At 42.5% G+C, this 127,160-nt stretch overlaps 1 long non-coding RNA gene across 2 annotated transcripts; it reads left to right on the top strand.

Annotated features, from left to right (window-relative positions):
- Positions 1–24,058: 24,058 nt before the first annotated feature.
- On the top strand, positions 24,059–71,939 carry LOC123278936 (uncharacterized). Of its 2 annotated transcripts, XR_006516719.2 has the most exons (4): positions 24,059–24,822; positions 47,452–47,562; positions 48,344–62,821; positions 68,712–71,939. It is a non-coding gene; the product is annotated as an uncharacterized lncRNA (long non-coding RNA). The 2 variants fall into 2 exon arrangements; XR_011495768.1 differs by having other exon boundaries at positions 47,452–62,821.
- Positions 71,940–127,160: the final 55,221 nt, after the last annotated feature.

Below are 127,160 nucleotides of genomic sequence, written 5' to 3'. Positions count from 1 at the left end.
TTTATATCCCATTCAAACCGCACAATTTATGAGGTAGATACTGTTCTGTTTTACCAGCGAGAGAACTGGGAATCAAAGAAGCTGGTAATTTGCCACGGTGACAGTTTTGTAATTTGAGCTCAGATCTCCAACGAGTTGAAAGTTTTTTTGTTTTGTTTTCTCAGAACATAATAATACCTCCAGAGAAGTGACATCTTCACTCCCTTCCATTAAAAGTAATCAGTTTATAACATTGTAATAAAAGCCCTCCGAAAATGGTTTTGACACTTACTTTCAGCTCAGATAGGAGAATAAGAACTAGAATTACCTTCTCACTTGAAAAAACTAAAAAATTCAATAATATATATAAAATGACAGTTTTCAGACACTGGACATCAAGCAGTGCAGCACATTGATCCTTGAGAGAAGGAAAACAAATGGGTTGAGTCCTGTGATTGCCCCAGCGGATGTCTGGAGAGAGATTCTAGCTTGCAGCTCAGGAAGGGAGCAGCGCAGCAGAGCTCAGAGGTCTCCCTGAGTTAAGGAAACAGACTTGGGAGTCCAGAGAGTCCAAAGTGGGTGAAGTACTTAGGGCAGAGTACAAGAGAGAAGCGAGCTGCACAGAAAGAAAGCATGGAGATCTAAAGAGGGTCCCTCTTGAGACTTAAACTAAGTACTTAGTCTATGCATGATGGGAGGAAGCCACTGAGGCTGGAGAAAGAACCGCTTAACAGGAGCAGAGGGAGCAATCATTGAAGTTCACAGAAGGCAGTGAATAGTTTGCTAGCCAGAGTAGAAAACTTTGCAATTCAGAGGGCACTGGATAGGAGAGTCAAAAAATTACTGCTTCAGCAGGAGAGCAAAGTTAACCCTGGACTAAAGTCTCAAAAGTATCAAGCAGTTTCTAAGTTACTGTCTCCTAGAACAGAGTACAAGAATATAGGGATAATTCAAAATGTTTGGCATCCAATAAAAAATTACCGAACATGCAGAAAGCCAGAAAATACAAACCACAAGAGAAGGTGTGGTGGGAGGTGGGGAGGAAACAGACCCAGAAATGCACAAATAATAGAATTATTATTTATACAAAAGGACATTGTAACTATATGCTATATAATTAAGAAGGTAGCAGTCAAGAAGAAGAGGAAGTATTGAGCATGTTAAGTAGAGACATAGAAGTTATAAGGACCAGAAAATAACTTGTAAGAGATGAAAAAAACACTATCTGAGATTAAAAAAATACTGCGTGGGGTTTACAGTAGATTAGACAGCAAAGGAAAAGATTATAGAACTGGAAGACATAGCAGTAGAAACTGTCTCATTATTTAGAGTGAAACATGACTGGAAAAAAAGTGGACATAGCTTCAGTGAGCTTTGATTGACTTTAGGCAGCCTGTTGTACATATGATTGAAGTCATCAAAGGAAATGAGGTGGATATGAGGAGGGGAGGGGTACAGAAAAATGTTTTTGTCTTTTCATCTTCATTCGTGTCATTTGAAGACATAATGGCCCACATTTTTTTTAGTTTGATGAAATTATAAACCCTCAGATCCAAAAAAGCTCAATGAGCTCCAAGGACAAGAAACGAGAGAATCACACCAAGGCACAGCTTACTCAAATTGCTTTAAACCAGTGATAAAAAGAAACTCATAATAGCATCCAGAGTGGGGGAAAAGGACATGTTACATGCAGAGGAGCTCAGATAAAAATGACAGAAGACTTCCCATTGAAAACTGGGAGCCAGAAGACAGAGCAGCAACATCTTTAATATAGTAAACAGAACCTGTCAACCAAGAATTATATATGCAGTGAAAATACCTTTCAAACAACAAAGCCAAATAAAGACTTTTTTAAACATCCACAAGCTTAGTGAATATATCATGAGCAGACCTGCATTATTAGAAATGTTTTACAAAAGTCAAACAGATATAATACCATGTGGAAATATGGTAAATATGTGGATAAATATGAAAATCCTTTTTTTGTTGTTATTTTTAACTCTCTTTAAAAGAATTGACTACTGAAAGCGAAAATAGTAACAATTTATTGTGGCGTTTATAACACTTGTCAGAGTAAAACAAAAATTAGACAAAGTTTAGCAGGGCAAAAATGGAAGTATTCTATAACATACTATACATAAAGTGGTATAGTATTACTTGAAGGAAAACAATAAGTTAAAAGATGTAAAATATAAACCATAAGGTAATTTCTCTCCCCATCCAAAGTGTTATAGCTAATGAGCCAACCAAAAAAGATACAGTGGAGTCATTAATAAGGTATTCAGTTAATCCAAAAGAAGGAAGAAAAAGGAGGAGGGAAAGAATAAAGCTAAGACAAAAAGAAAACAACTAGCATGATAATAGATTTAAGCCTAACCATATCAATAATCACATTGATTTTAAGTGGTCTAAACACCAGTAAATAGGCAGAGATGGTCACATTGAATAATTTAAAGCAAGACACAACTATATGCTACTTACACAAAAGCCACTTTAAGTAGGAAGACATTAGGTTTAAAGTAAAAGTATAAAGAAAGGTGTATCATACTAACAATAAGGAAAGCAGATGTAGTAAACAGAGTAGATTTCAGAGCTTGAGAATATTACCAAGATTTAGGATTAAGATGGTGATTTATAATAATAAATGAGTCAATTTAATGAGGAAATTACAACCCTAAATACTCAGGTGGATAACAGAACTTCTAAGTACATGAGGAAGAGATTGATGGAACTACAAGGAGAAATAACCCATAGATATAGTTGGATATTTTAATACCTTCAATAATTGATAAAACATGTAGACAGGAAATCAGTAAGTATTTAGAAGACTTGCAAAACACTATCAACCATCTTGACTTAATTGACCTTAATAGAGCACTCCACCCAATGACAGCATACTACACATTCTTTTTATGTGCATTAGAACATTTCCAATAAAGACTATATTCTGGGCCCTAAAGCAAGTCACAATAAATAAAGGGTTCAAATCATACGAAGTGTATTCTCTGGCAAAAGAAAAAGAAAAATTAGAAATCAGTAACAGATATCTGGAAAATCCTCAAATTTTTGGAAACTAACCACGCTTCTAATGAAGTAATAAATTAGAAGTATGTTGATCTGAATGAAGATGAAAATATATTGAATTTATTAGATACAGATAAGGCAATACTTCGAGGAAAATTTATAACACTAGTTGCCTATATTAAAATAGAAGAAAGTTCTCAAATCCATGATCTCAACTTCTGTCATAAGCAACTAGAAAAAAAAAGAGCAAATTAAACCCAAAGTAGGCACAAAAAGGAAATAATAAGATCAGAAACCAATGAAATAAAAATAGGAAAGTTAAAACTAATGAAACCAAAAGCTGGTTCTTCAAGAAAAATCAATAAAATTGATAAACCTCTAGCCCAAATGGATTGGAAAAAATAAGACAGCACAGGACTATCAGGAATAAGAGAGATGACATCACTACAGATTCTTCAGAAATTAAATGTATAATCACTGACTATTAAAAACTTAGGCCAATAAATTTGAAAATGTAGATGAAATGGACAAATTTCTTGAAAGCTACAAAATTCCTGCAAGAAGAACTAGATAATCTGAACAGCATTGTAGCTATTGTCCACAGCCACAAAGGGCAAAGAATGACAGGTACCACCAAGGCTACTTGGTTGTTTAAGCAGTCAGAGTTTATTGATAAAGGGGAACAGAACAAGGAGTGGGGAAACAAACAACAAATTGGTACTTACAACATCCACACCACAATCAGCTGGGGTGGTCCCAATAGTTTGTACGGAGGACAGGAGTGCTGATTGTCTGGGTCTGAGGCAAAGCATCCTCTCCTCAGTGAGACTCCCAGTTGTTCTATGCTTGTGACTCCTTTTTATTCTAATGTTTTCTGGGTTCTGACTCAGGGTTTCAGACATTTAGATACTTTGAGTTATTTCTTCTTGTTCCCATGGATGGGATGCTTCTATCTGTTTGTTCCACCAGATGGGGTGATTCTGTAGTCCAGTGAGGTGCCTGTCGGGGTGGCCAGTCCAGACAAGGAACATGACACAGGACATTTTCTTATTAACTTGTGCCTTGGGGTCAGGGTCAAAGTGGCCATCTCCAGCTCCGAGTGCAGTCACATTCTTTCATGTAGGCCCCAGGTCCCAGTGTCCCTGGAAGGTGGGGAGGTGAGTGAACTCTGTACACTATTAAGGAAATGAAATTTTTAGTTAAAAGCCTTCCCACAAACAGAACTGTAGGGCCAGCTGAGTTCACTGGTGAAGTTCTGCCAAACATCTAAGGAAAAAATAATACCAATTCTGTACACTTTCAGAAAGTTAAAATTCTATGAAGCCAGCAATTTCCTGACATGAAAACCAGGCAGGGAAATTACAAGAAAAGAAAACTAAAACCAACCTCCCTCCTGAACAGAGACAAAAAAATTTTAAAAGAATTTTAGCAAAGTGAACTTAATAAATAAAAAGGATCACACATCATGACCAAGTAGGCTTTGTCCCAGGAATGCAAGGTTGGTTTAACAAAGGAAAAGCAATCTGTGTAATTTATCATTAAAAAAAAAACCCCACATGATCATCTCAATAGAATTAAGAAAAGCATTTGACAAAATCTAAACATCCGTTTCTCATAGCTCTGAACAAACTAGGAATAGGAAGGCATTTCCTCAAACTAAGAATAGAAAGGAATTTTCTAACAACAGATATCTACAAAAAACCCTACAGCTGACGACATGCTTAATTGTGAATGACTTAATGCTTTCCCTCTAATATCAGCAAGGAAAAAATATCTGCTCTTACCACTTCTACTCAATACAGTACTGGAGGTTCTAGCCATTACGCTAAGACACAAAAAAGAAGGAATACCATTCAAATTGGAAAACAATAAGTAGTACTGTCTTTAATGGCAAGCAACATGCTCATCTTTATAGAAAATCCTATTATATCTACAAAATAAAGCTATTAGAATTAAGTGAATTTTGCAAGATGATTTTAAAATGTATATAGAATTGCAAAAGATATAAAATGGTCAAAACTACTTTGAAAAAGAATAAAGTTAGGGGACTTAGTTATCTGATTTTTAGACTTACTATAAAGCTTCCACAAGAGATTCTAATATTGGTATAAAGATAGACAAATAGATCAATCGAACATAATTTGGAGTCCAGAAATCAACCTAGACATATTTGGTTAACTGACTTTTGGCAAAGATGCCATAGTAATTCAATGAGAAAGGATAATCTTTTCAACAAATGTACTGAAATAATTGGCTATACATATGCAAAAAGAAAAAAAAAAAGAAAAACCACACACACAAAAAGAAACCCTTTGATCCTTATTACAAAAATTAACTCATACCATATATAAAATTTTAACTTAAAATATATCATAGACCTAAATATGAAACCTAAAGCTATAAAACTTCTAGAAGAAAAAAATATTTGTGACCTTGGGTTAGACAAAGATTTTGTAGATAAGACACCAAAGTACAGTCTGCAAAAGAAAAAATTGATAAATTGGAGTTCACCAAATATAAAACTTCTGCTCTTCAAAAGACACTTTTAAGAAAATGAGAAAACAACCCACAAACTGGGAGAAAATATTTGTAAATCACATATCCAATAAAGAGCTTTATCCACCATATATAAAGAACTCTTGAACCTCAATGGAGAGACAACTTCTGACATGACACTGTGAGTGGCTCTTCTGACTTGCTCTTCAGTGAAACTGGTGAAAATTATTTTTAAAAGCTCAACCATTTAAAACCTCTGAAAATGATCCTAAGGGCAAATAGCAAATTCAGAATCATTTCTTTAAGATGGTCTATGACAATCCAATAAGCAAGGTGAATTTTGAGTAAGAAAGGTGAATCTTAGTAAAAAAGCCTATGGTATTTGAACTTAGACTGCCCCCACCCTTCTCCCTCCCACCTCAGCAAGGTGGGGACTCCAGTACACACAGGGCTCCCTCTCTCCCCGGCTCCCAGCCAGAAGGCTTTCTTCCAGGACTTTAGTGGCTCTCATCCTAACCCCCGCTGCCTGTAGCTAAGACCAAGTCCCAGGCAAGTGCAGTTGAGAGGTGGGAGCTCCCTTCTGCCCAGCCCCCATTCATGAAATGAAGGCTCTACCTTGGGTGCAGCATACTGACAATACTGGCCCTGAAATCCTCTCCCCAATTTTGTGAGGTAGTGGTCCCTTGCTATGAAAGGCAAGCCAAGAGGATCTCAGGCTACAGGCGCTCCCCACCCCCACTGAACAATCAGCTCATGAGTGGAAGTGTCATTCCAAGAAAAGCTGGCCATTGTTCCCACTCACAGCTCCAGAGTCAGGGAAAGATGGAAGGGAGCGCTACCAGCACTACTGTCATCCCAGTGTCATTGGGCACACCCAAAGCTGCACCTCCCTGAGAAGCAACACTTAACACTGGGGGGTGGAAACAGACTTCACTAAAAGAATCTATCCAGTCACTAAACAAGCAAGAAAGAACAAAAAGCCCGGGAGGTGGGGAGGGATCTATTACCCATATTTGCTACAATATATTATCTAAAACGTCCAGTTTCCAGTAAAACTTATTAGGCATGCAAAGAAACGGAAGTATGATTTTTTTGGGGGGGGGGGTGGATGGGCAACAAAAACTGTGAGTGGCCAGATGTCAGATTTAGTATGAAAATATTTTAAAGTAGCCATTATAAATATGTTCACAGTAAAGGAAAGCTTGATTAAAAGAAATAAAGGAAGGTATGTTTATATTTAATGTTACATTAAATATAAAGGATATTATAAGAATTTTTAAAAAGAACCAAATGGGAATTCTGGAATTGAAAAATACAATAACTGAAATAAAAGATTCACTGGAGAAACTCAACAATAGATTTGAATTTAGCATAAAAAAGAATTGCTGAGCTTCAGGATACATTAATAGAGATTATGCAGGAAGAAAAAAGAACAGGAAGAAAAAAAGAATGAAAAATGAACAGAGCCTCAGGGAAGATGGGGCGGGCACCTTAAAGTGAACTGATATATGCATAATGGGAGTACCAGAAGGAGAAGAGAGAGAGAGAAAATAAAATATTTGAAGAAATAATGGCTGAAAACTTCCCAAATTTATTGAAAAAGTGTAACCTATGCATCCAGGAAGCCCAATGAATTTCAAGGTGGATAAACTCAAAGAAATCCACAAATAGACATGTAGTAAAAATGCTGAAAATCAAAGACAATGAAAAAGCCTGAAAAGCAACAAGAGAAAAATGATGCATCATTTACAAGGGAACCCCAGTAAGAGTAGTAACTGACTTCTCAGCAGAAATAATGGATGCTAGAAGGCAGTGGGATAACATATTCAAAGTGCTCAAAACTCAATAATAAGTAAACAATCTGATATTTTAAGTGGGAAGAAGATTTGGAGACATGGATGGCAAATAAGGACATGAAGAGATACTCAAAATCCTTGCAAATTAAAACCAGAATGAGATACCACTACACATTCACTAAAATAACTAAAATTAAAAAGACTGATTATACTAAGGATATATACCAAGGGTGAATAGTAAGGACGGCAAGGATGTGGAGGAGCGTGAACACTCACATATAGCTAGTGGGAATGTAAAATGGAGCGACTTTATTTGGAAAAGAATTTGGTAGTTTCTTAAAAAATTAAACACAGTAGCATTTGACTCAGGGATTCCGATCATAAGAATTTACAGAAGAGAAATGAAATTGTTATCCATACTAAAGACTTGATTATGAATGTTCATAGCAGCTTTATTTGTAATAGCCAGACTGTAAGACGAACTAAATGTCTTTCAATAGGTGAATTGATAAGCAAATTTTGGCAGACACATACATTAAAATACTATGCAGCAATAAAAAGAATGAGCTAGTGATACATACAAAAACCTCTTAACAGGTTTTTAAAAAACTTTTCTATTGTGAAATATACAAAATTGCATCCTCTCCTCACAAAAGCTTTAGTTCAGTGATTTATCATAAAATTAATAATTATGTAATCACCACCAGAATCAAGAAATAGAATGTTGCCAGCACCCAAGAAGGTAATCTTGTACCTTCTTGCAATCACACAGCCTACCTCCCCCAAAGGTCACCAATGTCCCTTTTATAATAATCACTTCTGTTTTAATGTACATTCCTAAGCACTAGAGATTACACTGGCTAGTTAACTGAACTTTATGTAAATGGAATTATACACTATGTATTTTTTTGTATCTGGCTTCCTTCACTTAGCTTTAGATTTATTGTGTGTTGCTTTAATTTGTTTATTTTCGTTTTGTACAGTATTTTGAATATACAATGGACATGAGTTGTTTCCTGTGTAGGGCTATTATAGAAATGCTACTGTTAACATTCCCATGTATGTTTCTGGCTGCCTTGCACACTTTTCTGTGGGTTATACACCTGGGAATGGAGTTACCGGGGTATAGGGTATTTTATATCTTCAAGTTTATTAGATCAAACTTTCCCAAAGTGGTTGTTCCAGTGTACACTACCACAGAGCTCTGGGGCTGTTCAGGCTTTCTCCAGCCTTGTAGTCTCTCAGCTAACGCGATCCCAAATGCAGAGCTTGCCTCACTGGGCTTTGTCTTCCCTATGGAATCTGGCTCATTAGTTCATTTTCTTGTTAGCTCTCTAATACCTTCGAGAAGTTGTTTCTTTCATATTTTGTCCATTTTGATGATTGTCTTCATTTGAAGAGTTGTTTTGAATTATTTATTCCATCATTACTGGGAGCAGAACATCTATTATTTATAGAAATGTTTATTGTGTGCCTGCTGTCTACAGACACTACTGAGTGCTAAGGGATCTTTCTCAGTCTTGTGGGTTTTTGTTTTTTCCTGAGGAAGATTCGCCCTGAGCTAACGTCTGTGCCAATCTTCCTCTATTTTGTATGTGGCCAAAGCATGGCCACCGAGGAGTTGTGTAGGTCCATGCCCGGGAACTGAACCTGAGTTGCTGAAGTGGAGTGCGCTGAACTTAAGCCCAGGCCATGGGGCCAGCCCCCTCTTTCTCAATCTTAAAAGAGGAATTCTTATAGTTACTGGGGACTATAGGCCTAAGGTAGTCTCAACTATCCTGAATGCAGGCTTTTCATTCGGACCACATGAGATTTCTTAGAGTCATGTGCCTAAACCCAGAGGAGTGGCCACATAAGACATAAAAATAGGGGGTAACATTCATTAAAATTTGCAAAGCCTTCTTAGGGTGCTTTGTGGCCTTCTGTGAACTTCACACAGATAGATTTCTAATAAATACCAAGGTCACATCTCTAAGTGATCTGAGACTCAGAGATGTACTGCTAGCCTTGGTATTCTATGGAACTGTTGTTTGGATTATAACCCTAGTTGTATAAGTTCTGGGAGCAGAACGTGACATTTATAGTGAGAGAAGCTGCTGTTGCTTTTCAGTGTAATTGTACTCAGCAGGTCGTTTTGGAGTAAAGGTTTGTTCTAAGAAGCACCACTTCAGAGGTCCATCTTAATGCTGTAAACGTAAGGCGCTGGACACCTGTTGTCTGGAGTATGGGTATAACTAGGATTTATGTGGCTTTGTGAAGGCCAAAGTCACCTTCTTCAAGGCTTTGCTTAAATGTCACATTCTCAATGAGGCCTACCCCATCTTAGCATCTCAGACCCACATAACCCCTTCTAGTTTTTTTATGCTTAACACTAACACGCATGCTAAATCATTTACTTATTTATTCAGTCTATTGTTTCACTATCTCTGCCTGCCAGAGAGTAAGCCCCACAAGGATGGAAATCTTTGTTTCATTCTCTGACGCATCCCCAGCACCCGAGAGTTTCTGGAACACAGCAGGCATTTAGCAAATGGTTACTTCCTGATTATAAGAGTAATCAACTGAAAAAAGCATAAGCAGTATGACCATATTTATTCTACATTCTAGTGAGGTAATCTATATCAATTGCAGACAGTTTTTACTTAATTTGAGGCTATTTTAGGAATATATTATTATGACTATTATTATAAGGGTTTCACTTATTCGGAGATTTTTTTCGGTATTGTTTTGAATGATTTTAAAGTGATTAAACAATCTTTTCAGGATGACAATAAGAGTAAGAATAGTGGGAAGTTAGAACTGCCAAAGATAAGAAGTTAAATTCTCCCATGTCTAAAATAAGGCTGAAAAGTCATTTATCCTGGAGTCACAGGCCCAGGAGGGCCCAGAACCTTGCACAAATGGGCTTCTTTATGCGACTGGCTGCCTTCTAGGTGGAGAAGCTGTGCAGGTGCTTTCCTCATGGGCTGGGTAGTGCCAGAGCCACTAGATGTCAAAAGTAACTCCTGCTGCCCAGCCTCATGCCTCAAGCTCCTGCTGAAGTCCACATGCACTCTTTCCATCTTCCCGAAAGAGGAAGAACAATTGCACCCTTCTTTTCCCTCTAATGCTACCAGAGTGCCATCTCTTTATTTCTCTTAGGTCTGCTTTTCCTAACTTTTTGATATCTTACCTCCCTAAACTGTGACCGAACAAGAAAGACCTGAAGCCTCTTCTAATAAAGCTTCAAGCAGGTTGACCACAATGGGAAAATAGCTGGATGTGATGCCAGGCCAAAAAAGTGTCCATTGCCTGCAGCACCTACTTGGGAAGAGGGTAGAAGGAGATCAAGACCTTCCTCTGAGGAGCCTGTGACCTTCTCACAGACGCTGGCTGGCCATGCCCCTTGCTAACTGTGCCCTGAGCCCAGTGCCCAGCTCATAGGGAGTTGTGAGGCTTAAATAAGGTAATTAAGGAAGCACTGGGAACATGTTTCATTCACACTTAGCACTCAATAAATGTTAGCAATTATGATTTTCCATATGCTAGTTCAGCAAACATTTAATAAATCTGTTTATAGAGATTTGTATCTGACCATTGATTCAATGCAATTTTAACCTGTAACGGCAGGAGAATTTCCTGGCAAACCTAGCCTGACTTTTCACGGGATGGGGGAGCTGGGTCATGGTAACGTAATGTTGATTTTGTGGAGTATTTGCTTCATAGCTCCTTGTTCTGTTTACTGATCACATCTAAAAGCAGACTTGTTTCCTTTCCCCTCAAACCTGCCCTTTGTCCTCCGTTCCAGCCTCGAGTGACCTTGCTCTTCTCCCTGTCACCTAGACTAAATCTTTTACTTCTCCCTTCTTCCTTACCCACTGGCCATCAAGTCCTGGAGATCCAAATCCTGCAATGTCTTGTGTCTGTCTCCTTCTCTCCATCCCTCTACCAGCCCGTCATTATGCTCCAGAAGGTAAGCTCCAAGAGGGCGGGGCTGTTTGTATGAACAGCACCTGGCACCTACCTCATAGGCCTGTCGATGTCTGTCGACTGTGGATTGCATTATCCTGCCACTGGAATGCTACAGCCAGTCTCCCTGCACACTTGCCTCCTAAATACATCTTTGAAAAATCCACCTAGTTATCCTCTTGCTTCAAACCTGTCAGTGGCTTATCTTAGCCCTCAGGAGAAAAGTTCAAACCCAGCACCTCACTTACAAGGCCCACCTCGACTCCATCCCAAGTTATGTACCCTTCAAGTTCCGTCTCTGCCTGCATCGCCCCCTCCCACGAAATTCCGCACCTACGCTTGCTGTTTCCTGGACCTACTGTGTGTTTTCATTGCTCTTTGTCTTTGCCTGGCCATCCCTCTGCTTGGAATGTCTTTCCCTTTGTCACCTGCTGAAATCTTATCCATACTTCACAGCCTCAGTGATGCCTCATTTTTAAGCTCCTGATGTCCAGCGGGTTATCCCCTCATCTGTGCTCACACAGCTTATTGAATCTCCTTTGTCACCCTCTGTCTTGTATTTTGGTTAATTGTAAGTATCCAAGCGTAGGAGTCCCTTGCAGGAAGAGATCATAGCTTGGAGATTTTTAATCCCTTGTGCCTAAACCTGGTGCATGGCAGAACGTAAGTGCCTGAGATCTCGTGGAGATTCCTGTTATTTTTGATGTAGATGTTACCCTTATTATTGTAATTAGTAAGGTTGTCAGGACAGAGGGACCAGCCTGACCAAAACCCACAGAGGACGGAGTGCAGAATGGCTGGAAAGATGCGTGGTATGGATAAGGTGTTGCCATCATTACAGTCACTGCTGTGGCGACCTTCGTGATCCCCGTCGCAGTGGCTGGTTCCCGGGGTCCTCTGGGCGCTCGTCAAGCCCGTCACGCCAGATATGACCACCAGGTGGCACCCGCGCTCCACGAGTGCTGGCCATATACTAAGCTAGGCCGCAGCAGTTGGCTCCGCTCGCTCGGGAAGCCCGCGCGGCACAGGGAACCTCTGGCGCCTGCCCGGCCAGGAGAGGTTCAACCCTGACCCACGCTGGGGCGCGGGATCGAGGGGCCACAAGTCCAGCCCCCCCCGTTCTCCAAGCCACAACTCCAAGCCACAAGTCGACATCTGTCCCCACTGCGCCTCCGCGCGGTCTCGACCCGAGTCGAGATCCACGCTCCTGCTCCCCAAGCCTTTATTTGTATTTGTGATGTTTCCTGCAGACCGGGTGAAGCCCCCTCTCCCAGGCAGTCTGTCTGGCCACTGGGAGAGCTGGCAGGAGGTGCTAGGGGAGGTCGAGTCTCGGCCCCGCAGGGGGACATTGGACTATCCGCTCCTTTGGTCATGGAGTCCACCTTTCAGTGCCATATACCAAGGGGTCCAGGTCTGGAAAAATGTGATCTCCAGGCAGCCTCCCACTGTCCTGACTCCCTGTACCCAACCCTACCCTCAGAGATGCCATGTATCTGCCTGTCCCTGTTATATATGACCAGCCACTGACTGGCTTTTCCTCTGAGTGACAGGTGACTTGTAAGAAATGAGTGTTGTGGTCCATTTGGATGAGATTCGGGATAGCCTTGTACCAAGAGGACACCCTGATGTGCTCAGGCAGGGGACCTGGCCGCCTCTGGGGCCAGGCCTGGCCACCTGTGCCATCTTCCTTCTGGAGCTGTGTCTCAGGTTCATCTCCCCAGCAGAGACTTCTTTCCTTCTGGGTCTGGGCTCTGGGGGCCCCCGGATCTTGTCACTCCACTGTCAGTGGGTGCCGCCCTCTAGGCACAGCCTCTCTGGCCTGTCCACTTCCCAGTCAGAGGCTGTCAGGAGCTGTTAGTTCTCATTCGGAAACTGGAGTTCTTACTCTGAGTGTGGATGAGCTCGTGGAAACAGAGGGTTTAGTTGGTCTGTTTTATGCTCAGCATGAAGAGGCAATGGTTAGAACCCTCATACATTCCTGTATTTATATATTATATCAACCACGTCTGGGCAAGGTTCTAGAAGAGAGGACACTTTTGAGGGGTTTGTGTTGCCTATGTGACACAGGATATACGGTGCTTAGTCTGCCCCCCCGCCCCCCATCCCACACACACGCTGCGGAGATGTGTCACACAGGAGGAGCCAGGCCAGGAAGCCTCTGCCCTTGGGTTTGGTGTGTGGAGGCAGGGAGGGACTGGAGAGAAAACAGGGAATAGGGAACCATTTCGTACCTGGGTCACAGCCAGGAAATTACTCCCCTCCCGCAAAAGCTTAAAATACCTTCTCCCTTACTAAGAAAACTCAGAGGATGAGAATATGTCTGAGGGAGGACCCCAAGACTCAGAGCACAAAACAGAAGGGGAGCTGCGTCGGGCCTTGAACCAGGCGGGCCCCCCGAGGGAACAAAGCTCCTTGCGGTTCCAAGGACAAGCCGCTGGGTCCTCAGGTCAACCCTGAGAACAAGCACGAGTCAAGGTGTGACTCCTTCTGTAAATCGCACCCAGGGCCCTGTGCTGAGGAATGGGAGAGCAGCCTGAGGGAAGAGAGACGATCAGCAGAACGTGGGGCCCGCGGAGAAGTGGAGATGAGGTGGCCCTCAGGAGTGCCGGTGTGGCCGCAGGAGGTGGGGGCCCTCCCCAGCCCTCCGTGAGGAGGAGCAGGCAGCGGATATCAGAACCTGCTGTTCACTGGTGATATTTGAACCAGTGAACTCTACACCAAAACGCATCTTGGAAAACCACAAAAGCACTGGCCACATTCTTTCTTTCCAAACTCCAAGCAGAACAAAGCAGTTTATAGACCTTCAGACAAGTCACCCCCTCCACACACTTGTGTCCTCTCATGATGCTGCTCTTTTCCAGGTTTCGTGATCTCCATGGCCCAGCAAGCTGTCTGGGTCCTCCTACTGGGGAGCCTCCTAGGAGGATCACTCTCTCCCAGGGAGAGTTCCAGCCTAAAAGGGCCTGAAAAGGGGGCATCTCTTTTGCCCCTGTGAAACGAGCACCAGCCTCTCTGCCGAAAAGGCCTCCAAGATGGCGCGTGAGAGGAGACGAGACAACGTTTGAGCTTGGCAAAGACACTTTCAAAGCATGGGGTGTTGGTATTGCGCACGCACAGGGCTCTATCAAGTCAGATTCTTGGCCCAACACCCTCAGTCACTTTAATTAATTGCTTAGCATTTATTTGAATTCTCATGTCAACTTTGATCTCCTGAAACTACAATAGAATTGTCCCAAGGATTTTTGCAAGTTCCCAGCAAGCGAGGGCAGCTCATCTTCCCACGAACGCTTCTGCCTCCATGACATTGATCCAGACAGAGACTCAGTCCCTTCTTTAAGCTCTTCAAAAAGAAAATCCCACTCAAAGTGTCCAGGAGTGTCATAGAGTTTGCTGAAGTTCTGAGGGTAGAGAGACAGGTTTATACCACAGCAATGAAAGACTTCCATGTTGAGCAGTAGGCATCTCTGTTCTTATAATTTCCTGGATGAAACTTTCTCTGGGGTCTGGGTCTGGGTCTGGACCCCGCCCTGCTCTGGGGAATTTCACCGTCTAGATCTGGCCTGACTCATAGTTCTGCTTACCCTCCTTGCAGACCCTCCCTCCCTCTCCAGAGCAAAGTAAATTCCTCTCTTTTTCTCATGGGTCCACTTTAGCCAGTGCCTGTAGCTGAGTTCCTGTCTCACCTTCTACGCCAGGTGCTTGTCAAAGTATTTTCCCAAAATAAAAGTAGTTCCCTCCCTAAGAGGGACTCTGGGGCCAGCTGTTGACAAGACATTTTCATCTCCTGACATTCACCATAACAGAATCCAAAGGATATTTTCAACAGCTTTGGTGTTGGGAACAGATTTGAGCTGGGAAAAATAACCTATGTATTGAAATTATAAACTCATGAATGACATGGAGGGAAGGGGTAAAATTCTCCCAGAAACCCAAGCAGCCTTTCCCAGTAGCTAAGACTAAAAGGGAAGCAAGTGTGCACCTTCTCAGCTTAAAACCTGGTCCCCAGATCTCCCTAGGGCCAGTGCTGTGTAGGGGCCTTCTGAGTTCTGAGCCCCTGCAAGCAAAGGTTCCCAGGGGGAATGGAAGTTGGGGCTCTCCTGGATGTCTGGGGACACCTGGGGCAGTGAGGAAGATGGATTCTGGAGGTACGGAGTGAAACCCGCTGGGATGGACCTCCTGGGGCCGGCATCAGTGCTGGGCTGCGGACCATGCCTCACTTCTCCCACTGTGGCACATGCTAGGCAAACAGTGATCCTAGTATTTACTAGGCGGGCCGAGGTGAGGGACCTTCTTCTACATCCCTACAGCTGGCTGGTTATCCCACCATATCACTGTCATTGTCACTATGTAATTGCCTGTTGACTTGTCTCTCTCCCCTCTGGAGTGTACCACGCTGCTGGGAGGTGCCAGGTCATTTATTGCTGTGTGCCTGGTACCCGGAAGGTATGCAATAAATATGGAAAGAAGGAAGGAAGAAATGGTTGGATCCCTGGCCAGGGGTCCCGGGTCTGAGTTCTAGCTTTTCCACTCTGGCAAGCCTCTGAACTTCTCTAGAACTTCACTTTTCTCAGGCCAGAATGGGAATAGATGCCTTTCCGGAAAGGAAGATGTAAGGATCTAATGAAATAGATATGAAAGCGCTTGGAAAGTCAAAAGGACGGGGAACAATGGTGATGGGGTCAGAAGCTCACAGGCCATGCCCATCACCAACGACGTCCTCATGTGCGGTGCTTGACGTGGTGTCGCATGAACTCATGCTTTCCTCCCAAACCCCCGAGACAGCAGCTGCACTTTCCTCCTGCCTTCCTTGGGGTCAGTGGAGACCCAGACAGTGAGTCACCTGGCTGGAGCCCCCCCATGCCCACCCTGGGCAGAGCTGCAATTAGGACCAGGCCTTGTGACACCTGGCGTCCTCCCAGCTGGGCGAGTGCACGGGAAACGTGGTGGCACCTGGGAAGGGCATGGGCGGGACTCTTGTTAACAATGAGGATGTCGCAGAAACCACAGGGCTGTGCTGGCTAATTTTAGAGGGCGTTTTGAGCATAAACTGTGGGGTTCTGAAATTCAATCAGGTAGGTCTCCTGAATGTAAAGAAAAGAGACTGTAATGTATTCACAATGTAATTAAATTCTGCTTACTCTCTCCTCCTTAATCCTCCTTTCTTCACTCATTTTCATCCTATTAGTGCCACTCGTGGGCCTCCGGGCCCCTCACTTTGTCTCTCCCACCCACAGCCAGGGTCAGCAGGCCTGACATGCAGGAGGGACCAGATTGGTGTTTGAGACTGAGCCAATGGACAATGAATGATCATTGCGTGACTGGGACGCCAGAGCCTCTGAAGGACAAATGGACGCTGAACTCTTAAAAAGTTCTGTGTTGTCTCCTCCCTCTTTGAGAGTACCTCCATTCACACAACTCTCAAGTGGAAAGCTCCACCATCGTGACGTCTTTGTGAAGGAAATTCTTTACTGGGGATTCTCCCTCTCTGTGCCTCAGTCTCTTCTCTTGAAAAATAGGGCTAACGTGAATCCTTACCTCATAAGCTTTTCTGGAGCCCACATGTGTACGTAGACACGAAGGTGTCAGGTCAATTGTCGACTCTCACAATGGCAGCCCTGGCCTCCTGCACTGTTCTGCCCACCACCTCCCCCCAAACTCTAACCCTCCATACACACCACAGGCGTCTGCATGCACACAGACCTGTGGACGTGTTTACACTGTGCCCACGCTGCACAAACTTGCACACGTGCATCCAGGGCGCACAGACACCATAACACACTCACGTTTATACTACACTTAGGCCCTCACCCTTACTCAGGCCCAACAAGCCTGAAAACATGGCCATTTCCTGGCTGCCGCCTATGTTACATGATTGATAGATTTTTCCAATATTTCCTCCAGGGTCGTTTCTTGATAAAATATTACTAGACATTTTCAACAGTAATAACTGGCCCATACTTCTTCCACTCTCATAAAAACCACCTGGGGCCTCGTGAGAGTGGGCTTTCATTCCTGCCTCTCCTGCTTGTGCTGGATATTTACACACCCTTAGACGCTTGGTCTGGAACAAGCTGAGCCTGCGATCAGTTCCCGGTGGGGTTTTAGCCCATGGAGGGTTCTAGTGTTTGGCTGTAGGCCCTTCCTCCCTTAACTCTTAGGCAGACAGTCCTGGTACATGTCCCTCTTCCTGAGGCCCAGTGCTCATTGCTTGTCCGTTCTTCAGTTCCTGATCCCCACACACCCCAAGCCGAGGAACAGACACAGCAGGGGATGGAGTTGGACACAGGGATAATGAATTTGATTTTCAAAATGTCAAGTTTGAGACAACTGGCATATCCAGCTAGAGGGAAGCTTTGAAGTTAATGGGAGAGATCTCAACTATAGATAAATAAATTCAGGAATTTCTGCATATTTATAGTATATTTGTTAGGAATTACATTTGGTTACCAGAAATAAAGCCCAGAAGAAACAGCGGGTTAGACAAGATGAAAGTTTATTGTCCTTAACACTAAAGGACTAGTCTCTTGGTTCTGTGGTGTCTTGTAGGGACCAAGGGACCCTCTATCTTTCTGCTTCACCATGTTAGTATGTGGTTTCCATCTTTGAATTGCCTCATAGTCAAATATAGCTGCTAGAGCACCAGCCATCATGTTTGCATTCCAGGCAGGAAACAGAAGAAACGATGCAAGGTTAAAAAAAAAGTGCCTATGCCTACAACTGTCTACCTTCTTTTTAAGTCCTACTTAGCAACTTCTGTTTATACATTATTGCCTGAAATTTAATCAGATGGCTACCTTTAAGTGCAAGGGAGGTTGAGAAATGTAATCTTTTAGTTAGTAATTTGCACCCAGTCTCAGTGTACCATTTGGCTTCCAAAAACACCCTTGTCTTTTTACAAAGAACACACTTAACCCCCTTCCCAAGGGAGACAATCCCAAAGTCTTGACCAACTTGAAACCCAGGATTTCTGAATGATGGGCAGTGTGTGCCTTCCCATTGGGATGTCCTCACTGTCTAGAGATCTGAACACCACAGGTCCAAGTCATCTCTGCGCCCCTGACATGCTCACTGTGCCGTGGTGGAGTGGGAGCAGGAGAACCACTATACACACTGTCGGAAGAGGAGAGAATGGGCAACAGGGCACAGTTGCTGGTCTGACACAATGATCAATCCTCCGGGACAGGGTTTCTGAAGACTCCCTACACTGTAGAGAAGCAAATTCCTTGGTTTTCCCGTCTGTCAGCCCCTTATTCTGCTCTCTGGAAGGGTCTCCCTTATTCATTGTCTCTTGGGTCCCTGAGCTGCTGTTGGTCCAGACCCCATCTTTGTATAAACTAGAAAAGGACGACCCTCTGGGTGGTTGCAGCCTTGCTGGGGTGTGGCTTTGGCAAGCAGATGGTGCCTTTATGCTAAGGAGGAAAGGGCAGCCCTTCTCCCCGGTTACGCGGCACTGTGTCAGACTGAGTGCCTTCGAGAGTGGAGCACAGGCTGGATTTCAGCCTCTCAACTGAGTTTCAACTGGGCGTTTTTGTGCAATGCTCAACATCCACACCCATAGGTGGTGGTCCCGGTGGTCCTTGGTTCCCTCTCGGGGAGTTCTTTGTTCATAATTCTTCTCCATGGATGTATGTGAGGTCTGTTTGGAGAGGACGCCCTTCCTGGATGCTCCTGTGCTGCAGGTGTGGGTTTGGGGGCTCTGGGATTGTATTGGGGGTTAATCTTCCTGGGAAGCTACAAGGCTGATAAATGAATGAGATGGCACAAGAAGAGTGTGTAGTAAGAAGAGAAGAGAGTCTCAGATCCCTGAGCGGCACTAAGATTTAAGAGGTTGGTTAGACAATGAGGAATCACTAACGGACGATGAGAAGGTAGGACAAGAAGCCAGGGGAGAGGAAGGAGAGAGTGGTAGCATGGAAACCAAGAGAAGAGAGGTTCAAGGAGGGACCGGCGACATGTGAGAGGGTGTTAAAAGTCAAGTAAGAAGAGAACAGAAATGGCTGTGGAGTCTGGTCTTGACTTTCAATTACATTTCGACCCCTCTTGTGGTAATTACTTTACGGTCTTGGGCAGGGTGCGTGTGGGTCTCTGGTTTTGCTATGAAGTGGTATTCTCATTCACTTTTCTGTGACATCTGGCCCTGATGAGCAATCCCTCTCCTCTGGTGCTTTCCTCCTTCAGCTTCTGCTATAAACTCTCTCCCTTATCTTCCTTCTACTTCTGATGGCTCTTCTCAGTCTTACTGGCTGGGTCCCTCCTTGCTGTCTCCCCAGGGCTTGGACATCAGCCCACTGCTCTTTCACCCATATTCCCCCCATTCACAATGATGTCCATTCCTGAGGTTTCGATTCCTGTGGTGATATCTCCAATTTTGTTGATGCCTCCTGGCTTGTCTGTCTCTATAGACACATTTTGGACATGCTCATTTGGATGTCCCAGATGTATCTCAGACTCACTGTATTAGGACAAAAAAACTCATAGACTTTAAGCAAGAAAACAATATTATCGTTTCCTATAACGACATATGTAAATTCCAAATTTCAAGCATGATTGGAACCAGAGTTTCAAGCTTTGTCCTCTGGGTTCCCTTTCTGTCTCTGTTTCTCTCTGTCTCTCTCTCTCAGTGTCAACTTCACCTTGGCTTTAGTTACAGACAAGCTTCCCCCACACAGTGGCGAAATGACCCCAGCACCTCCACTCACGTGCTACCAATTTAGCAACCTCAGCTGAATGAAAGTTTTAAAAAATGGATCTGGAAAAAAAGTCTCCAGGAAGATTACTGTTGGTCCACCTTGGGTCATGTGCCTGCTACTGACCCGGTTTACTCTGGTTGGGATACAATGGTGGGCATAACTGAGTGATGGTGGCATCCTCTGGGCAGGGCTGAGTGGAAGGGATGAGGTTAGGCCCCCTCAGCCACCCTCTGTGTGGGTTCTTCCTGCTTCCCTCCAGCCAAACAGAATCATTTCTTGTATCTCTGTGTCCTCGAAGGCTCTTTCACATCACTGTTGCTTTGCATGTGATAGTCCCTGTGCTTTAGTCCTGACTCCTTTTCTAGCCAATTCCCACTTCTCTTTTACTCTCAGGTGGACTCACCTCCTTTGGGAAGCCTACCTGCATGCCTCAGTTGGATGAGATTGATGAGATGCTTGTGGTCCCATGAGACCTTGGGAGGTCCTCTGTCCCTACACTTATCATCTGGTCCTGTGATTATTGGTTTTCCTGTCTGTCTTGACCTGTTCTGTGAGATCCTTCAGGGCCAGAACCACCTCTTCAGTGGTGTATGCCCAGTGCCAGGTCTAGCTTAAACGTGTGTTGAATTGAAGCAGTGGGTGAATTGTGACAAAGTACTGGAACACAGCAGTGAGGAACTATGTCACCCTTGGTGATGAAAACCTGTATCTTTGGCCCAAAGACAGTGAGGGCCTTCTAAGGCAAATGCTACCATTTTTGGAGCCTGTATAATGGCTGTGATGAGAAAGGGTATTAGTGTCAGACAGAGCTGGGTTCAGATTGGGGTTCCACCTCTTACTACCCCTCAACCCTGGATGAGTTACCTAATTGTCTGAGCCTCAGGTCTTTGTCTGTAAAATGGGGGTAGGTAACATCTACTTCCTAAGTTGTCATGAGGATTAAATGAGAGAAAGCTCATGTCAACAGCTGGTGGTGTGTTCCACAGGAGCACAACACACGTTACTTCCCCCTTACTTCTGCTTTATTCAGTGACTGTCCTCCTTGGGGCAGTCCTGGTCACAGCTGTTGTGTTGTCCTGTTATAATTATTAGCAGTTAGTCTTTTACTCTAAGTGGTGTCCTGGCTAAGATGATAGAGTATATGGTCACCTTAATAACGAGCCCTGACGTGCCATCCAACCGGCTGCCAACAGTGCAGACCTGACTTTTGCTAAAATGATGACTGCGAGCCATAATCCCAAACAGACAACTCACGGCAAGGAGCAAAGGCAACTGGAGGTCATAGTCCCAGGGTGGGCGCTTCCTGTGCACAGCAGAGACCACTGCAGCCATCTCAGCACCTGTGTGCCCCTGAAGGCTGAGCCCAAATGTCACCTACCACTCAGTGGTATTCAGAGGCTTCGTTTTCCTAAAAGAGACAGAGAGAGTTGTCGCTTTGTGGGTTTAAAAGACAGACTCCATTTCCTTTTCCTCAAACCTCATCCTTTCCGAACTGTCTGCTGGATGTTCCCTGCCTGGGAGTAAAATTACTTCCACTCAGTGCTCAAATTTTAGTCTCTTTGTCTTTATTTTTATTTTTATAACTGCACTTAGGTTGAAAACACTATTCGACTCTAAATGAAGCACCCTTCTATGATTGCAATTTCAGCATTTCTTGCTTCCCTAAACTATCTGAGTTCCTCAAGGATGGGGACCATGTCTGCTGCCATCATGTCTCTATCACCCACCACTGGTGCCTGGCACGTGGTGGATGTTTGACACATGTGTATTGAATGGATGGATAATGAATATGAATGAAATGGCCAAACCTGCCCTTGGCCTTGGGTGAATTTGCAGGAATGGAGTGGGCTTTCATGTGGCACTCTTCCATGGCCCATGTGGCTGTAGGGCCTCAGTTCATCTCGGAGCAGTCCTAGGAAATGGCAGCCTGGGCTGGAGATGTCTCAATAACTTGGTAAAGATTACCTCAGGCTTATTTCAGGGGGTGGGCCTCCACTGCCAGGAAACCAAACTGTTAATTACCCAAGTGAGATCCTTCAACGGAGAATCAATATTTAGTACCGTTGTTTAAAAAAACCCATGACGTGATCTTCTCATCTCTCCTGATAGTAAAGAGGCAGAGGCTTTAGAGAAAGAAACTTGAAGGAGTGAGGGGAGGATTGAGGGGATGTTTGAATGCAGTGAGCAGGAGGGAGAGTCATTCATTCATATGCATATAATTCACGTGTCTGCTTGGTTCTTTCAGCTTAGATTGGATCCCATGATTCAGACTTTGCCAGCATTCCTAGAGCTTGTGGAATACCAGGATCCATTCAGTCTTGTATTTCGTTATATGTTGCCCATGTTAGTCATGGTTTGGTCAGAACAGAAGTCACTCTAGGTATTTTAAGTAGGAAGAGGTTTAATACAGGGAATTAGGGATTTCCATGGCCATGGGAAGGTGGTAATATCGGCTTTCAGGAAATTAGGAAGTGCAGGGGTCTCAGGAAGCTGCCCACTGACCTCAACTGCTGCTCCAAGGGGAGTAACTCCCAGGAGGCTGCCCAGAGGTGCTGGGAGCTGTGGCTGGTGATTCAACAGCTTGCAGCACCAAAAAGGGGGATTCTCCAGAGGATACCCCCAAACATCTGCCTCTGCCAAATTCCCACCTGTCTGCAAACTGCTGCCCCTGGGACACAATGCCTCCTCTGTCTCCTCAGTCTTCCAGAGCCCTCAAGAGCCTCTTCATGGCAGAACTGACCCAGAATCATACTGGAAAGGGATTCTGGGAAAAGCAGTTCCAGGCTTTTCCCCTGAGTAGACGGGGTAAGGATGCTGCTGAGCTGATCACAGACAGTCCTGACTATCTACATATATATCTAGTCCACATGGACCTATATTCATTCATTTATTCATTCATTCGTTGAATGAATAGTAAATGAGGACCTGCTATCCATCAGAGTTGCACGTGTACTAGTCTTGTTTCTCTAAGACTTTTGAGCACAGGTCTGTATCTTCTGTTTTTTTTCTATCTTCCACAGTATGTGACACAATTCTGGGCAAACAAACATGTACACCGGTTCCCTGTTAACTGCCCTTGAACATGGCTAGCCTGCTATTTCCAGCAAAAGGCACTGACGTGAAAAACATAATTTACATATATCTATAGAGAGAGACAGATATTCGTTTATGCATGTTATGTATACCTTAGTATTATAAAGGTAAAACATGCTAATTAAAGACAATTTGAAAAAAACTTATTAAAATTTAAAAATTGCTTTTTAGTTCAACATTAGCTACCAAAATAATTTTCCAACATTTTAGTTTATTTGCCTTTTCAGTTATTTTTTCTGTTTTTTTCCTCTAGATAGTGCTAATATATTGTTATTTCTTTATATCTTTTTCTTTTAATATTATAGGTATTTTAATGCTATTATATTTGTAAACATTTTAATGACTGAGGAGTGGTCCCTTGAGCAGATTCATTATTATTACTGATCCATTGTTCTCCTGGTGGTGGGAGTTCAGATCATTTCCAGTATCAGGTATTGTTTAGACCTTTGCTTCCTTTGGAAGTTGGTTGATAGGGTGGGTCCTGGGTGGGTCTGGGTTTGCATCTCCTTCCTCCTTCTCCCAGCCTTTGAGATGACCACTGAGGGCTAGAGGGTGTTGTTGGCTCAGGCTGTTAGTACACAGTGTTGGAAAAACTCCCCATTTCTTGGCCAGAATGGATGTCTTAGTCCCCCAGGGACCCTCACTTTAGTACAGTGGAAGGAATCTATGCCTGCATGACAAAGAGGAAACCTGGCTTCCAGTCCTGGCTCTGCGAGTTGGCTGCTGTGTGACACTGGGTGTGTGTCCTCACCTCTGTGACCCCAGTTTTCCCTCATTTGGGAGAATGACTGACTAGTCTGTGGACCCTTCCAGCTCTTCTGCTCTTTAGATTGATCTCATCTATAACCTGCCTAGAGATGAAGAGCTATCATGGTTCTCTCCTCTCATTCTGAATTGTCAGGCTAGCTTCTCTTCCTGGGGATGTCCTGTGGCTCAGCTCAGGGGCTAAGATCCCTCCCACCTCCCTGCCTTCTCCCAGGCTGTTTCTTTCCTCCACCTGCGTTGCCTTTCTGCCCAATTCAAAGATGATGGTTGTGCAGGGCCCAGCTCAGGGGGCCCATTTTCCTTTCCCTTCTCCTGTTCAGTACAAAATGCAGCCCAGATGTTCCCTCCTTGAAGAATCTCCTCTAACTGTGTGGGCTGCTGCAACTCAGCGTCGTCCTGACCTCTGCAGTAGCACTTACCATGCCCCAACTGAGGGTGAGTTCCTGGAGGCACACGCCACGCCCCCCTCATCTACAGCAAGGTGCCTGGCACTCGGTGGGTGTCGTGACTGTGTTGAATAAGGGATCAAAGTGCACCACCCCGAGCGAGCTGGCTGTGCTCTGACGAGTCTGGAGCTGGAAGAATAAGCACAAGCCACCCTTCCTCAATTCAAAAACAGGAAAGCGACTTCTGGAGGTTTCTTTGTCTCCCTTGTGGAGCAGGATGCACATTTTTAGTGCTGAGCGTTCCAAGCTGAAGAGCTTTACCTTCTTGGAGCTATCCATTTCCAGCACCTCTTTAAATACTAATGAGAGTCTCTCCCTGGGGGTATCTGGCAGATTCAGCTTCACTCTGAATAATTTCCATCCTCTTTGTGCAGAGAGGCAGGTTTGCAGTGGGGGTGTGCTCTGAAGTCCTCTGATCGACACTCAAAGGTGTCTCATTTCACTACTTTTCACTTGCTGTCTTTGCAGGGCTGGCCCTCTCACTGTGACAAAAGGCTGCTCCTGGTGCACCTCCCTTCCAGGAATGGAGGTAGAAAGAAAACCGAATAGCATTGACTCATTTAATCTCCATGACCACCTTTTCAGGTAGGTTTTATCATTTCCATTCTACCAGATGAGGAAGCTGAGACTCAGAGAACTTTATTAACTTGTCCCGTCACAAAGGCTAAGTGGCAGAGGTGGGATTCAAACACCAGCTTGGGTCCAAATTCCATGGTACCACCCAGATAAGATCAACACTACCCTTTACTGAGGCTTCACAGGGGCAGGATCTGTGCTAAATAGGGCTTTTCACATATTAGTTCATTTACTTTATATGAGCCCTTGCTGAATCCCCTGAGGCAGCTATATTAGCCCCATTTTGCAGGAAGATGAAGAAACTGGGGCACAAGAGAGTAAGCAGCTGGTGCAAGGTCACAAGGCTCCTTGTGGCTCACCCTCATTCATGTCTGACTCGGAGTCTGTCCCTGCCTGTGCCTCTTCCTCCCCTGCCTGGCATCTTCACTCACGCAAAGGCAAGAGCTGCATTCAGGTCCCTATGCCCTGTGGCTCAGTAAGTATTTGTTCCAGTAAGAATGATACGGTACAGCCTGTAGCCACTCAGCAGGCCCCACCAGGGGGTCTCTGTGGATGCTGAGTCTTGTACTCCAGAGATCTTTGTCAGTGAGCCACACGGCTCCGGTCTGATGGACGGTACACCTCTCCTCCCCGAGTAGCCCTGAAGGCTCTGGTGGAGTAGAATTTTCCTGTGTGCAGGCTGCATCTCCAACATCCTGGTGCTTGGGGGGATGTTTAGACTACTCTCATGGATAACAGCAATGCCTCCTAACTGGCCTCTCAGAAACTCTTTTGCCTCCCTCCAGCTCATTCACCACACAAGAGCAAGAATGATCATTAAAAAATACAAAGCTGATGATGTCACTGGTGATGAGGACTTTTAGGCTGCTTAATTTTAAAACGGTTTATGATGAGGATTTTAGGCTGGTTACTTTTAAAACTGCAGATGAGAAGCAGGCTCCGAGGACTGGAATTTTGCTTGCCCTTTTGAGACATTTGCCTTTGTGAAGGAAGGGGGGATGACCTTGTAGGGACCTGAAATTGGCCACCCCAGGATATGTCTCTTTGGCATCAGGATTGTTTTGGGCTGATTGCTTTCGATAAACTGGGACAGGGAAGGAGGCTCTGGGGAATGGAACTTGCCCTTGTTGGGGCACATTTACATTTGTAAGGTAAATCTCTATCTGTAAAAGGTGCCTCCCTCTCTGTACCAGGAAGAAGAGGAGAGATGACCTTGTCCCTAGAAGCTCTTAATGGGGAAGGCAAGAACTTAAGTTGGTTGCTGTCTGGCAATCTCATGTAACTGGTTTAGGGTGGTGGTGTCTAACCTTTCTAACCTTTACTTAATCCGATTTGATTCTTGTCTAAAAGTCATGGGATCACCCAATGACCAGACCCCACCTGCACTGATACCATTTTAACTTTTTTTCATGTTCTTTCCTTTGTCTTGTAAAGAGATGAATCATATACCTATGCCTTAAATTTAGCCCTAACCCTCAACTTGGGGCAGCAACAGGAGCTCTGACTGCCCGTGGGTCCTGTCCCCACGCACCAGCTCTGCCTGCCCATGGGTCCTGTCCCCATGCCAGTGGGGGCAGCAGCAGCTGCTCTGCCTGCCCATGGGCCCTGTCCCCATGCCAGCGGGGGCAGCAGAAGCGGCGGCAGCAGAAACTCTGACTGCCCATGGGTCGTGTCCCCATGCTATTCTACTCTCTAAATAAAAGAGCACTACTGCCAGATCTTAAGAGTCTAAGAAATCTTTCTTTCGACTCCTCGGCTCACCAACCCGCATCAACTGGTGCCCTGCGAACACTTTCATGTCTTCCCATTGCTCTTAAGATAATGGCCCAAATCCTTAACTTGACCATGGCGTGAGAATGCCTGTCTGCCCTCCCTGTGCTTCAACCACACTGATCTTTGAGTTTCTTGGTTTGCTCTTTTCCACCTTAGGACCTTTTGCTCTTGGTACTCCTTTATTCTAAAATATTCACTATGCGATCCCAGGCCCACTTCTCATCTTTTAAATCTTGGCTTGAATGTCCCTTCCTCAGAGAAGCAGCCCTGACTCCTGCAGAGCTACACCAGTTCCTCTTGTAGCTCCTTGTATTTCACTGTCATGGTATTTACCGCCACTTATCATCATGGCTTTATTAGCGTAAGCATTGTTTCAGCGTCGACCCGTCATCGACATATAAGTTCCCTCATGGGCCAGGGACCTCTTTGTCCTGGACTCCCAGCATCCAGCATCAGGCCATATGTGTGGCAGGCCTTTGAGACATATTTCTTGAGTAAAAGTTAGATATTAAGGATTGGGCTATTCATACCTTGGGAGCTATTTTGTGCAGGCTGCTGAATTCTCCTAGCCTGATTTTACAGAAGCTCTTCTCGAAAACTTTCCCTCATCCAAATGAAGTTGTCCTTACACTGAATATCAGGGCCATGGGGAACACACAACTGGAAAGCATTTCTTCTTGTAATTAAATCATAGCTAATGAAATAAGTGACACGTTGGTCTGTCTCACTGCTCACATATCTGGGACTGTGTGTTGCATACTAATTTCTGGTCCAAATCAATTAAAGTGCTTTGGAAAAAACTCTTTCCCCCTTTAGAGCAGAAGTAAGAGAAATGTTCAGAGAATCATGGAAGACATTTGGGTTTTTGCAGAGAGATTGGAAGGGACTGTGGGGACCTGGAATTGGCCACCCCAAGATATGTCTCTTTGGCATCAGGATTATTTGAGGCTGATTGCTTTTGATAAACTGGGACAGGGAAGGAGGCTCTGAGGAATGGAACTTGCCCTTCCTTAGGATACATTTACATTTGTAAGGTAAATCTCTATCTGTAAAAGCTGCCTCCCTCTCTGTACCAGGAAGAAGAAAGGAGATGACCTTCTCTCTAAAAACTCTTAATCAATACCAAAGGCAAGGACTTAAAATCTGCATTTTATTGTGCTAGTCTGGTAACCTCCTGTAACTAACTTCCCTCCCCCTCCCAACGCTGGCATTTCTTAAGGATTAAGCATCTTTCCTTAGGCTAGGAACTAATTGCCGAGCTCACCTGTGACCGCCCAGCTCCAGACATAGACTTGCCTCCTGCTACGCCCACCGAGATAGCAGACATTACCTGCTGTGTCCATCAAGCACTGTGCTGACAGGGCAATCTTGTGACTATTGTGGGAGGGACGTTTCAGTCACATGTGAAACACCACGTTTGGGGGTATATAACCACTCTGTGCACCCCACTTCTTCAGTGCCCTTTCTTCCTTCGGGAAGAAAGGCCCCGGGCCATGGTTCCTCATAAAGCTTTGTTTAATTTTCTCTTGCTATTCTGTCTCATGTGAATTTAATTCATTCTCCGGCCAGACGAACCCCCATTTGAGAAGAGGAAATGTCTTCCTCCCCTACAGGACAGAGGGAAGGAATCTGCAGGTCCCGTGGCTCTGCTTCCACCCAGTTGTAGCTGAAAGAGAGGCAGATGAGTAAGATCTGGGTTCTGAAACTTTAATCAGCTCAGATTGGAAACATACCTCACAATCCACCTTATGTCATCTCAGCCCTTAGGAGAGGCAAGTAACAAGAAAACAATTGGATTGTAGGGATTTAGTCTAAACAATCAGCATCTCCGAGCTGTCCCATGTTTAATACAGCATCAGTGCAATTTTCTTCCTTCTCCAGCTACGGTATCAGGTGGGGAGGACTGATGTTGGTCATGAGGACCTGGAGGCCTTAGAGCATCCTCAGATACCTGGGAATGGCTTGATTGCATGCAGAATGCTCTTACTGAGGCAGGAAAGTACAATATATATCAAGATTCATGAAAATTTTACATTTTTTCTTGCTAATTTCTACATCAGGAAACCCGTCTTTAGTTCATACAAAGAGGACCCAGGCACAGTGTCTGTCCTTGAGGCCTGTGCCTCATGCAGAATGTAGAAAGTGCTCTAGACAAGGCATGATTGTGGGTTTAAAGGTGCTGTAATAAAATGTACCCCACCTGCTACTATATATGTGTGTCTCTCATAGTAGCTGGGCTTTATTGGGTCATATCCTGACGGGATTAGTCAACTTAATGTATAGAAAAAGGCCCTGTATGTAAAGTGAGAGCTCTCAGAAGATATTCTCACTGTCAGTCAGCTGTGGAAGAAGCAGGGTTCTCAGACAGGAAAGTGAACCTTAGAAAGCATTAGGCAGGAAGGAGGGAGAACTCCCATCTTTCGCAGGGCCTCTCTTGGTTCTTTTAAGGCCTTAAGATGTCTAGAATGACCTGTGGGTACTTACTATGTGTGTCAGGTATTGGGCTAAGTTTCTTTATATAGTACTTTGTTTAATACTCCTAGCCCTAAAATGGAAGGAGTTATCTCCGTTTTCACAGAAGGACAGGCAGACTCTGAGAGGTGAAGAGTTTCCTGGCTAGTGAGGGATGGTCTTGGACTTCCAAACAAGGTCTGTTTTAACACATAGGCTGCACTTTTATCCATGGAGCTATTAAGCATGCTGGGTAGTGGGTGTGAAGCAGTGATGTGCTGGTAACTGTTTAACAACCAGCTCTCAAAAGTACATAAATAAATAACACTCTGACTTTTGCCAATTTCTGTTATGTAAATATTCCCACCATGGCCAATTTCAAGCTACCAAAATGGAGACACTCACTAAACAGTTGAGCTGGTACCAGCACACCTCTGGAGTGAAGTTACCCACACCATAGAAACAAGCTAGAAGCTTTTATGCGGGGGGGGGGGTGGGGGGGTGGGGGGGTGGGGGGGTGGGGGGGGACAGGGGTATACAGGCTCTAGATAATCAAGCCTGTTATTGAGCTGAGTGAAACCTTGAGAGCTAGTTTATTTAGCTACATATTGCTCTCTTTCTTTGTTGTTTTTCCAGAAGCCTTTACTGAAGCCCTCAATAAATGCCTCTCCTTTCTCAGCTCTACCACAAGGAACTGGGGAAAGGTGGAAGCTCCCCTTTGCTCACCCTCACCAGTCTCAAGTGGTGATACAGAGATGCTTAGTGAGATATTTCCACGGCCCCAGGGAATCTTGGGAAAGTAGGGGCTGTGGCTGCCCCTCCTCTCATGACAGTCTTTTTCGATTTAATTATTTGAGGGAGATGCCAATTTTCCCCAAAGAAGCTATAAAAATGTTCTCTGAGATAATTGAGCTCTAGCTCCATCTTTTCTCTCACTGTATATGGCTACCTCTTGACCTTCAACTCCAAAGTCATTGTCACCCTTGTTTTTCCATTACTGTCAGCTTTCCCTTAAATGTGTAATTCTTGGATCACCTGTGTCAGAATCACCTAGAGTGCTTGATGAATATGCAGATTTCAGGCCAGGAATCTGCATTTAATCAGCTCTCCAGTTGGTGATTATGTTTAATGTTTGAGAGTCATTTCTTTAAACTGTATTTTCTAAAATGTCTCCAGCAGAACCAGAGGTAATAGGATATTAATAAGCGTTATGTAAGAAAAGCATGAAAGAGGGCTCAGAGGCCTGCAAAGAGCTAAAAATCGAGTGGTGGCCTGTTTCTGTATGGCCCTTGAGTTGAGAAGGGTTTTTACCTTTTAAAAATGTTATACAAAAAAATAAAGAAACTTGACTGCAGGAAGACTTGGCACCTTTAATATGCTAATGTGCACTGAGTCTCTTCGAGAGGGTGTGCAGAATTTCTCCGTCTTGTCTTGTTTGAATACAGACTTCCCCCTCTCTTTATTTGTATTTTTTTATAGAGCATATTGTGGAACCGGTGTTCTGTGGAATATGCTCTGAGAAACACTGTGCTAAACAAATTAATTCCAATCCAGATTTGGCAGCGAGCTTCCCTTGAGTCTTTCTTTGTAACATTTTCCTTTATCTTGGTCAGGAAGCCATTCCTTCTCCTGACTGCATGGATTCAATGCATTCTTCCAGCTTTCTCTTCACGTCTTCTCTTTTCTGTCATCAACCTACCATCTCCTACATCGATGACAATCTTTTCCTTTCAGAACTCGTACACCCTTAGTATTGTTCAGTAAAACTATGACTTTCTGAAGCTCTGAGGAAATGAAGGGTTCCAGAAAACAGTATTTTGTGGCTATATGAGAGGTTACCATTTTTGGCATGAAAACATTATTTAACCTAATTCTTTGGGACAGGAAACTTTTGAACCATACTGAACAATTCGCCGACTAGCTGAAAAGAGAATATTGGACATCATTTAACCTTATTTTCATGACACAGTATAGAGGGAAGGTCATTTGTTGGAAAAGTTGTGTTTTCAGATCAGCTCTACCCCTAACAAGGTGGGAGGCCTGAGAAATTCACTTTTCCATTGTGGCCTCTGAGAAAATGAGGTTATTGGCCTAGATGATGTTCCAGGTTCCTTATAGCTCTAACATTTTGTGGTATTCTGGGATTTCAGAGTTCCAAGAAAGGGAATGCTCTGAGGCAAGTCCAGTCAAGTTTATATTAGATTTACATCTGGTGATTTCTCACTAGCCAGACAAATCAGTCAGTGTTGCTAAATTGTACTTACAATAGAGATTTTAAAAGCATTCTAATTGATACTTAATTCTATTTGGTGAACAAAACTCAGATTTTTACACAGCAACAGATTAGGAATCAAAGATTTTCTTAATACTGTTAAGTGGATTTTCTTCTTCATGAGTGAGTCTGTCAAGCCTTTGATCATGAACTTGGACAGAATGTTGGTATTTGTATGCCTTTTAGAAAGCCCAGCTGTCTGAGACACTCTGTCCCTGAGGTCTCACCAATTGGATTTGATCACTATTAATTTATTTCCCAGATAAAGCTATTGACTGTGGGAGAGTTGCTTTTCACTTTATAGGAGGGTCATGAACTTCAATTTTGTGGATTTCTGTTTATTAGTTGATGCCATTGGTATGCAAACTTCAGCCAGGCTTTCACTCTGCTTCCAAATCCTTGTCATCTCTGACTTTCCATTGAATTCCCAACAGAGACCACCCCAACCATTCTGTTTTCTCCTCAAACTTCGGCCTTTCTCAGGCCAGAAGGGGCTGTATGTGTTTCTTCTCCATCTCAAAGCTTCTAAAGCAGCAAATGACTTTCCCTTTCCTCATTTGTTCATTCATCCATCCATTCATTCATTCATTCAACATTTCTCAAGTGCTCAGTCTGTATGAGTGAGGCAGAGTCCTTCCCTGTGAGGGCACTGCCACTCTGGGGGGGGGGGGTGGGGGGAGCCAGAAGGGAGAAGTACACCAATAAATGTGTATTTTACAAGTCTTTGAATATCAGAAGAGGAGCATTTACTTTGCTTGAATGGAAGACTCAGGAAAATTTCCCAGTGAAGGTGATCTGTGAGTCATGTCTAAAAGGGCAAGTCAGAGTTCAGTAGGAGACAACTGGGGACCAGCAGTCCAGGTGCAGGGGACAATATGTGCAAACCCATGAAGGGCGGAGAAAGTGTGGCTTGATCAGAGAGAGTGAGAGAGGGTCTAGAAAGGAGCATGTGCTGGGGCAGTGTTGGGAGAGGAGCTTGGAAAGCTGGTAGGGGCTCCATCACCTGGGAGGAAGAAGTGTCTTTCCTCCGCTATGCTCCTGGCCCCACTCCCTTTGGCCTCCTCTAGCATTTTGCTTCAAAGATGTTCTTTTTGAGTTCTCTTTTTCTTTTTTATGTTCTCTTTCAGCCCACAGACATGTTCAAACTGTATCTTTCCTCAACACACACACACACACACACACCCCAACTTCACTCCACTCTGCTTTAAACTTGCACCTCCTGGTCCTTAGTACTTCATTTCCAAAGTTCTGGAAAGAGCAGTTTGTCTCACTTTCTTTACTTCTTTACCTCCCATTCTCTCCATCCCATTGCAATCTGGCTTGAGAAGAAATGAGAAGCATCCAATTTTTAAACTTTTAAATTTAAAACCTATAAGTCAACTTTTTTTGGTTCACCCCACTGTGAATTTTAAAGAATGCCATTTTCTCTTCTTCCCTGCCTTGCAGCTCATGTAGGCTCAGTTTCTCCCTGAGTGTATTTTAATTTACTTGCAACAAGTCTGTCTTCTTTTCCCTGCACAATTATGTAAGGCCAATGGCTCCTTTAATTCGAAGGCCATGGGGATGCCCATTTGATGCAAAGGTTGAAACAGGAAACCATTTTCCTTTGTCCTCACTCAGAGACGAAATGTGCAGTAATGGGAAAGCAGCAGAAGAAAACAAGAGAGAGCGATGATTCACACTGTTGGGGGAAAATGCCCTAAGGGCTGTGTGTGCCTATCTGTGCAGAGGTCATTCTACATTTCCAGCTATTTCACAAACATTTGATAGGTGTTGCTGTGTGCTAGGTATGGGGGATATTGAGATGCAAGCTGTATTTCCTGAATTCATGGGTTCACATTCTTGGGAGACAGACCAAAATGTCAGAGATTGCAATTTAGCAGCTTTCTAGGGGCCAGGAGGGCGGAGTGCATAGAATGCCAAGTGAAAAGAGCATGAGAGGTAGCCTTGGGTGGGTAAGGTGTCTGGAAGAACAAATGGAAGACAACTAGGCAGCTGAAGGAGGAAGGGCATTCTAGGCAGAGGGGACAGGATGTCTGAATGCACAGAGATGTGAGAACGTGGTGCATTCAGGGAAATGCAGCTGGTTTTTTTGCTTGTTGTGGCTGAAACTTAGGGTAGAGAAGTGGCCAAAGTCTGTGTAATGAAGGGCTTTCACATCCATGCATAAGAGACTGGACTGTATCCTTCAGTAACAGGAGCCCCTGAGGGGTGTTGATTGGGGTGGTAATAAGACTAGAAATGTTTGTAACTGATCACTATAAGCCATCTTTTCCCTGCCTTACCTTTGATATCTCCCCCTGAATCTTTACACTCAGATTCTTGTTCTTTGTTAAATATGCTAGCTTTGTTCGTTCTTCTCCTTTCCCCCAGCCCCACTCAAACTCACCCACTCAAACTTCTTGGTTTTCTTGTTCAGTGACTAGGTGGTGCCACCCCTCCCTCTCTAGACAGAAACCTTCTCCCTTTCTCATCCCCCACATCTAATTTTGTGATTCTAAATCTTTCATATTTCTCACGTTCATTTCCTCCTCTCTCTCTGATAGATTTTCTGACTTTTCTTAAGGTCTCATCATTTCTTTTCTGGGTTAACTCAACACCCGCTGAAATGATTCTTGGCCTTAGATATTCTTCCTAACTCTGCCAGTGGGACCCTTGTGAAATGGGAATCTGATCATCCTACATCCCTGGTTAAAATCACCACTCTTCAGAAAGTAGACTCCCCTGGCCCCTCCTGAGTGGGCCCACAGAGATCACTGGTCCAGGGTGGAGAGACAGTCAGACCCCTTTTCCCAGGAAATTGGAAACGGACCTCAGAGCCATGAGGCAGCCTCTGTGGATACTTGAACTCAGCACTGAGGACAAACAGGATCTGGGCAGACATCTTTAGACTGTTTACAAGTGGAACAAGAAAAATTGTTCTGCAGAGAGATGTGCAGAGGGAAGAGGGGATGAGAGATCATGTGGCCCCAGAGAGAGCAGGACTTGGTGATGGAGTGGCCTGGTTTGGAGGGTGTGTTCAGTTCCTGGCACCAGCTCTTTCTGGGGCCTATCTGTACTTCCTGCCTTTGAATTTGTGTTGATATTTCTCTTCATCCAAAAAAACCCATCTTTTGCTTAACATTACTCAAGTAAGTGCTCTTTCCTATAACCCAAAACTCTTTAAGTGAGAGATTGATAGAACCCAGTTCACATTCAGGCCTCTCTGGCCCTAAAATTTGTGGTTACCTCATGGTTAGTGTTTTTCCCAGGATAGCAAAGATTCAAGTCCTACCTGACCTGAAGCAGAATCTGGCATATTTTCATTGCACTCTATTACCTCTCCAGAACTGTGGCCTAGAACTGAATCTCACAACTTGGGACAGGCTTGTAATGTGCCCAGGGCCCCTTTACGTTATAAATAGATGGCTGTTACTTCCATGTAGAGCTGTTGATTATGTTGGGGGTTTTGGATATTTCTATGAAAGTCACAATTTCACAGAACCTTGGACATTCATTCATTCAAGATGAATGCTTTCTACTTAACAGAACTTTATTTGGCTTTGGAGATACAGGGAAAACGAAATACAGCCCCTGACCTTGAAGGACTCTCAGACTTTTAGGGGATAGATAAAAGCTAAAAAAAAAAAAAAGCTCATATTACTGGTGATGAAACATGGGCCTAGAATAGGAGATGGGATTTAATCAAAGACTTAATGCTAATCTCTCTACCCTCTCCATGCTGAGTATATATCCTACTTGGATCCTAAGTTATTCTAAATCTTTTGATCCAATGGAAATAGGCAGTGGCGGAAAATTAAAGGTTTGCATTATTGCCTTCAAAGAGAACCCACCATTCTTAGAAATCACATAAGCCTTAAGATTGCCAGCCATTAAGCCTACTTTTGGGAATAACTCATTGAGTTGTACAAGGTCATCCTACTTAGTGAAAATGAAATAAATAGATGCAAAATTCTTTCAAAATTGCCCAATCAGTTGACTTCTGGTAAACAGTGAAATGCAATAACTAGGTCAACAACAATGCAGTATCAATCTTAGGGAGGCCACATGAGACTATTATACTTGTTATCCTGAACTCATTGATTTTTGTAAAATCTGGATGAAGTATATCGCAAAAGGGAAGCAAAATGTCAGCAGAAAGGGAATGAGACAGCAAAGGAGTGACTTGAAATTCCTGATACTAGCCAGGCTGGATAGCAAGATGGCCAGGAGTGGAACAACAGAGTGGAGGGAGGCATTTTTGAAAGTATATGAGCTGTGCTGTGGGATGTCATGATGAAGCTGGTGGCAGGGCTACCTGTACCTTAGGAATTGGAAGGGCTGTCCTGAAGAGCCCAACCTAACTGGAGAAATGAAATTGGCCCTGAGAGGAGGCAAGGTCAAGGTGGAGAGAGTAACTGGACGTGTCAGACTTGAAGGAGGCAATGAGCAGCTGTGTGTTGTGTAGGAAAAGGAGCAATAAAATTAGTGATGTCAAGAGCTACTCGGGGAATTATTCAAGGATGAGCCTTGAAGTAGAGTTTGCATCGAGTAGGTTGGCCTTAAAGAAGCTTCCCAGGGCTGGACACTGGGTAAGAAACCAAAGATGAAGTGCTGGAGAACTTTTTCTGAATGTATCCTAGAAGTCTAGGAATTACATTTTGTCCATATTATTTGCATTGAGTTGACCCAGGATTTCTCTGAATTGTATAAGGATGAAGTTAAAAAAAATTTGAGGTGGGCTGAAATCCTGAAACATAATAATATTTTATCCAACATATATAGAGCCCATGCTTTTTATTTTTTGCCAGCCACGGGACTTCCTATTCTATATGGGCTACTTCATTTATTCCTGACAGCAATTCTGTACTGATTGGATTCTTTCAAGATAGTAGGAAACAGGGATCTATTGTTTGCTGGTTAATGGGAGTTTAAATGATTAAAAATTTAATCTGAATAATTTCAAACTTACTCTAAACGTAGAAAGACTAGTAGAGCTAAACCCTTGTGCCCATGATAATTCCTCCATGAACTCACAGCTGCTCTTGTTTTATCTACACCCTCTCTCATTCTTTCCTATCCTACAGTTGGATTACTTTGAAACAAATACTAGATATCACATTATATAATAATTTAAAAGATAGCCTAAAAATTTACTTAATGTCATCAAATATCTAGTCAAGGTTCAAATCTCTTTCTTGCTCTCTTTCTCTCTTACACACACACACACACGCACAGACACACAGTTTTGGTTTGTTTGAATCAGCATCTACAAAAGATCCATATGTTGCATTTGGTTGATGTATCTCTTAAGTATCTTTTGATCTATAGGTTCTCCCCCTTACATTATTTCCTTGAAGAAACTGAGTCATTTGATCTATAGAGTTTTCCCTATTCTGAGTTTTACTGGTTGCATTCCCATTGTATTATGAAGCGTGTTCCTTTGTCCCCTCCATTTCCTTTAATCAGTAGTTTATAGCTAAACCTTCATACAGTCCAGATTCATAATTTTTTTTTTAACAAAACCACTTCATAGATGGCGTTGTGTACTTCCATCAGGAAGTAATAATATCTGGTCTCTCTTTTGTGATGTTAGTGAACATCGATCTTCATTGCCTATATCCTTATGTCAAAAGTTTGCAAAAGGGTGATACTCTATCATTTCTCCTTTTTTGTAAGCTGAAATACCTCTATAGAAAGAACATTTCCTTCAACATCTATTTAATTGCTCTAATGTTCAGTTCATATAGAAAAGGCATAAAAAGTGCTTCATTATTTCTCTTTAATTAACAATTTTAGAATAGTGAATTTGTTCCTAGTATCCTCCAAATTGGACAGTGAGTTGCAGGTGTGTCTGTGTGATTATGAACTCAATGGATTTAAATATATTTGATATGTTTTAATATATTAGAGTTATTGTTATTATTGATGTTCATATTATCTCATCTTTAGCCAATGGGATCCTCTTTAAATTGTCCCCTGAGCCCTTTTGACATGACCTTAGTAAACTTTGCTTCCTCGCTTTTTGGAATGTAAAGATATTTCAGAGTCATCTTATAGATTTCTGGCCCAAATCTATAACTAGCCATTTCTCCAAATAGGTCTGGTTTTTTTTTTTTTTTTTTTTTTTTTTTTTTTACTGAGATATGGTATTTAGAGATCATAATTTAGGTATTAGGGTGCTCAAAGTTGCTGGATTGGTTATTATTTCTAGTTCTTAACAATGGAAGGGCTAGGAAAGACATCTTTTAAAAAAAGGTACCTCATGAGGTCATACTAATACTTCAAATTCAAATTTAAGTTGCTTTTCATTTCATTTTGATTTAATATTATTATAACTTTATAAGCTTCTACATGGTTCAGAATTCAAATTATGAAACAAAAAGTAGATAGAAAAGTGTATCTTCTATTTCTCTGTCTCCACTCTGTTCACTTCTCCCCATTTTATTTATTTTATAGCTTATTCTTCCATTTTTTGAAAAATTTAAGAAATACGTAGTCAACCCTCATTATTTGCAGATTCCATATTTGCAAATTTGCTTACATTCTAAAATTTACTTGTAATCCCCAAATCAATACTTGTAGCATTTCATGGTCATCCTGGACAAGTACAGAGCCTTGAAAAGTGTGCTCAACATGATGAACATGTTCCTAGCAAAGGTTGCATGAAGAGTGCTCTGCCTTCTTGTTTTAGCTCTCATATGTAAACAAGTGTTCTTTTCCCAGTGTATTTAGTGTCATGTTTTTTGCATTTTTGTGCTTTTTGTTGGTGATTTTACTGCTCAAAATGACCCCTAAGCATGGTGCTGAAATGTTTCTAAGTGTAAGAAGACTGTGATATACCTTACAGAGAAAATGCATGTGTGGGATAAGCTTCATTCAGGCATGAGTTATAGTGCCGTTGGCTGTGACTTCAATGTTAATGAATTAACAATATATATAAAAAAGATGTCTTTAAATAAGAACACACATAAATTATGGTTATATATTGATTTGTTGACAAAAGTGTTGTGACCAGAAATTTGCAGGAACCTAACCTCTATTTACCTTAAGAGCAGTGGCTCAGTATTTGCTAATTTAGTGCTCAGGGTGGCTTTATAGAACATAACTACTGCAAATAATAGGAATAATGAGAATTGACTCTGTATGTGTGTATGTGTATGTATAGTTGTGTGTACTTCGTATCTGCCTATCTTAGATAAATAATAGCATATTATGGATACTCGTCTTTACCTTGATTTTTTTCACTTAACATTAAACCCTAGAGATCATTCCATGGCAGAACATAGAAACATTCCTTATTCTTTAAGACAACTGTACATCATTGTGTGGATGTACCAAGGTTATTCAACCAGCCCCCTCTAGATAGACACGGGTTATTTTCAGTTATTTTTTTTTTACTGCTTAAAATGAGATATATAGACTTGTGCATATATTTTTTATATTTTTGTCAGTGTATCCTTTCATGGATACCTAGAAGTGGGATTGCTATGTCAAAGGGTAAATGCCTATGTAATTTTGCTAGATATTGCCAAATTCGCCTACCTACAGGTTGTATTATTTTGTTCTTCCACCAGCAGAGAAGTACCAATTTCCCTATAGCCTAGATCAAAGCTTTCTTATCAAACTTCTGAATGTTTGCCAATCTAAGTGAGAAATAAAATCTCAGTTTAGTTTTTTTTAAGATTTACTTGTTTACTTTTTAATTTTTTGGTGAGGAAGATTGGCCCTGAGCTAACATCTGTGCCAATCTTCTTCCATTTTGCATGTGGGATGCCACCACAGCATGGCTTGATGAGCGGCACGCAGGTCCACACCCAGGAACCAAACCCATGAACCCTGGGCCCCTGAAGCAGCGCTCTCGAACCCAACCACTATGACACCCGGCCAACCCTTGGTTTAGTTTTAATTTGCATTTCTCTTATTACCTTAGGAATGAGGGTGTCTTTTCATGTACTTACAGGCCATTTGCTTTCTTTGTTTTTCTTGTTCATATCTCAAGCACTGGAGGTCTGTTTCAAGGACACCTGGGAAAACTAGAAAGGCTGCACAACCAGACCTCTGGAGACATGGAACATTGTTTGTCGCTACATATAATTCATCAGCGGCATCGTGAGTCTGTCGGCAGCTCTGAGCCCCAATAACAATTTCAGAAGTCTTCTGAGCTCATGACACAGCAACTCCATCTCTGTTTCTCTCTCAGCCAGCTTCTTTCTCTTTCATTCCTGATTCATTCTCCCTTCTCTTCCCAACACTTTTGCTTTTAGCTTACTCATGGTTTTTACTTACTCATGAGTCATGCTACCACATGGCTTCTGCCTTTTGTCTTCTCTTTGCCTCTGCCAATCCTACTCTATGCTCACTGTTTTTGCACAACTGACATTAAAATTCCCTAATAGTGGACTTGATTGGATTAGCCAGTAACCATTGAGTATAAAGTATCTTTCTTGGGCAATGCTTTTGAACCAGGCTACTGGCCAATCTGTGTATAGTTTTCTTTGGGTCAGGTACTCATCCTTACTTCTGGAGGTTATGGTTAGAGCCTGAGGTTATGTAATACAAAGCATGGAAACCTATGGGCAAGGAAGTTCTCAGAAGAAAGATGTGTGTAAGGCTTCTCATGGTTTTTGTTGGATACCCAGTATAAACACTAAAAAGAAGAGTGTTATGAAATTAACATGTCCACTTTACAGATGAGGAAATTGAGCCTTGGAGACATTTAGTAACTTTCCCAAAGTCACATGGCTTACTGGAATTGAAGCTACGTGTTTCAGAGCCAAGATTCAATCCTTGGAGCCAAGTACAGGACATTTTGATCCTGTTGTATTGACTCTTACTTGGACTCTATGGGTATTTTGATCTGGCTTTTGACCCTGAGTATATTTAACCTCCACATTAAAAAAAAGTAAGTATCTAAATCAGGATTATGCCTTAGTGATGAATGTCTATTGAAAAACAATTTTCTGTTGGAAGACTGCACTAATCCAATTTATATCTTTGATCAATTTCTTATACACTGCAGTTAAACCAGTTCCAACTGAACTTTTGTTTTACTAATGTTGATCTGGATTAATTCTTTCTGTGTATATTTTAAAATGAATTTTGATGTAGCCATTAGTTTTAGTTATTGTCATTTGTTTTGCTATTAAAAAATTTTATTGATTATAGTGTCTTCCATTTTTTTTCCCTGTTTGGCCTGTATAGTTATTAAATTCAATTGTCCCAGATAAAATTTTTTAGATTTTGCAAGAAGATTTGATTCTTTTGCTAGTTTTACTGAGTGCAGCTTTAGCTTTTGACAGTTTTTGTTGTTGTTGTTGATTATTTCTTCAAAATGGGTTTTTTCCTCAGGTCTTTCTTTTTTCTTTTTACATTTTACAATATGCCCCATAATGAATGATTCTTAATTATTTTTTGTCTATAACAGATTTTAGCCTGGAGAGTTTTCATTGTCCTCAGTTTCATTGCTGTATTTTGCGGTAATTTTTTCTATTAGTAATGCTTATTATGAATTGGCAAAACTACTGAAAATTTGTATTACTTTCTTGGGGCAAAGCAAAGAGTACATGAAGGTCAGAGGCATAAGATTTTAGTGTGCGGTGGGTTAAAGTATTGCACATAGCCAGGAGTTTGGATTCTATAGGCAATGCTCTTGTTTTCCAACCTCAGATACCTCCAGGGTACCTGGTAATTTTCCTTTCTTTCCGGAGTACTTTGGGGCCATCAGGCAGAGGATCAGGCCCTTTGCCCTACAAGGCTGCTAACAGAGAGGAGGGGAGGTCACCCTGAACTAAAAACCACGTAAACAAAACAGCTCCCCAGGCCCTCCTTGCCTCTGTCATGGGACAGATTGTTCCTTTCCTGATCTTGGCTCCCAAGGTCCCCAGGCTGCCTGGGGCTGGGGCTGGGGTTGGACAGCAAAGGAATGACCTTTCATCCTCCTCCAGATCCATCCAAGTTCCTCTAGGCTTGGAAGGGCTCCTAGGCCTTTCTCCAGTTCCCCTACAGAGCAAGCCTCCCTGTAGACTTGACTTGTCTGAATTCCAGGGGCCGTGTGTCAGTTAAAGCACTTGGAAGTCGCAGTCAGTTGTCTTTGTAACACCTTTAACTTCAACTCTCCAAACTATTGCATTAGGTTCAATCCAGTCCATGGTTGTTAAGGCCATGGTGTCCAGTGGGATTTTTATTATTAATAGGGCCATAGAAACATGGTTGAGAACTAGACAAAACAAGTAAAAAGGACTATATACTTGCAGTCAATTTTTATTATGAACTGAGCATCAAATCCCATGATTTCAGCCTTGGCATCCTCTGGAGATATGTTATCCCATGGCCTCGCCCTGAAGTGACCCTCCTATGTGTATGTTTAATGGGTTCTACTAAACAAAAGGCCAGTGTATAACATGCTTGCTGATGCCCTGCATGATCAGCCTGAGGGGCTCATAGATGGCCAATATTTATTGTAAAACAAGCGTCTTTCTCCTTCTCGTTATCCATGGGGACATGGTATTTAACATGTTGATCACACACAAAAATCAACACACATCTGTTGGCTGTGACCTGTTCACAGGCTGCTTTCTGAAACATTTGATCTCCGTTTCCAAGCCGCTTTCCAGCCTGTTCCTGATCTCAGCCCAAGATCTCTTGCTCGGTATTTGGAATTAATCCTTAATATTCTTCAGATACTGATATTTGCTTTACCCTTAGGTATGATTCAGATCCTCCCACTGGGTTGTGGGCTCAGGGATGGCTCCTGGTAGAGGCCTCTCATACTTCTCTCTGGCTCCTGGAGCCCTTTGAATGCCATGGCCGCTATTGGGTTTGCCTTGGACTTTGAATGGGAACCAGAGAGAATGGGAGGAATGTTTACTACTTACCCATCTCTCTGCCTTCCACTAATGTTCTCTGGTTTCGCCTTTAGGCATAACTAGGTGAGTATCTTTCTGAACGCCATAGCCTCAGAGGAAATAGGGTCAGTGGATCTCACTGATCATGAGGTCTAGTACCGCCCTACAGTCTTGGAATAGACTGTTTTCTACTCAGACTCTATACCCTTGAGGGATGTGTCCAAAGTCACCCAGCAAGCCTGCACTCACTGCTCCCAGAGAAAGAGCTCCAAGAAGGTGCTGGTGCATGTTATAAATCTGAATTGAGGACTTGAGCTATACATGTCAGTGCTGAGAAAATGTGCTAGGCTAACTGAAGCGAGAATCAAATGCCATTCGTCTCTCTAACCGCCACAGTGCCTAGAGGGTGCTCAGTCAGTATCATTTAAATTTAAGTGGATATGATTTATAATTGTATATCGGTGTTCATATGGTCTCATCCGTATAAGCTGTATTGTAGATATAGATATATAGGACTTGTGGTGATATGTGGTTTGCTAACCCTTTTATATCTAATATTTATCTCACAGCTAATAATTTTCCTGGCATCCTTTTTGGTAGGCCTATTGGAAAGGATGTGGGCTTTGGCATCAGAAAGACATACATTTGAATCTGTCTCTACCTACTAGCTGTGTGCTTACATTTCTGTCTGCCTCAATAAACTAAAGGTGATGAGACTTATCCTACTGGACACCGATGAAGATTAAGTGTAATAATGTCAGGAGTTTCTCTTCTCTGAAAGGCAGTTGATAAACAGTGCCTATTATTATTCACAGCTATTATCTCATTTGTTCCTCACCCTGTTTACTTCAAAGAAGTAAGAAATATGTTTCTTTCCCCAAAATGAAACATAAGCAGTTTAATGACTTGCTACCTTCACTTAGCTTTTGAGGGGAGGAGCCAAGATTAGGACCCAGACCTACTGACTTCTACTTGTGTGCTTTCTGTTTGAGCCGGAGGAGAGGAGCTGGGCCTTCCAACCGTATCACTCACTAGCTAGGTGGTTGTGGATAAATCCCTTCGTGTTTCTGAGTCTTTTTTCCCTAATCCTTAGAACTGGGATAACAATAACTATCTTATGAGATTGTTTTGAGGACTGACTCAAGTTATGTAGAGCAGTGGTTCTCAGCCAGGACGTACTAAGAATCATCTGAGGAACTTTTTGACCATGCCTGTGCACAGGGCCCACCCTAGAGGTTGGGAGGTGCACACAGGCATCCATGTTTTGATGAACCCTTCTCAGGTGATTCTGATGCACCTCAACACACCCCAAATTCCTGCCTGGAGTTCTGCTTCTGGCTATAAAATCACACACAAATGTGAATGATTATTGGTAAGTTTTTTGGATTATTAGTATTCTTAACAAGTCTACATTGTATTGAGCCTTTAAAATGCTTATAAAGCTGTTGTGTTGTGGAGGAAAGAACAACACTCTCTTGGGTCAGCAGATGTGGAACAAATCCAAGCTGTAAATTTCTGGCTGCGTGGTCCTGGGCAAGTTATATAACCTCTCTGAGAATCATTCTCCGAGTGGGAAAACAGGATGGACTAGTGCTCAGAAAGAAATAAGGAAGCTGATGTAATGACACTCTTCGCACCAAAAAGACTTCCTTCAGTTGAGGAAATGGAAGCACAGAGAGCTCAAGAAGTTTGTCCAAGATCAGACAGCTGATAAGTGGCAGAACTGAAATTTGAACCCAGGTCTAGCTGACTCCAGAGCCACACTGTCGTTCGCTCATTCAATAATTATTTATTGGGTGCCTACAAGATGCTAGATACTCTTCTAGGAGCCTGGAAAATACTAGGGAATAAAACAGACAAAAAAAATCCCTGTTCTTATGGAGCTTTGACGTTAGGAGGTGATAAGGGATGTGGAAAGAAATTAACAAACGAAAAAAAACCAAGCATGAGGGAGATCGAGAATGTGGGGGTTGAGGTAGGGGCCAGGTTGCCTTCTTCATTAGGGTGGTCAGACTGGGCCTCATTGAGAATGAGACTGAAGCAAAACCTTGAAGGAGGTGAAGGAAATAGCCGTGCAATTATCTGGAAGAAGATGGTTCCAGGCAGAAGGACCAGCCAGCATGGAGGCCTTGAGGCCAGGGCAGGCCTGGCAGGTTTGTGGAATAGCACAGAGGCCAGTGTGCTGGGGTGGTGTAAATGCAGGGCAGAGAACTAACAAATGCTGTCACAAAGGCTATAGGTGGCAGAATGCAGGCCACTGCAGGGCACTGAAAGGGCTCTGGGTTTTACCCTGGGGAGAAATAGGAGCCACTGAAGGATGCTGAGCAGAGGATTGACTTGATGTAACCTATGCTAAGTGAGATAAGCTAGTCACAGAAGGATAAATACTGCATGATCTCGCTTATATGTGGAATCTAAAATAGTCAAACTCATAGAAGCAGAGAATAGAATAGTGGTTGCCGGGGGCTGAGGGGAGGGGGAGTGGGGAGCAGCTAATCAATGGGCATAAAGATTCATATATGCAAGATGCTGAACACAAAAGAAATAATATGTTTAGAATGCTGACCATAGTATCTGGCACTTAGTAAACTCGCAGTGTAGTCATTGTTATGACTAATCATTGAAGCTTGTGCTCATAGTGCCTTATGCAGAGTGTGTGGTTAGAGGGTTAGTGTGTGAGCATCACGGGCAGGAATTTAGTCACTGTCCTACTCTCTGGGACAGTATCTGGACTCCCTTAGATTTCTCCTTGTCACAATTTTCATTTTGGCAGAAGTGAAATTAATGGGAATCCGTTCTTGGCAATATTAACATAGAAAATGGAAACATAATAAAACCCAAATTGACACGAAAATGACAGCAAACTGTTGTGACGTCTGGTGCATTTTGGTGTGTGTGTTGATTGTAGGTCCTTGGTGTTGTATAGTTCCCCTGTAGAAGCAGGAGGAACCACTCAAAATTTAGTTCCGATGTTGAGGCTGATGACACTCCACGCACCAAGAGAATTTGAGGGAAAGTTTATTGCTCACACAAAGGGCTCCTGGGGGAGCTGAGCAGTTGCGAGCAGGTCCAGCTTGACTTGGGCAAAGCAGAGGGAGCAGATTTGGGCCTGTAGACTGGCTAAGGAGTAGGGCTGGGGAGAAGTTCCTGCAAATGGGAGATTTAAATTTCCTGCTGGTGCCATAGGAGGAGGTGAGGTCATAGGCCTTCTTATCAGCCTGTCCAGATGTGGGGCCAAAGGGAAGGGAGGGTAAGGCCTAAAAGAAATCAGCAATCAAACAACAAAAATGAGGTCAGACTCTATTACAATTGGTTATGAAGAGAATAAGAAATAAATACCATGCAAAATCATTTTAAAGGAGTGAGTCACTGCCATAGCAAATCGTTACTGATGTCTGAATGAATCAATAGAAGAACAAATTTACTATAACCCCAGTGACTGGTATAGAGCGTGACCAACACTCTCACACCTCTGGCCTGAGGGATTTATTATCCCACAGAGAATGGCAGATGATGTGAATGGCCTTCCACCAGGACTTTGAAACACTCAAGACTAGAGATGGCATTAGCCTGGACCAAGCTTTAGTGGCTATGGAGGGAGTGGGTTTCATTCATTCATCATACTAACAGAGTGCTTGCATTGTTCCAGGTACAGTCCCAAAGCCTGTGACACAACACTGAAAAGATAGAAAGTTCTGCTCTTGCAGTATAATAAACCAAACAACCATAACATGGTATTATGTATTATATAATATGGCTAAGCACTTTGCCTGGAGAAATACAGGGGTGTGAGAGCACGTAGCCAGGATGATGGCAGAGGAAGTAAGGAGAGAGAGAAGTGGGATGGAGAGAACTGGACAGATTAAAAAGATAGTGGGGAGAGAGAAGTGATAGAACTTGGTAGTGGATTAAATGTAGGCATAGAAGAGTGACAAGGGCTGAAGGTGACATCCAGGTTTCTGGCAGGGGCATCCGTGTGGAGGGAGGTGCCATTCTCTGAGCTTGGTGATGTCCAAAGAAGAACAGACTGGTGGGGAAGTATGGATTTAGTCTTGGATATGCTGAGTTTGAGATGCCTGTGGGCCATCCAATTTGACATGTCCTGAAAACCGCCAAGGAGAGAATCCTGGACTGTCGATCTGGTTCTGGGGGTCATCATGGTATCTTCTGTGATTGGAGTCCTGGCTGTGTGTCAGATGGTCCGGGGAGAGTGAGTGTTGTATGACGAGGGCCTGGACAGCACTCTGAGGAAGATCAAGGTTGAGTGGGCTAGTGTGGAAGGGAACCTCTGTCAGGAGAAGATTCTGGTGACTCTTGGCATGGATTTTGACCACTGGCACTAGTGGTCTTCTGAGATGGCCTCAGCAGCACAGAAGGCCAGAGGCATGAAGGAAGAAGCTAAGAGGACACAGTTGGGGAGAGTCCCTGAGGAATCCCAGAAAGAATGGGAGGCCGGTGGCCACCAAGCTTTTGAAGGAGGCCTGGGCTCCCAGTTTTTATACTAGGTGGGAGCAACAGCAAAGAACTACCATTTGTAGACAATGTGACCCCACTTGCTCACTGCAGTGTGGCCAAGGGCACTGGGGTTACCTTGTGATTTGGCCTCCTACCCTGCACAGACGGCTCTGGTCTCAGAGAGGTGAGGAGGAATTGTCTTGCATCTGTGGGAAAGTCAGTGACAGACGTGGATTAAAGCCATTTGTTTTCATCTCCTCACCTCCGCTGGCAGCAGAGCATGGTCACCTACTGCTTTGACAAGCAAGGGGCCAAGAGGCATGGACACTTGTGGTCAGTGTCACCTCACTGGAAGTGACATGGCTAAGTGTTTACCAGTTTCAGGGGAAAAACCCACTTGTGGAGAACTGGGATGAGCTTTAGGCAGAGCAGATCTGGCCTTGTGGTTCATGTCTGTCTCTTACCAGCTCTGTGAAATTGGGCAAGTTACTCTGAGTTTCTATTTTCTTGTCCTTAAAAAAATGAGAATTATTCATGTGGGTAAAGACAAATGCAGGTGGGAGTGCCTGGCGTGCGGTAGGTACTGGGGAAGAATTAGCCTGTGCTTCCAGAAGGCATTTGATGTGACCCCTCTTTACTTCCCATGGGCACTCTTGATCCTAGGACTGCTTTGAGCCTGGAATAGTGACACTGGGGCTGACTGTAAGTTGAGTTCTTCTGTCCAGACACGGATCCTGAAGGGAGATAGGATGTGTGCTGTAAGCCATGTTGAATCCCTCTTTAGGGAGTTGAATCCCTCTTGAGTGAGTCCTCTGGGTTTTTAAAATCTTCTACCTTACTTTTATTTCTGCCTCCCCAAAGGCAATCCGCAGGGGTTTACCTACTGCATTATGGCTCTCAGCGGAGAGAAAGAAGAGCACTGGCTTTGAGTCCTGGCCCTGTCACTTTCCAACAGTGTGATCCGGGATAAGGGTAAGACTTCTCTTGAGTTTGTTTTCTCATCTGCAAAGTGGGCATAAATCAGGGGAAGGTCCAGGTCTTGTGGTGGTTAAAACTTATACAATTTGGGGGCCCTGTTTAAGAAAAAGAATACAAAATGATGAATACAAAATTATTTACAAAACTTACATTTAGATTGAGAAAAGAAATTACCATAAACTACAAATTAAAAAGAATACTACAAACATCATATAGTTAAGAAATATAATATACTAATATTATTTAGCTACCTAGTATACCTCTTTTTCTTACCTTTTTTGGCTAGTTACTGTCTGATTACCCTTTTATGGGCCAATGATTTTGTACTATCTTTGTCTACAGAGAGAATAGAAAGATACTGTATTCTTTCCTCTTGCATGCTGACCAAAATTTTTATTTTATTACTAAGATTTTTGAGAAGTTTTTTTTTAGCTTCACTAATATTATGTGAAATTTTAGAGTTGTCAATTTTGGGAAAGCTTCCATCGAGTTAAAAAATGTTTGTATATAGTACAAGCTGTACTCAAGTACTCTTGTATAGTACTTGTCCTGAACACTCTCTGAAATGAGAGTATTCTTTAACCAGTTTGTCTTCAATGTTCTGTTGTCATCGTCCATGTGTCAATCAGCAAAAAATGTTCCAGTGCATTTATATGAATTAATTGGATTATCAAATAATCCGGGAGCCTGTTTATTACTTCTATGTGTAATTTCTCTCTTCCTTTTCAGGATTAACTACGTTTGTTTGTGCTCTGTATTTTGTTTTTTGTTACAGTGGCATCTCAGTGTCAGAATAATCGCTGTTGATTTCATCACTCGTGTATTTTATAAATTCATGTGAATCTTCCCTCAGTTCTTTAACAAATCCATGATCTGTGTTGGTCCTACCACCTCAGGGAGTTATTGGAAAGACTCGCATGGGGTGATGTAAGTGAAGAGACTTTGCAAATGGCAAAATAGTATATTCTCATAAATTCATATAGTCCCCGCCTGCCCCCTTCTGCCACCCCCACACCCCTGGGCCTTGCAGAGTCCAGGGTCTCCCACGGTAAGTGCGGGGTGAAGATCTATGAGTTGGCTTCCTGGTTCCTTGTCTAAAAACTGGGAAGAGAGCAGAAGATGAAAGTGAAGTATTAATTCTTTTTTGTTGCTGTCAACTCGCATCATCGTTTCTTTCTAGGACAAACAGGAGTAAGTATAACACGTAAAATTTTCTTTAAAATTTGCTTTTAGAAAAAATAATCCTGGAATTTCCTTGTTTCTGATAAGGAGTCATTACTCAGGGTGTCAGGAGTTTGCCCTGTTCCTGCAGCCTGGGCCACAGGCGTGAAGCGGAGGTTGCTGCTGCTCCCTCACCCCCGCCCCTATTCAGTAATCCTGGCAGTGAGTCCCTTCGGGGAGCCCAGGACTGGCAGGTGTGGCTCACCACACATTTTGTCTGTTGTCTCCCCCCAGTAAGGCTCCTGTACCCTGAAATCTTTTCAAGTACCCCTCAAGGGCAGGATTCCTGCCCAGCATGGACCCTTCTCGAGCTTGGATTTAAATGCCAAAGCTAAAGCAATCTCCTTTAAAGGAATACTTTTCTGTTTGGAAACTCACCCCTCAGGATAACTTTATAGGGAAAAAAATCCATAAGGGAAATTTTACTTAGTCATTCTTTTTGCATGAATAATGGAGCAAGTATACCCTTAAAAATGTGCTGTTGGCATTTCTGTTTGTTTTTCTAAGTGAGGTTAATTAAACCCTGGTGATTCCAGCGGGTTGTCTGGACAACAGAGAGTTATCATCTCCTCCAGAAAGTCTCCCCTGATTGCCCAGGCAGTTAGGAGCTTCTTCCTTTCTGTCCTGCCACCCCCCATAACCCGTGTGTTCTCTTCCCTCACAGGACCCATTATGTTAGTACTATTAATCTACTTGTCTGCTTCCTGTACTGAATGCCAGCTGCCTGTGGGCAAGAATTGTGGTTTTTATCATCTTCAGCCTCACTACCTATAGGGTTCACTAAATCCTTGCACGTGGACTTCCCTATAGTGGGCTCCTGGCACGTCCCTGTCCCTGAACTCAGCTGAGCTCCAGGTGTCCTCCGCCCTCTGCCCTGGGGGCTCAGCTATTCCCAGATAGGTCCTCCCTGCCATAGGCACAGTCTCTTCAGTCCCCAGATCTAGCTAGGCCCATGGCTGCTGATTCCTTCTGGCCTTGCCCAGGCCCAACAGTAGGGTTGTCCAGGGACAAGATCCCAGAACCCTGGCTATGGGCTGCTGTTTGTCAGCCTGACTCCACAAAGAAACGGCATCAAGCCGAGAAGGTGATGAATGGCTCCTGAAAGCAAAGGAAATTGGGTTTTGGGACAAGTCATTTATTTCCCCCAATCCCTCTGTCTCCACAGCCATGAATAAATAAATAAATAAAACCCACTCATTCTTTCAACCAATTAAAGAAACAGCAAAAAGCTCAAGAGTAATGTGGGAAAATGAAGTGTGTGTGGTTCCTCCCTGTAGATACTCTGAGCAGGAAACGCGAGTGTTGATTCCTGATGAGCTGTGACTCTCAGGGGTTGTCCGGGCAGTGATATCTGGTCTCCCAAAGTGTCCTAGTCACGGCCCTTCCCTGGATATAGACCTCTTCGCCTCAGAGGGCAGAACCTCATCCACAGACCTTCTGGTTCTATCCTCACTGCTGCCCTGAGGGCCAGGCCACCCCCATCCCCCTCCCAGACCACAGCATCTGCCTTCTCATGGGTCTCTCGCTTCCGCTTGTGACTCTCCCACCCGTCACCCACATGGCAGCCAGAGCGACCTTTTAAAAAATATAAATTAGATCACATCACCCTCAGCCACACATCCTGTGTTCTGCTCCTTGATGGTGCAAGCTCTTTCTCACTCAAGAACTTTCTGCTCGTGTTCTTCCGCTCCCCTCTCTTCACTGGACTCACTTCTTTGCCTCCTCAGGCTTAGAGCCAAACATTAATTCTTTAGGGAGACATTTTCTGCCTTTCCTGTCTAAGTGTTGTCCTTCCCATTATGTGCTCTCATCGTACCCTCTGCTTTTCCTTCATGGCATGTATTACAATTTGTAATTATATATTCACTTGTTTGCTCTTTTATTCTCTGACATACTGTAAGCTCCATGAGGACAGGGCAATGTCTATTTGGTTAATAGTTATATGTCTAGTACCATGCCTAGTACATAGAGGTGCTCATCAAATATTTGTTGAAATGGAAGAATCTGCTATAACCTGCTTTCAATGTGATGACATAAGAGGGCAGGAGATGGAGCTTATATGCCATGAGTGAAAGAGTTGAGAGAAAGCCCGGATACATACCTATCTTTATCTGCTAATTTACATAGGGCCAAGGACTGGGAATAAGATGTAAGTCCTATCCACCTTGGAGTTTAGATATAAAGAAACATGGTTGGTGGGGCTGGCCCCATGGCCTTGTAGTTAAGTTTGGTGTGCTCTGCTTTAGCAACCCGGGTTCATTTCCTAGGCACGGACTTGTACCACTCACTGGCAGCCATTTTGTGGTAGTGAGCCACATACAAAATAGAGGAAGATTGGCACAGATGTTAGCTCAGGGTGAATCTCCCTCAAGCAAGAAGAGGAAGATTGACAACAGATGTTAGCTCAGGGCAAATTTTCCTCAGCAAAAAAAAAAAAAGAAGAAGAAGAAATATGCTTGATAGACAGGAATCAATTCCATGGAGGCCAAATCAGAAGCAGGAACAATAGGATTAGTGAGAAAGAAATCACTCAAAGATCGAGTTTCTCAACATCAGCACTATTGACATTTTTGGGGTAGGTAATTCTTTGATGTGGAGGGCTTTTTTTATGCATTACAGGATGTTTTGTGGCATCTCTGGCCTCTACCCACTTAATTCTATTAGCAGACCTCATTTCCAGTTGTGACAACAAAAAAACGTCTTCAGATGTGGCCAAATGTACCCTGGGGAGGGGGTGCAAAGTTGCCCCAGTTGAGAACAACTGCCTCAAGAGAAGAAATGACGCAGTGAACAGATCCCAAGAAAGACCTGAATTCCAGAAAGGAGAGCTGGTTCTGAGGCGTGGAGGTAGCTGCTGTCAGCACTCACCCTATTCCATCCACTCCGTTGGCTTATGTAAATCCTGGAAGGTAAGCACTGGGTCACTAATGGTTATGATGTTTTGGGTTCAAGCATTCTTGCTGTGGGAACCCTCCCTGCCATCTGCACAAAACATTGAAGGAGCTGTTTCCTCCTGGCTCCACGGGGCAGTGGCTTGTCCTTTGACACAGATTCAAGGACACAGATTCAGTGCTGGCATGAATCCTCTCTGGAACTATTAGGATCGGGGGCAGTGCTGGCTGCTGCATGAAGTGGCTATCCTCGTTGATTCTGAGATAAGAGTATAACACATTCCTTGGAATTCCCCTCAAATGTTTGGGAAGTAGGATTTTGGAAAAAGGTTGACTTCTTGCAATCAAGCTGGCAGCAGAACCTCCCCACCATTAGGAGTGTATAAAGTTAAGGAGATTATGATTAACACAGGCTGATGAAGCTGAGGATGCTAATATTTGCTGCTTGCTTTTCAACCTTCAAAGCCTTGGTTTCATTTGCTCTTCACGAAAACTCTACAAAGAGGCACCACTGTCATTATCAGTCCCTCTTTTACAGATAAACCAACTGCCTAAGGCACCACTATCTGGACTAGAACCCGGTCCTTGTACTTCAGGATAAACCGTGATGCTCCTTTCAGTGAAATCCTGTATCATTTTCTGCCCAGTTAGAGGGATGGTTTTATTCATTCAGCTAAGGTTGGCCAACGGAAGCAGAGACTCAGGTTTTTGCTGCCTCTACCTCTCCAACTTGTGAACTGAGCAAAGTAAGAAAATGTGTCCACATGTTTGTAAATTACTTTATTTTCAGTGTCTAGTTCTTTGTGTTTATATTCAGGAAATATTTGTTGACTGAACAAATAAATGAATGAATAAATATCATGAACTTTTGTGCTAAGTGGCTACTGGTCCATCCTGCTAGTGGGTTTTGGCCATAGTATAGGGTGACCAGCTGTCCTAGTTCGCCCAGGGCTGAAGGATTTCCCAGGACTTTTCAGTAGTTGCCTTGGGTTGAGTTGGTCAGTCAACCATAATCACTTTTAATGTGTATGTCCACCCCTCCTTTCAGCTTGCTGATGCAGTAATTTGACAAACATGTGTTGAAGTCTTTCTCCCTGCCAAGCAATGGTCTAGAGATTAGAGATGCAGGGATGAATGGCATCTGGTCTCTGCCCTTGAGCACTCTATGCTTAAATATTAGTTAAGTACCTACTATGTGTTAAGCTTTATGCTGGAGCTGGTGCTGTAACAATGAGAGACATGACACCTGTCATTAAGATGCTCAGAGTTCAGAGACACACCAACTAATGATTTCTCAGTAGGGTGAAAAGAGCTATGATAATTGCAGGTACAAGGTGTACAAGATGAGGGCCCTAAAGTTCAACCAGGGGGTGATTAGGGAAAACTTTCAAGAGGAGTGATGTTGAAGGTTAAATAGGTTGAATAGAAACTTGCCATTAAGGGAAATAGATGTGGCATGAGAGAGCATGGTCTATTTGCAGAGGTGGATGTGGGACTAAGTGTATCTATGGAGAAACCCTAGGAGCTGAGCTTGAGGGGTAGCTGGCTACCCATGGACCCTTCTGATGAGGGGGCGTGGGCCCATTCTGCTGGTGTGTGAACAAGGAATGGGGAGTAATGGTAGCAAAGCTGAAAATGTCGGTTGGGGCTAGACCTTAGTGGTTGTGAATGCTGGGCTGAGGAGTTCGGACTTCAATCCATTGGAAATGGGGCTGTCTGTGGAAGGATTTTGGCAGAGACTGGCCCAGAACTTATTTCTGCCTACTTTGACCTCTCCCTCCCACATCCTCTACCAAGCTCTCCACGGCCAATATTCACAGCATCTGGTCAGAGCCAGAATCATCCTTGTTGCCCCTTTACTCCCTCCTTCCTCCCTTCTGTACGTCCCACCAGCACCTTACCTCTTGTGTGTACTCTTCCAGGTGTCAAAGCTCCTAATGAGTTTTGGCAGAAACAAAAACTTGATAATGATTTTCTGGGAGTCAAAAATCACCTCAGAGAGTGTATTGTTGAGCTGTTTAACTTCTGCTAAAGGCTAAGGTGTCTAGTTTGTGAGATTAGCATATAGATGACCCCACTCTCTGCTCTTTGAGTCAACTTTGGTGAGCACACATGCTTCCAAGTTTCATTATGTTATTAGTTCCTTATGGCACCCCTGCCCCTGGCAGTGCTCCTGAAGAAGGAGTAGAGAGAATCTCTGGAAGTGAAAAAAGTGCAGCCAATTCTCGTGATCAGCCTGCAGAACCAATTACCCAGAGAAAGAGAATGAACTCGTGCAGGCTCTTCAAAAAGTGCTGAGCAGGAGCCAGGAGGCACTCATGGCTCTCCTACTGGGGGGGCCTGTGCCTCAGTTTCCCCTCTGAAAAAGACCTCTTCAAAATCTAATGGCAGACTAGCTTAGCTGGTAAAGTCAATTGTTCATTCATTCACTCAAAATATATTCACCTCTACTGTGGTCAGTTTTGAGGATATAAAAAATGGAAAGCCACATCTCTGCTCTCAAGGGTGAAAAAGACAACTGTGATTGTATGTACATGGAGAATGGGGCAGGAGCCTGCTCTTTCTCCCTGGCAAGGAATTGAGTCCAAATTGATTTCAATATGGTTTATCCTTAAGTAGGAAAAGCCTGCTTTAAGCTTAATGGAACTGGCCTGTTTGCCTCTGCTGTTCCGTCAGCCTGGGATGGTCTGTCATACTGGTTTGCACAGGACCTGTGCAGTTTCCAGGTCTCAGCCCAGATGCTGCGACCCGCCTTGTGAAACTTCCCCACCTCCCGAAGGCAGGCCTTAGGGCTCCCTCTCCTCCACGCTCATTGCGTGGGGTCCTTCTCTCAGCACCTTCTCACCAGGTTGTAGTAACACTGACAAGTCTGCCGTGAGCTCTTGAGGGCCGGCATGTGCCTTTCTTCTTTGAGTCCTCAGCTGCCAGCACAGGACCCAGGACCCAGCAGGTGCTCATTAATCTCATGACTGAATGAGAATGAATAGAAGGCACTGGGCCCATTTGCTTGGGCAGATGTGCACATCACATTCCATGTCACCAGGCAAGTCCCAAAGCCTGGCACGCGGGGAGGGAAGGTGTGCAGACACCTGTAAATAGTTGTGTTGAGTCTTTGGAGGGAAGGGTCCAGAAAGATAGATGCAAACTAGATCCAAGTGCCAAGAACCAAAAAGTCTGTAGGAGAGTTTCCAGTTAATCTGGTTGAGAATTTGACGAGGGGCGTTTAAGGTAGGACAGTGACACCTAGTGGTGGAAGAAGGACCACCTCATCCAGCTCATCTGATCTCCTGTCCCCTTGCGGGTCTGGATGCTGTGATGATGCCAGTGGGCTCCGGCAGCAGGACGTGTGGTATCTCAGGCTCTAACAGGCTCACTGGTCTCCAGGGTGGAATGTATGGGCTGATTGTCAAAAACACATACATTGTGCCTATAGTTAACATACTGTATTGTATGCTTAAACATTTGTTGAATGTTTACTTACGTTTTGTAAATTGTCTTACTACAACTGCACACACACATACGTATACACACATCCCCAGTCTGATGCTGTGCCAGAGCCAGACTAGATGATCAAAGAGGCTCCCTGGTCAACTCTCCTTGAGTCCAGAGAGCGAAAAAGACCAGCCCAAAGACACACAACCAATTAGTTCCACAGCGAGGCCTGGAATCCAGGTTTTCTGATGCTCAGAAAGAAGTCTTTCCTCACCATCATCCTTCCTCTCCTGATAGCAGGATAAACTGACTCTAGTAGGGTGGAATTACATTACAAAGAAAACCAAACAAGCTTGGAGAGGAACAGAATAACAGGAGGGGAAGCTGGAGGATGTGTCTAAGGGGAGTGCCAGTTTTTCTGCCTTAAGAACGGAAGTAGGGGCAGAGGGAGCCGTTGGAGAAGACTCACCTCCCCGGCATGAGTCCAGCCCCTGCGTCCTTCATCTGGTGGCTTAAGGCCAAGAGCCATTGTGTCTCCACTGAAGGACTGATTTGACAGTCCACACTAACAATATAGTGCAAATGATTCTTAGTAAGTGGTGGGAAGGCTGGGAAGTATTAGAATCATCTGAGGGGCTCAGCCACGTACAGGAGATTGTCCCACGAAGACTGTGAAAACAATGGGATGAAGCGGGACCACGTGTATGTGAGAGAGGCCTGGGCTAGGGGCTGGGAGGAAGTTCCCATGGGGACTCCCGGCAGAGGCTCTGGCCAGGAGAGCCTGTTCTCCTGCTCTGCTGCCGAGTGAAGCTGTCCCAGCAGAGTTGTCTTCTGTGGCCTCCTGGCTGCCTGGCATGGAGTCCAGGCTCCTGGAAAGTCCCTGAAGCTCCCCTCTTTGATTCCAGGTTCTCACACTTTCTGCTTCTCTGCTGCACGTATGCATTTCCCTCCCAGCCTAGGCATGGTCTGCTTAGCTTTTCAATGGGCTTCTCCCTGAGGCACAAATTCTCTCATCATTCCCCAACTCCTCCTCCTCCACTGGCTGTCCCAGGCTCCATAGCGGGGACAGGTGGGAGCAGCTATTTCTTGCTTCTAGCAAAACTTGTCATTGCAAATGCAGAACGGAAAACGGAGCTTGCCCTAAACTTGCTGAGAGTGCTGGGTGGAGAGGCATACCGTCCAGATGCTCCAGGGATGTGCTCTTGCTGTTTCTCTGAGTCCTCCTCTTCAGTCGGTGTTTGCTTCTTCACTTTCACAGTTGATAACGTTCTTACTTTTTTTTTGGTGATTTTTTTCTTATATGTGTGAAAATGCAGGGATTTCAAACACAAATGAAGAAAATGACTAGTGCAAAATGGCTTGTTGGTCATTCTAATTAGCAAACTGATCTATATTTGGTTGATTCATATAAGTCTAGTTGCAAATAGGGGACATTTGTGTGCCTTGCACTGTGCTAAATACTTTATGTGCATTTTCTCATTAAATCCTCACGACCACACTCTGAGGTAGACAAGTTTTATTATCTCAGTTTGTAGTTGAGAAAACCGAGGCTCAGTGACTTGCCTAAGATCCCACAGCAGGTGGTAAGGTCCTTGAGGGTTGGGACCTTGCAGTATCTCTTGCTGTCTTTACTGCCCGGTACTTGATAGGGCCAAACAAACGCTGGCTAATGAGGATGGTGAAGGTGACAATGACAAGTGATGACCTCTGACTAAGATGGGAGGTCTCCCTTGCTTGCACTGTTTGCTCCTTTACTCCATCCCCAGGTGTAATCTGGACACGAAGCTTCCCATTGGGACCCTTTGGAACATACCTCACCTTCCTCCCATGTCTGCAAAAGATGCTAGTGCCCTGATTCTATTCTTGCCTCAGTTTCCTTATCTGTCAAGTGAGGATAAATATATGACTTTAAGGGAAATTGAGACATAAATGTGATCAGATGTGAAAACACTTTGTACGTTGTTAATCATTAACCATAAGGAAGATGTTGTTTCTATTGACACTTATATTAAATATTAATAACAATGTTCACACCTGTCTGAGACGTGGACCACCTTCTCCTTACTCTGGACATAAAGCAAAACTGATCTCATCTTCCATGCTTGCATCTTGATATTTTAATGTTGCAAAGAGACAACTTCAGCTACTCTTTTCTTCTCTTGACAAAGCTTGACTTTCAAGTCTATTTTCTTGCTGTGGACAACAAAAACTTATTTTAAATGTCTGAAGCTGAATATTACCTTCTTTTTGGTGACGAAGATTGGCCCAGAGCTAACATCTGTTGCCAATCTTCCTCTCTTTTTTTTCTCCCCAAAGCCCCAGTGCATAGTTGTTTTATCCTAGTTGTAGTTTCTTCTAGTTCTTCTATGTGGGACGCTGCCACAGCATGGCTTGATGAGCAGTGGGTAGGTGTGCACCCAGGATCTGAACTGGTGAAACCCCGGGCCACCAAAGCAGAGCATGTGAACTTAACCATTCATCTATGGGGCCGGCCCCTGAGTATTGCATTTTTAATATTACGACCCTATGACCTCCCTCCCCTCCTCACAGCTAGATGCCGTGGGCTGACTGTGGTGGGGCCTGCAGATCCCCTCTGTACCTTTAACTGGTGTTAGTCAAAGTGGGGTGCTTGGACAGGGACCTGTCCGTGAACTTTTTGATCCTATCCTGTAGAAACATACATTTAGAAATGAATAGTAAGCATCTAAAGATGTTAGACAGCAATTTGACAGTTATTTTTATGTCTGTCAAATCTCATAGTAAAAAATAGTGGCTTGCATTTTGTCTTTTTAATTTAATTTTTTAACAATATATTTTTATTGCATTTTCCAAAAGTTTGCAACTGTGATGAATTGCAAATTGAAAAAAACCCAAAACCACATCATTTACTGCTGGTAGTTTGAGAAGTCTTGCTTTATACCTGAAAAGGAGGGAGTAGGCTTGCTAGCCTTTTCTGCTAAGGGTCCTTCCTGGCCCTATGGACATGTGCTCACCTCCTCCTCAGAGACCACACCCTGAGCTACGGTCAAGGACCAGACTTTGACAGGCCACAAAAGGTCCCCTGCACTCTTCTCCTGGGGAAGTAGGTGTTACCTGCTTTCCATCTGGAAAGTCAAGAAGACCACTATAGTTACTATTTCCTCAACAAGAAGAAAATTTGCTCCTCGGTGACTCCTGGCTTTCATTTTGAGATGCAGGAATAACTGGCAACAGTTTAAAGATGTGGCTCACCAGGCACCTCTTTACCATAAAATGAGGAAACTGAGGCTCAGAGGGGTTAAGTAATTTCTCATAGGCACACAACTGGTACAGCTTAGAACCAAGATTTAAACCCAGGTCTGTTTTCTCCAAGAGCACATGATCTTTCTAATTTACCACAATTAGTTATTTCGGTGAGATGAGGCAGATTCGCAAGGCTCCTCAAGCTGCCACACAGAAAGAATTGAGGCGTCTGGAGGAGGGGAGATGACAAGGGCCACCAGGCATGCTGAGGAGGTGAGAAGTGAGAGTAAGTCGATAGGTTGAGGCATAATGTCAGATATGGTTAGGATTTGCAGCATGTCCCCATCTCTGAAATTCTTATGTTGAAGTTCTTGCTCCCAGGACCTCAGAATGTGACCTGATTTGAATATAGAGTCTTTTCAGAGGTAATCAAGTTAAATGAGGTCATTAGGATGGGTCCCAATCCTATGTCACTTAGAAAAAGGGGAAGTTTGGAAGCAGACCCATACGGAGGGAAGACAATGTAAAGAGCCATAGGAGAAGATGACCATCTACAGCCGAAGGGAGATCCTGGGCCAGATTCTCCCCTCACGGCCCTCGGAAGGAACCAACCTTGCCAACACCGTGATCTCAGACTTCTAGCCTGAGAACAGTGAAGACAATGAATTTCTGTTGTTTAAACCATCCAGTTTGTGGTACTTTGTTATGGCAGCCCTAGCAAACTAATACAGACATCTTGGACTGAAAAGTGTTCTGACAGAGCCATAGCTTTCAGAGTGTGATAATATCATTAAAGATTCCGGAGATGGCTGGTTCCCCCAGTGATGGAGAGAGGACTCCATGCCTGTTCAGATTGCTGACAGCGCCTTACCTCATTAACATTTACTCACAGCCTGTCACGGCAGAGTGAATGAGGATGTTCTTTTCAAGCCTGTCAACTTCCTAATCCAGTTCCACCCCCACGGCCCTGCCTCCTGATGAATTTCCGGCCATCAGTCATTTTTTCAGGCCTGACCTCCATAGCCCTCTTACAAAGTGATTTTCACCAGACACAACTCTATTAGTCTTAAATGTGTGTTAAGCATCTCTTTGTGTTGTACATACTTTTATAATAAATAGCGCTGTCTTAGCCCAGGCTCTCATCCACTTCTTCAGAGGCAAGCTGACACTGTCTCCTCTGCCACAAAATTCTCCGGAGTTCTTTTGGAAGGAAAGGCTATTGAGAATGAGCAGGCTACTGAGGAAGAAACATCTGTGGTCCTCGGAGGTTGAGGAGCAGGGCTCTGCTGACCGTGGGGAGGCCATGGGAATAGGAAACTGAGACAGATGAAAGGTTCTACTTCAGGAGGGAATATTTTCATGAATGCTACATGCCATTCTGGCTGGAGGGCCCCTCTGACTACACATAGAGGCCTTCCGAGACTTTTCTGGAAGTTTCTTGGGGACTTCTTCACTGACCTAGTAAAAATAACCATTTGGGGTAGAAGGATTTCTCAGGAGGAACATTTTATCTCTTTCAGTCATGGAGGTGGGCGTTGGCAGGTGGTCTGCAGAGATTCTCTGTCATTTGTCTTCTAGATCAGTTCTTTCTGTGGACTAGCTGCTTTCGAATCACCTCAGAGTTTAACCAGTAAGCATTCCTGGGTTCTCACTCCCTGAGATGCTGATTCAGGAGTCTGCGCTTATCTCTAGGAATTTGTTGCTTAAAGATATCCCCAGGTGACTATAATGTGCAACCAGGTTTGGGAACCTTAGTTCCTCATTTCTGCATTGCTATTCTATGTATCTTTCACAAATGTTCACTGAGCACTTTTTCTCTTTTGGAACTGGATGAAGACCTATCAGAAGGATGAAAGGCACAGTGTTTGTCCTCAGGTATTCCATAGTTTAACGGGAAAGACTGGCTGATAACAGACATTTACTATATAGTGTCACAATTGCTTGTGTAGAATTAGGCCCAGGAGGGCTGAGAGCATTAAATCTACTTTTAGGAGTGAGGGTGAGAGTGGGGTTAGGGCGCTGGTTTTCAACTGGGGGCAATTTTGTCCCTAGGAGATATTTGGTAATGTCTGGAGACATTTTGGTTGTCACAAGTTGGAGGGGCCAATGCTGGAATCTAGTGGTAGAGGCCAGAGAAGGAGGCTCCTAAATATCCTATGATGCCCGGGAAAGCACCCCACAGCAAAGACTCATCTGGCCCTGAATGTCAATAACACTGAGCTTGAGAAACTGCATTAGGGAAAGCTTCCTGGGGGTTGAAATTGGCAAGGCACCCATGGTGGGGAGTTGGTGATGGAGAGGATACTGTTGGGCAGAGCATGTCTGAAGGCCCAGAGACCCTGAGCAGGCACATCCTGGGAGCTGTGTGACAGCGTGCATACTGGCACGGGCCCTGAGGGAAGAGGCTAGGTAGGTTGAACGGTTCTTGGGTTCCTTGTATTGCAGAGTTCTTTCTTTTTTTGTTTAAAGATTTTATTTTTCCTTTTTCTCCCTAAAGCCCCCTGGTACGTAGTTGTATATTTTTAGTTGTGTGTCCTTCTAGTTGTGGCAAGTGGGACACCGCCTCCGCATGGCTTGATGAGCGGTGCCATGTCTGTACCCAGGATCCGAATCGGCGAAACCCTGGGCCACCGAAGCAGAACGCGCGAACTTAACCATTTGGCCATGGGGCCGGCCCCTGCATAATTATTTCTTCCTCAAGGCTAGGGCAGCCACTGAGGGCTAAGTGGTCAATTGCAAAAGTAAACTTGCATTTTAGAATTAGTACTTTGATAGAAATTTTAGGGACTCATGGAGGTGGAGGGTGGGGGGCCAGGGAGGACTCAGGTCTCTCAACAAAGAGATAAAGACACACCTTTCCAAACCCAGAATCGGTCCAAGTGCTGAGAGAATGTGCAAGGGAGGAAGGCAGTGGGGAGATGGAGAAGACAGTGGGAAACCCAGAGATGTTAAGCCATTTGCTTAAGGATGTACTTTTAACCAACTTTGGCAGACCTGGAAATTTTAGCAAAAGATCTTCAAGATAAATATGTACTCTAACAATTGTTTGATATCGTGGGGCTGCCCAGATGGCTGCTGAAGTCTCTTGCAACTCTTTCCCAAATGTGACTTGTTGTCAAGTTTCCTTCTGGACAGTAAGGCCTACAACATCATCACTACTCGGATAAGTGCTATTTTATTTCACCCAATAGCCCTATGAAGTTGATATTATCCCCAAATTATAAATTTGAAAACTGAGATGCAGTGAGGTTCATTACATAGATAGTATATCAATTAGCTATTGCTGCATAACCCGAATCAGCCTATTGCTGCTCATGAGTTTGTAGGTAGCTGAACGACTCGGCTGGGCTCTCTCACACGTCTGGAGACTTGGCTGAGATAACTCAGCTCTGTTCCCCGTGGTCTTTCTTCTCAGGGTGGCCTGAGCATGTTCTCACAGCCGTGGTGGAGAAGTGGTGGAGGAAGCAGAAATGTGGGACCACTTTTTCCAGTCTCTGCTTCAAGTTTGCTACGGCTGCACTAACAAAACAAGTCACACTGCTGAGTCCGCGGTCAGAGTGGGCAGGGACTGAAAGTCTAGGGCTAAAGGCACAGAGAGAGGGAGGCTCCTGATTAGGCCATTACTCCGTTCAGTCTCCCTCAGCTTGCGCTGGCAGAGCCGGGCCTGGAGCTGGATTCTTCAGATTACAAAGTGTGTGCTGCTTCTGCCAGATTCTCCTGCTTTGATAATAAGAACAAAATCAGGGAAAGCGACATACATCAGTTAATAAGAACACTCTCACATATATATTGTCTTAACTGAGCCTTAGAACAACTCCATGGGGCTGGCGGAACTGACATCTTTGTGCAAAGAAAAAAAGGTGAACAAATATTCGGAAACATAAAAGGCTAATTTCTTTAGGAAGCAAAAGGTGTTTAGGCATCAATAAGAAACAGATACTCAATAGAAAAGTGAGCAAAAGACTGCCAAGAGGCAATCCATAGAGGAGAAATGTAAGTGGACAACAAACGTATGAAAAGATGCATAATATCATTCAAAATAAAAAATTGCAAAATGTAAAAAGGTAAGATATTATTTTCTCCTTCAGTTTCCATGATATCCAGTGTTGCTTAGCAATGGGAGTGGGGGCCCCAAATAGGAAAATTTCTATGTTCTTGGTGGGAGGATAACTTGATGTGATGTATTTGGAGGGTAACTTTGGTAATAGTGACAAAAATAAAATTTGACTGAACTATTTTATTGTTAGGAATTTACCCTAAAGCTAGATGTACATGAGTCTGCAAAGATATGCACAGGGCTGCTCATTGCAGCATTGTTTGCAACAGCCAAACGATGAAAACTCTATAAGTCAACATTAGAGAATGGGTTAAATAACTTGTCTTCCCATGTGGTCCAGACTGGAGTGCAGGCGTCCAGGAGAAGGAAGCAGTTCTCTATATCCTGACATGGAAAGATCTCTAAGACATCTTGGAAAAGAAAAAAAATCGTAAGTCTATGAAAGGAATATGCAATTTTCATTTGCATGAAATAAAGATACACCTATCCATGCTTGTGCCTATATAGAAAATATCTCAGAGGGCACTTAAGAAGCAGTTAGTAGTGGCTAATTCTGAGGGAGACCCGCAGGGGTGGAGGAGGAAGAGGACAGCTCTGCTTTCTACTTTCATTCTCTTCCTTTACTGTTTGAATTGTTTCCCCATGAACAGGGACTACTTTTGTCTAGAGATGGAAAAAAAAAAAAAACCAGAATAAAAGAGAACAGAGAACAGATTGAGAAGTGGTTATTATATTTAAATATTGTCCTTTTATTGGCATATCTTACCTTTACAGCTGGCTAATTTGCTCACTTAGCAATTCTTTTTTACTGCCCTCATCTCCATCTATTAAGAAGACTTTATTCTTGCTCAGCATTATTACCTAAGAATGCCCAGGAATTGTTTCCAAGGAAACCCACCTATCACCAAAAGTTGTTGGCGTGAGCTCCTCTGGCCACAGATAGGGTCTTGTTTCTTAGCAACTCACTGAAATTTTCTCATTTTAATTAAAATCAGATGTTTCCTTAAAAGCCTACTCATAGCAGGGGTATGGAAGGTCATTTATCCTTGTTGATGAAATTCACCCCTGGGCAAAGACTTTGGTGACTGTGAAGTGAAATTCAGAAACATCCCCCAGACAAAGGTGCCCTCTTCCTTAAGTGCATAAATCTGTCACTGCTTTCTACTCACCTTTAATTGACCCGGTCTGGGTCTCTGCCTTTGGCTTCCTCAGGTAAAGTGTGTGGAGGGTGGATACCTGGCCTGTCTACCTCTCCAGTTTCCTGTCGAGACTGAATGAGCTCAAGTAGGGAAAGCACATTCATGATGCTGGTACCACCTTTCTGGTGACCTGCCCTTAAGGCCAACAGTTCTCCAATCATGGCACTCTTCCTCACCCAGGATGGACAGGTCCCCGCAGTGCTTCTCCTCGCTCTGCTCTGGGCAGTCACAACACTGTGCTTGAGATGCCCTATTGGATGAAACCTAACATCCTGCCCTGGGTGAAGACATTTGAAAATATATACACCGTGATAAGTATAAAAGGTTACATGATCGCCAACTTTGTGTGTCTCCTGAAATTGTCCATTAAGAAGGACAAACGTCACCTCTGTGGTATTCCTGACAAAAAACAACATTCTCAATACAATCAGGAGAAAATATCAGGCAAACCTGAAGTGAGAACATTCTACAAAATAATTTCAAAACTGCGAAGGTCACAAAAAATAATAGACTGAAGAACAGAGAACAGCTAGAGATTGAGGACAGTATCATATCATGTCTCTGCAACTTTTCTATTTTCATGGAAATACTCCTGGAGGGCAATTGTTTTTTTATTTGAGTTCATAATAGTTTGCATCATTGTGAAATTTCAGTTGTACGTTATTTCTTGTCTGTCACCACGTAAGTGCTCCCTTTCACCCCCTGTGCCCACCCGCCACCCCCCTTCCCCTGGTAACCACTGAACTGTTTTCTTTGTCCTTGTCCTTGTTTATATTCCACATATGAGTGAAATCATCTGGTGTTTGTCTTTCTTAGTCTGGCTTATTTCGCTTAGCATAATTCCCTCCAGGTCCATCCATGTTGTCGCAAATGGGACGATTTTGTCTTTTTTATGGCTGAGTAGTATTCTATTGTATATATATACACCACATCTTCTTTATCCAATCATCAGTCAATGGGCACTTGGATTATTTCTGTGTCTTGGCTATTGCGAATAGTGTGACAATGAACAAGGGGTACATATGTTACTTTGGATTGTTGATTTCAAGTTGTTTGGATAGATACCCATTAGTGGGATAGCTGGGTGATATGGTAGTTCTATTTTTAGTTTTTTGAGGAATCTCCATGCTGTTTTCCATAGTGGCTGCACCAGTTTGCATTCCCACCAGCAGTGTATGAGGGTTCCCTTCTCTCCACACCCTCTCCAACATTTGTTATTTTTAGTCTTAGTGATTATAGCCATTTTAACGGGCGTGAGGTGGTAATTAAGTGTAATTTTGATTTGCATTTCCCTGATTATTTGTCATGTTGAACATTTTTTCATGTGTTTATTGGTCATCTGTATATCTTCTTTGGAAAAATGTCTGTTCATATCCTCTGCCGATTTTTTGATCAGGCTGTTTGTTGTTCAGTTGTGTGAATTCCTTATATATTATGGAGATTAACCCTTGGAGGGCAATGTTTTTGTTGTTTTCAGTTATTGGGACTCTCTGAGGATTCATTTCTTGGACTGTTCTCATGAGAGTGTGAGATATGGACCAAGGGCAATTCTGTGGATGGAGAAGGTAGGGAGAGAGACCTGGGGAAGAGACTGTCATCCCAGGAAAGACTTGCATGGGACACCTGGGGATCTCTGGGCAGACAGAGAGTCCTGTAAGGATTTTGGCTGTGTGGGGAGGCAGTCAGGAGCCCCAAGTTTGGTTGGAAAAGGGAGGCTGTGACTTAATCTCACCTACTGAGTCCTAAGTCCCAGCTTCCTAGGCAAATTGAGTACGTTATTTCCTGATCATTCAACCACTATTTATTGGTGGTGTCCTAGGTGCCAGGGCTACAGCCTGTGAGCAGGACTAACTCCAAGTCTAAAGGAGAGGTCAGCATGGAGACAAAAAGATAAAACAGTGTTAGGGAGCGTGCAGGAACTATGGATATGCACATTGAGAAATTCTCTCCTAACTTAGAGTCAGGGAAGACTTCACGAAGGAAGCTGACAACATCTAATCTGAGATCTAAAGATGGGATATGGGTTCAGCAGGTAACAGGAAGCAAGAGCTTTCCCATCTGCAGAATGATGGGGTTGGATTTGTAATGATCAAGGTCCCTCCCAATTCCCATAGCCTCTGACTTTATTTCATAATTCCTACCTCTCTAGCCTTAACCCTGTCCTGCCAGTGACAGTTTTGGGTTCTGGGGAGAACAGAGGTCATGTTTTTGCTGCTCTGAATCTTCCTGGCCTGATCATCCTGGCTGATGAGTGTCTCTGCCAGGACTTGGCTGACGTGACGCTCAGCCTAGGTGGGTAATGGGCTCTCTGCACCCTCAGGACTGGAGGGTATACCCTCACTGAGTCTGCTGGAGTCTTGAAAATCTTGTTTCACTGTCTGCTTTGAGGTAAATGCAGCTCCCAGATGCTGGCAGGTAGATGCTGAGGGGCTGGTGTTGTCAGGGCTGACGATGGCCTGAATCTTCTCTGAGTAGGGTTCTTTGAGGCAGATTCCTATAGGCTGAGGCCCTTCAAGCGAGAGAGCAATCTCAAGCTTCCTTGCTGGGTGGCAGATGGTAAAGTCCTTGATGCTGGAGGTGAGAGGGGAAATGATGACAAGCCACTTTTGGCCCAGTTGGCAGGCTGCAGGGCCTAATTATAACCCACCAGGACACTCCAATATGGAGCAGGTTTTGGAGACACAAGAAACAAAGAGCAGAGAATGATCACAATATGACTTAAGAGAGGCATCCACGGGCAGTTGTTGGAGGGAGTCAGGGAAAGAGCAGTATTACCTGAGGCTGGGGAGCCTGGCCTTGGAGACAGACCAACCTGGGTTATTAACCTCTCCAAGCCTCAGCTTTCTGATCTATAAAATGGGCTATGATAACACCTTCTTCAGAGGATCATTGTGAGATGAAGTGAATAATGCGGGTTTTATCATTCATGTTGGCACCTATGAGTGCTCAAGAAATGTTATCTATTTTTATAATAATTTATTAATCATCTTCTGTGCCAATATGATTGGTTGATAATTTAGGTTGAAAATAGGTTGATAATTTAAAAAATTCATTAAGGATGAGCTATGCACCTTGAATGCACATTTACATAGAATAGTTACAGCTGGAAAGATCTGTCAAGATCACGTAGTCTGCATTTCAGTTTCCTTACCGGCAAATTGGGGATGATGAGCTCTGCCCTACAAGACTGCTATGAAAATTAATTAAAGATTGTGCCCGTGACAGAGACAGTGGGAATCCAGGGCTCGCTCATGATGACGGAAGGCCAGGTTCTATGCAGGCAGACAGCCCTTGCCTGAAAGATATGGGGGGAATGTCAGACATAGGAAATAAAAGCCAGCAGAGTGGATGTGGGCAGAGGAAGGCTAATTAGGGACATGTCCTGGCTAGCAGGATGCTGATGATCCTGGGATGCTGAGCAGCCACCCTGAGGTTGCTCTCCCTTCACCTCATCCCAGACAGGAATTCAGTCTTCTTTTCTTTGATCATATGCCACTATTGGAGTTATGTTATCTTTCTTGCACAAACCACATCTATGCTGCATTGTCTACAATTTTTAGTATCGATTTCTTTAAAGTAGATTAAGATCCTAAGGATATGAAAATCAATCAACCTCTTGGATTTTTATGATTTCTTCCTGTATCTTTTACAGATGTTTCTCCTACACCTTTATCAAATTTTTCCAAAATATTTAACTTAGTTTTCATGGAAACACAGCCCTCTTCCTTCTCACACTGGAAGTTCATAATTTTACCTAGGATTTAATTAAATGATTACAATAACGAGTACAACTGGAATGAACAGATGTAGGTATGAACAAAACTGATTCTTGGTGTTATAAACTCAATTAGGGGATGCAGAGTGAGCAGACACCCTGGAAAGTAGCTGACTAGCTGTGGGTATCTGGGTGCCATGGGCATCAATCAGTATATTTTACAGGAAACGGAGTGTGCTGTCTAAACCAACTGGTTGGTCAAGCAAAGACCTGTAAAAGAGCTTCTGTTGTACTTGAAGATTCCATAAGGCATCATCCTTTCTCTTGCTCTGGTTCTTTATGTACTGTTCTCTTTGTCAGGAAGGCCCTTCTCATCTCTTTCCACCTCTCCCTTTTTTCCAGGGCAATACTTATTTTACTTCATGACTTACTTCAGGGAGTCCTTCCTTCTACCCTATTCCTCCCTCATATTACTCTCCCTAAAACTTTTTGCTAGACTCTTGTGCACTTCCTGTCCTTCCCATCTCCCTTGTGAGGACGGCTGAGCCACAAGATGGAAGGAACCTGGGTTCCCTCCCTCCTCCTCCCACTCATACGAGAGCACATACCTCACTCTGTTGCATTTAGTTGGTCACTTCTCTGTCCCTTTCACTAGTATTTGAGCATCTTGATGGCAGGGCTGTGTCATAATCAACATTGTTTCTCTGGCACCAAGCCCAGTGCCTGACATATAGTTTTTCACTAAAAGTTTGTCGAGTGATTTGTAATCCTTTTGAAAGTATTATGCATATAGTCCAATCCCATAGTAGTGTAGCAGATAAACAATCACAGTCCAGTAATCAAAAGTTATTCTGAATGGCCTGAGCTATTTATTTGTATTCCTTGAATGCAGTAAACATAACCACGCTACTTAAAACCTCTTTATTTTTTTAAGCTTTTATGCACTTAAATTTATCCACACTTGGTATTCATAGTCATAAAGAGCATAAAGCATCACATATATATATATTTTTTTTATGGACCAGTCCTGGAAATGACACATATTACTACTTATACCCCTGAAGGCAGAACTCAGTTATATGCCCTCTCTCCCCAATTTCAAAGGAGACTGGGAAATGTAGTCTAACTGTATCCCAGGCAGAGTAAATTTCTGGGTGATATGCATATGCATATCTTTATTAGGCAATGTCAAAATATTTTAAAAGTGGTGTACCAATTTATACTCCCACAAACATTGGCTGAGAGTTACCATTTTTCCAAATTCTGGCCAATATTTGTTGCTCATCTCTGGCCTCCATATCTTGCCTGGTAATATCAATGTTGTTATCACATAACATGGTATATATTTGTCTCCTTTATATGACTGTGACATCATTGTTTGAAGTGACTCTGTTCTTTTATTGCAGATATTCAGCAATTCCACCCTAGGTGTGCACCCAGAAGAAAGGTGTGGACCCACGCACCAAGAGATACGCGCAAGAATGTTCATAGCAACATTAAATAGGTAGAACCTGGAAGCAATTCAAATGTCCATTGACAGTTAAATGGAATACTGTACAACAATGAGAACGAACAAATGTAACTACACAGAGTAACATGGATGAGCTTAAAAAACACAATACTGAGCAAAATGAGTACACATTGTATGAAGCTGTTTGTATAAAGCTCAAAAATGAACCAATGTAGACAATAGCGTTAGGGTTCCATACTTGGGTGGTGTGAGTATAAAGAAAAGAAAGGAAGCAATAACCTTGAAAGTCAGGTTACCGTGAGGGAGGAGGGAGGCGATTGTGACTGAGAAGAGCTCACTGGCGTCTCCAAAGAGGGGAATTAGGAAGGCTGAGACAGGGCTTTAGGGGCCAGAGTTAGTTGTGGGCAGTTTTAGTTTTAAAATGCAAAACATAGTTATTACTGCATAGCAGGATTATGATTTTAATTTCTTCCTTTGTGCTTGAATTGATCTTGAGAGATTGAGTTTACTTAAACAATAGATTAAAGCAACGAGAAGATCACTTGTAGTGGTTCGAATTTGTTGTCAATTTAAATCAATTAATGTTTTTTCAATTCAGTTCCATGCAGTTCCACAATTACTAATTTAACAAGCTTTGTTGCCTACTATGTAACGGTGACTATGTTAAACGTTAGAAAAACAAAGATGAAAAATATATTAACTGTCCTCAAGGATCTTGTGAGGGAAAAAATATGCAGTTAACTAAGATACATGCAAAATGTGATCTTCCAAGACAGAAGTGTAGACAGAATTCTCTGTGAACACCTGAGGGAGGAACAGGCACCATGACTGGGGAGCTCTGGGAAGGCTTCAGAGCAGAGGAGCTCCTGAGTTGGACCTTGAGAAATGAAGAGGGTTTTGATAGATGGCGTAGGAGTGGAGAGAATGAAAGCGGAGATCTGACAGAAAGAACATCAGGAATAAAGACCTGGAGCATGGATGAGTGTGAGGTGGGCAGGAGGAACAGTAAACGGACAACAGGACCTGGAGGGCTCGGGGTGTGTTTGACGGAGAGATGCAGGAGGGTAAATGGAAAGTGAGGTTAGACAGGCAGGCTGGGCTCAGACTGTGAAGGACTTGAAAGGCATGCAAGCAACTCAGGCAGCTCTCTCTTTCTTAAAATACAGAGGGTTCTTGATGGATTTGAAGCAGAGAAGCAACTTGGTCACATCTGCTTTAGAAAGTTGACTCAGGCAGAAGGTTAGAGGAGGAAACAGAGAGAGAAAAACCTAAAAGCAGGAAAACCACTCAGGAGGTTGTTCCAATAGTCATCACCAGCTCTCCCCCAACAAAAAAAGCCTGGAGTAAAAACGAGGGCTCTAGCCATGAGAATGAAGAGAAGGGAACTGGCCGACACAAGTTACTGTTCAATTGATGCTGAGTGAGGGGGAGGGAAGAATTGAGGATGGTCTTAGGGACCAGCCTATGTGGCTTGGTAAACGGCATGCTTCTCCTGTGAATGCAAAGGCTGTGCAGCATCTCTCATTTAAGTTAGTTGAAACTTTGAAGGACAAGGGAAGAGGCCCCCAGTGCTTCAAGTCTGTATGCTTGCTAACTTGACAGAAGTTTTGAGTCTCCTAAAATTTCTGATAGACTCACAGTTCCCAAGCAGTATTACATTTCTTTTGTATAAAAATGATTGACAACTTTGTGATGACACCTTCAAACATCCCTGTCCCAGCAGAAGAAAACGTTTCCACCTAACTCAAAACTCCAGTTTGGAGCCATCCACGCCAATGATTGCGTCATATTCCAGGGTGAGAATGTCCTGTAGGGAGTTGACAAACTGGCCCATCCTCCCTGAGAGAAAGTTCTACCAGAATCAGCAGTGGGGTGAGTTGAGGTGTGGCTGTCCACATTCCCCTATAACCTTGTTGTGCTGTCCAAATTTCTCCCATTTGCATATTCTCTGTAAACCAGGATCTGTCACCCAAGATCTCATCTTTGATGAGAAATTTTGTCCACTGTTTGAATGTTTTGACTCTCCAAACTCAAAGATTAAATACCACTGTACAAAATGTTTCCATTAATCATTGCAGATATCGTATCACAGAAGCCAGTGACAAAATCTTCTGGAGGCTCTTGGGCCTTTATCTGCCATCATCATCCTTTTTTCCTGCCAAATGCAAAAATTCATCTTCCTTCCTTCCTTCCTTCCAGACTGGAATGATTCCCTGGTACCCACAAATTCATCACTGGCCAGCTCATGGATAAATGCATTCCTTACATGAGATTTATTTCCACCCTCAATATTTTCCCCCTCCATCTAAACTAGGAAAAGAACACATTAACTTTCCTTTAAAAAAGAAAAGACTTTGAAAAGGTGATGGGATGGGAAAGAAACGGGAGGGAGCTTTTTGGATTTTTAAGACTTACTTTTGATCCTCTCTTGAATTTGGGTAAGTCCCTTAACACCTCAGAGCCTCAGTTTGCTAGTTTATCAATTGTAATAATAATAGCCCTGCCCACCCACCCATGGGGTGGTTGGATCAACCGCAGTACCATATGGGAAGACAGTTTGTAAATTGCACAGCACTATATAAATGTCATGCATCAGAATTATTCAGTGCTATAGTATGAATTTCAGTCTCAAAGGGCAAATGTCTATCTTTTTCTCTTCTTTCTGATTCTTATGCCTATCCATTCTTCATTGACTTAAAATATTTATTGAGTGTCCATTGTATAACAGCATTGTGCTAGAAACAGGGTTGACATGGGTATGACAGAAAATTTATACCAGTTTCAAGGTCAAAAAGATTCTAACAGGGGTGAGGAAATAGTATTAATATCTCTTTAAAAAATAAGCATCGCTTGATGTGGGATATGCTAAAAGGAATGGTGTGTGGTAGTAATTGCCAAGCCTGGCTGGACAGTAGATTCACCTGGAAAGCCCATAGAAAGTACTAATTCCTATTGAATTATAATTTGTGCGGATAGACCAAGAAATCTGAGTTTTGTTTTCTATCTTTTTTTTTTAATCAAGCTTCCTGGAAAATTCTTAGCCTGCCACCTAGCCAATTCCTTACTGGAACAATAGTCATAGATGACAAGAGATATAGAAGTACAATGGAGAAAGTGCTCAGTGAGGGCTGAAGTAGCTGGGGAGGGTGGGGGGTGGTTTCCTAGAGGAGGTGGGCATCAAGGTGGGAAGAATGATTAGTAGGGCTTGCACTCAAGACTCTCTTTCTACTGCCTTGATCTGGTTAAACCTTACTGCTCCTTTGGGATTCACCAACATTGCCACCTCCTCTGGTAACGGTTTTCTGACTCCATGAGATGGGGCTGGGGGCACATTTGGGCCTCCACAGCACTCTGTGCTTACTTATATCACCACTTATCATGCCAGTTATAGTTATGTGCTCTCTTAGTTGCCTCCCTCTAGACTGTACACTCTATGTAAGAGGAGGATGTGTTTTGTTTGTACTTGGCACAGTGTCTGGCACAGAGTAGGTTTTCAAAAAGCCTTTGTTGAAAGAATGAAAGGTGAAGGCATTCGGGCAGAAGCAACAGCATAAACTAAGATTAGAAAGTGAGATTAACCTTGGTGTGTTTGAGGGGCATGTGAAGAGTACGTTTGAGGATGGTCCGGCTGGAGAATAGAGAGGGGTGAGATTGGCTTTATGATAGAGCTTTGGGTTCATCCCTTCGCCACACACAGGCTGAGCACCTACAGTTCACCAGGCGTCTGCTGACATGAAAACACCACCCTCTCCCTAGTAGAAGAGATAGCTTTGTAAACAAAAAATTATGCACCAGGCACTGCTGGGGAACAGCACAGGGGCAACAGTAGTGAACAGCCCAGCATGCTACGGCAGCCAGAGTGTGGATAACAAACGCTGCTGAGATGCATCAGGATCAATGTGGCTGATGGCAGGACATTTGGACCAACTCCTGATGGAGGAGTAGTAGAATTTTATCAGGCATTGGAAGTGGGGAAAGGGCAGGAATCTTAGAAGCCTTTCCATCTAAAATCATTCTTGAAGCTTGAATCCTCTACCTGTGATCAATCAATTTATACTTGAACACCTTCATTGATAGGGAATTTTCTGCCCTCAAGGCAGCACCCTATTTTGCTTCAAAGGATACATAATATTAGGGCTAAGGATTGTCAGGCAGGCCATGGTTATGTGACATGAACGAGGTGGTTGTTCTCAACCACCATGTTTCACATTTGCACGTGCTCTGTCAACTTTCACTAGAGTCTTGATCTTAACCTTTGCCAGTGACCACATCTATCTTGCTCACCACTGTTACCAAGCACCAGTGACTGCCTGAACAGAACAGGCACCAAATAAAGATTTGGTGACTGAATGAGTAAATGCCGGGAAAGAAGGATGGTGTTCTCAGAATACCCTTCTGCTGCAGTGGTGGCCTGGACCCTGGTGAACGGAAAAGTGAAGGTAGGTGTTCTGAGATGGATCCAGGCAGCCTTAAGTCATGAGTACTGAGGTTCAGGTATCATTTGTCCCCGTTATCTGTCTTAAAGCTGCCCGTTTCGTGCCTTGCTTAAAAATGGGAATGTGGAAGGATAGGTGATGCAATAAGACAGAAGCTGGCGAAAGCCTACCCAGGGTCAATGAGCATCTCATGGTAGCTTTTTCCAGTTTCTCAAGTCTCTTTGTAGGTTTGAACATAACTATATCAGAGGAATAAACCTCGTTCTGTATTTAATGGGTAGGGGATGACTGAATAAGAGTGAATAGCTCTCGGAATTGAGTGTATGTGCTAATTGGAAATTGGACGTGATGGGTGATTTCAGAACACAGATCACCGTGAAATAAACACAGGAGGTGTGTTCCTCCTGCCTGGGCGGGCAGTGGAAGGAGCAGTGAGTTGGGAGAGAGCCATCTGGGTTCTTTCAGGCTGACCCCTGACTTGATAAACTTAGGCGCCTCAGGTCACCTGTCTGGGACTTACTCGTTGAAAAGTGAGGGAATTCGCTTAGGTTCATAAAACCGTGTGTTGTCTTTCAGGACACTCCCGAGTCACTGAGGTGTTTCAAGGGGGGAGATGACCTGGGTCTTAAGTCACTTCAGCAATTGTGTGAAGCGGGTCAGACTGTGAGGAAGGGTTTTTAGTGCGGAGATAAGCAGTGTACTGTGATCAAATAGCCTTTCTTGATTACCTTTTTTTCTGGAATTATTAATTGCAGGGTGTTTTTGGCCTTCTGCCTACATTTTCATGATCCTATTATTAATTCTTTAAAGTGCTTCAAGTGAAGTAAAAAACTCACGTAAGTACTATCAGCCACATGGTCAAACTCACCAGGAATTCTATCAATCCGTTTGGGTTTTTTTCTAGATCTCTCCTTCTGGAAGCCTTTGTCTTTCTGATACAGTCTGGACTAGGGGCTCTCCAGGCCCACCCCACAGTTGTTATCCTAGACTTCCCTCCACCCCTATGTTAGATCTTCTGTTCCCTGGATCCTGGTTTTTTTGGGTTCTTGATTTATTTCTTCACTTTGGTACAGAACATCATCCAGTAATTCCTGGAAAAGGCATTTAAGGAGAGTAAATTTTTTGAGAAGTTGTATTATGAAGTGTATTTTTTTCCACACTCACACTTTAATGACAGTATACCTGGTCATGACCCTGGGTCAGAAAGCTCGGATTTGGGAAGGCTTTGCTGCGTTCATTTTTGGCTTCCAATGTTGCTGTAAATGATACAACACTGATTCTCAGTCTTTAGTGCATCACTTCTGTTTTTTTCTCTGTAGGTTTTAGAGTCTTCACTTTGTCCCAAAGTTCTGAAATTTGGCAACAATGTATGCTTTTTTCAAGCAATGAGTGGGAACCCTCAATTTGGAAACTTATATTCTTTTGTTCTGGAAAAATTGCTGGTATTATTTCTTATATAGCCTCCTTCTGTTCTAGCCTGTCCTTTTCCTGATTCTAGGATATGTGTTGGATCTCCTACATTGATCCATTAATTGTCTCATCTTTTGTCAAAAGAAAATTCAGAGAGCTTTACTTAATATGGTATTTTGTTGAGCGAGAAACAAACTGTTCGTGAACTGGGAGCCCTCAAACCCAAAACTAGTATGAAGCTCAAAGGCATGACGTTCCTGGATGGCTTCTAAAGGGAGAATGAGGAAGTTGTTTAACCTTTACGATGATTGGTTATTACAATGGGGACAGCGGGGGATTGATTAAAAGTGATTATCTTTTATTATTTCAGAAAGATGACAAATTTTGATTATGATTATCGGATGTAGTTACAAGAAATATCCTAATTTAAGTTTCGCTTACATTCGTGAAATAAACTAGATTAAGTTTTGCCTATGTGGCTTAAATCAGAAGATCTTCAAGCCTCATCTCCATTTTATTTTATTTTAACACTTTCTGTATATTCCACCATTTGGTCTACTTTCCCAAAGCTATCCTCAATTTTCTCTTCCCAATCATCCTATTGAATTTGTATTTCTTGTATCATGCTCTTAATTTACAAGAGCTTTTTTTCTAAAATGTTCTGATACAAACACTCTTTTACAAAATGGCATTCTAGTCTTCCTTTCCTGGCTATTGAAGGATATTGTAGTTTTCTAAATTTTTTTCCTGTATTTTTCTCTTTTTCCACTGAGTTGAGTTGCTTTTAAAAAATGTTTATTTTTGTCTCTTTCCTGTGGAAGAACTTACACAAATGTCTGGTGATACTTAGCTGCCCATCCATGGTCAAAAGTGACATCCTAAACTGGTGACTGGAAATCCTATCTATGGGAGGGGTTGACAACTGGTGTGTGAATTTTACTGTGGGTTGATTTGGTGGGGACTTCCCAGGTGTTTCTGTTGGGAGAGTCTCAAATACCTGTGCTATAAACCTTTTCAGCAGGCCATTTGATTCTTCCAGGCAACTGATTTCTTGCCTGGGAAGGACACACCAGGCTAACAGCATCCCTGGAGCCAGGTGGTATGAGTGGAAGGGGCAATCTCGTATTTCAGCATGGAGACTTTCACTTAATTCCTTTGTTTTCAGTATAACCCTCTTCCACTACACCTGGTAACCCCACATTAAGAACTTTCACATCAGTTTCTTACGTAATAATCCTCCAGTTTCCTGTTTGAGTGGGAGAGGTAGTTTCCTGGCTCCAAAGAGTGAGACTTGGGACCTGGCATTCTAACAGTTTGTTAAAGACTTTTGCTAACCCCCTTGCTTCACACTCTTCTATGGTGGAAGCTGGCACTGCCATGTGCCAGCCTCTCTGGAGCCATGCAGTGTGAACGGGCCATGTCTTATTGATATCTTTTCCTGCAGCACTTGGTGTTCAGCTTTCTCAGATCCACTAGAAAAATCTTTTTCCACTTTCCGTCTTCCCAAAACTGGTCTCTCTCCCATTTATTGCCCTTGTATGTTTATACTTTTTGAATTCTTCTGATATCTTTTTAGAAGGGTATTTATAGAGGGAGAGACAGTGGTAAACATATGGCTTCAATCCATCATTTTAAACCAGAAGCCCAGATGGGCTTTTTATTTAAGTGATTTTATCCCGTCATGCCTGAGTTATTCTCTACTATGTGTCACTTTACTACAATCTAAAATCATGATGCTAAAATAAAATTGTTTCCTCTGATAACTCTCTCTCTCTCTCTTTCCTCCTCTCTTTCTCTCTCTCTCTCAATGCATATTTCCCATTAAAAGGCACATCTTGAATTTGAAATAGCGTTCCAGCTGGTTCAATCTGAGATGCTAAAATTTGGCTGATCCAACCATATTTTCTGATTCTAAGAGTCTGTTGCTATTCCGTTCAACTATGAATTGGAAATGTTCTTTCACTCACAACATCTTGGTCTTTTGAGATGGGCCAGTTCTGCAGTGGTCTGCATTATGTTGCCTCCAATATTCCAGCTGTTTGTTTTAATCCTGTGGCCTGTTACAGATGAGTTGGGAAGACTGCAGTCCCCTGTAAGTGACTGCACACCAAATGTGAGTTTGGAAATAGAATGAAGAGACAGCCCTTGCATAATAGAAGAGGCAATATAAAAAAAATAAAATAAACAACCACTGTATGCAACCGGTAGCAACCCAGGGAGCTCTTTCCTTCCAGGCTTTGAATTGAGAGAAAAATGATGCAAAGTTTAGGCACACTAATGCATGCTGACTCCCTAAGGGAAACTAGGGTGTTTAGTGTGCTTCCCAAACCACTGAGATGAAGTTCAAAGAGGTCCTGCCCTCTGTTCTTGATGCCACTATCTGAGGCAGCATTTGAGTGGATGTGTCCCGGGGCTGAACTAGAGTGGTCCTGAGAAGCCTTTCCTGATCCCTTAGCATGAAGTAGGGGGCCCATACTGTGACCCCACATCCTCGACTTCTGTGCTTGATATTCACTATTTTTGAAAATTACCTCTTACTTTCCCCAAACAGCATTCATTGCTTTTCTCTGATTATAAAATTCATAGATGTTCATTTTAACACGTTTGAAAAAAGTACAAAAAAATCATACACAAAAATGGAAAGCAGTTAGATAATGAACAACTCCAAGATAACCCATTTTTCCCTGTATATATATATATATACACACACACACATATATATCCCTGTATGTACATATACGTATGTATATAAATAAAAGTATATATATATACTTCTTCTTTAAAACAAAATTCATCTCTTTCTATGCTATTTTATAATACGCTATTTTTTCATTTGATATTATATTAAACATTTTCCTGTCATTATTCTTAAAAACTAGCTTTTTAAAAATATACCTTTGGAGTATCTATTATTTAAAAAAAATATGAATTCTGGTTTCAGCTCTGACATGTAAAGAGCTTGGCAGTTATGTCTCTCATCCTCAGAAATAGAAAAAAGCAAACAAACAGAAAAACAATGAGTCTAGACACAGAATTTATATCTTTAAAGAAATTTACTCAAAATGCACCATAGACCTAAATGTAAATGTAAAACTATAAAACTTGTAGAAGATAACACAGGAGAAAATCTAGGTGCCTTGAGCTTGGTGATGAAGTTTTAGATATAATACCTAAGCACAATAATGAAGGAAAAATTGATAAGTTGGACTTTGGTAAAATTAAGATTTTCTACTTTGCAAATGACATTTTAACAGAGTCAAATATGGGCTATATCCTGAGAAAAATATTTTCAAAACACATATCTGATAAAAGACTTGCATCCAAAACATATAATCAACTCTTAAAAGTCAACAATAAGGAAACAGACAACCCAATTAAAAAAATGAGCAAAATATCTGAAGACACCTCAGCAAGGAAGATATACAGGTGGCAAATAAGCATAATAAAAGATGCTTAGCATCATCTGTCATTAGGGAATTCCAAATTAAAACAACAATAAGATACTACTATACAACCATTGGAAAAGCTAAAATCCAAACCACTGACACTATCAAATGCTAACAAGGATGTAGAGCAACAGGAATTCTGATCCATTGCTGGTAGGAATGCAAAATGGTACAGTCACTTTGGAAGACAGTTTGACAGTGTCTAACAAAACTAAACGTAGTTTTAACATGTGATCCAGCAATCACAGCTCTTGGTATTTATTCAAATGAGTAGAAAACTTAGGTCCACACAAAAATTGCTGCACATAGATGTCTATAGCAACTTTATTCTTAATTGCCGAGACATGGAAGCAACCAAGATGTCCTTCAGAGGGTGAATGGATAGACAAACTGTGGTACATCCAGACAATGGAATATTATTCAGCGCTAAAAAGAAATGGCCTATCAAGTCATGAAAAGACATGGACCTTAGACGCATAATACTAAGTGAAAGAAGCCAATCTGAAGAGGCTACATACTGTATAATTCCAACTATTTGACATTCTGGAAAAAGTGAAACTATGGGGACAGTAAAAAGATCAGCGGTTGCCAGGGGCTGGGGGGGGAGGAGGGATGAACAGGCGGAGCACAGAGGATTCTTAGGACAATGCAGCTACTCTGTGTGATACTATAATGGTAAATATATGTCATTATAGGTTCGTCAAAACCTCTAGAACATATAACACTGAGAGTGAATCCTCATGTCACTGTGGACTTTGGGTGATAATGACATCACGGTAGCTTCATCCGTTGTAACAAACGTGCCACTCTGGTGCAGGATGTTGATAGTGACAGAGGCCATGCATATGTAGAGGGAGGGAGTATATGGGAACTCTGTAGTTTCATCTCAATTTTGTTGTGAACTTATATCTGCCGTAAGAGATAAAGTCTGTTTATAAAAAAAGATTCTTCTTTTTACTTCATACCTCTTCATCAATGAAGTCAATGGTAAAAAAATGTAGTATTCTTTTGAATGTATATAAATTTAATTTATTAAACCAGCACCCAGTTGCTGGATATTTAGGCTTTTTCTATTTTTTGTTATTGTAATTAATAGCACGACAATGAACCTCTTTCCACATAGATTTTTGTTCACATTTTCTCATATGTTATAATTGTCTATATCCCCCCTAAACCGTAAGTTTCTTGAAGGTAGGGCTCCAACTATCTAATCTTTATATGATCAGACCCTGGTATAGAGTGAGGTACCCAGTAGATACTTAATATATGTTTCTCAACTAAGTGAATCTACTTACCTTTTCTCACGTAGAGTGAACCCACAGGATTTCATATTGGTCTCTATGACAGACATGTTGCATAATTGCAACATCTTACATTTAAGTTACACACACATACCTTGCCTTTGAAAGTCAAACATGTATCTGAGAGGGATTATTGCACTAATTTATTTACAAATTCATCTAAAAAATCTTAGATACTGGAATATAGCCAAGGAAACTAGGCATACAATATAGTCTACCATTTTGAACTCCGTGCTTCTCTTTTTCTTTCTTTCTTTTCTTAAGAAGGCAGCATAAATTAGCTATATTTTAAGAGCACATGAGTTGGAAGTGGGCTTTAAGTATGAATCTATGCCAGATTCCAGCAAAGACTTGGTTAAATTGCAGAAGAGTGAGAGCAGAGCTGTAACAGATGTTAGAGAGTCTTCTCTTCTAGCCCTTGCCTCACTGAATGAATTCCCGAAAGAGTGGGCATTCCTTCCCTTCCCACTGCTGTGGGACTCTGCTTGTTAGCACATTTCTTCTGATTGAATTCCATTCTATAAATACTGAATATTGGAATATAGATAAATGAGGTGCTCCCTTTTCCCTGAAGAACTTCACAATTTTTTGATATCTTCATACAGACAAATTCAGTATGACCTTTGTCTCAACAAAGGCCACTCTTACGTATGGGTCCAAGGGAGGAGTGGACAGACTTTTCTCTGAAGGTCAGGGGAGACTTCCCTGGGTCTGCTTCTTTTTCCTTAGGACTTTTCCCTGTTAATCCTTGTTATGGGCCTTAATGCAAAACAGAATAGAACTTTCTCACTCATTACGGTTCTCCAGATATTCAAAGAAAGAGATCATGTGCCTCTTAAGTCACGCCTTCTCTGGGATACATGTCTCAGATCCTTTGACAACGCCTTCTCTGGAATAGTTTCAAGTCCCCTCAGCATTTTAGTCATTTAATTCTCCTTTGGCCACATTTTCATTCATTGAAGCCTGGTGCTTTTGCTGTGTTCTTTATGGCATAGAGGACTATAAATTTCCTTGATCTCTAGATACTCCGTTTGTTATGAACACAGACTACCAAAGAATCTTGTATTTGTGGCAACTAAAGTACAATATTGATTCCTACTGAGTGTATAGGTCGCAAAACTTTCCCCTTATGAACTATTGATTTCTGAAACTTAAGTGCAGGAAATTACATTTGCACTCTTGAAGTCTGTTTTGTTAGACACATCTAGCCCTTAATCTCAACCTGTTGCAATGCTTTTTCACTCTGAATTAGCCAATCATTATATTGATTATCTCTCTCAGCTTTTTTATATTAGTACATTTTGTTAATATGAGAATCAGTCAGAATAGGCTTAGTTCTACTGAAGGATAAATGAGTCCTAAATCCTAGTGACTAATAAAATCCAAAAGCTTGTTTCTTGCTTATACTACAGGCTATCATGGATTGTCTGGGACTCTGTGTCTCCTTGCTCTAAGAGCCAGGCTGAGAGAAACCTCCACCTCAAATGTTGCTGGTCACTATGCTGGAAGGAAGAAGATTCTGGATGATGTCACACCAGCAATTAGATGCTCCAGCCTGGAAGTAATACACTTTACTTTTGTTCATTAGCTGAAATTATTTTCATGGCCTAATCAACCACATGGAGGTCAGAAATTGCCATTCTACCATGTGCTCAGAGATATTTCATGAGCAGTCCCAGTGCCTATCACAGCATTATCTTTATGTCCTTGACATAGTTATTAATAAAAATGTTGGCTTGGGTAAGACCTAGAGAATATCCCTAGAGTATACTCCTAGAGATCTCCTTTAGGATGAATACAGATGCATTAATCAGTACTCTTTGGGTATGTGCTTTCAATAAGGTACAATTCCACTTGAATGCACTATCTTCTGGATCACATTTTCTCATCTTCTTCACAGCATATTATGAGAGATGAAGACAAAACTCCCACTGAAGTTTGTCTGCAGCAGATTAGGTGTCTTTGGATGATAAAAAGGGACTTGATTTTTAAAAAAAATCTGAGTTATGGTCTTTGCTTTATCATTCTCTAATCTCGTGAGCACTGGTGAATAAATATACCTCTCTGGGCCTCAGGGTTTCCTTTTTTTTTTGAGGAAGATTAGCCCTGAGCTAACTGCTGCCAATCCTCCTCTTTTTGCTGAGGAAGACTGGCCCTGAGCTAACATCCGTGCCCATCTTCCTCCACTTTATATGTGGGACACCTACCACAGCGTGGCGTGCCAAGCAGTGCCATGTCTGCACCTGGGATCCGAACCAGTGAACCCTGGGCTGCTGAAGTGGAACATGTGCACTTAACCACTGTGCTACTGGGCTGGCCCCTCCTTTTTTTTTTTAAGTATACAAAATTAAGTGAAGATAATTTGAAAAAGTCTTTCTATCTATAAAATTCTAAGAAACATTATCCTGCTCTTCTAATGCAATATCTCATCATAAAAGAAATAAGGCACTCTGCCATGATTAGCTGTGCAGGGGCCGGTGATTATTAATTCCATTTCTAGATTATCACTCCCAGATTCCACAGGGGAGGGAAGAGACCAAGACACAGCACTGGGTGGGCTTCCAAGGTGGGGCACATATGTGCAGGAAGACACAGTGTAGACTGTTGAAGGAGTAAGGAAGGAAAGAAAGAAAAATGGAGTATTGTCTCTGGAGAGTAGCATGGACTCCTGTGTAGTGAATATCAGCAAGGCATTCCAAGTATGATAGGTTATATTACTGTCTACAAAAATTTGCCGCCTTTCCTGTAAGAAGATTATACTTCTGTGTACCATTCACATTAGGCTGAGCTTTGTGATTTACTTTGGCCAATAAAATGTGAGTGCAAGTCATTTATACCACGCAGAATCAAGAGACATCATATGGTTCTGTCATTGCTCCTTTCCCTACTGCACAAAAATGGCATGTGCCAAATAGGTCTACTCCTTCAGTCTGGGTCCAAGAAAGAAGTGGACATATGGAGTAGAGCTACAGCCAACTTGCAACTGACATGTAATGTGACTGACAAATTAACTTTTGTTAAAAGCCACTGAGATAGGGATTGTTTGTTACCACAGCATTACTTGGTGAAATCTGACTGATATACTAGCCTGGTCAACAGGTGGGCAGGACATAGGTTGGAGACCAAGATCAGGAACTACTAAAAAGTTCCAAGAGAGGAGGAATTTTCAAGGTTACTAAGATTGTCAAATGCAGTGAAAAAATTAAGAAACAAATTAACTGAGAGGCCATTTGGTTTGGGGACCAGGTAATGCAAGTGAAAAGGGATTTGCAAATAGTAAAGAGCCATATAATGATAAGACATTATTATTAGAGTACCGTTAAATTATAGCAAATTAATTTAATGTTAGCTAGAGAAATACCAATATCTGCAAACTAGGAAGACAAATACCAAATCAAAGAGGTAAAGAAGAAAGAAGGAGTTAAAAAATGATGATATCCAGATGAGGGACTTTTGGGAGAATTCCTCTTCCCTTAGATAAACACCTTTGTTGATGAAAGTCTTTGCGCTGAGCTTTGAAGGGGTAGGATATCTTGATCCCAGAATAGACCCAAAGCTGTCTGGCTCCTTTATCACAGAAAGGAGTATTGAAACCTTGCTCTTAATAAATGGCCCTGTCATGCAAAGAGTCTTTCTTATTCATGTCGGGGGAGACGGACAGAGACGGGCCATCCAGAATTCAAGCACCATCACCTTGATTGATTGCAAACTACCGAAACAGTGGTGGAAGAGGCCGACAGGTGGGGGACCAGGCTTTCTCTTTCTGATAATAACACAGGATGATAAAATGTGTTCTGCCAAGTGTCTCGGTATTTCCCTTTCACACACACACAAAATGTTTTACAGCTTTCATCACCACTTCATCACATTTCTTCATATAATTGAAGCCATGGGGTGGGACTACATTAATCTCTACTCTGTAAGGCAAGACTGAGTCCTCATCAACATCTGAGAGATTGAAAGTAACAGAAATCTCAAAATGGGTGTTGCAAGAAATGTTGTCTTAATGAATGTTGTCATCATAGAATGATCCATGATGGTAGGAGGGATTTGGCACTTATCTAGAAAGTAAATCTCACCTTACTCTTCTGCTTACATTCCTTCAGGGGCACCCACATCTTTTAGGATAAAGGCCAGGGTGCCTAGTTTTCCACACCCATACTTTGTGCAGCCCCTCTGATCAATCTGCAGTTTCTGCTCTTCTTGTCTTCCTTTTCATGGCAAACTCTTGCCTGGCTTCCAAAGTGTAGTCCAAGCGTTCTGCCTCGAACTTCTACCCACAGCGAGACTTCACACTTATCATCCTCAACACTGGTGGGTGAGTTGCTTTGTCTTTCTCCTCCATTAGCATTTAATTGCATCAGGACAGGGACCACACATTCAACATTTTCTCAGTGCCTGGAACTATGTCTGACACATGGTGGGTGCTCAGTAAATGTTGAGTGAATGATTGTACAATTATTCTACAATCTCCCTTTCTTCCTTTTTTATTTTGTGAATGGGCCTGGCCCCAAAGCCATGTCCCTTGTCTCTTATCAAGCCTCGCTGTTACTTCCAGGACACCTTCCTGGCTCCAAGGAAGCAGAATGAGAACCTCTGGGAGAAAAAAGAGCTGGAGAGGAGCCAAAAAGTTCTTCCCAGAGGGCCTGGGCCCCAAACTGCAGTCAAAGGATGCATAGGGGTGTGTCAGGCACATAAGGTAATAGGTAGACGTGTGAAGAGACAGAAGCATGAAGCAGATTATTAAAAATCATTTTACCATTTATTGAGGACATACTTTGTGGTATTCTTGTTGGAGGTGTATGTACAACACCTCTGACAATGGACTTCCTATGACTTACTCCCTAAGATTCCAAAGGGAACATCCATTTAAACAACAAATTGTTGCTCAGAAAGGCTCAGTGATGTGCCCAAGGCTACACAGCTCTTAAGTGACTGTTGGAATTCCAACCCACTGTGGTCTGATGATAAAAGCCTAAGCAGGCTCTTTTCAACACTCAGGGCTGTAGATGTTGCTTGGAATTGCTCTGTGTGTCATATTCATCGTCAGTAAACTGTGTGTGTTTGACTCTGTGAATGTCTACCTTTTCTTCCAAACCTGAAACGTTTGCTGAGCTCTCTTCTCAGAGAGCAGCAAGGCGTAGTGATTAAGATAGTGGGGTCCAGAGCTGCAGAGACTCGGTTCCCATCTCAGCTCTGCCACTTACTTGACGTGTGGCCTGGGGTAGTCTCTTAACCTCTCTGTTCCATTTTCTCATCTGGAGAATGGGGCTGATAATAATAATACTCACGTCAAGGGGGCTCCCTGAGTGTGCATGACGCTCTTAGCACAGTTCCTGGCACATAGTGAAGCACTCAGTCAATGAGAACTTTCAGCAATGCTCAGGGACTGTGGTTAAGCATTCTCCTGGCCCTTTCTTTACTCAATAGACTCTATTGTTTCTTATTTATTCACTGAACAAATGTTTATTCAAAATCTCCCAGGCAGTTGCTGCAGTGAATTCATTGGTGATACAGAGAAGCACAAGACACGGCAGACACAGGAATGACATCACCAATATTTGTTTAGCTCTTCCCAGTTTACAAACACAGGTAGTATTTGCAGTGCTAACTCCATTCAAGGTACCGCATACTGTTTTAGACATGTAAGAGGGCTTCAAATGGTTAGATAGCAAAACCCAAGTTGGGGATAAAAAATTGTAACATGAGGCAAACCAAATGGATTGTTTGCCTTCTTGAGGGCCGAGTGGGTGTGGAAGTTGTCCTCTGCTCCATAGGGCACCGTGGTCTATACCCCCAACGAGTGCTACAGCACGGCACGTTGTGAGGGTGAAGAGAGAGCAAAAGGAGAGGGAAGCAGGAAGGCACACTGGAGCTGCCCAGGCATTTTACAGAAGGCACGCTGTTCTCTTCTCACGGGCACTCCCTGATTCGGACGGAAGTGGACTCTGGAATGTGTGCATGCAGTATGAGCCAACATCCGAAATGGCGTTTCTGTTGGAAGACTGTGTATTTTTGATGTGTGTCATCAAATCACAACATCACTTACCTTTCCAACCTTAAATATTCCTCTCTAATTTGAGGGCCTCTTCCACTTAGGAACACATTTTTAATCAGTTTCCAAGAGTTACTAAAAAGGACAAAGAGGAGTACTACAAAGTGTGTGGTCAATAAGTAACCAATAAATATCAACTAGGCCGTGGTCTTAAAGAGTTAAATTTGGCTTTCAAATCTCCTCTGTAAATTCTCTGCTCCTACTCCTCAGACCACGTTCCCCACGATTTCAGAGAGATCCTTTAACAACGTCAAACAATACTTACTGCCTTTTATTGATGGCTGTGTGTCCTTCCTAATCTCTTATCTCACTCTTCACAATAGTAAAATTTCCATTATCTCAGATGAAGAAATGGAGGCTCATAGAATTGAAATAACGACATACAGTCTCCAAACTGTTAAGGACAGAGTTTGGAGTCAGGCAGATCTCTGTTCGAGTCCAGGCTTGCTGCACACTGCCAAAGTCATTTAAGCTTTCTGTGCCTCAGTTTCCTCCTCTGTAAAATGGAGAGAACACTGCTTACCTAATGGGCTGTTGTGAAGATTCAGAGATGGTCAGTGTAGGAGGTTTTGCATCCAGTGCACAGTAGGGCTCCAGAGGTGGAAGCAAGCAAGGCCATGCTACCCTTACTGGGGCACCATATTGCCCCTGTCCAAGCAGATGCTGCAGGCTTGGAATAGAGCCAGCTCTTGGGTGTGTGCACCAAACACACTTGTCTTCTTGATCATGCCCCTGCTGGGGTGATTGTTTTCAGTCAGAAAGGCGAGAGCTTTCCTTCTTTATTCCAGTGCACCTGGATGAGCTGATTCACTGGCTGCCTGCAAGCAATTACCTCCTTAATTGCTCACGTCTCCATTACTGTGGGCTGGGAACGTGCGGTTCCGCAGCAGCCTCCTGCTCCTTGGCTGTCTGTTCGGCTGAAGGGGTACTTCTCTTTTTGGTTATTTGGAAGTTCTCAATACTGGCTAGTTATCAGCATGAATGGAACGGAGGAGCAACTAATACATATCCATGTCTGACAGCTCCTACCTTGGTGATTCTGATTCAGCAGGGCCCAGAATTCATATTTTGAAAAAGCTTTGCTCATTGATTTAGATGCACAGCCTGATTGAGAACCACTGGTGAGGAATGTAGTTTATCAGACGTCCTCTTTAGAGTGACTATTAGATAGACTTTTTAGGCCCACATGTCATGGCTGTAAAAGGTGGTTTGAACAGTGATGGAACCCTATGCCAGTCATGAGGTGATGAACTTTCACATATGTTAGGCCGTTACATCCTCTCTATCGCCCATAAGGTAGGCAATATTGTGTCCGTTTACAGGGGCAGAAACGAAGGCCTGGAGAGATGCTGTAACTTGCACAACTGTTCAGCAGACCAATGATTCATACACAGGTTTCTCTGACTTCAAGTCGGGGGCTCTTTCTCTTACAGTTCAGGGAGGTGAATTATGAAGACCCATTCATTTCACTGAGTCATGACTGCGTTCAATTATTCTGAAAGTCATGCTTTAAGGCACCACAGTGAGGATGTCTTTTAGGTCCAGATCAATGCTGGAAAGTCTGGGCAGGTTTTATGGAAGAGGTGATTTCTGGAATGAGCTTTGAAAGGAGGACATCATTTTAGTGGGAGGAGAGGTGGTGGGAGTATGCCGCCTGGGAAGTGAAGGGAAGCAGCAGCATGCTGAAAGCCCTCAGCCCTCATGACTACTCCTTTTGGGAAGGGGCATGAAAGAATGCAGAGAACTCTTGAGGAGTCAGGGAACTGGCTTACCTTTGGAAATCATTGACAAACCCCTCTTGAAACAGGAAGCCCTTAAAAGGTATTCAAGTAACGCTCAGCATTCTCCAGTTGACGTGCTTATGGAAATGACATCTCCTGTAGCATTTTGATGATTAGAGCACAAAAATGCTTAATTAAATAGAATTATTGAATTCTCCACTGTTGATATGCAGAGGGGTTTCTTCCCTTACGTTTTTTAAAGTACTAGTTGCATGACAAGATGTAATTAAAAGCTAATATTAAATTTTTTAAGAGAATCAACTTAATCACAAGAAAATCTAACTATGAGTTGAATACGTATTTATTTTGTCTTCAGTGAAGGAGAAAGGCATTCCTGCCTTGTACAAATTAGGGGATTTTCTAACGCAAGGTGGTTATAATACAATTTCCAAGATGTCCAAACTGAAGTGTCTCAGTGTATTCATTCATTTATTCATTCAGCAAACATTTCTGACTACCTGCCATGTGTTCCAGGAGCTGTGTGTTGGAGGAGGTCATCGAGAAGACGTGACTCCCAGTTGAACCATGAGCTGGACCCAGGGCAATCAAAGGCTGCTTACCCGTTTTTGGAATGTACGTTCCACTGACCATTCCTATAGCTGGAGTCATTTTAAGGATGCAAGCTTGAGAGAGCAGTGTGTTTTTGAGAGCATCTGGACAGTATGTGTGACTGAACCCCATTAAGGCCTCTATATAAACTTAGTTTTTATAGGGTTTATATAGGTAGTGTGGAGATCTACTCATCTTAAGCCGCCCAAGACAAGCCTCGTATGTAAGTTTCCTTGCTTATTAAACTTGCCACCTGCCAATCTAGAGTGGTCTGCCTCTTTCTTTGTTCTCTCCTTGCCCTCCATGTGTGGGGGCCAGTTTATGAACCAACACCATGTTAGTTATGAAGAAGAAAGAAACAGTCCTTGCCTGCTTTTATTGAATAGGAGAAGGCGGAAAAGTAAACCAAGATTTACAAAACAGTGTATTTATTTTGCTACAGTAGAGCTGTGTTTAGAGGTTAAGGGTGCAGAGAGAATGGGGTTGGCTCAGGAAGGAGGCTTTTGAAAGACTGATAAAATTTAGCTCAGTAGATCAAAGCATGGTTCTGTGAAGCGCAGAGGTTTAGCACCAGAAGAGAGTATGGTGAAGTCAGTGCATCAACAACAACGACGACAATAATTGCCAGAGCAATAGCAACAACAACAAAACACAGCTCAGTATGAATGCTGCTTTGAACTTTGAGTGTGGTAAGAGAACATGGTGAGATACGACTGGAGATGGCAGACAGGAGGCATGCTCTAAAGGGCTTAGCTTGCCAGGCTTACAAGCTTGGACTTCACCCTTAAAGTAATGAGGACTTAGTGAAGATGCAGGGATGGACACAATCAGTACTGTTTTTTGTTTGTTTGTTTCTAGGCAAAGACATAATTTACTGGCTTCTGTAGTTGATAAAGATATAGGGGTAACTGTAAGGAATCAGATTAGGGATGAGAGCCAAGGATTTGACATTGCCAGGACTCTCCATTGCTCATCTGCTCTCTCTCCTTCTTTTTGAATGTTGGCCTTAGCCTTGCCTGTTGCATCCAGCCTTTCCCATGTGGCAGAAGATGTGAGAAGGCATTTAATTTTTCAACATCTGTGTCACAGTTCTAGCAAAGGGCTCTGGTTAGCCTTGCTTGGACCACTCACTCTTGCCAGTGATGTGAGATACTTAACAGCTTTAGGTATTAAAAAGCTCACTCCAGAGGATGGATAGGGAAGCAGCAAGACCAGAGGCAGGGACAAGAGAGGCTATAAATCCTGAATTGAGGCAGTGACAGAGGGAATGGTGAGGGGAGGTGGGGTCAAAAATATGAAGGAGGCAGAACTTGCAGAGCATGGAGATTGCATGAAGGGAAAGGGACAGAATGAGAGGTGTAAGGAGTGGCTGATGTTGCCTCAGTTTCCTACGTGATCACCTGTGTAGATGGTTGTGCTACTTACTGAGGTATGGGGGAGAGGCAGTTTATCACGGGGCGGGGGTGGGGAAGAGGAAATTCAGTGTTTCTTTCTATTTTACTCCCCATCATTATTTAAACCTCTTCTCTGACTTTTTTCAAAGGCAATAATTGTCACCTTTCATGGAAAAACTCTTTTAAAATGAAAATTAAACAAATTTTAATGAAATTTAAACATAAAATTTAAACATAAAGTTACAAATTTTAATGAAAATTAAATTTCATTTATATTATCTGAAATGGGTGATATCTTACTTATGTAGGTCTTCATTAGCAGATTAACAGATATAGTAAGATTCAAATAATTAGGCTGGGAAATGTGGTTGTGAGAATTCAAAGAGAGAAAGGGTATATAATGCCTAATAAGATGGCTCAGGAAGGGTTGGGGTCTGTCTATTGATATCAGTGGGGCCAAAAATAGTTTGTGCTAAAGCTAAACAGGTAGATCTCTTGACAAGTTTTTTGTTGTTGAGAATTTTGTGTTTGTAAGCATACTAAATGTAGTAAAACTGCATCCATTTTTGTTTATAAATGAAGATAGTACAGACCTTTCGCTAATTCAAACTGGCCCCTCGGGTAGTTTGAGTTAGTAGGACTCCCTGGACTTTGACTCGAGGCATCGAACAGCAGCATTTGCTGCACACGTTATCCTTGCACACCATTTTTCCTCGGCCCCAAGCACCATTTGCCATATTCCTTTCTTTTTGATCTAAGATACATTGGCTTGAATAAATTGTTTATAATCCTTACCACCACCTTATGAGTTAGGTATTCCTCTCTTGTTTTCAAATAGAACACCCAGGATCAGAGAGGTGACCTGTACAAGAATACGTGCTGCTCAGTGGTAAAGCTGGGTTTAAGTTCAGGTCTGCCTGATTCTAAAACACCTACTGCCTTGATTGCTTCTGTTGATGTGTGGCCCTGATACCTGCTCATGGCCTTGGGATCTTCCTGAATGCCAGTCTGTGCAGATGAGGAGGTGCTGTCATTTTCTTGGGCACCTTGTCACCCTGTCCTCGCAATATCAAGGGTACTTACACAGTATCGAGATTGCTCCCTTGTAGATTCACCTTCTACTTTTGTCTGCTTCAAATTTATTTGTAGACTTTTCTATTTAAATTCATCTTCACTCCCTTTCTAAGTAACTCAGGCACCGTGAAGAGCCTCCTTGCCAGGCTGCCTCTGACCCGTGCTGCGATGCGTCCGTTAATCTCCCAGGCTGTGAGGCAGCATGTGACTGCCCCAGATGGCGTTTCTTAGAAGACAGTAAAGACAGCCAGGAGGACATGAGAGGAATCTAAACACCAGTGGTCTGCTCAGTGCAGGCAGCCTAGGTCTAGAGGGAAAAGCAAGGTGGCAGCTTTATTTAATTAGTTCATTGGTTCATTATATCAAGAGTGAATATATAATAGCTTTTGATTTACTAATTCATGAGGTAAGAGTGTTCATTGCCAACCACAATAGAAATTCTAGGGGCAGAGAGGAAGAGATCCAAGATATAGTGTCTATATCTGCTTACATGTGTATTTTACCTTCTTCTTAATGATTCAGATTACACCCAACTGTACTTATAGCTGTACTCTTGCCTATTATAACTGTCTGCTATTTTCCTTTTCTCTATTAAAGGCTATAAAGTATAAAAGTATCCTTTAGGATTTTAGCTATTAGTTTTATTTGTAAGATAGTTTTTCAAGCTATCAAGAACAAGCCAGAATTCTATCCTCAACCTACAGTGTAAGGGATTCTGCGTCTGCTTATACATCTGCATTTTAAGGATAGTGTGGGTTACAATTTGGGGTGAGGTCTCTTTATTTTGACCAATGGGCTTTTAAGGCTGCTCACTACCTTCTCTGAACTAAGTCCTACTCAACCTTGGTCTCCATGTCCTTCAGGAAGTTTTAAACTTCTGGGCACCCACATCTCTACATTCTGATATTCAACATTTTTGTTCAATGTTGTCTTTCTGGCTAGACTGCAAACACTGTGCAGTGCCTAACACAGGATCTTTCACATTTGTGTTTAACGAACATTTGTTGAGAGAGGAAATGGGCTATAATCTGTGTGGAAATTAATAAAAGAAACTTTAAATAAATGGGAATCGGGAAGGCCTGTAGGGGGAGCGCTCATGCCCTAACATACATTGTCAGTTACACCAAACAGGAAGAGAGATGCACTTGCATCTTGGTGAGAAGTAAAACTTTACTACTAAGGAAGATTTCTCTCCCTATCTGGCAACAGCCCAACCAAAGAGAAATGCTGCAGCTCAGCCAATGAGCAGCTGTGGCCATCCTGAACTGTTATTTTTCCCCAATGGACTTTTGTTTAGAATAGCCCTGCCCTACTCCCCCTTTTTCTTTATAAAAGTGGCTCCCCTCTCTTCTTTTCTGGATTTGCCTATAGTTTGCCATAGCATGCACATCTCAAATTGCAATTCTTTTGGCTACTCCCAAATAAACTCATTTCGAGGATAAATTAACAGGCAAGTTTGCTTTTTAAGGTGACAACTGCATCGTTTCACCAGAGTCACTCAGGTACTTTGAGCTGGTTGGAAAGTGGGCAATGAGACATAGGGTGGCCTCCCATTTCCTCCATCCTGGTAAGCATCACCCACGCACTCCTGTAGTGAGGTACTGCCCCTCAGGGGGATTCATCTCGTTCCTCAGGGGTTTGGGGGCAGAAAGAAGGTTGTAAACCACTGTATATCTGGACTTCCAGCTCTCCTGATGTTCCTATTGTATTATGATGATGTATTTTAATATCTGCTTCTTCCATTGAACTGCGAGCTACTAAGGGTTGGGGATAATGTCTTCTTCATTGCGCAGCATATTCATGAGCACCTAGTCATAATAGAAATTGCTGTTATTTATTGAGTGTGGACTATGTGGCACATGTTATACTAAGCATTTTATATGTATTAATTCGTTATTCCTCACAACATCCTGTGTGAGGTAGGCACTATTATTATATCTATTTTAAAAATGAGAAAACTGAGGGTAACAGGGATTTTAAGTAACCGGATATCATGCATAGACCATAAATGATAAGGCGGGAATTCAAACACAGGCTATACAGCTCCCAAGACCACACTCTTAACCAATACAATCTCTCAATATATGTTTCAATTAAATTCAATTTGTGATTAACAAGTAAGCCCTGTCAGAAGTCTGAAGAGAAAGAGCCGGAAGTCATTTTAGACAAGGTGAGAGGGATGAGATGGGCACACCCCAGAGACAGGTCAAGTAGGCAGATATCACCGTGTCTTAGGATCTGGGCCTCTGCAAGGGAGGAGGGGAGGGACCAGCTTCCTCCTTGATGCAGGAATTTAAACTCAAGCTGGTGTCCTTGTCTTGGGGAAGCAATGAGCACCCAGCAGGTGATAATATGGGGGAGGTGACATCCTAGGTTTCGTGAGGTCAGTTTATCACAGTGGTTAAGAGCAAGCGTTGTGAAGGCAGAGATAGCCCAGCTTAGTGAATGCCTGACACACGGCAAGCAATCCATGACAGCTATCCATTAGCACCATTTGAGAGTGTTTCGAGCATTCAGTGCAAACGCTGTATATCCACAAAGATCAGGACATTAGTGCTTCTGCATTCCCATGGAGCTGAAGTCCTGCAGAGGCAAGAACCCAACCAGAAAGAGTCTGGTTCTGTCTCAGAGCTAACTGCTCCCCTTGCCCCCAACCTGGGACATGGAGCATCACACTTGTGGGAATATCTGGCCTCAGAGAAGAATGAGCCCTTGTCTGGTGGAGTGCGGTGAATCCTTCCCACACTGCTCATGGCCATTTCTGTGAAGAAGTTACGTCTGTTTCCATTTCTCTTATCCATTAACCCACGCAAGGCTCTCTTTGGCTAATTGAATTCGCTAGAAGGCTGCCTTCTGTGATTAGGCGTCCTGCAGCCTGCGCTGCTGAGAGGAAGAAGGGAATAGGCGGCGAGGCGAACGTCTCGGTGAGCGCAATTCAATCTGCTGCTAAATTTAATCTGTACGTTTTTGGTTTCTGTCCTCATTCAACCACCTGCCGTGAGATGTTTAAAATGCTCCCGACACATCAGCAAGGTGGGCAGTGTGCCAAGACCAAGGCTGCCCGTTTTGGCTTCTTTTTATATAAAACCCTAGTGAATATCAGGTAGTGGTTTTCCTTTTCTCTCCACATCTGCAATTCCAAACTACTGAAGAAGACAGGACTGCAGTGTCTGCTACAAATGTGATCTCCAAAATAGATTGTAACAACATCAGCCCCCTGCCCCCGAATTTTCCTCTGTCCAGAGGAAATTGCTAGGCCCTAGGCACTCTTAGTTTTGGAGCTCTCATCTCACATTATATCAAATACATTAATCCATCCAAATCTTGCATGACACAAAATTTATTTAAAACTTCCTGTAAGTTGTAGGTTAGTTGAAGATGTGTCTACATATAATTAAGTGTATATTTTTGGATTTAAGTTTTCTTTTGGGTATTTTGAGGCCAATATGTTTCCTTTATCAGGTCTCACCCCTCTTACTCAGGCCTCTGAAAAGCTCATAGCTCCTAGGTCCTGTGCCTACGAAAGGGCCAAACTGGGGCCTAAAGAGATCGAAGTGTTTTATTGTCTGCTCATCATTTTGAACTTTCTCAAGTAGAGGCAAAGGGTGCCGTGTGTGATGGCTCAAAGCACAGGCTTTGGCACCAAGCAGGTCTGAATCTGTCTGCTCAGAGCATCAGTTTCTGAGAACAGAGCCTCAGTTTCTGTCTCTGTTAAAATTTGGATGATAATAGTGCCTACTCACTGCTGTTGTTTGAAAAGCATCTGTGGTACTTTGCAATGTGACAACTTGGCAGGGTCGAACTACATTTCCCAGAATTCCCTTTCCTGTATGTTTTCAGTCAGAGTGGGCCCCAGGAGAGACTCCAGTGGGAGACCTGCAAAGTGCAAGTGAAGCAGCAGTCCTTTTGTAGTTCACACACATTGTCGCTCATCCGCGAGCCCTTCTGGTTGGTGGGAAACAGCGACCTGCAAAGGCTCTACCCTCCTCTGGATCCTCCTCCGGATCGTGCTCAGGCTTCTCGGACCCCCAGGCCAGGTGTGGCTGTTTAAGTCCAGGACAAGGTCTCAGCTTCTGCAGGACACACACACCACACAAATCAGAAACAAACTGACAGGATTTTAGTCCATCCTCGTGGGTTTCAGCTTGTTCTTGCTCTTCTCCACTTTACACTTGTCTTCCCTTTCTGACGGCCTCCCCTAAGGACTTCTTGCTCCAGCATCAGACGTGAAGATAATCAGCCCCCACGATTGTATAAGGGGCCCCGTCTGAAATACGACCTACTCCTTATTGTTGTTTGAATGAGATAAGACCTGTAAAGTGCATAGTACAGGGCCTGGCCTATATTGAGTGCTTGGTAAGCATCTCCATTACAATCCCAAAGATGGATGTTATTTGACTAACACAAATCTAAGCCCCGCACTGAGCACAGAGCCTGGCACATAGCAGATGCTCCATATAAACTTGTTGAATGTTTTTCATCGCAAGAGGGAGAAACAGGACTATATGCGGCAATACATGGGAGTTGAGGGGGAGGTAGTGGAATCAGCTGAGTAATAGGACGTCTATATTTAAGAACACCATTTTAATGAAATGCAATTTATTATTTCACATTTATAGAGTGATCACCTGGGACAATATCATACACTCTAAATTTAAACGGTTGCCAAGTATGTTCCTTAGGGCCAGTTTGCTTGAACAGTTAGATTGATACCTAATGAGTGTGTTCAAATACAAATAGATGTTTCTAGGGTACTTGAGAATAAGCTATTCTCTTGTGAGCTTTGTACACTCTCACAAGTTTCTCCTTGTCTCCTCCATCTGACCTGGTTTCCTCCATGTCCTAAGTGAGGGTTTCTTTTTCCTGTGTGGTCCTTTTGACACAGATGAGTTTCACTTTTATCTTCTTCTGCAGCCCATATCTTCATGGCCATTCCCTGGCTCTTATCTTCAGACTTCACTCCTCCAAAAGCTTAAGTCTAATTGTTCTCGTTATTTGGTGTTGCATAATGAACCACCCGAAAGAGCAATAATCATTTATTTTGCTCAAGAATCAGCAAGGTGGTCAGAGCTCAGCAAGGACAACTAGTCTTTGCTCTATGACATCTGGGGCCTCAGCTGGATAATTCAGATAACTGGGCCTGGAATGGCGGGGGGCTGGCAAGAATCTCTCTCTTCTTGTAGTCCCAGGACCTCTCCTTGTGGCCTCTTCCTGTCGTCTCCCAGCATGGTGGCCTCAGAATAGCCAGACTTATTACAAGGCTGCTCAGGGCTTGAAGAGTAAGTGTTCCTAGAGGACTGAGTGGAAGCTACCAGGCTTCTCATGACCCAGCCTATGAAGTCAAAATCATCACTTATACTACATTCTATTGGTCAAACTAATCACTATGCCCAGCCCAGATTCAAGTGGAGGGAAATTAGATTCCACCTCTCAATGGGGGAAATAGCAAAGAACTTGTGGCCCTCTTTAATCTATTACACCAATTTTTAACTCCTCCGGCTACCAGCTTCTTTCCTTCCATCTGCTATTCTCTTACTTCCTAGTGCCTACTACTTGAAACTCAGTTCCTTTGATGCCTTTGTTTTCTTCCTCTGCAACTTTACATCCTCCCCCTTCCAGACTGGACCTTCTATCCACCACTTCACCAATGACATTGACTGAATGTCAGACCTTCCCCACTTACTCTTCTGATGCCAAACCTCTCCTCATCTCACCACTTCCTTCTTCATTCTCATGAGATGGCCTTGTTTCATACCTCACAGAGAAAAATAGAGGGGGAAGGGACTGATATGATCACAGTTGTCATTTAGGTAGATGATTCTAGAAGAAATTTCTAAAAGAAAATTCTTTCAACTTTCTGTACCTTGCTTCCCCTAGGGCAAACGCCTCTGAATCCTAACCCCATTGGTGCTTTCCTCTGACTCTTTCAGCGGAAATGGGGAGGGTGGTCCCTCCTCCTGCCTAAGGCCATCCCTCCTTCAGTGCTCTGCTCCATCCCCTTCTGCCACCTCAGGAAATTTGCTCCATTGCTAATTCCTTATCTTTCCTGTACCTTCAGTGTCTCCTTTTAATACCTCTTTCCTGTTATCAAATAGGAATATCAACAACAGAAGCAGCTAATATTTATTTTTTACAATGGGCCAGGTACCATCTTGGCATCTTGTAGCTTATTTTATACTCACAACTCTATATGGTTAGTATTGTTATCATCCCCATCTTACGGATGAGCAAAATGGGACCCCGAGAAGTTAAGGAATGTACCCAAGGTCACACAGCTTCTGTGTGAAGCTGCGACGTGAACTCAGAGAGTCTGGCTGTGGAACTCGAGGGGCAATACTTGCTCTTCACTACTTGCTGCTTCACCACATGCATAAATGTTCAAGAAAAAAATCCCAAATACTTTCTACCATTAGCTACTTCCCTATCTCTCTTTCTCTCTTTTACAGACAAATTTCTTGAAAGAGTTGTCTTTACAACATATCATCTCCTCTTCCTCGCTTCATCTTCTATTGAAACCCCCAGTCCACTGAAATGGCCTGACCACCCACAACCCCTGCATGTAGATTTCAGGCCTGATTTCTCTGTGGCACTTGATGTCCCTGACTGCTGCTTGTTTAATTCCCTCCTCCCTTGAGTTTCTCACGGTTTTCTTCCTATATCTCTGGCACTCCTCCCTCGCCTGCTCTTCTCCCTCTGCCTTGCTCTCCTCTTGACAGGTCTCTTCATAGTTCTTGTTCCTCAGGCTTCCATCTGTGCCCAGGTCTTCTTACTCCTCACAGTCTCCCTGGGTGAGTTCATCCTTTCTCTGTGCTGCCCTTATGCAAACACTATGCTGATGACTCTCCAGTGTGTACTTCGGGCTCCGCTTCTGCTCTGACCTGCAGCTCCATTCATGAACTTGCTGACCGGAGACTTGGTTGCCTAATAGTCCAAGTCCCCCTCTTGGAGGGGTTAGTGGGTCAGGGAAAAGCTAGGGAAGTTGGCATCCTGACCATGTGACAAAATCCTTGGGAAGCTGGAGAGAACCACCGGCAATGCTGGATCAATATGTGAATTGGTAGGAACTGAAAGACAAAGATTTAGCTTGATTGTATAAACCTGCCGATGGCCTGTGCAGGAGGAAATGTTGTTACATAGTATCGAGGAACAGGATTGATATGGGCATCCTGGAAACCGAAATGGAATATGTACAAAACCTTGCTTGACTTTCTCCCCTTGTAAACGTGCTTTCTTCTTCTTATCTTTGAGTCAATGAATGGCTCCATAATCCACCTGGTAACTCTAGTCAAATTCTGCGTCATTTGCTCTTTTTTGATTTCCACATCAAATTAGTCCCTAAGTCCTATTGATTGTACTTCCTAATTATATTTTCAACTCAGGCCTCTCATCACTTCTACTTACTTAAGTTAGGCCGTCACCTGACTGTCTGTTCTCTTTCAAAAGCCTCTTGACTGATCTCCCGTGGCTGCCTGACTGTTCTTCTAGAATGACCTACCTAAAAGGCAACTGTGATCCTATCACTCCCTCCTCATTTTGAAATCCTTCAGCTACTCCCATTGCCTACTGAATAAAATCCAAATTCCCTAGCATGGCTTGTAAGGCTCTTCATTATGTGGCTCCTGAATTCTCCCTCCAGCTCCCTCTCTCCAGTCCTGCCCATAAACCCAAAGCCTGAACTCCGTGGAGCACTTGCCATTCCCCAGCATTCACCCTCTCACCTGCTGTTCCTTCTGAGTGAAACATGCTTCTGGTTTCATAGCCTGCTTAACTCCTCACATCTCCGCTCCAGGTCACCTTCTGGAAGTCTTCTGTGACAGGGCATTCTGGATTAGGCTCTCCTCTTCTGTGCACCCAAAGGACCCTGGAGTGCAGAAGATATCTTCCTCTATGGGATTATAAGTTCCTGGAAGGCTGGGGCTGGGTTTTTTAAAATCTATATCTACCCACAACTGAGCACACAGTTTGTTTGGCTAACTCTTTTCATCCCTTATAACCCTTCCCCTAGGCGAGGCCTTCCCTATTCCCAGGTAAATTAATTAACTATCTTTTCTATATTACTTCTGAACACTGTATTTACTTCATTTGTATTAATAATAATAGTAACATCAATTGAACACTTATCTATGTGTTTGGCTGTGTGCTAACTGCTTTACTGCTGACTGGAGATAGTATTGCCTTTAATCTTTGTAACACCTCTAGGAAGTAGGTACTACTACTTGCATTTTATAGGGGAAAAACCTTGGCTTTTGAGGTACTGTGACAGGCACAGGGGATGCGGCATGTGCAAACCTGATAGGGCTTCTGCCTTTTTGGAGTTAAGAGTCTGGTAGTAAGGATAGACATTAAACTAAATGTTTCATAAAAATAGTAAAAACTAACATTTCTTGAGAACGTACTATGTGTCAGGCACTCTTCTAAGTGCTTTCCATGTGCTGTTTTATTTAATGTTTATGAAACGCTGGGAAGTAGGTGTTATTATGCCCATTTTATGGAAGAGGATGCCAAGGCTTGGTGAGGCTAGGAACTCACCCAAGGTCCCACGGCCAGTGAAGGGGGTGCTAGGATTTGAACCTGCAGTCACCTGACTTTAGGTCCTATGCTCCTGAGGAATGACAGGGCTTGCTCTGAGAGTGTCACAAGGACCTCGCTTGATTGGGGTGAGGGTGGAAGGAAGGCTTCCCAGAGGAGGTGACATGCAAGCTGAGACTTGAAAGACGAGCTGAGGGAGAAGAGTTTTAGGCAAAGAGAACAGGATTCTTTGGTTTATGTGCCTGTCCCTTTCTCCTAGACTGGAATGTGCTTCACTCATTTTTGTACCACCAGTACTGTGTACTGTGCACATATATGCACAGCACTGTGCGCATCTGTATGTATGTGTGTGCATGTGTATGTGCTGGTCTTTAGTACTATGGTAGTTAGCACATGTTGATGATCCAACAATGCTTGAAAAACACAAACACACATTCGTGGCTTCAATAAGCATGTCTCATTTGCTTCCTTATGCATAAAACTGTATGGTAGGTAGAATAAAGATAATGAATTATTTGAAAAAGATCAACAACAACAACAAAACAGATGTGACTTGCTTCATATCACCAAGCCACAAAGAGGCAGACGCAGGACCTAAAATCTGGTCTATCTGTGCTCAGGCCACTCTGTGCCACCGGCCTATCACAGCGGCTCACCCTTTAGTTGCTTCCAGTGTTCTTCCAGGACTCTGGAAACAGCCATAGGAAGCTGAATCTGCACTTGGCCGTAGAACCTCACAGACACGCACTACCTCCCTAGCAAAGAAGCTCGTCTGTTTGGGAGCCATTGGCGCTGTGCTGTCACCTGGCAGCTTTTTCCCAAATCTTGAAGTTTGAGTTTTCTCCATTGTAAACCAGCAGGTGTCACAATTTACCCAAGAAGAGCACACCCGGGCTGCACGGCAGCTGCTCACACCCCAGGGATTCTACCTGCAGGGCCAATGTGGCCTATCCTGTCATCCTTCACTGTTTATCTGGTTAACCACCAGGTAATCCGCCACCCTCTGTGCTGAGGGCTTGTGGCAAGAGGGGATGAAGTCTTTCAAAGCCCTGGCAGTTCAATTCCCTGTTTCTTGGGTTAGGGACCTTGGTGGAGCTCCTGGGGCCACCAGCTGCCCTGTGCTTCCTGTCTTTGTCTGCCACACTCCCCGGATGCCTCTTCTTGCCACCGCGTGGGAAGCCCCTGGGTGACCTTGGCTCTCCAGCTCTTTCATCTTCGTGGTGACTACAGCCAAAGCCAAGCCCTGATGGCTGCTCTGCTCCTGCCCTGTAGAGCTTCGTCTTTTATTGTTGAGTCTGTATCCTTCCTTTCCAAGGGCTCCCTTGAGTAGCCATCTTTTCCTGTCTGCCCATTGCCATTGCCAAATGGGGCAACCATGTTTGTACTACATGACTCTCTTCTCTCTCCTGGGTGTGGCGACCAGGTGAGAAACGGTATCTCAGGGAGCTGGTGGGCTACAGCCAGCAATTGAAGGATGGAGAAGATTCCAACTGAAGGAAGGGAGGGAAAGATAGGAAAAGAGAGTCAAGAATTGGGGACAGAACAAGAATGACTTGTGTGGTAGAACCAACAGACTTGACTGGCGTTGACTGAGATTCTGACAGCAGTGTGCAGGTGGGTAGGGGAGGAAGAAGCAGATTACAGGGGCCTTGAAAGCCAGTCTGGATCCATATCCAGGCCCAAACCCACCCTAAATATGAATAATCCAATGGTGTTGATTAGAATTTTACATTTTGAGGAGAAGACATATGGGGAGCAAGGGGAGGAGAATAGAGCTAATATTTATTGAATACCAGTGACTGTTCTAGTGCTTTATATATATCACTTATACATATCAGTAATACATTTGGTGGCAAGAAACAGAAAGCTTGACTTGCAGTGGTTTAAATAAAGAGGCACTACTTTTTTCACTTGTTGAAAAATTTGGAATTTGATGACTTCAGCTTTGGTTCAATGTTTTGATGATGTCAGGGCTGATGATGCTGAGATTTTCTTGGTCACAAAATGGCTCCTGCAGCTCCAGACATCACGTCTTTGTTCAAGACAGTAAGAAGGAAAAAGGAGAGAAGAGTCAGTTCTTTTATCCCTTTTATTAGGAAAGCAGAAATGTTTCCAGATCCCCTCTCAGATTTTTGCATACATCCCACTGCCCAGAACTGTGTTGTGTGGCCACCGCTTGCTGAAAGAGAGACTGGGAAAGTGAGTATTAATCTCCTCCAGTCTCCAAGGTTGAAGCTGCCAAGGGATAATAAAATAGAGAACGAAAATCAACAGTGTCTACCACGATTACTTTGTTTACTTCTCACACTAACTCTGGACAGATGTTAACAGTGTTTCCATATTACAAGTGAGAAAATTGTTGCTTCATAAGGAAAATATATTGGTCAGAGTGACACAGCTAGTACCCGGGAGAGATAGAATTTAAATCCTGGACATTCTGATTCCAAAGCCCTGTCCTTCCTGTGAGTCCTGGCAGGCTCAATCCTGCTAGAAAACACGTGTATTACCAGGCCGTCTGTGGGAAACGCTGCCGGCCCTAACAGTGGGCTCCTGAAATCCTATAAGTTGGAAGCGTGAGAGGGGAAATGGTGAAACCTCGGAAAATTCCTTGGTTCTCTATGCAGCCTGGGGCTCCTGGGTGTTGCTGGGTGGAGGAGGTGGATAGAAAGGGTGAGAGAAGGAAAAGCAGAAAATTAAGCTTCTTCTCTTTGTTCTAACTGGTACCTAAAGAGGGTTGGACACGCAGCTCTGGGAGGGGGATCTTTTTATGGAGGGAGAACAAAGAGACCTGGAAATTTGATCTGTTAGGCTGGAGGAATTGCTCTAAGAAAAATACCACGGGGTTCTCAGGCCCTCTGCTGTTTCTGGAATGGGCGGCTGACAGGCCTGAGTTTGTGGGGGAGCAAATATGGGAAATAAAAGGCTTAGTTAAGTTTGACTGATGACATTTCCTATGGAGCTGGAAATGACAAGTAGTGATTTTCTATCAATCACACATTGGGTGACTGTTTTAAAAGCAAATTGTCCCTATTGATATTAAAAGGAGAAAAAAAGAAAGAACATTTCTGGGTGTGGGTTTTTGCCCTTCACCTAACTGCATGGGGCTATTTGGAAGACTATAGAAGTGGAAATGCCAGGTCCTGGGCGGGAAGTAGGCAGTAGGGAAGTTTGGCTCAAAGTCAGTTGATATTCCTGGCTTGGGGAGGAATGTCGTTGGAGGATCCCAGCCTCTGCTATCTGGCAGGGAGACAAGCAGCTCTTGGACCTCAGCTGGCACCTGACTGGTGACTCTGGCCAAAGTAAGGCCAGTCTGCCCAGGCTTTTGAAAGAAGGTTAATGAAGGGCCTCCTTTGCCCTTGAGCTAACAGGTCCCAGGATGCTCCGCAGTTCTCCGTCCTGTGAGTGGCATCAGATGCAACCAGCTCCAGGCCCACTGTCTCCATGTTGTTTCCACACTTGGCTGGACAAGCAGTTCCTTTGAGATTCTGGAGGCCTTTCATGGGCCAGGGTGACGGCAGGAAAAGTGAATTTTGCTGAAATGATATTAAAGGAAGATACAAGTCAGAGAAACTGTTTTAAAGGACTCTTTGCACCTTCTATTTTTAAGCCTTACACACTGGGCCCTTCCCAGTCTGACTCCAGTCTCATATCCTAACATTCTTTCTATGAATATTTGATGTTCCAATTAGACGGATCTGTTCGTGGCTCCGTCAGAGCCTGCCATGATTTTCATGCTTCTGGGTTTGGCTTTTCTCTCTGCTTAGAGTTCTCTTGTCCCTATTCTCTTCCTGCAAACACATTTGGAACTCAACTCAAATGTCGCCCCTTGAGGAAGCCTTCTCTAACTCCTCTATGCAGGGAGTCACTCCTCCCAGCAGCCACAGCATGGCTTCAGTCCTGATACTGCTCATGGATAGAACAGTATTTCTCAAACATTCCACTCATAGGATTTCCTTGGGGCTTGTTTAAAAATACAGATTCCTGGGCCCCAACTATTATGGAACCAGGTTCATTTTTGCCCGCCACCAGGAAAGCCAAACACTGGGACAACAAGATTGCAGCAGAGAGAGGGTTTACTCACAAGGCAGCCATGCGAGGAAGAGAGAGCATGAGTCTCAAATTCACTTCCTTGAAAATAGAGACTCAGGGATATTTATGGGATGGGGGCAAGGTGGTCTGAAATGTGGAGGTAGGTGATTGGAGGTGAGCAGAGGTGAGGTAATTGACGATCTGCACAAGCGTAGTCAGACCACGCCTCTTCATAAGACGCATGTTCACAAAATGGTGGTATTAGCATGACCTGAGGGTGGAGTTTTTAGCCTTTTAACATCAAAAGGTCTCCTATTGGACATTTACATGGCCCCGGTTGATGAGTTGGTGGTCTCAACAGGCCTGGAGTGGACAAAGGGGTTCTAATTCCTGAAGAACAGCTCACACACCCATCACCATGGTGACCCAGGCTCTAGGAAGATGTTATCTATAGGAACCCAGTTGGAGTCAGAGAGCATATTGCCTAAACAGCACGTTAACAATGGCTGGATGAACAACTAAAAGCTATAATCAGTAATTGCAAAAAGGAAAAAACTTTAGTTCCTAGCTACTTAATCAGCAATGGCTAACTCTTGGCAGGTTTCACAACCCTAGAGCTTCTGACTCAGTATATCCAGGGTGAGGCCTAGGAATCTGCATTTTAAGCAGGAACCCAGGAGATTCTTATGTACCCTAGTATTGGAGTCTTATTGCTCCACCATATTATATGGAGCATCATCTGACCATATTTTGAAAAACTCTGTGGTAGAATAATTTGTTTTACTGGTCTATTTCCTTTGCAATTATACCAGCGTCTCTGGGCACAGATTGTGCCTCCAGTGTTGAGCACAGTGCCTGGCACATGGCAGGCCCCCTCTATTTTAGGGAGTCAGGGAAAAAGACTGTTATTTTACTGGTTTTATTGACCCTCATTTTACTGATAAAGACATAGAGGCCCATGGGACGTACAGCTGTCACTCAAATCCAGGCTTGAGTCTGAGAGTTGTGCATGAGACCTGTGTTTTACATACAAGATAGTTTGTACAAAAGAGGAGAAAAATCATAAAATATAAACACTTGAGGGGGTCCTGGGCCCTTATCTTTTCTATTCTGTTTATGATTCTTTTGGTTTTTACGCTAGGTTCTGCCTAGGCTATTTCCGCCCCCATCCCCTCAGATATGTAGTAGATATATTTTGGGAGTCTGCTGAGGTCTTTCTCCTTTCTTTAGAAGGGCTTCCCCAAACCCTACTGCCACCTGAGAGTCCAGAAAGGATAGAACGATGTTTGAATGAGATGTCTTCGACTCTCAGTCATAACTGACCCTGAACTGAACAGCAGGTTCTCTTTTCAGAACTTAGACCAAGAGATGCAGATGTTGTCAGACAGTAATGGGCAGGGGAGTTGCAAGGTCATGTTGCAACTAGAGCCAGCACCATGGCAACGCAGAGCTCCATGTAAATTGATGTTATATGGTTTCAGGAAGGAAGAGCCTTGTAGAGAAAGTGGTCCAATGAGAGAATGAAAGTGAGGAACGTAGCCAGTTTCTAGCAGAGACAAGAGACTATGTGGCTCCAGAGAGTGACAGCTGGATGGACAAAGGAGCTAGCAGGTCACAGATTTTCCGTTTGCTATGTGGCCCTGCTGTTTCTTGTCATTACATTCTGTGAAGTATTCTCACTTCCTTATATTCAAACCTCCTTGGCTTAAGCTAGCTCAAATCTGTTCCTTGAAACCTAAGACAGTGTGCAAATGAAAGACCCACATACAGTCTTCGCATAAAGCAGCCCACCTGCTGCCCCATTTCTGCTTGCTGTTGAGAGGTCCCACAGAAAGCTGCCATTGTGCATCTTACTTTGGTAAATTCTGACTTGTTTTCTATTCAGTTCTGGGCTAAACTTACTCTCTCTCCCTTTGCTAGTTGTACATTAACATCTAGTCTAGCTCCCAGTGAGAATATACCGAGACTCAAATTTGAGGAAAAGTCAGAATAAGAGACTAATTAATTTGTATTCCAAAGCTTATAATGCCCACAGTTTTTCTGCCTTTACTGAGAATCTCTGTCTTTAGGAGCCAAGCCCAACAAAAGAACCATCTTTTTTTTTTTTTTTTTTCGTGAGGAAGAGCTGCCCTGAGCTAACATTCACTGCCAATCCTCCTCTTTTTTTTTTTTTTTTTTTGCTGATGAAGATTAGCCTTGAGCTAACATCTGCACCAATCTTCCTTGACTTTGTTTGTGGGATGCCTCCACAGCAAAGCTGATGAGTGGAGTATGTCTGCCCCTGGAATCCAAACCCACGAGCCCCCAGCCACCAAAACAGAGCACACAGCCCTTTAACTGCTTGGCCAAGGGGCCAGCCCCTCAAATGAGACCATCTTAACAAACCTCTAAGAGAGCAGAACCCAGCAAAATCTAGGCTCCCAGTGCAGTTCTGCTATTGCACAGACTGGCCCGAGAGCAGAAGTCACTTCAGTTACAGGCAGACTTGACCCCAGGGAAGTCAGCTAGGAAACTGTGCGCTGACTTGCTCAAAAGATACATTGACCCCTGCCACCCCTATCAACTAATCTGTCAATAAATCAGTGAATGCATCAAATCTGCACCAGTTCACTGATTGATGTAGCACTGATTCAATAAAACACGATGCCTGGAAACAAGAGGCGCTACAGCGGAAACTGTAGGTTTAGATCAGACACACCTGCCTTGTAGCCTGTTCCATCACTTCTTCATGAGTTTGAACAAATTTACTTAACCCCTCTGAGCCTGTTTCTTTGTCTGTAAAATGAGGTTAATAGCACCAACCTTGACATTTCTTAGGGGTATGACAATGTATAATGCAGGAAAAGCAGCTAGCAGAACCCTCAGCACATGGTGTATGCTCAATATATGCCTCTTTTCTTTCCCCGTATCAGTAACTAAGGCTACATAAGACAGCAGAGATGAGTTTCTCATACTTTCTCACTTAAGTCTGTCTTCCCAGATAGCTACCAATCAACAGCCCAGTTAACACTTGGACCAGTTGTGCCATGGCGACACTAGATAATTGCTCCCCCATGGTAAGCTGCTGTCGCTACTCGGGTGTGCCACAGCTGAGGGGGAGAACCATTGCACCTGGAATCAGAAGAGCTGGATTCTAGCGCTGCACCATGGCCTCTCCTTCACCATCTCTCAACTGTGAAAGGGCAGAATCAGCCGTGCTCACAGGGTTGTTGTGAAGATTGCATGAGAAAATGACTAGGGAAAAAACGGTTAGGGCATTGTAGTGCCCTCACAAAGGGTGGCTAAAGAGGGGAATGGCTCCAGTTGGCCTGAAGCCAGGTGAGCTGCTCTTGCACGGGTCTGGGGTCTGGATTTGGCAACCACAAGTCATGTCCTGCTAACCTGGGTGAAGTTGAGGATGAATTATTGCAGAGTAGGGAGACTGAATTATTTCTTCACTAATTAGCACTAGCCTTTCATTGAGTCTTTTAGTACCTTTCTGCTCAAAGGGTTGGTGGACCAGCAGCAATGGACATTGCCTGGAAGCTCATTAGAAATATAGGATTTCAAGCTTCACCTGGGACTAACTGAATCAAAATCTGCTTTTTAACAAGATCCCAGGTGATTTATAAGTACATTGAAATTTGAGAAGCACTGCAATCCAGTAGAGACGGTAGGAAACCGGCTTTTACCTGGCTTCTAATTAGAACAATGCTGCAAATCTCAACCCTGACCGAAGTCCCTCCTGTCAGTCAGCCAGGATGAGGGAAAACCTTTTTTTAATTAGTTCTCTTTGGTGAAGGCATTCTCTTTAGATGCTCTTTATTTATATAAATGAATTAGGTTTCAGACGAAAGATAATACGTGAGTTTCATTAGCACCATTGACAGCAGTGGTTGACGAACCACCCGTTGGTTCATCAGATCTGAGAAGAAATGAGCGGCAGGGAGAAAGGGAACAAACACCCATGGGAGGGGTACTATTTCCATACACATTGTTGATTCCTCACAAAAATTCTATTAGAAGTTTTATTATCACTGCTTTACAGAGCAGAAATAAGCTCAGAGAGGTTGAGTAGCTTGCTAACTTCATGTAGTAGATAGAGCTGGAATTTAAATGCAGGCCTCTTTGACCTTAAATACTAGGTCGCACTGTTTGTCCAAGTTACTCTTGATGTTAACAAATCAATGTAAAACTTAGTAGCTTAAAACAGCCATTTTATTATGCCCATGGATTCTGTGGGTCAGGCATGGCAGACAAGGCACAGTGGGAATGCCTTGTCTTACCCTTAATCGATAGGGGTGACTTTGTGGCTGGGGCTGGACTCAGATGAAGGCACCTTCACTTCCATGTCTGGCAGTCGATGCTGGCCATCAGCTTGGACTGGAGCTGGTGCTGTTGACCAAGACACCTACAAGTGGCCTGTACAAGTAGGCTGGACTTTCTGACAGGATGGCGGCCTTAGGGGAGTTGGACTTCTTGCATGGTGTCTCAGGGCTCCAAAAGCGAGTGTCCAAGTGAACAAGGCAGAAGCTGTATCACCTTTTCTGACTGAGCCTCTGAAGTCTCATAGCCTTCATTCTACCACATTCTATTGGTTACAGGTAAGTCGCAAATCTACCCAGCTTCAAGGAGAGAGGACAAAGATCCCACCTCTGATGGCAGGGTTGTCAAAGGACCTGTAGCCATTTTTCCTTAATTTCCATACAATTTGATAGAGTACCTGGGGCATTCTTTGATGGAAGATTGTAGATCATTTGCATCAAATCTTTTGCTTCTTACTGTTGCCCAGGACCAGCTGCATTTAGTAGTAAAGCAGCAGGTGGGACCACATGTGAGGCCACATCTGAAGGCTGACTTGTCAGCCAGTTGACTTGTTGACATCCTTAAGTTGTCTTTGTAGGCTTTGCCAAAGAATATAAACCTTCTGAGCTTTGGTATGCATCAGCAGGAGCTAGAAATCCCAGTTAAATCTGCCAGCAGACACTCAAAGAAGCAAGGTGGAGTCTGCATCATCTGGAAGAAAAGTTTAACGTGTGGAGGTGAACTTTGGGTTGGTGATAACTGGCAGAGACGATGAAAGGCATTCATGTTTTCCTGTTGCTTTCAGGATTCTATTACTTTTTGCAGTTTCTTCACATGATTTACTTTCACCGGAAAGACTTCTATTTTCCAAGATATTGTTGCTTCTCAGTCTATTAGAGTCAAATGTCAAGGAGGCAACAGAAGAGATAACTTGTGAACTCTTAGGGAATCCTGGGGGAGAAAGCCTTCGGCAGGTGTAAATAAAGTCTCCTTCGATTAATTCTGATGGATCACAGTCATGCTCCAAATGATTTCTCTGTGATTGTCTGAAAGACCTGAAAACCATCCCTAACCGGTTGACTGAGTCTAGAAGGAAGTATCTCATCTAACATAGTGTTCAGTGTTACAAAGGTCATTGTCAGCCTCAGATGAGAATAATCCCTTGTCCAAGAGGAGGGAAGGCCACGAGCACAGCTGACAATAATAGCAGAGAATGTAATAATTGTAAAAGGATCTAGCCTGTAGGGAGCAGCTCCTATATGCCACTGTCTGTGCTGGGTGTCGAATCCTCACTCCTCAATGACCAAGACAGTTCCTGTTACATACAGGCGGTCATTCAGCAGCTTTGACTGAATGACAATGTAGAATTTGGTGGGTTACAGGTAACTGCCTCTATGGCATGAATCAACAATATGCAGATATGAGTAAATGCCTAATCCCAAAATCTGCTGTCCTACTTCACTCCCACTGACAATCACCAAACTACAGTCAAACCATTAACAGAGTCATCCTTTTCCATTGTAGAGTTTTCTAGCATATGATGCTACAGCCTGCCAGGGACTGATTGACAGCTACCATCCAAAGAAGAGGGGTAAAGAAAGTAACATTTATTCCCCCTCTATCACATACCAGGGCTTAGTGGTTAGGCAAATTAGGGAACACAGGGGAGACACAGGATTTGTTGAGAGCTTGCTGGGCCCAAAGCAAGGGAGGTAGATCAGCTGACCCGTGAATGGAGAGGTTGAAAGGAGAGCAATGGTCAAAGCCTGTGTCTGCCACACAATTTTACCCCGAATGAGTGAGCACATTCTGAATTACCAAACATCTGAAATATTCTGACAAAGCAGCCATGAGGAATTGCAGCAGAGGCAAAATGTTGTTCTGTCTGAAGCAGGCTTGACTCAGAGGCTATGCTCTGGCAGGCTGCCCATCTGCCTCTGTGTTGATGGAGATGATTTCCCTGCATAAAGTTGCTCTAGTCATCAAAGAAGCAGCAAGAAAGTACTGCGAAATTTGAAGTGAGCGTGGAGCAAATGCTTGCTGAGATAATGATAAATCACAGCCTTAGATTTCAGGTTTGTGAAGATCTGGCACAGATATAGACAGCGGTGCTATCCCCAGTCTCAGTTCAAGATGAAACTGGATGAGATCCCAGGCTCCATCCTGGACTCTTTTTCCACACCTTTCTCTCTTCAGTATATGAAGTATTGATTGGTCTGTTTTCTTCAAGGAATGAATACTGTGTTCATCCACATAATGGTTGTCTGCAAAAGTGGTCAGAAACTTTGTTTTTTAGGCCTGGGGAAAGCAGGCTGAAAACTTGATGCCTTTCTGATTCTAGTTTGTGTTTCTATGGGTGAGACGTTATAATAGGCTCAACATTTCTCTTTCCCTGGTCTCAGGTGCCCTCTTCCATTTTAGTTGGGACATACTGGAGGTCCTGGACTTTCTGGTTGGGACTAGTGGACCCAGTGGGTTATTACATCAGGCTGAGAAGCCAAGATGGTGTGTAGCATCCTTTGTCACAGAATGTTGCCAGCCTCCTTGTCACAAGGGCAGAAAGTGAGAATGGGGATGGATGACCATAGATTCCTGTCCACTCACCAGGTTTGACTTGATTTTGTTTCATTCAGTTCAAGGTCATCAGATCCTTTCCTGTGCTCTCCAATCTTCCCCATCCCACCCCAATTCAGCCCATCCCCTTCCATTCCATCTGTCTCATTCTATTTTGCAACTTCCATTTCATTTACATGGCTATAAAATTTTATTCTACTCACTGAGTTCCTATGTCCCCTATGGACAAAACATGCTGCTAGTCACCCCAGGGCACACAAAGATTAGTAAATCACAAGCAGCCTCTTGTAAAAGTGACTTAGAAGATTTGTCAAGCTATCCTCAATTTTACCCATTCCAAATACCTCCTGTTGCCCCTCCCGATCGTCCTCTTGGAAACATCTCTGCTTCTCTTCCTCTGAGGCACTTGAGAAGGAGGAAGGAGCACCAGGAGAAAGGCTGGCATCTTGGGCTGTGACTAATTCTTATTTCTCTGAAGCTTCAAAGTGTGTCCAATACAAGGCACATAGTCATCACTCTACACATCTTTGTTAATTGATATCTAAGTTGATTGATTGAACCACAACACGTGTGGCATTGGACAAGATGCTTCTCCTCTCTGGGTCTCAGTTTCTTACTCCTGCAGAATAGGGGGTTTGACTAGGCCAGAGGTTTTCAGACTTTAGTGGGGATTCTGATTTAGGAGGTCAGTTCCAATGAGATCAGATTCTGAGAGACAAGATAGTACAGTGGTTAGAGGGCTTATGATGAGCTGTTGAGAGAAGAGCAAAATGGGCAGGTAACTGACTATATATGGTGGGTTTTCTGGGAGAATATTGTTGATGAGGAACTCTATGGCCTAAGAAGTAGAGGCCAGATGAAATACTTGATTTATAGTATATCGTTTTGAATGAAAAATATTTTTTCTTGGTCAGTGAGAATTGTATACAAAAAATTTTTAATTCCCAAGAATTATTAAAGGTTATTAGGAAAGCAAGCTAAGGTTGTTGAGATGAAAACTTTTAGTTCCTTTATTTTCTCCATAGGTCTTAGGATGAATTAGCTCTACTTCTGTAGCTGCACAGAAGAAGGAGCTCCTGGTGGTGTGCTGTTAGGGGTGTTGTCAAGGAGCTTCCACCGGTAGGAAATATGCCAGGACTAGAAACATCCCTTTCTAGCCCAGGAGCTGCAGAACAAACATGGGTAGCTGGTACATCTCCCTTCTTTGTTTTCTGGATCCAACAAACAGCTCTTTTCCTTTTATTGTCAACCAGTAAATTCCACTGGGAGTCTACTAGGTACCAGGGAGTGATGTGGAATAAAAGAGACAGAGACCCTGTCCTCGGTCATAATTAATATTTATTAATATTTATTACATGATGAGCATGAAGTATTAACTCTCATAATCCTCACAAGGACCTTGGAAGGGAGGTACTCTCATAATCTCCATTTTAGGGAGATGAAAATAGAGGCATTGGGAAATCAAATATTCGCCCAAGCTCTCACAGCTGCGAAGCAGAACAGGAGGTGTTGCTGGGGTTTGAATCCAGGCTTCATGGCTCCAGAGCCCAAGCCCTAAACACTTATGCTCCATCATAGCATTCACGCCTAGAGTCTAGTGAGCCCCGAGAGGGCCTCTTGTTGAGTGCACCATTGAGTTAAAACACACAGGTAGGGTAGAGAGGGTTAAAACTGACTATAGAGCATCCAACACGTAATTTATAAATCACTTTGCAGTGCTAATTTCCCCCCTTTAGAGCTTTTGCAAAAGCTGTCCTGTTGCCTGAAAAGCCCTTCTATCTTCCCAAGATTGACACCCTTAAAAAAAAAATACTTTTGAGATGTAATTTACATAAGATATGGCTAGATCTTAAGTATACCGTTAAAAGAGTTTTGAAAAATGAATACATCGGTGTAGCTGCTACCCCAATCAAGGACATTTTCGTCACCTAAGAGAGTCCTTTACGTACTCAATCACCCCACCCTCTGCTCTCTGCCAGAGTGGTCATCTGATTTCTATTAGCATAGCTTATTTTGGCCTGTTCTGGAATTTCATATAACTGAAATCACAGAGTATGCATTCTTTTGGATCTGACTCCTTTCACTCGACATAGTGTGTTTTTTGTTCTTTTGGTGAGGAAGGTTGGCCCTGAGCTAACATCTGTTGCCAATCTTTCTCTTTTTGCTTGAGGAAGATGGTCGCTGAGCTAATATCTGTGCCAATCTTCCTCTATTTTATGTGGGACGCTGCCGTAGGGCAACTTGACGAGTGGTGCTAGCTGCGCGCCTGGGACTGAAGCTGTGAACCCCGGGTCTCCAAAGTGGAGTGTATGAACTTAACCACTGTGCCACCGGGATGGCCCCTCATCATAATGTTTTTAGGATTCATTCATGATGTTGTGGGGTTTTTTTTGTTTTGTTTTATTTCTGGTTCCACTGCATGAGTTTACCATACATTTAAGATTCATTTACCTGTTGATGGTTATTTGGGGTGTTTTTAGTTTTTGGCTATTATGAATTAAAGCTTCCATGAACATTTTTGGACCTTTTGTGAACATGTTTTCATTTCTTTTGGGTAAATATCTAGAAGCAGAATTGCTGGGTTATATGACAAGAGTATGATTAACCAAACTGTTTTCTAAATTGGTTGCCTCTTTTTGAATTTCCACCAGCAAGTAATCTGTTAAGTTGCAGTGGCTCCATGGCCTAGCTAACACTTTGCATTGTTGGTCTTTTTAATTTTAGCTATTCTTGTGGCTGTGAAGTGGTATCTCGTGGCTTTGATTTCCAATTCCCTGATGACTAATGATGTGAAATATTTTTTCACGCGTTTCTTGACATTCACATATCTTCTTTTGAGAAATGCCTGTTTGAATCTTTTACCCATTATTTAATTTGTCTTTTAAAATATTAAATTATAGGAGTTCTTTACAAATTCTGAGTTCAAGTTTTTTGTTTAAATCTATGTATTATGACTTTTTTTCCAAATCTGTGGCTTTTCTTTTCGTAATAGTGTATTTTGAAGAAGTTTTAAATTTGGATGAAATCTACTTTATCAACCTTTTCCTTTGTAGCTGATGCTTTTTGTGTCCTGAGTAATCTTGCTTACACTAAGGATAGAGAGATATTCTCCTTTGGCAGTTTTATAGTTTTAGCTTTTATGCTTAGTTCTGTGATCCATCTTGAATAAATTTTTGTGTATTGTGTGAAGTAGGAGTCAAGGATCAATTGGTATTATATTGACATCAAGGTTTTCCAGTAGAATTTGTTAAAAAGAATATAATTTCCCTATGGAATTACCTTGGAAGCTTTGTTGAAAATAAATTAATTGTATATATGCGAATCCATTGTCTTTCCTTTGATCTGTCTGTGTGTTCTTCACATATACTACACTGACTTGATTACTGTAGCTTATAGTAAATCTTGAAATCAGGTTTTATAATTCCTCCAACTTTGTTCTTTTTCAAAATTGTTTTGACCATTCAAAGTCCTTTGTATTTCCAAATAAATGTTAGAATTAGCTTGCCATAACTGCTGAGATTTTGACTAGATGAATTTCGGCAGACTTGGCAGCTTCATAATATTGAATCTTCCAATTCATGAATAAGGCTAATTTTTCCTAAAGTTATTTATCTTCTTTAGTTTCCCTCTGTAATGTTTTGTACTTCACAGTGTAGAGATCTTGCAAGTTTTTGTTAAATATATTCCAAAGTATTTTATGTTTTTAGATGCCACTGTAAGTGGTATTGCTTTTTAATTTTCATTTTCCAATTATTTTTCCTACTACAGGCATACTCCATAGATATTGTGGGTTTAGTTCCAGATGACCACAATAAAGAGAATATCTCAATAAAATGAGTCACATGAATTTTTTGATTTTCCAGTGCATATAAAAGTTATGTTTATACTATACTGTAGTCTATTAAGTGTGCAGTGTCTAAAAGACAATGTGCATACCTTATTTAAAAAATACACTTTTGCTAAAAATGCTAACCATCCTCTGAGCCTTCAGCAAGTTGTAATCTTTTTGCTGGTGGAGGGTCTTGACTCGATGTTGATTGCTGCTGGTTGATCAGGGTTGTCATTGCTGAAGCCTGAGGTGGCTGTGGCAATGTCTTAACATGAGACAACAGTGAAGTTTGCCACGCAGTTTGACGCTTCCTTTCAGAAGTGATGTCTCTGTAGCACGCGATGCTGTTTAACAGCATTTTGCCCACAATAAAACTTCTTTTAAAATTGAAGTCACTCCTCTCAAACCCTGCCGCTGCTTTATTAACTAAGTTTATGTAGTATTCTAAATCTCTTTTGTCATTTTTACTATTTTCACAGCGTCTTCACTAGGAGTAGATGCCATCTCAAGAAACAATTTTCTTTGCTCATCCATTTAACCTGATTCCTTAAAGTTTTATCATGAGATTGCAACAATTCAGTCACTTCTTCAGGCGCCACTTCTAATTCTAGTTCTCTTGCTGTTTCTACCACATGTGCAGTCACTTCCTCCACTGAAGTCTTGAACCCCTCAAAGTCATCCATGAGGGTTGGAATCAACTTCTTCCAAGATCCTGTCAATGTTGATATTTTGACCTCTTCCCATGAATCACAAATGTTCTTATTGGCATCTAGAATGGTGAATCCTTTCCAGAAGATTTTCGATTTACTTTGAAAGGTATTTCTTAAATAACAGGACTTGAAAGTCAAAATTACTGCTTGATCCATGGGCTACAGAATGGATGTTGTGTTAGCAGGCACGAAAACAACATTAATCTGGTTGTGCATCTCTATCAGAGCTCTTGGGTGACCAGGTACATTGTCAATGAGCAGTAATATTTTGAAAGGAATCGTTTTTTCTGAGCAGTAGGTCTCAACAGTGGGATTCAAATATTCAGTAAACCATGTTGTAAACAGACGTGCTGTCATCCAGGCTTTGTTGTTCCATTTATAGAACACAGACAGAGTAGATTTAGCATAATTCTTAAGGGCCCTAGAATTTTCCAAATGGTAAGTGAGCACTGGCTTCAACTTAAAGTCGCCAGCTGCATTAGCCCTTAACAAGAGTTGGCCTGTCCTTTGAAGCTTTGAAAGCAGGCATGGAATTCTCTCTAGCTATGGAAGTCCTACATGGCATCTTCTTCCAATATAAGGCTGTTTCATCTACATTGAAAATCTGTTGTGTAGTGTAGCTGGTTCTTCTGGATAACTTGCTGCAGCTTCTACATCAGCACTTGCTGTTTCTCCTTGCACTTTTATATTATGGTGATGGCTTCTCTCCTTAAACCTCATGAACCAACCTCTGCTAGCTCAAACTTTTCTTCTGCAGCTTCCTCACTGCTCTCAGCCTTCACAGAATTGAAGAGACTTAGGATCTTGCTCTGGATTAGGCTTTGGATTAAGGGAATGTTGTGGCTGGTTTGAGCTTCTATCCAGACCACTAAAACTTTCTCCATACCAACAATAAGGATGTTTCACGTTCTTATCCTTTGTGTGTTCTGTGGAGTAGCACTTTTAATTTATTTCAAGAACTTTTCCTTTGCATTCACAACTTGGGTAATTGTTTGGCACAAGAGGCCTAGCTTTTGGCCTATCCTGGCTTTTGACACACCTTCCTCACTAAACTAAATCATTTTTAGCTTTTGATTTAAAGTGAGAGTTGTGCGAATCTTCTTTTCACTTGAACACTTAGAGGTCATTATAGGGTTATTAATTGGCCTAATTTCAATACTGTTGTGTCTCATGGAATAGGGAGGCCTAAGGAGAGGGAGAGAGATGAGGAATGGCTGGTCAGTGGAGCAGTCAGAACACACACAACACTTATCGATTAAGTTTGCTGTTTAATGGGTGTGTTTTTTTTTTTTTTTGAGGAAGATTAGCCTTGAGCTAACTGCTGCCAATCCTCCTCTTTTTGTTGAGGAAGGCTGGCCCTGAACTGACATCCGTGCCCATCTTTCTCTACATTATATGTGGGACGCCTGCCACAGCATGGCTTGACAAGTGGTGCTGTGTTCGCACCCGGGATCTGAACTGGTGAACCCTGGGCCGCAGGCTACGGAAGTGGAATGCGCAAACTTAACTGCTGCGCCACAGGGCCAGCGCTGTGGTTTATAAATTCTGATAAGGTGTGATTATTCATTTAAAACGTTTTCCGATTTTCCTTGTGATTTCTCTTTGACCTGTGGATATTAGATATGTGTTGCTTCATTTTCAAATATTGCGTATTTTCCTATGTGTTTTATTATTACTAATTTCGGATTTGATGTTGTTATGGTCAGAGAATATGATCTGTGTGATTTCAATCTTTGAATTTGTGGAAACCTTTTTTATGATCTGGCATATGATCTATCTTTGTGAATGTTTCACATGCACTTGAAAAGAATATGCTTTCTGTATTGTTGATGGTAGAGTTCTATAAATGTTGATTTTGTCAAATTAATTGATAGTGTTGTTCTAATCTTCTCTATTCTTATTAATTTCTTTTTCTGTTTTTCTACTCAGTTACTGAAAGAGGAATGTTGTAATCTCTAATCATAGTTTTTGGCTTGTCTATTTCTCTCTTCCAATTCTGTCATATGATGTAAAGCTATGTTATTAATTGGATATATCATTTGGAATTCTCATGTTTTCCAGATGAATTGACTTTTTTATCATGAAATTTCCCTCATTTCCTCTGGTAATCTTCCTGAAGCCAATATTGTTTGGCTTAATACTCTAGCTTTTAAAGCTTTAAAACCCCAGCTTTCTTATACTTAATGTTTTCATGGTATATCTTTTTCAGGTTTTTTAATTCCAATCTGATTGTATTTTTATTGTTAATGTAGAGTTCTTATAAATAGCATGTAGTTCAGTCTTCTTTTTTTTTCCCAGTCTCACCATCTTTGGGTGTCTGTAGATTTCATGTTGTTTGGCAGAAGTAAAGGTCTTTCACATTCTTCTACATTTTAAGCAAAAGTAGAACTCAAACTGTCAAACTCTTAACTTTTATTTACCTCTTAACTTAGAAATTATCTTCACATGACACGTCCACGACCCTCTCAGATGTAGTTAGGTCTCCGTTCTTCATGTTTCGATAGCACCCTGCAGCTCTCCCAACTGTAGCACTGTATCACATACCCTGCATTGTAATAGTCTGCTATACATACTAGATTGTAAACATTTTGACAAGGAACTGAATTTTGTTTATTCTTGTATCCCTGATACCTAATACATGCCCTGGCCCAGAGTATGTGCTGAATTTATAATAGTGGAATAAATAAATAGTTGGGTGAACGAATGAATGTTTTAAGAGAAATAAACTAACCATGTAATGTTCAGGATATATTTTTGTATCTGAAAGTGTGTGTGTTTGTAATTTTTTGAGATCAGAGGTAAGAGGAAGTATTAGAGAAGACATAAGAGAAGAGATAAAATAGGAATTAGGCCATGTAATATGAATAAAATATTCAGTCATAGATATAATAAGATGCATCAAACCATTCAAAATTTTCCCTTAGAATGCAGTGGGTTCTCAAGACCGTCCTAGGTTTCAGGAGGGTGGAAACCAAGTCTGCATTGTCTGTTGCTATATTCCTAGAGTCCAGGGCAGAGCCTGGGATGATGTGGGTTTTCTCTCTCCCTCTAACTCTATCTTTCAATCTACTTAACACACATATATGTGTATATATAAATAAGAATATATCTAATTTTTAAATGAATAAATATTAGAAATAGGAGACCTACAATCATCTTATATTATTCAGGAGAAAATTGAGTTTCATAGAGGTGAAATTGCTGGTCCAAGGCCACACAGCTAGTTAGCAGCAGGACGAGGACTTGTAGGTTCCTAAATCAGTATTTGTTCTACTTCCCACAACATGCCTCTTGTTGGCAGTTTTACAGATGGAATTCTGTCACTTTGATGTATTAATATTGACTTTGGATTTCACTTCTGATTTAGATGGAGTATCAAGAACTAGATTTATCCTCCCACTTGAAACAACCAAAAAACTGGATAAAATATGTGAAACAATGGCTTTCAAGGTCTGAGAATCAAAGAACAGTGATCCCTGAGAGATGGGAAACAAATGAGGTGAGCCTTACAATTGCCTCAGTTTACTGTCTTGAGAGAGCTTCTAGTAATGGTGCAGAGGGCTGGAGGCACATGCAGAAAGATACCAAGAGCTGAGGAGACAGAGTTGTGAGTGGAGTGATTAAGGCATGCAAAGTTCACAGTACAGAGGCCTGAAGAGGCAAGAAATGCACAGAGCCACAGGGGGCTGCATTTGACTATTCAGCAGAGTACTGATCAACATGTGTGTGATAAAGCCAGCTGAGGTAAGGAAAGAACTATTCAAAAGGATTAGAAGGAAAATCATCAGGTATGCACAAAGGTACCAGGAAAAGTGCCATTCCTACCAGATTGGAAAACCTTACAATTCATGGGCATGAGTGGAGTACACAGAAGGATCACTTGACAGTGAGGAATAATTAGCTGCAGACTGAGTGCTCTTATAGTCTTGCCTAATAAATCCTAAAAGCAAGACCTAAAAGGATCAAATTGACTCCAGGTAACTAACTGTATCCCAGATGAAGCTCATGAAAATGTAAAGCAATACAAAAATATGCAGCATTCAATGAGGTAAAATTTATACTGTCTGGTATCCAGTGGAAAGTTACCATGCATTCAAAGAGGCAGCAGAATGTAATCTATAAAAGGAGAAAAATCAGTTAATCAAAATCTACCCACAGTTGACACAGATGTTAGAATTAGCAGAGAATGACATTCAAACAGTTATTACAACTGTATACCATACATTCAAAAATTCAGTGAAGACATGGAAAATACAAAAAAGTATCAAATTCAACTTCTAGAAATAAAAATCACAAAGTGTATAATGAAAAATACACAGGATGGAAATAAGGACAGATTAGACATTGCAAAAGAAAAAATAAATGAACTTGACAGAGCAATAGAAACTATCCATAATGAAACAGAGTGAGGAAAAAGTGTAAAGATATGAATAGAGCATCAGTAAGCTACGAGACAACTTCACATTGCCTACTTATGTGTCATTGAAGTCTCTGAAGAAAAAAATGAGGCAAGATAGAAAAAATTTTGAAGAAATAACAGCCTAAAAAAAAAATCCCCAAATTGATGAAAACTATAAATGAATCAATCCAAGAAGCTCAAAAAACTCTAAGCATGAGAAACAGGAAGACAACTACACAAAGGCAATCCCTGATCAAACTGCTCAAAACCAGTGATAATGAGAAAATCTTAAAAGCAGCCAGAGAAAATGAGACACGTTACACACAGAGGGACAAAGATAAGAAATGCAGCAGATTTCTCATCAGAAACAAGTCAAGTGAGAAGATAGCGGAGCAAGATCTTCACAGTAATGAAAGAAACAAACCCTGTCAACCTAGAATTCTACACTTAGAGAAAATATCTTTTAAAAATGTAAGTGAGATAATGACTTTTTAGACATATAAAAACTGAAAGAATTAATCACTAGCAGACTTGTTCTACAAGAAACATTAAAGGAAGCCCTTTGGGCAGGAGGTAAATGATTGAGACTGGATGAAAATATACACAAAGGCATGAAGAGTATCAGACATGATCATGGTAACTATCTGGATAAATATAGATTGTTTTCTTATTGTTTGAATATCTTTAAAAGATAATGAATGGTTTGAACAAAAATTAAAATGATGTAGTATTGGGTTTATAATATGTCAAAACAAAATGTATGACAACAGTAGCACAAAAGCCTGGAGAGGAGAAATAGAAGTATACTATGCATGAAGTGGTACAAGATTATTTGAATGTAGACTGTGATAAGTATATACTATTAAGCTTAAAATAATTACTAAACAAACTCTACAAAAACAGAACAAAAAATCAAAATTATAGCTAATAAAAAGTCAAGAATGCTGATTAAATGTAATTATAAAAAATAATCAGTTAGTCCAAAATAAGACAGAAAGAAAGGAAAAGGGTAAAAAGAAATAGATGGAACAAATAGGAAGATAATAAAATCAAATTTAACCATATTAATCATCACATTAAATATAAATGATTAAAATACACCAATTAAGGGACAGAGATTGTCATATTGGATCCAAAAGCAAGACTAAACTATATGTTGCTTACAAGAAATGTACTTTAAATGTCAAGACATAAATTGATGAATAGTAAAAGGCTGAGAAAAGATAATGCACAGAGGAAAAAGCTTAGAAAGATAGAAAATAGATCAATGGAACACAATATTGAGTCCAGAAATAGATTCCCACTTACATGGACAACTGATTTTCAAAAACTGTTCAAAAGCAATCCAGTGGAGAAAGAATAGTCTTTTAAACAAATACTGCCGGAACAATTGCATATCAAGGTGCAAAAGAAGAAACCTCAATTCATACATCATGCCATATACAAAAGTTAACTCAAAGTGCATCATTGATGTAAATGTACAAGTGAGAGCTATAAAACTTCTAAATAAAAATTTTTACAACCTTGAATTAAGTGAAAGTTTCTTATAACACCAAAAGCACAATCCATAATAGAAAAAAAATTGATATGTCGTACTTCATCAATTAGAAACATTTTTCTTTTTGCAAGACACTGTTAAGAGCATGAAAAGACAAGACACATACTGGGAAAAGATATTTGCAAATCATATATCTGATAAAGAATTTTCATCCTGGCTATGTAAAGTGCATTCAAAACTCAATAACGAGAAAACACTTGACCTAACAAAAAAAATAGGCTCAAGTTTTGAACAGATACTCCACCAAAGAAGACATATAGATGGTAAATAAACATGTGACGAAGATCATCAATGCTATTGGTACTTAGGGAAAAGCAAATTAAAACTACAATGAAATAACACTATGTACCCATTGGAATAGTTAAAATTAAAAAGACTGACCATATCAAGTGTTCACAAAGATGTGAAGGAACTGGACCTCTCATACTGCTGGTGGTGACATAAAATGTTTAACTAGTTTGGAAAACAGTTTGGCAGTTTCTAAAATGTTATACATAAACTATCATATGATTCAGTCCTTCCACTCAAGTGAAATGAAAGCATACATCCCTACACACATTTGTACATAAATATTCAGAACAGCTTTATTTGTGTTATTTGCATTACTTCTATGCACAACAACATGGATGAATCTCAAAATAATTATGTTGAGTGAGAGAAGCCAGCCTAAAAAAAGAGGACACAAAGTATGATTCCATTTATATAAAATTCTAGGTAATGCAAACTAATCTAGAGTGACAGCAGATCAGTGGTTGCCTGGAGTAGGGAATATTAGGAGGTGAGATTATAAGGTGCATAATGAGTCCACTGGGGGTAATGGGTATGTTTATTATTTTGATAGTGGTGATGGTTTCGCAGGAATATATATAACAAAATTTATCAAATTTTATTCTGTAAATATGTGTTGCTTATTGTATGTTAGTTATATCTCAATATAGCAGGTAAAGAAACTATCGATACTGTGTAACTTTCATGAGAAATTCATTATTTATCTCTCTGCTTAAGATGAGAGATATATGCTAGGCAAAACAGAAATTTAATCTTTTCTGGAAACAATTTTATCATTTAAATATCTACATGGAAATAAAGCTAAGTTATATAGCATAATTCCAGGCCCAAAGATGGAGAACAGAAAAATGTAAGTTCAAGAAGCTGAAACCTTGGCTCCCTCTGGCATTTTCTTAGTATGCATAGTTGGAGCCATGTATTTGCATAATGTTAATGATGAACATAACTGTTGAGTTGAATTTTAAGTCTCAAAACTAAACTAGCTATCACTAGGAACTATGTGGAGCCCAATTATAAATGAATTGAATTGTAATTGTAAATTGCTGAATATAGTAATTATTGTGGCAGATGTACGATAATTATTTTCTAGCACTAAGACTTTTACTTTGTGATTTTTGCAGTACCTTCCAAAAGAGGAGAAGTAGCTTTGGATAGGCAGAATTGAGTTTGGAATCTGAAGGCTTTTTAGGATTTATTTTTCTGCAGCAAACCAGGGCTTGTGTGTTGGCAAGCAATGCTGCTGACAGAAGATTTTGGCTCCAGAATCACAGAGAATAGAGTGTGCGATAGTGAAAGAGCTAGATAATAAAACTGGGCAATGAAATGTATGATTTTTGAGTAGGATGTAAATACACAAAGAACAATACTACTGATTTGCTGGTAATAGCTAGCTGACAAGTTACCATAACAATTGAGCAAAACTTTAAATGAAATTCTTTCAGTGTGTTCATAGTCTCACGATGTAAAAGATGAAGTAGTACCAAGAAGGGGGATTTGGGAGTTGGGCAAATTTGGGTTGGAATCCCAGGTTCACCACGTATCAGCTATAATTACTAGGAAGATGTGTGGTTTCCTTATCTATAAAATGGAAATAATACTTACCATTGTAAGGTAAGAGAGGTAGCAGAGATAATGGATGTGACACTTTCAACTCCTTCTCTACAGAGTTCAAGTAAGAATTAGAACTCTTCTCTATGAAGTGCCTAGTATAATGCTTCACACATAGCACAAAGTAGGTGCTCAACAAATGGTAGCTCATAGGCATTATTAAAGAAACTTGGGTAATGATCTGAACTAGGAGTCAGGGGACCTTGTCCTAGGTGCAGTTTTGTCACCAAATAGCTGTGTGCTCTCAAGCAAGTCTCTTGTCACTTCTTTTTGAGCTAAAGACCACTAATGCTCCATCTACCTTTGCAATTCTATACTTGCTTCCTTTTTCTGTTCTTTTTAATTATGATAAAGAAAACAATACAAGGAACAAAAATTCAAACAGTGAGTGGAGAAGGAAATGTTGATCCCTCTCATCCAGATCCTTAGCCACTACCAACTGTCTCTTATGTATTCTTCAAGAACACTATTTCTGCGTTTGTGTGTGTGTTTACTTTTACACAATAAGATACACATATTAATCTAGATATACTGTTCTATATCTTAACTGATTTTTTCCCAAGTACCAATTTATCTTGAAGATCTTTCCATGTCACTACTTGCACATCTGCTTCATTTTGGTTCATGTCAATGACATTAGCTGCATTATATTCCAAATAAGTAGAAGTAATATAGTTTATTTAATTAGTCCTCTATTAATGGATATATAGGTTATTTTTCCTTTGTTTTTAAAAATGGTGCAGCAAACATTTATTCGTGCATATTATTTTTTTGCCTATGCTTAAGTTTATGTGTAGGATGAATTTTCAGAAGTGGAATTGCTGGGTCAAAGGGTGTGTGTTGCAAAATTTTAATAATATTCTCAAATTGTTCTCCAAAGAGGATGAATCAATTTATATGGTCACTAACTATTTATTTGTAATTGTTTTCCCACATACTTACCAATACTGTGATAACTTGCTTTTTTGCAGAGTAAGTTTTTCGATAACACAATTCAGCTCATCCTCTATTTGGTCACATTTTTTTTCTTATAGAAATCACTCAATTTAACAAATATTTAATCTTATAAAACTTAATTGTGTGTGAAGTATGGTATGAGATGTTTGGAGAAGTCAAAATTCATCGGATACATTCTCTAACACAATTGAGAGAGGCAGATGTACTCTGGCCTCAGATTACCTTTCCCACATTGTCTATTTGTAACAACTTTTGTGATCACTTGGGATTGAAAGTAAGCAAATTTCATGAATATTTTAAGTAAGTACTGGTAGTGTAATGAATATGTTAAGTAGGCGTGAGAACACCCATGAATATATTAAGTGGGAGAATGATTAACATGGACTATACAGCCATAGCTTTGTACAAGCCTGTAACAGTGAAAAAATGCAGAAGGTAGCAAATGAGCATGTAGGAGAGAGAGGTTAGTGAGCTATGGCTGCACTGTCCATGCTAATCATTCACCTCTATCTCCTACACGCTCGTTTGCTACCTTCTGTGTTTTTCACTGTTACAGGCTTCTACAAAGGGATGTGAGTGGGGATTGATGACTTATCATGTCTCCTTTATGGCTCCTGCAGGTTAGTTGACTCACTACCCCAACCATCTACAACTAGATTAAAATACTTCTGCATCGCTATGGAAAAGAGATCCCCACTGGAAAACAACAACGTATAAATGAGCAGCCATGCACTATAATCAGGACAACACGCAAAACAGTAAACATAGATGCAGCTTCTGGAAGCAAGAAATACATGACAGGAGGAGCGGGGAGGGATGATGAGAATTAGTGGAGAGGAACCTACCGACAGCTGACTTCTATGCGAGAAAGACAACAGCAATAGCAAAGTACAAAAATGAAGACAAATAATGGCCACACTGAAGTTCCTACAGGCCTTGTGTTGGGTTTTTAATATTCATCTTTATTCATTTTAGGCTGAACGTACACATGAGGCGTTCTGTATCAGAGACACGTTCCTGATTAAATGCTACACAGTAAATAAGTGTGCTGGTGTCCTCTTTGCCCTCGTCCTGGCCCTTGAGATGAGAACCATGTCAACGTCTTAAGCAAGTAGCTGGACATAGGCAAGAGATGAAGAGAATGATTTTTCTCTGCACACAGAGGGGAAGGAGGCAGCTGTCTCCCATCTCTCCTGGAAGGGTTTCCTCCTGACTCTAGCCCTGTGGTATGCAAATAAAATCTCTCCAGGAGCTTGATAGTCCCTTGCCTCTATCTAGGCTTTTGTGACAAAGCAGTATCCCAAGGTGAGGGGCTCATTCCTCCTAGAAATGGAAATACCTAGGGACATAATGCTCCCTTCTCCAAACACCTTCTGAGTGAATCTAGCTCCCTATCTTGGGACTACCCACTTGACTTTCGGGAGAGAATAGAAGTTTTAAGGTACATATCTAGTCCTGATGGTATGTAGAAATATTTCTAGGAGTGAAGTAAGCTTTCCCTCTCTTTAGGGTATGTATGTTTTTGAATCTCAGGAGGCTAAAGCTTTGTACAGGATCACTGACAAATTCTGGCCAGTTTTATTTCCCGACCCTTTGGGAAGGCTGTATCCTGGCATGCAGTGGCCACTGAACAATTATGTCATTCAAGTTGTCCCTGGTCTTTACTCGATGCATTGTCTTGCGGACGAGAAGGGATTGGGAGTCGTCATTTATCATAGTCATCATATGCCTTGGGAGTAAAGGAAGAGAGTTTTTAATTTTTTTAATTTGGAGGGATTTTAGCATGTTTTGTAGAGGAGCTGGTTCTGAAGCTGGTACTTAATAATGGGCAGGAATTGTCAAACAGAAAGAGGGGTTGGAGACCTTTCCACCTAGAGCAGTGCTTCTCAAAAATTTCCGGTAGACGACTCCTAAGGGCAAAAGGGAGTGACCACAAACCTGTGGGTGCTGCCGCTGCTGCCAATAGTGGTGGAGAGAATAGTTAGACTTATCATTTCCTTGAAGTTTTATTTGAATTTCGCATTCAAATGCAAATAATAAAGTTTGACTCTCATATCTTTGTGATCAAAGCTAAGCAGTGTCCTGGTTTCTCCTCCTCTCTTACATCCTGGGGAAGAACAGTTTCTCAGTTTAGGAAACTGGGAAATAGATGGATCATCACAAGCAGAGCCCTGGAGGTGGGACTTTGCGGTGTCTGGGAGGGGGAAATTTTCCTCTTACCTCTTGAGTTCTTCTGACTGGACTAATAAAAAAATAACTCAAGGCAGATTAACAGGGGAAAAACCAATTTAGTTTCATACCCATGAGATCCTAAAAGTGATGCTCATGTTACCAAACCAAAGTGGGTTCTCTCCTGGCGAGTTAAATCAGACTCTGCAACAGAAGTAGTTGTCTCACAAAGTAAAGTATATTTGCAGCAAGTAGGAGACCATGAGGAATCATTTCCAGAGTCATGGCATCCCCAAACAAAGGGAAGCAGAGACCTTTCATTTTGGTTGGGGAATGAGTATTCAAAAGGGAGCGGTGGGTATTCGCTTGCGCAGGCTCAGTTGGAAAACATGCTTCCACACACACTGCAGGTGCTGGTAATAAGGCCTAAGCTCCTCCTGGAGAGATCTTAGCATTAAAGGCAAAGATCATAGGTGTAGCTCTCGGTGAGGCTTGGTAGGATTCAGGGCGGTTGGTTATTGCATCTCCTTAACATAAGAAAAGGAAAACAAACAATTTGGAAAAAACAGTTAAATGCTTCCAAACCCACCCTTGAGTTCCTTGGGGGTAGTCAGTGACACTCAGAGGGTGACTAAAAGGCTTGCAGCTTTATATCTTTTACATAAAAAAACAATAAATTTGTGAGGATTTGACAGGACAAAGAAACTGAGGTTTGAGTGCTTAATTAGTAAGGAATTGAAGCAGACTTTGAGCTTAGGGTAATAATTAGTAAAAATGTAACCAGGTTTGTTTATATAGGCATCTTGGCCCTGAATTGCCTAGCTCTGGTGATAAGGACATCTTTCTCTCTCCTCTGCAGGGAGGGTATGTTTCACACGGGAGATACAGTTTCTGCTTTTACATGGAACAAAGAGAGGGGAGGGTCGGAGTGCTCTTTCTGCACGGGCTGTTTTCTCAAGTAACTCTAATTCAAAACAATCAATATGCCATTGTGGAGGCTGTCCCAGTGGCCGAGTGGTTAGGTTCACACACTCTGCTTTGGTGGCCCAGGGTTTCACTGGTTCGGATCCTGGGCGTGGACATGGCACTGCTTGTCAGGCCATGGTGAGGTGGCGTCCCACACAGCACAACCAGAGGCACCCACAACTGGAATATACAACTATGTACTGGGAGGCATTGGGGAGAAGAAAAAGAAGAAGAAAAAAAAGAAGATTGGCAATAGGTGTTAGCTCAGGTGCCAATCTTAAAAAAAAAAAATGCCATTGTGGCATATTTTGGGGTGGCCTGCCTTGGGCCCCAACAAAGGGGAAGTTTGAAGAAATGTGAATTGGTTATTGAGGCTGGACAGTGTAGGGGGGCACATCTAGTTGGCAGTCATGTTGGAAAGATAGCAGACAAGGCAGCACACTGTGTAGGTCCTTGAATGCCATGCTAAGAAATTAGAATTTTACTCTACAGGAATGAAAATCTATTTATGGTCTTGACAAGCAAAATGCTGAATCACTTCAATCTTGCAGAAGGGAGAGGATGACTTAGTGGAAAAGATTCCCTAGAAAGCTCTGAGGGTGAGAGAAACGTGGGCCTGAATTAGGATCTTGACCGTGGGGAGAGAAAAAGCAGGTGGAGATCTGTGTTGAGCTGGGAATATAACCCATATTGGATATGAGACATCAGGATGAAATGAGTAGAAGATAATTCCAATGCTTGTACCCAGAGCAACTGAGAGGCTAGTAAGTCTTCATCAGAAATGGGCAGCAGAGTAGGTTTAAAGAGATAAGGAGTTCTCTTCTGGATTTGTTAGAAGTGAGAAGGCGATAGAATATGCAGGTGGCTGCCTGTACCTGGAAAAGGACACCTGAACTCAGAGGATGGGTTGGTAATCTTCCACCAAAGAAACAGTCAAAGCCAATTGAGTTTATGTGCATGGATTCAGTAGATGGTTTCTGTTCTTGGTATGCGGAAATGATCACCACTAACATCAATTTCATGTGACCTTGTAAATCT

This window comes from Equus asinus, chromosome 20, assembly GCF_041296235.1.
Source record: "Equus asinus isolate D_3611 breed Donkey chromosome 20, EquAss-T2T_v2, whole genome shotgun sequence".
Lineage (NCBI taxonomy): Eukaryota > Metazoa > Chordata > Mammalia > Perissodactyla > Equidae > Equus > Equus asinus.
The sequence above is the reverse complement of the archived record's forward strand: the minus strand, read 5'-3'. Positions and strand labels throughout refer to the sequence as shown.